We start from the raw sequence: 144,179 nt of genomic DNA, 5'->3' as shown, positions 1-144,179 counted from the left end.
AAACCCCATTTATATCTAACTTCCTTTTCAGTACTTAGACACTTAGAGAACAATACATCAGCAAGAGCAAAAAACTCTTTTAAATCTTTCATTTGTCAGAAGTTTTCACTCTTGACTGACAGAATAAGACTTTGCTGCAGTGATACATATACTTCTGACCTCTGGGTCCAATTACTGTAATTGGCAGCACTTACAAGAGATTCCACAAATTATTTAAGATGCCTCAGACTAAACACGGCATGGTAAATACAGGTCCACTTGGAACTCTCCACTTTGTTGCTCAAATAATTGCACGATTACACCATTGTCCAAAACTATGCCTTCAAAAATCTGGAACAAGGAATGTCAAAGTTCTCTGAAGCTGAGAAATGATGATGCTCTCAAAGTGCTCTGAAGATGAGAGATGATGATGTGGTCCTTCCCGGACTAATTTTGCTGGGAGGAAGAGGACAAGACTTTTCAGTTGATGTTTTAATTCCTTTTACCAAAAGTAAATTAATAGGAGGATAAACCTCAGGACTAAAGCAATTGCATTTTCAACTTTCTTTCAGGTGTCTCATCATCTGATTGACAGCAGGCTGACCATGATCCAGCAGCATGCCCACATGGCCAAGCGGGCCAATGGCATCCTGGCCTGTATCAGGAATAGTGTGGCCAGCAGGACTGACCATTATTCCCCTGTACTTGGCACTGGTGAGGCCACACCTTGAGTGCTGTGTTCAGTTCTGGGCCTCCCCAGTTTAGGAAGATGTTGGGGTGCTGAAGTGTGTCCTGAGAGGGGCAGCAAGGCTGGTGAAAATTCTGGAGCACAACTCCTCTGAGGGTTGGCTGAGGGAGCTGGGGCTGTTTAGCCCGGAGAAGAGGAGGTTCAGGGGAGACCTTATCACTCTCTACAGCTGCCTGAAAGGAGGCTGCAGCCAGGTGGGGTTGGTCTCTTCTTCCGGAGAACAAGTGACAGGACAAGAGGACACAGTCTTAAGCTGCATCGAGGGAAGTTTAGGTTGGAAATTAGGAAGAAGTTCTTCTCAGAAAGGGTGATTTGGCATTGGAATTCCAGGGAAGTGGTGGAATCACAGTCCCTGGAGGTGTTTAAGAAAAGACTGGATGTGGCACTCTGTGCCATGGTCTGGTTGACAAGGTGGTGTTAGGCCATGGGTTGGCTAAGTGATCTCAAAGGTCTTTTCCTGTGATTTGATCCTGTGATTCTGTGATCGGATATACAGTCATTGTACATATTTAGCAACCAAAATAAACAAATTCACTTTCCTGAGACTGTACCTGAGAAACAAGTCTTGGTGTAAAATTGAAATCATGAATATTTCTTCTATATCTTACCACCATGAGCAGCACTGACATCTCCTACCTAATGGCAGTAGCCTAGATGCAAGACATCCTGTCTCTGGCATGATAGGAACATGTGGATAATGGGCACAGAAATAACTGTGGCAGATCACCAATAGTCCAATGATCAGTCACAACTTTCCACAGAGACTCTGCAGAGGTAAAAACCCAAGCTCCATCTTGTGCTGAAGAAGGGATAGCCAGACCAGCTATCTCAGGAGTTGCTGCTTGCCTGGAGCCCAGGTCCTGTGTGTCCTACAGCCCTTGCACAGGTTGAGCCAGCCTCTGCATTACAGCCCTGAGCTGCACATCCAGGAGGATTAAGGAGGGGAACACTTCAGTTAACTGGACATAGCAAATAAATGAGGTTGGATAGAATACATCCCAGGGGTACAAGGGTGATGACTGTGAGTCCTCTCAGTCTTGGGAAGTGGTCATCCTCTCAGGGCAAGAGGTAGGGGGATCCTGAGAAAGAGAAGAGAAGGCTAAACACATGCTAGAGATTTATTTCTTGCGGAATCTTCATCCTTGAAGATTTGCAAAACTCAGATGAAAAAGTCCTGAGAAACCTGCTCTAACTTTGGAAGTAGCCTGCACTGAGAAGAGGCTTGGACTTGATAATCTCTAGAAGTCACTTCCGACCTAAGTTATTCCACAATTTTAATAAATTAGATTTAATGTACTGATACAGTCAAATATCACAGTAAAATATAAGATTAAAATGCATCAGCTCCTCTATCCTCCTTCAAATATAGTTTTAACTGACATATGCAATTTCTATTTGTACTAATGAATCTTAAGTTTGAATAGTGAGTACATTTACATCCACCTGCAAAACCCAAAAGCTGTATAGAATCATAGTAGCTTTAGAAGGCAGCTAAAGAAAGGTATTTCCTAAGAAGTTACTAGTCACTCCAGGGCTATAATTGTTTAATTTGTGGGAGAGTAATGTGTGGAGAATTATTTGGCCCAGGAAGTTGCTTATGAAATCTTAACTGAACTGCAATGATTTATCTTTAAGCATCTGCATTGGGTGTGACTGAGGTAAAGCTCACAGCCCTCACAGTGCTGTGCTTTGCATTGGCAGCTGGACGGGTGTTGATGACACACCAGTGTTCTGGCTACTGCCAAGCAGTGCTGTCCCTCTGGCATCCCTTCCCTCATCAAAGTGATGGGAGTGGGCAAGATCCTGGCAGGGGACCAGGCCATCTGACCCAAATTGGCCAAAGGGATATTCCACACCAGATGGTGCCAGCTCAGATATAAAAGCTAAGGGAGAGAGGATGAGGGGGAGCATTTGTGATTCTTCAGAGTTTGACTCCCAGAGGAACCATTACACATGCTAAAGTCATGCTTCCCAGGAAGTGTCCAAACATCACTCGCTGATGGGAAGTAGAGACTGACCTTTCCCTTTGCTTATGTGCATACAGACCCTTCCTTCCTTCCTTCCTTCCTTCCTTCCTTCCTTCCTTCCTTCCTTCCTTCCTTCCTTCCTTCCTTCCTTCCTTCCTTCCTTCCTTCCTTCCGCCCCTTCCGCCACTTCCTTCCGCCCCTTCCGCCCCTTCCGCCACTTCCTTCCGCCCCTTCCGCCACTTCCTTCCGCCACTTCTGCCACTTCCTTCCTGCCTTCCCCCACTTCCTTCCTTCCCCCACTTCCTTCCACCACTTACTTCCCCCCCACCCCCACTGGCTGCTCTCCATCTTGTTCTCTCCCCTGTCCCAGTGGGAAAGGGAGTGATGGAACCACTTAGTGGGCATCTGGCACCCAGCCAAGGTCAAGCCATGACATCAGCATCTGATGGAATTTTGAGCAAATACAAATTCTAGAGCTTGCTATACAAATACTGGAGCGGAACAAACAACTTCATTTTCACTCTCTAAAATACAAAACAAAGTAAAACCAGCCTCTTTTCTTCCCCCTGCCCTAGTCTATTAAGGTACAAAGCATGTATGGGCAGGCCCTGCAATGCCTAGACTGCAAAGGCTCCTGGTTGGAGAGGATGGTGCTACAGTGGTAGGAATAACCCCTCCTCTGGGAGAAGGACACCTCAGTGTTACTCATCACTGCCATACCCTGGGGCTACACACCAAAAAGGTGCAGGTAAAGGCTGGTGTAGAGCAAGGCTACAGGAAATCACAGCAAATACTTTCAGGCTGGGGAATTTTAAGCCCTTTAGCAGATAGGTCCTGGCTACCTCCCCACACTTGTAACTCATCTGATAGACTGACAGCACACACACATGCTATGCACTGCAGATAGCACTGCTCCTGTCCCTGACAGTTTTCTCTTTTATTTCTCCTGAGTAGAAGTCATAGTTCTCCTTATGAGACATTTTGGATCCCACATGTCTCCCTGCTCTTTCCAGAGGGCTGAATCCCTGCCAGGCAGGGCTGAGCTGGGCTGCAATAGCCTGCAGCACACCTGTACAGGGGAAAAAAACTCCTCTTCCCTCAGGAAAGGTCTCCAGGGAGCACACCAAAACCAGAGCTGGAGAAGTGGAGGTGCCCCACCATCATCAGGGAGAGGGTTGCACCTGGTGGCACCAACCTTCACCATGCCCCTGGCACCTCACAGGGCGGCATGTGACTCCTCAAAGATTTTGTTAGAGATGTGGGATGTTTCCTTGCTTCCTTCTCACCCACATACCATCAACAAAGCCAGCCACTAAAACCCTCTCAGGTTTTAGTCTGGGAGATTATTGGGAAATATGTTTTTACTGTGGCTTGTTGCAAGACATCTTTTTAATGCACAATGACAAAAAATTATGTGATTCAAATGCACAGACTATTGAGATAATAACAATACATATAAGGCAAATGCCAGGGAATACCAGGTGGTATTTCTCCTTGCTGTTCTGGAATTGTACTTAACATTTATGTGTTAAGCATGTGTATTTTAAATATTTTGATGCCTGTGCTTGCACTGCAGAAGCAAATCTATTAAACACGTAAAACAGAGTAATAGTCCTTCCATGCATCTTTGTTATAAAGAAACTAATTGTCATTAAAAATTAAAGTTTTTGGTTTTGTGCTAGGACTTGGCAACAATGGACTGCTTTATTCTACTGTATAGGAGTCACATAGATACAAAGACATTCAGTTCAAAATTATGAACAAGATAAAAGAGGATGTTGTAAGCATAAAAGCTATCACAACAAAAATAAGAGAGGAAACAACCCGCGTTTATGGTGCTGGTATCACAGATCTTTCCTGCTGTGAAGTGAACTCATATCAAAAATTGCGAATCACTACTTCAACTCTCCAATAAGTTACTTAATGGTTTATAATTTATTAGTAGTTTGGCTTTTAGAAACTATTTGATAAATCAAATTTTAAATTTATTAATAACTAAAAATAGACATCACCTGTATAAAAGGGGGAAACTGAAGCCTCCACTGTGGAAGGACCAGAGTCTGAAAATATTATTTGGTATTACATGTCAAACAAGGTTTTTATATGTTTGTCACTTTGAAGAAGTTGAGACTCTAGACATAAGTAGCACTTTGTCATTGATGAGAGACCCACCGAGAATCAGATGTCTGGTATTTCACCTAGCCATTTTCCCAGGTGAAAGTTGCCCTGAAAATTGGGCACCAGACACAATTTTTCCAACAGCTGCTTTGTTGTGCTATGTAAGTCAAGTCCATTAGTCACCTTTTGGCCCAACACACAAACTGAAGCTGCATCACACTAAAGAACTCATTCACAGGCAAAACTGGGACATTTCACTCCTGATGGACAGCTGCAAGTGACAGCAGAAAGCCAGAGAAGGATGGATTATTTTTAGGAATACTTACTTCATAGATTTAGGCTATACAATTCTTTCATGCAAAGAGAACAAACAGAGAAGGATGCCTGTGCCTCATTCATGCCCTTGGCAATGTTTGATAGCACAGGGGGATATAGATTTCAGAACACAAAGCGACTACCCACACCTCCTTCCCCAATGAGCAGGCATTCTTATGGAAATAATAGCTTTCTCTTTAAGACAGAAATATTACCCACATTTCATTCAGTGTTGAACAATATGATAGTTTATTGCAAGCTCCAGTCAGCTGGAGAGATTTTGCTGAAGGTGGGATAAAACAAGGATAGGTCTCAGTAAGCAGGTTATAATTATTTCAGTACCAGTTAAACAGTTATGCTTCTGGTGGTGATTTTTAAAGAGGGAGATCACCATTTGTGCAGTCAGTTTTTGAGAATACAAAACTGCAAGAGTGGTAGGGCAGTTTGAATCTGTGAGCTGATGATACCACACTGTTAAAACTGTGCTGCTTCAATGCATTGCTCTAGTCTTTGATCAGTTGAGTGTGTACATACCACAGGTGATCCAAAGCTGCACACAGAGAAAGGGTATTTTTGATGCCTATTAAGGTGGGAAGACAGAGGTAAAGCACACAAATATGTCTATTTCTCTGCAGTTGATGCTCCTCCAGTGCAGTGGGAGGAGTGAAGGGAGCTTGGGCAATCCCCAGGAGTGTTGCCAAGCTGGCAGACAAAATACCCAATACACTCTTGGGGATAGTCTTAAACTCAGCACTGGAGATGACAGTGCTGTCTCACCTCTTGAGAGACAGGCAATAGAGGCACAGCTTATCTACAAGGCGGAGATTGAGCTGCAAGTCAAGTCAAGTATCTGACAAATGGAGATGGGAGAATCTTATCTTTTAAATAGCTGCCATGAGCCGTTATTGTGAAATAACATTCATCTTCTCTGATGTAGTTTTTCTTCAATTTGCACAGTTAGAAAAATTTACTAATGTTACTCAGACCACAAAGAGTTCTAAAATTTAGCTCTCAGAGATCTTGAAAAAAAATTTAAAAAAAAATTTAAAAAAAGGAGAGAAGTTCCTGCCGTTTTGGTTACACCCATTTAAGTATTTTGTGCAAAGCAGAATTACTTTCATAGAATAAGTCCCCAGTTTTAGAGCACTGGAGTGGTGAAGAACTGAAATTAATCAGAGGAATATCTGGATCTGTGCTAACTACATCCTAGGACAACACAGTTAGTATTCCCCTGTAAAGAAATTATTAACAATTAACACTTTTCTTTAGCTCTCTACATTTTGGGGGTGTTGTAAGGCTTGCATGGGGCAGTGAGGCTGTACAAAGTTAAATAGTTCTCTGACCAGGACAAATTTTTTACTTTTTTTTTTTTTTTAGGACGCTTCTAGAATTTTCATTTACCATCAGAGAAATGAGCACAAGAACTGGTGCAAGGGTACAGGAACGTTGTTTTGTTGGTTATTGTATACGTGAAATGACCTTTTATGTATCCATTTTCTGAACTACAAGCTAAAGTAAATGTAGTTTTAGAAGCTTTTTTTCCTTCTGTCTTGACTATCCAGTTGAAAATAAATTGTTTTCAGCTTGTTTGTTTTTAATTCTTCATTTCATGTTGCTTTCAAGGAAATGTCACCTCTCAAGAACAAAAGGTTAAGTCACACAATGCTGAACTATATAATCAGTCTGCTTGACAAGCCTAGGCTGCTGAAAATATTAAAGAATGAGCACCTGACTAGTAGACAAGCCATCTCAACTGACAAAATTTCCTTTTTCAGTGTTTTAATTATTCTCATGGGTCATCCCATCATCATATATACCAGCACTGATGTTACCTCATGACTTGTAAACACCAGCAATTTATTTTCTTCAAACCAGAATCTACAATTAGTAATGAAATTTCCTGAGTCTGTCCCAGTTGCACTGGTGTGATGAAAGGCTAAAGAGCTCTGCCACTCAGCATTTGCATTGCTTATTCTAGCCAAAACCCTATTAAAAAAGCTAGCAAAAATGTTTTGACACTGACAAGATTCCAAAGTATAAGTAGCCTGTTTATTTACAAGAATCATCTGCAATATCCTACTGAATTTCAGACTGCCTTAGATTTATGAGTTTTCTGTTATTCAAACACAAAAAAGAGCCATGAGGTAACTGAAGCTAATTTGCTGTTTGGAGTGCTTGGAGAAAGTGGCAATTAATTTTGTGCCCCTCATTTAAACACCAAGAGAAGATATTGTGATCTGTGAACTAGAACAGAAACATTATTGTTATGTGACATAGTGTGGAAATTCATATCAATGCAAATGAGAGGGGAAAATTGTTAAATAAAATAAACCACTACTTCAGTACCTGTGGGTATTTTCCTTTGACCCATCTTCAGGAAAGGATGCTCCTTTTAATTCCATACTGATTTTTGAGGCAGATAAGTAAATGCTTTCTACCTTTCAAAGACAACCTGCTGTTTGCTATCCATAATTTTTCATATTTAAAATAACGAGACCAGGAAGATTAGCAAACTAATGTACATGATAATAGAAGGCAATATTTACATTGTGTTACTGATGAAAATATGTTTGAAGACCTGTTTTGTATTCACTTGTTTGAACAAATAATTAATTAATGCTGAAGCCACTTCAAATGCATGGATATGACATGGTCTACTCTTGATCACAAAGAAAACAAAATGAATTCTGGTTCCCCTCTTCAGTGCTGGCTTCCTCACTGACAGGTACTGTGTCCTTGTCATTCTTTGTAACTATGAATTCAAACAATTGGAAATGGGAAACAGACACCTGGCATTCTTTGCTGGAAATCAGATTTAAAACCATGGAAAACTGAAAGTCTGAATGTGATTACAGATTTAACTAAAAGCATTACGGGTGAAAAAATATAATAAGCCTTTGAGGTATCAGCAGAATAAGGTCAGAACAGTGTAAGAGTCACAAAAATTTACATATAACTTGAGGAAACAGAACAAAATAGCATTAATTGGCCTCAGAATAATAAAATAAATGTTCCAGGGGTCATGTATGTTTGCTCTTTGACTTGGCACACATGTTTATTATAGTTCAGTATTTTGTTGTGATAAATATCCATTCACAAGTCAAGCCCTGATTCAGCAGTATGTCCACATTAAATCACATATTGAACTGCAAAATATATACTTAATTATTTTATTGGGTTGCAGCATAGACATAATCACTACTAGATTTATTATTAAGTTATAAATATTTAAATTAGTGAATCTAATAATATTTGCTATATATACATTTGGGTCATAACTTCAAAACCAATGAGTATTTCAGCTGAAAAATTTAAAACAAAAGGACAAAGTACAAAGGGTAAACAATGTCCCTGTTTGTTACCATTGGATTTGCATTGATAGCTACGATGCTGTCATCAGCTCCCATGCAGTTTATACTGGATGTGTGGCACTCCCTGCATCCCACTGTACATCCCAGCCTGTCCTGCTGTACCCTGAGCATGTTTATTACATCTGTGACATTGTTGGAGCATTTTGCTGAGAAAGAGAAATACCAGACTGGGCACCAGAAGATTACAACTAATTGTCTACTGGTTGGCTTGGTCAATGTCTTTATATTTTAGTGTCTCAGGGCAAAATTCATCCTTCAGGCACGGCTTTGAGAAAAGAATGAGGAAAAGTCACTAAGGCAGAGGCATCCTTGAGGATGCTCCACAACTCTGGAACTGCACCCACAGCAAGACGACTTCTGCTGACTCAGCTACTGAGTGGACTGAGTAGCTGACTCAGCTACTGGAACAGGTGGGTTTGGAGGAAGAGTATAGGGTACAAAGGAAAACAGGAATATATAGTGTATGTTCCCATACATGTGTTCATAGTTTTTACTCCAAAATTCTTTACAAAGGTAAAAAATGAAGGCCAATTAGTTGCAATTAACTTATCATTTTTATACTAATGCTCATTATATGAATAATATAAATGATGCAAATAAGATTGTAATTTGGCCCTACTCTGAAGAGTTACAACACAGGAAATAAGCAACAGAAAATAAAACCTGCAGATCATTCTTGGGATCTGAGAAAAAATTCTTTTGTTCCCTGCTGCTTTGCCCCACACCACAAGCACAAAAAAAAGAAAAAAAACCAAAAAAAAGCTGCAAAGATCAAATAATTCAATGGTCAAACTTGGCCCTATCAAGTGATGCAAAACAGTCTTTACCAAAAACAACTAGAGCACAAAAATTAATCTAAATGATTCAAAGTAATGCAGTAGTCTTTCACAGTAAAATACGTTACTGTATACATTTCTTGCAGTAACAGCTAGAAATAATAACCTTTTGTTCTTTGAGTTTACACAGGACATTTTGGATTTACTATGGGGAAGGATACTACTACGGACTAGTGGTGGGTTTTTTCCAAGGAAGGTGATTAGGTAAACCAAAGAAGCACATAAAATGCAAACACACAACCTAAAACACCTGAATTTTTCATGCTTTCTGATCTTTCATGTGTTTTTTCCAAACATGTAATTAGCTCATATATTTCCATATGTATCTTTATATTTAACACAGTATCCTATATATTTTATTTAATAAACCCTAAAAGTAGTAGCGTAAATAGACAAAACAGTAACTCCTTCATCTTCCCACATTTTTAACTGATTAGACAACATTATAGCTTTCACAGAAGCAAATACTATAATTAAGTCTATCAATTTCATTACAACTTCACTGTTTTCACCTGCTCATCCTCCTTCTCCAGGACTATCCTTCTGTACCTCGATTCATCCAAAATAGCATTTGGAATGTATCGTTGTAATTTGTGGCTTATTGTGAATGCTGTTCTTAGAAAGTCCACTAAAAACATGTCCATCCCTGTGAATCGGGTGTACAGGATAAAAGAAAACAAAGAGGGGCCCACATGCAGCCTTGGGAAGGCTGCTGTGGTTCCTGCTCCTCCTCACCCACAGCGTCCTTGTTGCAGAAATCACACCTGCATGGGAGGCAGCTCAGCTATCAGAGCACGCAGCAGGTGCTGCCAAGCAGGCTCTATTTGCAGCACAGAGAGCTGGGAGGTGACTAAAATCCATGAGAGGATGCAATGCTGCTGCCAGCAGAAGAGGCTGTCCACTCCTGCCCACTGCAGAGGCACCATCTCATGTGCTCATTTGGCTGCTTACCCTGCCCAGCCCACTCCGTTTGCTGAGCTGGCAGAAAACAAATACAGAAATAAATGAATTTTAAAAAAGTTCATTTCTGCTGGCATATTGAGCTAGATCCTGGCTTCAGAGAGACAGGAGAACTGCACACCCAGGGATGAGGGGGACATGAGGCAGAGCAGAATTCCTTCATCTTACGCCAGCAGATGGATGAGGTCAGTGCTCTCTTCAGAGCTCACCCTGAGTTTACCAACAGTCAATTTCAATAGCAAAAAGTTTTCTTAGATGTTTAAAAGTTACACCAAGCCCTTTAGAGAGGACAGGTCCAGAACTGAGGGGTCAATGGGAACTCAGTGGGAAGCTAAGTATAGCAGGCAGGCAGAAGCAGACCAGGGCAGGGACCCCTTGCCTATCTAAGCTGATTCACAATAGCACAACTTCTTTTGAGAGAAAGTTCAGAGAGCTTAAACTTAAAACATCAAAATGTAACAGGAAGGGTAAACAGTTAGTTTGTGAGAATTGGAGACTAGAGTCAGGAAAAATTTCAGCCAAAACTTTTTACTCAGTGACATGAAAAGCAGCAACTGGATCTGATGGCATCAAACACCCTGAGGACAAACCCACGTTGGAGTCCTCACACTGTCAGCTACACTTTGGTGGGTACAAAGGTTGTTTCTCAATTACTGATATAACCAATAACAATGGTTTTTCAAAAATTTTGAACTAAAAATCAAGTTTCCAGTACTAAGGCTGTCATTTTTCCTTAAAACACATCTAAATTTTTTCAGTCCCCCAGGACGTGAAACTACTCTGCACGAATGATTCCTTCATAAGAAAATTTCTCTTATGGTTTGTAAGCATAAATGGAATTCAGAAGTCATGTCTGACAAAGAGGATGTCCCTCGTGAGACTGCCAAAGCAATTCACATGCAGTTTATGAAATGTGGGTGATGTTATAAAACTGTCATGTCACTGAAAGCCTCTATGTATGTGAAATGTGCTATTTGTGGTAGTGTTTCTGTCATTTAGCTCTGAGTTCAGAGATAGTGAGCAAACTGTAGCATGAAGAAGACCCCAAGAGGTGAGAAACACTGGACAGGATGAGGAATAGGCATGACTTGTTAAAGCAGTTCCCTGCTTTTTAATTTAGAGAGAACTTTTGCGGCAGAGAAATTTCCCTGGATGGCTTCCAGATTTTGGTTGGTGACCATCTAAATAAAAATAACCAAGGCAGTGCTGGAAGCAGGGATCAGAACTACATGCATTTGCACCCAGAGGAGAGCCCTGAACAGACTGAAAAATCTCCTTATCTTCTGCTGGAGAGTAGCCGTATTTCAAAAGAAACACAGTGCAGAGTTTTTGTTCTCTAATATCATCCATAAAAGTTACAAGATTTATTATGACTCATGTTTATACCTCCAAGGGCAGAAAATTAGACTTCTTCAGCTGCCAGGGACAGATGCAACTTCAAACTAAGCTGGGGCTTAGATATACCCTCTGACTTCAGCTCCCAGAGACAGTCACCTGACTTAAGATCCTTTTGGATCTGGACCCAGGAGTCCTAACTGCACTTCCCTGGCTGCATTTACCAAACATCTTTCCTAAATCAGCTACTCCAAAGCTGTTCTTGTACCACACACGAAGGTCATTCTTCTTTAGGCAGTTTGTTCTTTAATTTAATGCTAGATGTTGTAGTATATGGACTCATTTGCAGATAATTTCACAATATCTTATGAAATTCTGGCAATGGAATAACATTCTGCTCTTTGTACTTTAGCCTCAAGAAGTGTTATTTTTCACTAAGTATAATCACAATTAAATAAATATACTTGTTCTCTCATTCTGTCATTATAGATTATCATTATGGCCTTGCACTAATGTGTTGTTTTCCACATGTCCAGGGATTTACAGGACTCCCTCATGCTTTGAAACAAGCCATTACATATACAACAAAAGCACTACTCTTAGTCTAATCACTTTTGCTTTGCCTCTTTTTTCCTGAGGCTGCTTTGTTTTCTGGAACCTTACAATATACTTACAAAAATCTAATGTACCTGGTCCTATTTCTTTAAAAAATCCTGTGTAAAATGGCAGCAGACAGCAATAACACATGGTTAAAATCAGCCATCATAGAATTATAGAATATCCTGTGCTAGAAGTGACCCACCAGAGTCACTTTTTTTTTTTTTTTTAATTAGATAGTTGTCTGGAAGAGGAAACGAGGAAAAATTCTTTAAAGCATCTTTAACAATTCTTTGTTTCAGATCCAGTCTGATGCAAAGTACTGTTGGCAGCTGAACTATTAATGTGTGTTATCCACAGAGAATTGAGCAGAGAGAACTCTGCTTTTCTTTCTCTCTTTTCTCTCAAAAATTCACTGAAACTATTGCAGACATTCCAATCCCATGCTCCAGATGGGAGAGCACAGAGGAACACACGATGGCTCACTTGCCACTGATGTGTTTGTGTTCTGTCCAACAAACACTGATAGTCTGGCCTAAGTACTCACTTGAAGGCACTGGGAAATGCTCCAAAGTTCCCCAGTTCAGATGTGCCCAAAGGTCTCTTGGCTATATTTACTTTTAGCATCCTTTGTAGTCCCTACTGACACACACCTCACACAGATTTCCAAGGGAAGTTTTATGAATCCATACTGACACTTTCAACAGGGACACTTTAAATACTGACACTTTGAACACTTTGACCTTATGCTTTTATAAGTGTAGCATCTTTAGCTCTTCCATTCCTGCATATTGGCTGGAAATAAGTACTTTGGTTACTTCTTTTTGATAGTGGCTTCTGCATAAACTCAACAGAATAGAAAAGTTACTCATGCAAGTCATGTGGAAAGGCTGCTGAGATAAAACACTGAGAAGAAAAAAATGGGGTGGATAGGAGGCTATTGTACTACAGCATTTGCAAATGCCATCAAGGAGTCTGGAGGAGATACCTGGTCTAGGCAAGTAATGGGAATAAATTGTGCTGCAAAGTGAAAAAAAAAAAAAAAAAAAAAAAAAGCTGATATGCAAGACAGAGGGAGAGAAGCCACTGGGGAGACATTCACAGTGCAAGTTTCTGACCCTCCCTCCCAGCTGGCTCAGGTGCCACCACCCTGATGGTACTTTGGAGGAGAACAGCAGCAACCAATCTCTCTTCTCCTAGTTCAGCATGGGCAATCCCTGACTTTGACAGCAAGTGACAACTGGGCAAGGTGGCTCTGGCATTGTACTGTCAGAGCCAGCAGAGTGCTTCAGAGCTGGGTGAAAAAGTGACAGAGATCTGCCCACAGAGGGCTGTAAAACAGGCAGTGGCTGCAGGAGGATGAGCAGATCGAGCAACAAAGCCAGACCTGAGGATAGACCTGGTGTCTGTGGACGGGGCAGGGAAGCAATAGCCAATTCTGGAGCCTGTCAGGAGACTACAGTCCCAAAAGAGTGCTGCCTTTGGTGTATAAGCACAGCCTCATAGTATAATGTATAAGCACAGCCTGATAGTGAGTTTTGTCTTTCCTTAGTCTGATGTCTTACAAGTAAAGAGAGAAAAGATGCTACAGGGAAAGCATCTGCTGCCCTCTAAAAACCACTACCAAGAGCTGAGACAGATGGAGGCATCTCCCTGCCTCTGATGCTTGAATCAGCAGCTTTTGTACAAAGCTTTTGTAGCTTCAAAGTTGCTCAAGCTTCAGAGTAGCTTGTTTATGACTGCTGCAACCTTAATGAGTGCTAACTTGTGGTGGAAATGTCCAGCTGCCTGTCTTTGTGGGGGTGGACACAGAGATAACCACAAATTACTCTAACACAAATGGCAGAAATAGTGGGATATACAGTTCTTCCAAAAGGTTGCTGCTATTGTTGAGCTTTGCAATGCTCAGCATTAAACAGAAGGTCTTGAGAGGTGAGATTTAGCTAGAATCACCTACAGTGACTACTGATATCTCTGCTAAAGCAATGTAAATGGCAGGAAGAGAAAAGATCTGCTGGAGAACAGAAGAGAGAGAATACTCAGAAGCTGATTAATACTCCACTGGCTACCATTCAGGATAGGAAAAAAATCTTCAGATTTTTTAGTTTTGACCAAATAAATTATCTGAGACACAGGTATGCCGAATGATTTTCACAAAATATTACTGTCATGTTTTCTTCTATCTACCACAATATGACTTATATTGGGCTGTACTGGCATGCTTCTAGATATAGGTATAGTGAGGGCTTATGTGTTGCTAGGATAGAGTGCCTTGAGTTTCTTTGCTGGGTGGATCTACTATGCTGCAGTAGCTTCAAAACATATTAGGAATTGCTCATAACTCCTGTTTCTGAAAAAAGATTTGGCAAAGGACAGGGAAAGGGTGGGGGGAAGCCTTAGGGTAATGAAGCAAGAGGTCTGACTCAAAACCTAGATTCAGTTTGTTTCCAAGGTAGATTAAAGGAAGTAGAGCACTTAGGTGTTTCAAAGGTCGTATAAATCATTCTCTAAAATTCTCCAGAGGTCTATCTTTGAAAGAAACCTGCACTGATAATAAGAAGAGAAAACTAGTTTTGGAAACAATCACCAGTTTGGGATTAGGGGAGTTTGATAAGAAAGATATCTGTGTGAGTCAAAGGACTTAGTGCACAGTAGCCAGCAATGAGGAAGATGAAGCCTTCCATTGGATTTAAATTGTTCATCTCAGGTTTTGTGCCTTTAACCAAGCTGCACCTGGTATTGCTTATAAGGAATGTAAGATAAATCAGACATGACATTTACCATGCTTTCATGCAACTTCCTATTATTTTTATTTGGATTACTTGCTGTAATGGTGACTTTGTATAGACACTTCCTCCTAGACAAGAGACACTTATGATTTGTAATGAGCAACAGCAAAAGGTAACAGAGCTTAGAACTGACAGCTGCCTCACAGTCTCATGTAAAGGGTTTGCAGACTTTGCCCTTTTGTGCTCCTCCTCCAATACCCAAGTGGGACGCAGGCGTTTAGCAGCTTGGAGAAGTGGTGAGGAGCACAAGCAAAATAAAAATTGGCTACTTAGCCAGTAGCCTTGTGTCTGGTTTGCAAACTTGAAACCTAGACACTGCCTGTCTGTGCCCACAAACCAAGAGCCTCAGAAACCCTCTGTCTGGTGCCTTCAAACCAAGGGGGGCCACGAGTGAGACAGCCAGTTCTGGTGGCAGCAAACGTCTATTTTTCCACTATAGGACCATAGGTGTGAGAGACATGGCTGGGAACAAGGTGGATATCTGGTGTACAGTTGAATCCCAAACCACCACTGGAAGGAGCCCATGGGGAGAGGATGGTGTGAGCTGCCCTAGTAAGCAGACCATGGCTTGGTCACCCTGATCTAGGAGAATTCTTTGCCTACATTAAAGCACAAAGATGCTTGAGTGATTTAACAGTTCAACAATGTCAGCTCATCACTGCAAAGATTATATTTGCACATAAATACCTGCATTAGTACAAAAAGCTCATGGTTTTTTGTAAGAGTGGCACAGATTTTTCTGTTGCTTGAATAATTGCCAATATGAGTTAGTTAGCCTCCTATATGCACCTTTGTTTTCCTTCCAAAGGCTGCAGGGACATCATTAATAAACATGGAGTTTAACATTTCTTAGTGTGGAGGTGTTAAATTGTTTGAGTTTAAATAAATATGGAAAATCTATATCTCTAGTCATCTTTATTTGGTATTCCTCATTGTCTATGTAAAAATTTTCAGTCATTCAATAAGATAACAGAAAATATGGTATATCACTGTCAACTCTTTTTAATTTATCTTATTTTCCTAATTTCTTCTTGAGGATCCAGATCAGTTAATCAGGATAAATAAATTTCCTTTACAAAAGTGTTCTTATCTAAACTTGCAAAGAAATTTAAAGCAAATGTAATTTAAAGGCTCAAAACCCAAGTAAAATCTAAACAGCAAAAGTATTTTAATAGGAAAAAACCAACATAATTTTTAAACAATCCTATGATTTTTTGAGGCTGACTCATGATTCTGCAATGTTTAAAGTTGGCAATACTGATACCCTGTGATTTAGATGACTAATCACAGACTGAAAAGCTAATAATCAAAGTAAGCAGTTTGTGAAGTACCCACAGACTAGAAAATATGTTTCTCAACTACTCAGCAAAGGCTTATGTATAAACTGACAACAAAGAGAATCAGTTTATATAACTATTTCACAAAGAGAGAAAAGAGCTAATCAGTTAATCAGTTATTTTATTTGTATCACATAATGCTACCAGCTGCAGTTCTGAGTGTGAAGAGGGAAGAGCATGAAATGGAGAGAATAACAGGGTAGCTCTTCAGCACTGCATTCACAGGGAACAGGGGAGTGTGGATGGAATTCAGCAAGCAAAATGCAAGAGTAAAAACTGTCTGAAGTAAGACTGCAATTACACTGCACACCAGATGAGAACATACCTGGGGGAAGGAGGGAGGCAAGCACAAAAGGAAGTCAGGAGAGAAGTGATCTTTTGGCAACAAAGAGTTAAATCTGGTAACAGAATGCAGCCCATGGAAGACAGCTATGGGGAGGACTGGAGAGAATAAAAGCAGAAGATAAAACATCATTTGCAGACAGGTGGAGGCAACAGGGGTGACTCCTGGTTTCTTGGCAGGTTTTCTGATTAGATCAATTTTTTGTGCACAGTAGTTCTCAGCTGGAATCTTTCCAATCTTTTCTTTTATCTGATGGTAAGCAGACAGCAGAAAGAGGTATATGTAGCACGTGCTTGGCACCAGTTATATTTCCTAACAAGAAGATGGATTTTTTTTCTGAAACTCTGCTCATAGCAAAGTGATATTGGCAGAAGCTAAAGCATCTACACATATTGAAGCTGCTTAATCAGCCTAGTTCCCTTAAAGTAAGAATGAAAAGGAAGGATGATTTCTAATTTTCAGAAGTCAAACTGAAGAAATACAGCTAATATGGTGGAACAATTTATTGGCTTGCAAAGGCAGAAAACAAAACCATTTTTAAAAGAAACACTACACATTTCTCTGAATTAGTATCTTTGTTGCTACTTCATTGCAAAATATAAAGAATGTGCAGCATTGGCCCACAAATTTGTATCCTCTTTATATAAAATGTATGTCTTCTTTATATAAAATTTATATTCTCTTTATCTAAAATTCAATAGAGCCGTTAGTAGTTCCAGAAAATTTGCCCACAAAGGCATATTTAATTACAAGTCTGCCAAATGGGAGTTTTGCTTTCTTTTGAAGAACCTTTTTTAGGCAGGGTACTACATTGGTAGGATCTCTAATCTGATCCTGCATGGAAGATCGTTTATCCCTGGGAAAAGGAAAAGATAGCACACAATGTTTGAAAATCAAAGTTCAATAAAAGCAAGCAAACCCAAGAAACTGGAGTGGAGAAAAATGATTCATCTGTATTAGGGCTTCCTTTAGTAGCTGTCACTAATCAGCCATCACTGCAACATCTAAAGTCCTGCAAAATTGGAGTGGATCCCAAAATTCAAAGGAAGATATCAGACTAAACTAGAAAGACAGAGGGACGTATTTCACAGCTGTCATCTAGATAGGAAAGATATTCCATTCCTTACTCCAGATGGAGAGCAGCTCACATTTGGACACAGGAGTGAGGGGGTGACTGAAATGTGGGGATTCATTCATGAGCGGCAAGCACAATGCAGCTCTGTTGAACATGTTGCAGTAATGTACCAGGAAAGGCAGGGGGGCATCAGCAAAATGAATCCCCTCATGCAGAAATGCAGGGGTCACTAAGGCAGCACTGTTGCATGCATGCCTCACATTCAGAATGTGTTTGCTTTGCTTTTATATTAATTTTTAATAAAAGCCTTAACATTGGCTATGGCACTCTGACTGCAGGAGACCCTTGTTTGGAGACAACTTTCTGCCTCTGTTGACATAATTTCTTAATTAACTGTATGAGATTTACTCAATAATATAAATATTTTTACAGAAAGGCATGCAAGCACATAAAGGAAATAATATTTACATAAATATATTGGGGAGGGTGACAGAAATGTCCATGACAAAAAGTCCTAATAATGCTTCATGGAATAAAAAAAAAATAAAAGGATAACTGTACCTGGGGTGAATCAGGAAGAACATCATCAGCCAAACAAGGGAGAGGATTGTCTCACTCTGCTCTGTACTGGGCCTGTCTCACTTTGAAAATTGTGTGCAGTTTTGGGGGCCACAATATAAGATACTAAGCTAAAGGACAGCCACAAGAATGGTGAAGCACCTTGAGTGGAACCTGTGTGAGGAGCTGCTGAAGTCACTTAGTCTGTTCAGCCTGGAGAAGAGGAGACCAAGGGGAGATCTCACTGCAGTACAAGTTCCTTGTGAGGGAAGAGGAGGGGCAGACCCTGATCTCTTCTCTGTGGTCACTGGTGACAGGAACCAAGGAAACAGCATGAAGCTGAGTCAGGGGAGGTTGGGAGGTTTAGACTGAATATCAGGGAGATGTTTCACACCCAGAGGGCATTTGGGCACTGGAACAGGCTCCCCAGGGAAGCAGTCACAGCACCAAGACCAACAGAGTTCAAAAAGCATTTGGACAAGACTCAGGAACAGCACAGGGTGTGACTCTTGGGGTGTCCTGTGCAGGGCTTGGATTTAGACTCAAATGTCCTGATGGATCCCTTCCAACTCAGCATATTCCATGATTCTTGATCCTATGAAATGTACATGAAGTGGACAAAAGTTGCTAAAAAGGTTTGTAAAGAGCAACTCACCATGCAATATACTGACAATAAACTGACAAAAGAACCCTGTGTATTTTCAAGGCATGTTTTTAATATCCAGAGTATTAAAATGCATTTATTTAACTGAAAAAACCATAATCTTAATGCAAAACATATAAAAATTAAAGTGAAATACATCTTGATTATTCTGCCTGCATATATAGACGTTGTAGAGCACATCCTGTTCTACAAAGAACACATCTATGTGTTCTTACTATTCATACCATTTGATGTGTGTTTTACAAGCCATGATATTGTTCCACCCAGCTCACCTCTCCCTAGATGCTTGTAAACTAACATACTGATCTAATAATAGACATTAAATATGACAGTTTGGGATCTGCCTTGGGGAACTCAAACATTTCTATTTTATTTCATGAACACTTTGCAAGCTCATACACTTGTTTATGGTTTTTATTGCAACCTTGGATTGTTTGTCTTGCTTCAAGGAAAGGAGATACTGATGTATGAGGGGCAGTTTGCATGTGCTTCTCTCTTCTATTTTCCCTAAGAATAAAGTCTGATTCATGTATTAAAGGCTTTGCCAGAATCCTGCCTGTCCCTGACTGAAACTGTCACAGCCTCTGCCGAGTGAAATGGCAGCATGGGGGAAATGCAAAGGGATTGTGCACAAGCTGTTAGGAGACAGAGTCTTGACACAGCTCTGGAGGGAAAAAAGGAACAGCACCCCTGAGCTCAGCCCTCCAGAGAGACCTCAGCCTTGGCCTCTATATCCACAGGAGTCTTCGAGTGCTGCTAAAGGTCAGGCCACAGCATCCAAGGGTTTGGACATAAATTAGGGAGTTCTGGAAATCAGGATCTCCTCAGCTCTAGAGGGATGGTTATGAGAAGAGATCAGGACAGCAGGATGCCTCCACTAGAGTAACTGCAGTCCAACAGCAATGCCTGATGCAGCAAGCTCTGGAGTCATCTTGCAGAGAGGAGGCTCCCAGGAGTGCACTGAAACCCTACCAGAAACTCCTTTGTCTCAGGGAACTGCTCTGCTCTTCATTAGCTCATTGCAGCTGTGTATCTATCTCAACTATTTGTTTCTTCCCTGAAAAACTGTAAAATGTGGATGCATAATGACAATGAAATCCAAAAACTGGCAGTGCTTTATGCCTGAACACGAATTCTTGCATTTCAGCCTGCATGACACCCAATAAAAAGCTGCCTCATATCCACCAGCACGTCTGCCTCATTTCACTCTGTATGCTCACATCTCTGCTTGCTCCTCAGCCTCTCAGATGACCACTGAAGTCTCCATAAATAGGAGCCTTTGCTGAAGGCCTGTTAGCCTCCAACAGATCTGTGATTTTTGGTAGAGAAAGGGAAAAGAGGCAGCTGTCTCACAGTACTGCCTGGGTACATCTGATCTCTGAGAACTGCCAGGATATAACCCACAGCTCCCCCACTGCTGATGATGCTGTTAGATCCCTGGTGCACAATTAACAGGCTGTTTAGAAGCAAGTGACTGTGGCCCTGAGGAAAACCTAAAAGCAGACAACCAGCACGGCTGCAGTGCAGCAGCTCTGGGCCCAGGACTGCAATGGGAGCTCATCACACAGCAGCAGAGAGCCTGGGGACCAGAGAGGGCTGTGGGCAGGAGCTCAGGTCAGACAGGGACCCCAATGCCACAGGGAGCTGCCAGAGAGGCTGGGAGTACCAAAAAGCCAAGCCAGCACAGCCATGAAGGTGCTGTATGTGTGCAGTGGATGGGATTCTCATGACTCATATTCTTGCTCTCCATAGGCAACAGAGAGAAGCAGGCACCCTGAGAGAGACATCCAGATGGGTTTCTATGGCAGACAGATGAGCCATCTCTGAAAGCCTGTTCTCTCTTTGACTGCAAAGGCTGACTACACAGGATCCACAGCAGTGTACTCTGTGGCTCAAAAAATTGAAAATTATTGCACCACAGTGAGCTTGATTCTATTTTCCAAATATACACCTTATCTAGGACTTATATATATTCTGAATTTTGGAAACAAATTGTTTATTTCTTCTGGTTTAAATACTAAGTTACTCACCAGTCAGTTTTGCATTTTGTTTCTTCTGCGTTGTATGATAATAGGCATGAAAGATTTTATTATCATATTTATAAGCATATTTACACACATTTATTTAGCCTACACATAAACATGTGAATGCAGATATTTAAAAAATTTTGTTCTCAGCCTTCACTGTCAAGCAACATTGCTATTTTTAAAAGCATTCATATGAATATTTACATTTGAAAGTGTGCTACTAGAAATTTACAGTATGTTTTCACATGCTGCCTCTCAAATGCATATAATAGTATATATCTTGTTTTAGTCAGGAGACTTAAGCATAGCCTGTTCCATATTTTGCTGGGTTCTTCTGAAACCTTTGAAAGAGAAATCAATTACCAGTGATTTCAAGTGTCTTTGGACTGGACTTCCTATTATCTTATTAAGACAAGTGGCCCAGTTCACTTCTATTTTAAAATTCTCCCTAAGTTGGAAGGTACAGTACTAGCACTGTCACTCTGAGAAATGGCATATACCTCACCTGAAAAGACATGTTTGGAGAGATAAAACACACATTTGGAAAGAAACCCCTGTAATTGCTGTAAAAGTCACAGATACTGAGAAGCTGGAAGCAAGGAGTAGCAAACACGGTGCCTGACCTCAGGCTTATTATCTCTTTCATCTTGCTGTATGTTTCACCTAGGCTGATGTTCATATTTCAAGCTCTACATAGAGAGCTGAGGCTAAGTCCCCAAGTCCCTCACCAAAACTGATGTTGATTTAACTTAATTTCCAACCATAGGTTCTTGCTGTGTTTTTGCCTGCAAGGCAGGGAAAGCATGCTCCTGTCAGATCCTTTTACTCTGCTCTGGATTTGTGTTCAGCGGTCTGGGGACCTTCCCACCTTCCCTTCCCCAGGAACAGACATCCCTGCTGGCATGCCCTGCACAGAGCTCTGTGCCTCAGCTGCTAGGGGTGGCCCCCAGGACCCCCCCAGCACCTCTGTGTCTGCTGGCACTGCCACCAGCACCCTGCAGCACTCAGACTGCCACCCTGCCATCAGGGACAAGGCTTCATCTCAGCTTCTGCCTCATACTCCTGCCCATATGCCTTCAATCTTCATTCTCAATTCATTATATTGCACTTGAATTAACAAAGCAAAATAATGAACAGAAACTATTTAGAGAAGAATCTACATAATTTTGTAGCATCTATGTGCCTTCTGCACCCTTTACCAGCCATGTTTTCATTTAGATCACGGCCAAAGTACTGAGCAGATTTCAGTCAATAACCAGCCTCTGCAGATCCCCCCCAGGAAAAGACATAGTCAAACCTGAAAATGAGACAGTTGTTTATTCCTCCTAACACAGTTGTAGGTTTTAATCAAAATACCCTGTGATACCAAGCCAAATACTTCAGAGAAATGAAATTGCTTCTGTATCCACACAGTTGTTTCCATCAACCAATCTATAGTCCTGTCAAAGAAACACAACGGATTTATTTGACAAGTCCTCCTTGCCATCAAACCATATTGACAGGCATTATTTATGTTTGTTAACCTATTCTTTTTGTTGAGTCTTCCAGGGTAACTGTTCCAGTATTACAGTGGAATCCAGATTCATGTAAGAGGGGGCTGTGTATGTGTTCTAGGTCCCATTTTCTACCCTTGACATTTGAACTATATTCTAGCACTTTTTGAAGTTTCTGAAGCCTTCTTAGCTCTCCAGGATTCACACCAGTGGTTCAGAAGCAGCCTCAACTATTTCCTCCATAACTTTTGTAGGGGGGATTACTCAGAACTGACAACCTGGAAGAGCTTGGAAGACTTCCATCACCCAAGGCAGGGTCACAGCTTTCACAGACAACTGTCTTCCTTTTGCCGAGACAAAAAGCAGTGCTAGGCCACCTCACCAAAAGGGAGAGCTGGGCTGGAGAAACAGCGAGTGCCCTGAAGAGTCAAGGTTGCTGTGCACTTTGTTGCTGCTCCTGTGCACTTCTCCTCAACAGGGAATGAATACCTTTATTACCATTTTGCCATTTTCTTCTGAATACAATCATAATTAGTGTAATTATTATGCAAAGAGATCCAAGAAATTGCTGCAGAACATGCACACTTCCAGATGGTTTCTCAAGGTGAAATGCTGATGGTAATACAATTGCTACTACACCTCCTAAATAACCATCAATTCAATGGGAGAAAATGAGGTAACCTAACTTGAGCTCTGGTAGGAGAAAATAAGGAGAAAGAACTCAGATTGTATCATAAGGACAGGGAGGAAATCAAAGGATAATGATTGTCTTTTGTGTTTTAAATGCAGTATTTTGTCTGTCAGATTCATTCATCTGATACAAAGAAGAGCAATAGCATACACTTCCAAGATAAAATCAATTATGTATTATCTTAGAGTTGTACAATCTCATCCTCCACAGAGGCCTTAATGTGACTTACATATAGCATAATTCTTATTCCAGATCTCTGAACAAAGCTAAATTTTACTGGCAGTTCACTGTACAAATTCCAATTTATGTTTTTTTCTTCATTCTCAGAGAGTATAAAATTGTAAAGACCATCTCTGCTTGAAGTACAATATGAATTTTGAAATACAATTAAAATAAAGGAGCAAATTAAGATTAGTTTGATTTAATTCATTACCTCAGAGCACTTCTGTTTACAATAACCTCCTATATTTTATGTCAGTTTTTTAAAAAAGGCTTTGTTCCTCAAAAACTCCCAACCTGTGGCCAAGTTAGCCACATTAGTTCCTTAATTTATCTCAGTTATGAAATAAAAAAAGGAAATAACTCTTGTTTCTGTGTTCCATTAAAGTGTTTCTGCAAAGTTAAAGACTATTTTGTTAACATGGCATTCCAAATTTCAAGCAATCTATTTTTGTAAAAGCTAAAAATAATATATCACATTTCAGGTTATCTTAATTTGCCAAGTTTTGACAGAATTCACAAAAGTACAGCAGAATTTGCTGGAAAAGTTGCAGAGTTTACAATACTTAGCTCATTTTTAAAGGGAAAAGTTCATTTTCATTTCCAAAAAGATTCTTTCAGAAACTCCCTGTTTTTGGGGTTTTTTTGTTTTTGTTTTTTTTTAATGATTGAGGCATTTCAAGCAGTTGAATTTGAGCTTTTTCTTGACTCTCCGAGCTGTCATCACATTCTGTCTTAAGAGTGTTCTCACTCACAAGACAGTAGCCAGCCTATAAAACATTTCATTCATTCCCTCTAACAGGTCAATTCCCATTAAGTAATTTTCTTGACATCTCTTAGAGGAAGTGGGAATGGAAGGACATCTGCAAGCCAGTGGGACAGTGAGCCTCCATGCAGCAGGGCAGAAGGCAATGTGTGAAGCACTAATAGTTAAGTTCCTAATTGGATAAAACTTTGCTTTGAGAGCGTGGACAACGAAAGGTATAGTTAGTACCTTTCATTCAGTGTGTCCAGGGTTTCACTTTTAAAAAGAGCTGTTATCAGAAAAAAAAAACTAAAATGGAACAACCATAACCACTTAGTCTATTGATAGAACAGCTGAGTGGTGAATGCATAGATGAAAATGTAAAATCTTAGGCTGGAATGAGAGAGAGGTCAAATCACCTTTATGAACTGTGCTTTCTTAAAAATCAACCTGAATTCCTAAACAATTACTATTTTCCAGAAGATCCTCAGTGATGGGGAAAATATGTGTAAAGTAAAGTCTAGCATGTAAGCAATGACCAGAAGAGCATTAATTGTAACAAACAGTATAGAATGATGGTATTCCCAAGTCTACTTGATGTGGGAGTATCTGAAGAGAAGAGACATGTTCCCAGCAAGCCCTGCAAGATGTAAAATAGATGATTAATGCAAAAGGATCTGGCAGAGAGTGAAATTCATAAAAACCACACAGCTTCTTATGAAGTCTAGACTGAAATGCCATTGTCCATGTTGAAGAGCCAGATGATTATTGTGTACAGCTCTGATCATGGACATTAGAAAGGCACTACCAAAGGCCAATGTGCTGAAGACCAGGAGCTTGTTGCCAGCCCTGTGGATAACAAGAGATGTTTTCTCTTCTCTCTTCCCTGGCTTGGCATCCAGATTCCTTGTCAGAGCCCTACCATTTAATACCCCATTAACATTTAATACCCCAAATATTAAATGTTTTAATACTGCATTTAAAACAAGCTTGTGTCTTGCTTGCTGCCTCTCTGCTCTAGTGTCCCTCAGTGAACATGGATCAGGCGCATGTTTAGAATAATTTCTCTAATAAGCAACTCTCTATTTTGCATAACTGATATTATCTAGTCACATATTATAGAGTGCTCTATGTTTCACTGACAGATAAGGAGGCAAAATGGGACACATTTATGGGCCCAGGTGCTGCTAGACTCAACAGTCCTCTTTTCCTCCTCTGATTACCTACTGTAATCAGAAAAACTCCACTGGGGAACTAGGAATGCATCTTCCCATGAAAGCAGTTGCATAAAATGAGAATCCTGAGATCGTTGTAGTGAACAAGGGCATAGCCTTGGCTATGGAAATAATTGAGTGAGCAATGTGACCTGAAGCACAGTCCCCTTAGGTACTCACTTTCAATCTCCTGGACTTCCCCAGCTGGAATTTTCTTCCATACATGGCTGCCTATGTTCTTTCTCACAAAATACACTGGAACATTTCAGAGGCTGACAGGAGGTAAGGAAATGGGTTTGAAGTTGTTTCCACAGCTGACTAGCATCAAGTAACCAGCATCTGTCACTGAGGTGAATGCTCATTAACTTCTTGATTCCTCTTACTACAGCTCCTCTATCTTCAATAGGCAGTTGTTGGGTTTTTTCCTTGGGTTATCTTTTCTTTGGTAATTTATTTTTACTAGAGAAGGAAAAATACACAGAATGGTATAGTTTTTCTTGTTTTTAGTTTTTAGTTTTTCTTGTAGTGCATAGGTAACCATTTCAGTGAGTACAGACCACCAACCATTCAGAACACAGACAACCCCTTCCTGAGAGAAATACCCCCAACAACCAGAGTTAACTTTGTTTTTTTTATCTTGCCCCATTAAGATTTAAGTGTTTTTGCAAAAGGAGAAACTCCAAAGGACTTCACCAGAAAGAATGAACTAAGACACTCAGACCAGTTTCTGGTAAACTAGAAGACAGAAGCCTGAGCCCCTTTTGACAGGAGAGGGAACTGAATACATTTAGCTGTGAATGTTGCTGTTATTTAATTGCTAGAAATTTGGGCTGCTCTCCAGCAATCTTGCTTTGTGCACAGTACTAGTGGGAAAGCAGTTTCACAGAATGAACCCCACAGATAAATAATTGTATATCTTGTAAATTCTAGGATTTAGGCAGGAGATCACAGCTGCTGCAAAATAACTTCCTACTTCTATCACATCTCCTTGAGGTACAGAGCAATTTGAGCTTTAATGGAAAGGAACTGTCTTTGAAGAGCACAGCTGGAGCATGTTTTGTGGGGTTTGCTGCTCACAATCCAAACAGGAGAAGGAACAGGGTAGTGCAGAAATCAAAGAAACAACCCCAGGAATCAAAATGACATAGCAGTTTTTCTCCTTTCCCTTGAGAAACATCTTTTTTAGCACAAGGCTGTGTCCCTTCAGCAAATGAATGAAGGAACCAGGGCTTTCTGATTCCCATGAGACTTGCACAGTGAGTTGGGGTTTTGTATCATTGTTGGAGTTTTTTTTTTAAATGCCCATGAGAGTTTTTGCTAAGTCAGGGCTCAGAATAAGTACACTCCTTGCTTGATTTCATTTAGGCTCTGATGAAATAGCCCGGTCTTATCATCTGCTGTGCCTTGCCCTGCACACGAGCTAGCTAGCACTTCTGGTGTGGTATAGCACAGTATTCTATAAAGGAAGACTAAGTGGAACCAATAGCAAACTATTTTACAAATCTTTCAGCATATATAGCAAATATAACTCAGAAGAAAAACAGGCTATGAGGTATATTTATTCATACTCTAGTTAAATCTACCATGGAAAATGCCAGTTAAATCTACCATGGAAAATGCCACTCAGAACTAATTTTCTTATTTGAAGCTTAAGAAAATAGCACATAATCCACATGATATCATACATTCACTGCCTGGATAATAGGTGGGGGGAAGACAGCTCACATACAAATAGGTAAGAAGTAGTGGTGAATTCTGCAACAGGTACCTTAGCAAGAGGATACATACATTTATACATTTATATATACACATTTACAAAGTCTAGCAGCAGCAGCTATTTGGACCAACTAAATTACCCTAAATCCTAAAAACTTCAAACTACCTAGGTAGAATTTAATGAGGCAAAGCTAGACTCTGGGGACACAGTTTAGTGATGGACTTGGCAGTGTTAGGTTAATTGCTGAACTCAATGATCTTAAAGGTCTTTAAACAATTCTATGATTCAATCTCTGCAAACATGCTGTCTAATTCTGTTAAGTAAGCAACCAGGAACCACAACATTTGAGTTAGATTATATTATTTGAGTACAGGATACAGCCTGACCATTTATGACAAAATCAGCAACTCACTTTTCTAGTAAAACTTGATGGACATATATATATAATTTTTTTAAGGCTATGCTTATTTTAAGTGTTTAAAAAGAAACAGACATTTGAAATATCTTTCAGGCATTTTGTATTTGGTATCTGTTAAGGATCCTGTCTTTCATTTACACAAAAGTGTACATCAAGGCGGTTTGGCATACTATACAGGAGTGGTTAGTTCTAAAAAAAGTATAAGATTATAACAAAACAGTTTATCAAAATTTGGAGCATGACACATCTCAAAACAGGGCCATTATCCAAGTGATGTATTGCTTCATAAAGCATCAGTCAGAATCAACAAAGAATCAGTTAAACTCCTATATCACTGGAGTTGTTCATTTTAACCTATTTCAACTGCATTAAAACAGTACCAGTATCTGTGGGCTCTAGTTACAGCCTGAAACGAGCTTTGTTTCACAAAATGTTGCCACAGTCAAAGCGTGTGGCTCTTCAAGGCAGCTCACAGCCCATGCAGCCATCAGACAGCACTTCACAAAATCCCCAGTAAATATAGAGTAATAATGGTAAAAGAAGATTTGAGGTTCATAAGGAGAAAGACTGGCTGTAAAGAACCACCAGAGACAGATGCATTCCAGGTTTTGCAATAGCAAGTTCTGATTTGGCCACCATAAAGAAAAAATATGCTGACTGCAACAGGTAAGTAACAGCAAGGCAAGTCTGAAGCAGCATTACCTCTCTGCTCTTTTGTGCCATCCATCCATAACTTCTACTCTTCCAGGGCATTTCTACTCTTCCAGGGCCCAGGGCGATGGCTGATGCAGGGCAATGGCATGGAATATATCCATGCTCTCCTCCACACAACCAGCAGAAGGACAGGGACTAGCAAAGAGCACAGAAAGCCCTTGTGCAGCTCTGGGAACATTTGTGCAAGCCAAAGTGCTGTGTGTTAAGATCTGGGAAGTAAATTAGGGCCCATTTCCTGGCATATGAGCTCATGAGGAAGGGCTGGTGTTTAGAGAGCAAGTTTGGCTTCTGTCCCTGATGGAAGGACCAGCCCCAGGATCAGTTCACAGGACCTGACCACATTTACCTCAGCTGCTGAACATGAAACATGCAGGGCTTTCAGGAGGCTGCAGTGAACCAGAGCCACTGTCTCCTGCCTTGCCCAGGTCGTTCCCACCTTGTCACTGTGTGTCCTACAGTGCTGCTGGCAGAAAGGTCACATCTTTGTGCTGGTTTGCCTCATGCTCACTGCTAAAAAATGGGGTTCCCATTCCCCCATGGTGCCCTGAAGCTGCTCCTCAGGACCAGCAAAGCCAAGGGCTGTGGCCAGGGTGAGCTGCACACCAGCAGAGCTGACTGCACCCACCACTGACAGCCCCTAGAATAGGCCCAGAACTGTGCTGAAATTACCATGAAAAATGGAAACAATCTGCCCTAAGCCTACAAAGCTAGTGAATCCTAAGTAAAATGTTTCAAAGATTTGACACATCCTGGCAACCCAAGAGATATTTTGGAAATACAAACCTGCAGTTTCTCCTAGTTTAGTGCTCAGGCACAAAACTGAATAGCTTTGCTTTGTACGTATCATAAGGCAGCTCTTGCCTCATTTAAGGCTGTTTACATTCTCCTCTACCTGCCTCCCAAGCTGCAGAAACACAGCATTTCACCTGTCCACTGAGCACAACATCAGCTAAAATCACCCCTCATATCTCATTAGACCTGCCTGAGCCCTCATGCCTTGCTGGGATACCCATGACCCTCAGGTTCCCAATGCCAGGTGCCCAAAGGCACCCCACCAGGCCTCCAGCTCCCTTGTCTGACATGTACAGCTCCACCATATATCCTGCACATATCCTGGGGAGATGTTTTGGACACTCTCAGGCATCTTTAGAGCAGCCAGAAGCCATCAGCAACTGGGGTGAGCCATTTGTGTTTAAAAGCCCTCGTGTTAACTGACCCTGCCCTGAATTCACCCACTGGAATACTTTAAAACTCCTGCCAGGCACCCAAAGAATCCTGAAGCTTTAAGAGGTATTGCAACTTATCTATTCACCATAGGCAGAGCCCTCACCTTGCACCTCTCCAACATGCCACCTGCAAGTTTGAGCTGATGATCCCTTGTTTTCTTGTCTCTATGTGAGGAGAAAAAGGTTTCCTTGCTCACCTTTTTCCTATTACTTGTGGCTTTTAGATCTCTCTTTCTTTCCCAGCCTGACACATTCCAGGCTGTGTAACCTTTCAGAAGTTATTCCAGATCCTTCTTTCCCTTTGCAGTTGTTTGCCCACTTCTGCAGATTTTTTTTTGAAACTGGTTTAAGGAAAATAAAAATATCTGCTTGGTTTTTCTCTGTGATATATTAGCTGCAACCTCTGTCTGAGTAACTCCAAGCTTGATTGCTATTTATTATTATTAAAAGGAATGGGTGACTAATGGGTTTAGTCCTCTCTATAATTTGGATCTGTAGTGAATTTCTGTGTGACTTGGTTAAAATACAACAGAAGTAAATATAGGGATCTGTCATTGAAGTTTAGAGTGTGCACACCAAAGAGAAAAGGTTCCTTGCATTGGCCATGAGGATAAATAACATCCATGTCTATAGTCCTGGAAACAACTTGCTTTTGCCTGAAATTTAGACTGTCACAATCCAGCTGCCTAACCAAAATGAGAAATATATCCATGCTCAACTTCAAATGACAATGGAGTTATTAACTCTTGTGGAGCTTTGCTGGAAGCTTTTACTCCTCTGGTCAGAAAAAGCTATAATAAGAGCCTGGAAGATAACTAACATATAAGCTGTGTAGCATGAAACTGTGATGAAGAAAAAGCACTTTAGCTGCATCATGTCGTAAACTATGTGAGATCAACCACACCAGAGATGTTATTTATCCTCAAGATACTTCAATTTTTGAGAAAAACCCATAGTGGTTTTTCCCTACAGTGACTTTACCTCAGGATGGCTTGTGTCAATCAGTTACTCTGCAGCAAAAACACGTTTTTCAAGCCAAAATTGCATGCAGTAGTCAAGGACAAAGAGCAGATATGAAGACAGCAATCAGCCCCTCTTTGGTGTTTGCTGAGCAGTCAAGGCTTGCTGGCAGTCGGACACAAGGCAATTATTGATGTGCAAACAGCACTTTGCACTCAGTTCTAATTTATATATTTAAATAGAAAACACATATTCCACTAAATCTGTTATGTGCACACCCTTCCCCTGCAGCAAAAATTTACTCTTGCAAAGTAAATTTATCTGATCTCAATACAAAGGTTCCATGCCATGTTTGCCAAAAGCAAATACAATGCACTGGCCCTATCCCCAGTTTTACTTGGTGCTTTTCTTTCTAAAGAAACACAACGTTACTAAATTTTCCTGGGTTTCTTTTTTTTTATTTTTTTATTATTTCCGAGGCTGGAGTTATTCCTGCAGCAGTTTACACTCCCCTCTTCCCCCACATCAATTTCCTTTCCTCAGCCTGAGGGGTATCCTAGCAAAGGTGATAATATCCATGGGGAGATTCCCCAAAGCTTGCTCTGCCATGATATACAGTGACACACAGAGAAGGTTCAGAACCACTGGCTTGGGTTCTTTGATGCTTTTGGGGCATGGTGAGGATGGAAGACCTTCGAGTAGCTTAAACTCTGCTTAAGCCCTCACAAAGCACAGCCTGGACCCTGAGCCTGCAAACACACAGGCTTCTTACTTTGTGTGGCTCTTGTAGTTAGCAGTGAGTTCTGGGCATCAGGAGAACTCCATGCATTCATATCATGGCAGATATTTTGTCAAGTAAGTCAGTAGACCCGTAGCTGTAAAATATCCAATGCTGAAAATAATTACAAGCTGGAAGATAAAACAGTACAAAATACCATTCAAAGGCTTCTGTACACTGGGGCCACATATTCACAAACAGTGAACTGAAAACATGACTTTTGAGGTCATTGTCTGTTTGCAGCTGGTCTGCTCCAGAGAAACCACAGCATCCAGCAGCTACATGCTGTGGCACCTAAGAAAAGAACATTGAAAATAGTAATATTTTTATTCAGGCCAGAAAGAGTGGCTACAAAAGAAATATTGGGAAAAAACCCCAACAGAATAAAGGAGATGGCTATCAAGATTACAGCTACCTTATATTCAAATAAATATATTTAAATGGCTGGTCTTGGAAAAGGTCACGGTCTTTATGAATCATTCATAATGTATTTCTTACTGAATTACTTTGCATGGGATAATGTGTACCTTCCTCCTTATAAGCAAGGAAGATGTATTTACATCTCAGGCTCAGCCTGTGAATGCAAGGCTGTAGATAAATTTAATCTGGCAATTTAATTCTTTAAATCACTGCAAAGGGAAGTAGCCCACTCATGCTAATGGCAATAGTTTACTTAAAAAGCAGAACAGGAACTGAGAGCCATTAAAACTAATGATAAAACTAATGCAGGATTTCTAAGTTACTGAATCTACAATACAAAGGAAACAAGAAACTTTATCCAATCTGAAGCATGTATCTGGAAAATAAAGGCTTGGATTAATTTCCTTTGGTATATTCAAGTTTCTTTCCATGAAATTCCTGTTTTGCCACCTTAATTCCTCCAGGAACACTTCTGTTATTAAAATGTATTCTAAAAGTATATGTGCTAAATAATTTAAACTGCTTTTTTTTTTTTTTTTTTTTTTTTTACTGCATGCATCACATTTTCACTTTTGCTATTAATTTTTCACCATTGTATGGTTACTATATGTAATCAGAAAACAAAGTCAACACCTAGAAAGCAGATGGCTTAAACAGGATTTGAAAACACTGTGATAACTTCTCTTCTACATTTTTAGATATAATTATATGTTCATAAACAAAACCTACATAAATATTGACAAACAAAAAATGGCACACAAAGAAAATGGAAAATATAGAGCTGCACAAGATCTATTGTATGCACCATGCATGATATTTAAACTTATTTACAGCTAATGTAGTTTATAATCCACTTCATCATTAGATATCATAATCCAAAATTGTACTTCAGGTACTGCTTTTCTACTTACAGCACCATTAACTGAGTACTGAGCAAAATAAATAAATAAATAAATAAATATAAAAATAAAACCCTTACACCTAGTTCAGTTGAAGCATTTTCTGAATTACAGTAACATATGAATTCTTTCAATGTAATAAAACTAAATCAAATCCTAACAGCGGATGAACACCTAAAATGGACTTAGGGCTCAAAATTGCTTATTTTATTTCTTGAAATGTGAGTTCAGGGGAAAAAAAAACTTACAGTAGAAACTTATTAAAATTTTGTAGAATCGTTCAATCAATTTGAAAAAAACCAAAAGCTCAAACAAATGTAGATAACTAAACATACACCTCTCTTTCCCCCCTACCCCCATCCCCTTGCAAAAATTTTCCTATTAGGATGTCCTAGTTTTGGCTGGGATAAAGTTTCATTTGCTTTGCTGGTACAGTGTTTTTTTGAGAATAACGTTGACACAACACTAATGTTTTAGGAATTGCTAATAGTGCTCACCCTGGGCCAAGCACATTGCAGTGGCCCATGCTTTGCCAGTGAGCAGGAGGACAAGGAGCCAGGAGGAAGCAGAGCCAGGCGAGCTGACCCCAACTGGCCAAGGCGAGATTCCAGAGCAAGGAACATAATCCCCGGGATCTAAACTGGGAGGGAGTTGACTGGGAGGGAATTGACTGGGAGGGAGTTAACTTGGAGGAAGGTAACTGGGAGGAAGCTAACTGGGAGGGAGTTAACTGGGAGGGAGTTGACTGGGAGGAAGCTAACTGGGAGGGAGTTAACTGGGAGGAAGGTAACTGGGAGCTGCCGACGCCTGCTCAGCTATGGGCGGGCATCGGTCAGTGGGTGATGAAGAATTGCATTGGGAATCACTTCTTCCTCTTGGGCTTCACTCTGCTCTTTCTTTTTCATTACAATTATTATCATTATTATCGTTATTACTATTTTCGTTACTATTATCATTAGTGAGAACCGTATAATTATTATACTTTCTTTTGCTTCAAATATTAAACTGTTCTTATCTCAGACCCCGGGGTTTACCTTTTCCCTTCCCGATTCTCCTCCACCCGGGGTGGGGCAGGGCGGGGTCCGGGGTTACACCGGGACAAGGGAAAGTGGAGCGGGCGGGGTCCGGAATTACACCGGGTCAAGGGAAGGTGGAACGCCGGGGTCTCAGGTTACACCGGGACAAGGGAAGGTGGAACGCCGGGGTCTCAGGTTACACCGGGACAAGGGAAGGTGGAGCGGCCGGGCCGGGCCGGGGCTGCGGTGCCGGGCCCGCTGCCGCCGCCAGGGGGCAGCACCGCGCCGCGCCGGCGGCCCCGCCCCGCCCCGCCCCCCGCCGCGCGCCCGGCGCTGAAGGGCGCTCGCTGCTCGCATGCGGCCCGAGCCGGTGCGGGGCCGCCGTCCCGGCACAAATCGGTCCCCGGTGAGCCGCGATCTCCAACCTCTGCCCAGCCGGGAGGTGTCCCCACCGCAGCCACGGCCCACGGCAGCGATGGACGCGGGGCACAGGCCTGGGGCTGTCCTGGCTGTGGCTGAATGGCAGAGGGCGAAGAAGGAGAGTTGAGGGAGGTTTGGACTGTGCCGCTGCCCGGGAGCAGCAAGGACGGGATGATCTCCCCGGCCATGTATCGCACATGGACCACAGCACCGCGCGGAGTCCTGGATGTCCCTGTGTGCCCTCAGCCCTTTGTCTTCTTTAGAAACACCGGCTTCTGTCCCTGAGCCCAGAGCAAGCCCCAAGCTGTGCCCACAAACACAGGCTGCTGTCCCTGAGCCCAGAGCAGGCCTGAGCTGTCCCCACAAACACAGGCTGCTGTCCCTGAGCCCAGAGCACGCCTGAGCTGTGCCCGTGTCTGAGCCTTGCACAGCCCTGCAGAGACCTGCACAGAGCAGCAGCAGTGGGTGGACTTGGGGCTCTCCTCCTCATGTATCAGAGGAGGAGTAACCCTAAGGTGAGGAATGAACAGCAATAGGGGAAGTATGCTAAAAATGCAAAAGAGCACTCCCTCCCCCCCCCCCCCCCAAAAAAAAGGGGAAAGATAAGGGAACAGGTTTTAAGTTCTTGCAGTGTGCACATAAATCAAAAATAAGACCATAACTCCAAGAAGCTTTTAATTTAATTAAGCATAGAAATATTATGTATAACAAAGAACACAAGGACACATACAGCATGTTAACAACCATACCATGGAAAAGCTTTTCCATATATTCAACTTTGCCACTATAGACCAAGAATGTTTATTAAAAGTCCTTTTACTCTTTACATGCCAAATACAGGAAAAAGAGACAATGTAATTGAATCATCTAGGCATTCTTTCACCAGGTAGGAAAGACATGTATGGGAACAGACTAAAGAAGGATCTAAGCTTGTTTGGGAAAGTCAGCATAGCAAAAGAGGATAACCAGCATGGCAATGTAGGAAATCGCAAGTCAAGTGAGTAGGATGCAACATATTACTATGCTGAATCCTCCATACAGCCGAAGGAATAAAAATAAATAAATAAAGGATAAAGGTGCATCTTTTGGGAAGGGTGTTTAACTGCAGTTTAGAAATTCTTAAACAGACACTCACATGATAAACCTATACATATGGTACATTCACAGGCAATCTGAGACATCTGAAATGCGTCAGACCCATAGAGCTGACCCCAAATGAGTGCGCCCCACAGAGCTGACCCATGCACACCAAGGCCTTATATCACACAGACAACTGGGAAACAAGCTGACATTATTTTTACATCATTCAAGGAATTCAAACTTTGGCTTTATTCCACAGTGTTAAGCAATGCAGTACTTCTACTCCAAGTCATGGTCCAGACAGTCCAAATAAAAAACATCGAGTATCCAGCACTTAGGCTTCCTAAACCATGTCCAAAGAAATTTGAGATACCTAAGGGTAGGTGCCACATTAGCCAGCATATTAGAGCAAACACTTGAAGATTATGGAAATGGCTGAATTTTATTATTTTTTAGTTTGTGGGTTTGTTGGGTTTTTTTTCTGGAATTCAAGAACTTTTGAGAAAACAGTTTGAAAGAACTTATTTTAATTTAGGGATTGAAGCACTAATCCATGAACTCCAGAGCTGCATTAGGAAATACTTTTCTTTCTTTCAAAAACTACAAATGTCCCTTTCAAGAAATGCCCAGAGATATTCCACTTGGTAGTGGCAAGATGTGGGTTCTGGAGAATAATTCTCCTTGTAAATAGGGCCACTTCACTACAGGAACAGGTGGAGCCTTACCAACAGAAACTCTTTAATTTTTTTGAGATTTGTACATCTGTCTCCTGCCTACAGTTCTCAGATTTAGCCCATTACATATATCCTTTGTAGAAAGAGCTACCCATAGGACAGAACTGCCTTGTAAATCTGTACTTCCATTTACTGAGAGCACCTCAAAGTGCTCCAAATGCAGTGCAGAGCTAAACTCAAGGCACAGCACTACTGAATTGTATCTATCAGTACCTTAGCAAATCTGAAGCCCACCTCAGTCTTCTCTGCCTTGATTTTGCTGGGATAGCATTCCCTCAGCTCACAGTGTTGGCAGGAAGATCAGTACCATGAGGTCTGGATGGTGCTCACATATTATTGAACACCCTTTAGGAATGTACAGAAAAACTCAGAAACTCATGCAGGAAAGTAGTTTGGGTTGTCTTGTCAACCACACAACCCCAAAGGCAAATATAACCATGGAAGATCAGGAACAAGTCACTCTTGAGGTAAGGGCACCTTGAGGGGTGTGGGAGGGTTAATATCTATGTGTGTGTGTGTATATATATAACCTATATATATGTAATATCTTAAAATAAATGTGCATTTCTGTTCATATGTTCATTCCTCCCAAAATACTGCACCAGAGCAGGTTTCAGGCAAGAACTCTGGATGTGCAGCAATGATAGCCTTGTTCTACTCTTCAGAGCAGCACACAACAGTGTAGCCACTGCCAAAAACACAGCCAAAAACACTCATGTTAGATATGCAGGCATTTAAATCCCAGCCAAGCTCTTTAGTTTGGTTTACAGTAGAAGTATGGCTCTTTTACTTTAGCAAAATGAAATGAAACCAAATCAAGTTAATTCCTGTTTGGTAATCGGTAAAATACTTTCTTTTGTACCCCTTGGAAATTAAATGTTAGACTTGCTTGTCAGCACTCAACACTGAATTGCAGCTGATCTTCTCTCAGCCTAATAAACACTGTAGTTAACAGCTCAGCTTGTATGATGTTGGAGAACTCAACACCACTTTCATCTGTCCAGGGTGGTCTACATTCTTGATTAATGTGTATTTCCCCACTGCTTTGCTCTGTTGGTTCACAGAGAAAAGGCATCAGCTTACCTGAGCTATCAGGATTAAAGGATAAACAGACAGTTCAGCTTTCTCAGAATTTTGCCTCAAAGTGACAAAAATCAAACACATATATCAAAGGATTTGATGCCTAATAGCAATGTTCTACCCCAAAGGGTAGAAAATCATAAAAGCAGCATTAACCAACTGTGCTGCCCACAGATCCAGCCTACTAGCAGTGGGGAAGGAAGCCCAAGGAGAGCTCAGAAGTACAGAAACTATAGTTTTGAACCAGGAGAACAATCCAGGTGAGCACAGTCTGACCCACACTTGCAGCACCGAGTGCAGAGACCTTGAGGACAGGGTGGGTGTGATCCCTCTGTCAGGTGGCAGCAACCAGCCCCTCACCTAACCCCCCACCCCAGGTAGTGCATGACTTCTCTGCTGGGCTGAAATACCAGATTTTAGGTCAAATCCCAGCAGAAAATGCACCTAAGTGTAGAGAACGTGGGGCTGACAGGCTGGAAGGGTGGTGGAGAGGAGGTCAGAGGCTCATTTAGCACCTGGCTGCCCCTGGGTTGCAGCATCTCATCCCTCCTCTTGTCTCATAGGCAGCATTTCACACTCTCCTCAGACTGTTTCTGTGCAAAGGAGTGAGAAAACCCAGCCTCAGGCAGCTGCAATTCAAACCACAGCCAACCCTGCTTTTTCTGCTGCCTCCCTCAGAAAGGGAGGTGCAGGACAATAACAGCTTTTCCTGCTCCCCACGTACTGGCAGGAATGTCTCCCACCTGTGGAAGCCTTTTCTTTTACCTCTGTCCCTACTTGTGTCTGCTGGAAACGTGCTCGGAGCACAAGGAGCAATGTTAGCAAAATCAGTAATTCCCTGCTAAATTTTTTAATGCTGTTATTTATATTATTTTTATCATTGTTTATTGTTTTAAATTATAAATTTTATTTATTTTGATAGGATTGCATTAACTGGGTTAGTTTACTTTAACTGGATTTATTTTGTGGGGGTTCCCCACTCATCCTGATGCTCAGCAGAGGAGGTAGCTGAGACCAATCACCAATTTCAGGCATGAGGGGAAAATAAATATAAGATGATGCCTTTTGTGAATGATTCAGTATTCAGAACAGGACCAAATAACACAGCAGGATCATGGTTTTGCTTCAAAATAAAACTTCAGAATAAAATAAAGAGAGAAAAGGTGTAATCATACCATATGAGAAGTTTATATTTCAAATCCAGAGCAAAGGGAGGTCCCTGCCATATGTATCTAAATCTTGCAAAGGTCTGAAATGTAGGTCACATCTATTTAGGACACTGAGCATCCCCTTTGGCTAGTTCTACATGGCTTCACGCTGAGGTACTTGAAGAGCTGCTTGGTTCACCATGCTACTTAGCATCCAGCTCTGAAATGCTGTTCTCTCACCCCAGGTATTTGTGTAAAGTTTCTGTGGGCTTCTTCTCAGGAGTGGAGACTCTGCTTTTGGGAGACAGGACCAAAAAAGAGGCACGGAGGTGCTGGGGATGGGAGTGCACACCTCTTTCGCAGATGTTTCCCTGAAGTCTCTCAGTACTTCATTGGTAAAGATGCCTTAAAGTGACTGTGCTAATTTATGTTATCTCAGTAGCACACAATTCCTTCCTGTAACAGAGAATCCAGCCAGTTTTACCTTGACTTTAACTTATTCATATTTGGGTCAAAAACTAGGAAAATTCAGCAAGGTTATAAAGAATGATTTCTCATAGACATTTGCATGGCCAGTTCTTCATCGAGAACTTTCTTATTCTTACAACCTGACAAGATTTCAGTGAATACCTCCACAGAGTTTTTATATCAAAGCTTTTGAACAAACCTATGAATCAAAGAGAGCATTCAGCCCTGTGTACATTCTTTGCTTGATATTGAACCCCCTGCTGGTTCAGAAAAATATAGATGTAATTTTAGGGGGTCATTTGTTTAAAGTTTTCTTTGAAGACAAAGGATATGTAGTAACTCAAATACAACCAATGCATCTAAGAACTAAACCCTAAAACATGCACCAATTTGATGGCTTTATGTTACTTTAAGCTAATACATTACTTAATTGCTTACTTTTCTTTGAAACATGAAGCATGAGAAATTTTGTAGTTGAAAATACAGGAGATAAAAGAGAATGCAAAGCATCTCATCCTTAAATGGGGTTTTACCACCATCAGATTTAATGTAAAGATTACTCATATTTTTAAGCTCATTTTTTTTACATGGCTCTCTGGGGCCTTGTTTTCAAACCAGAGAGTAATTTGGGCATTATTTTGGACTTTGGCTCAAGCAGAAGTGTAACTACAAATCAAAGGGTCTTTCTGGTTGTTTTTGGTAATGTGTGTCAAAAAGGACAAGTGTAAATAGGGAATAGTGATGTTTGCCTTTGGGAACTAAAGTTTTCTGTCCATTTGATAACTTGGGGTAACAAAGGTGATGAAAGGGGCCCTCACTGATAATAGAGAAGGCAGAAGATATTTTACAATTCTGTTCACAGAATAGAAAATATCTATATGTCTTCAAAGGGCTAAAGAAGTATCAGGTAGCAAAAGCTATCCAAACTGGAAAGAAACAGTATACTGGTGAGAAACACATTGGCTATAAACTGCTAATTATTGAAAAAAAAATCTTTTTCTTAGGAATACCGTGAAACTGAGTCATTACCTTCTCATTTGCTCAAGTAACCATCTTACACCTCAATTGATTTATTGATGAAAAGCTTAGGAAAAGAGCTAGTAAGCATCTTGGAAACTTTAAGGCACATTTTTATTGCTCACAATTGAGATCCCATGAGCTTGCAACACTGCTGCAGATGGGAATGCTGGACAGCCACCATTTTTTGACTGAAAATGTTTCTTTACAACAAATTTACTGCAGAGGATACTTCCATAACAATGTAAAAATTATTAATAATAAAGGAAGTACAATGCATTTTTACAATATCAGGTCCTTGCAACCTTGCCTTTCCATTAATAGAATTAGTCTTTTCATATACAGTCTTTTCTGTAGATGAGATACTTAGAGAATATAAGAATTTACAAGCTTAGGCTTTCCTTGCTTATTTGAATTTCACGAACGTTCAACATATTTTTGGCAACTATTTTCTTTCATTGTGAAATATCCCTTTGCGTAGGGAAGATGCTCATCCTTGTAGCTATAAACTTGTATTTGTTGTTTCAGCGCCTCTCAGGTCTGGTACAAAACTTTAAAATGTCTCTTTAGTTTAGGGTTCAGTATTAAGGTATTTGATAGTACTTTGTAAGGCTTTGTTAGTATTGTTTTATTCATATGTAAAACATTCAGTGGAAAACTTTATTTATATATTATTGATACAGTACAACTGCTAAGTCATATCTGGGACCATTTATTCAGGAAAGCAAATGAATGCAAGTCTTCTAAGAAAAATAAGAGAAAGGGAGAAAGAGCAACCTTCTCTTGTGTAGATTTCCACCTGCAATGGGTATGGTCTCCACCAAAAAACCACCACAATTCTAACACACTCTGTAAAAAACTACAAAGATGTTTCCCATTTGCAATGAAAGAAAAGTGAAGATGAGGAAGAGGGTTTTGAATTATAAACTTCTTCACACTATCTTATTTTTCTTTTCTGAGAAAAAAATGAGACCAACTTTTAACTCTTAAAGCAGCTGGGAGTTTAATAACCACCATAAAAATTTTGTCTTCTGGACCCTAAGGCGGCCATGCCCCTAGCATGGTTTGGAAATGCTTCATTTAAGACAATTTTTTAGTCTTAAATGTTTTAGTAACACTGAAGTGCAAGTAGATGACTAGTAGCATAACCTTGTATTTACATCTCAGTCTGGGTTAGATATAATGACAAGTTTTTTTTTACAGTAATTTTTTGACACTGTAATTATGAAAGTAGTAAAATATTTCATGTCTCCATGCAGCAAGCTCATCTGTAGAATGAATTTGGTATCTCGCAGTAGCAATGCCTCATCTTGGCTGCTGAAGACTGATGAAATGTGAGGGGTAACTCTGACAAAAGCCTGAATCAGTGCAGGAAGCATAAGGATGCTCTGAAAGGTTCTTGATAAACGAAAAACACTTTCAACTCCACGGCATATGTATCAGCAGATTGCAAATTTGTGTGTTGGAGGGGCTCCCAAAACAATCTTGCAAAGGCTGCTGAACACCAATGAAAGGCCAACAGTGGCTGGTATTTGAATCTAGCCAGCCCACTAAAGTGTGGGTTTTTTCTGCCTTTCTTATTTCTTCAAAGAGAATTGGGAAAGAAAGGACACATCTCTCTGTATCAACAGAATAAGGAGCAGTACTCTCAATTCCAGCCTAATAATTTCCACAAGCCGCAAGGAACAAAGAGAGAAAAAACCACTGAGGAACTTTATCCTTCTACCAGCATTTTTGCAATGCAATGGCACCCTTGAGACTTTCATATTGTTGCTGAAAGGGATTTTAAGCACTGCACTGCAGTGCCAGTTTGCTGGGAAATTGCCTTATAACATCTAGATCAGTTGAAGCTTGTCCTCCTGTACCTCAGCTTGTGACTTGAGTGGTAACTGAAAGATAACACTTGCACCACTTTCTTGCTGAATTTAAGAAAGAGCCTAAAACAACTTACAAAAAATAGCACCAATCCTTCCTGGAGTGGAGTAAAGGGACAGTAGTCCATAGTGAAATTGTAAAATTGATGTGTTTATGAGTCCAAAAAATTGAAAATGGGCTCTTTCAAAAGTACAGCAATGAGTTATCACTTTTCTTTGAATCAGATGGTCGCAATAATGAAATAATACTGCATTTTCCCAACCAAACAGTCAAATCTGTGCTGTGATAGCAGACTCATTGTTGGTAAATGCAAGCATAGTCCAAAGGGGATGTTGACTCTTGCCCAAACTACAGCTTTGATAAGTTGGACTATCAGAGCCCAATGAACACTTCCAGTTAATTGCCCCATAGACACCAAGCAGTAGCCAAAAGGTTTTGATATCAAATGGGTGTAGTAGGCAGATTGCTTAGCCATCACCTTCTTGGTGCACTCTTGTGCCAGCTGGTTGGGAACAGAGACATTTGGTACAAAATAAAAGCTTTTGAATGGACAACCACTCTCTGAACTAAGTTCAGTCCCAGCTGTGCCAGGAATAAAAGTGGGAAGTGGAGTTTCCCAGGCTGGGTCTCAGAAGGGACAGGCACTGCAGAGGAAGTGGGAGAGGTCTTGAGAGGAGGAAGGAGTCAGGAAGGAGCAGAGCTGGGCTAACCCAAGCCCAGAGGTAAGAAGCAGTGAGGATACTGAGAGGAGAAGAAAGCAAAATCACTGAGAAATGCCATAAAATGTTTGGAACTGTTCACTAAAAAGAATTAATTTCTTAAAATTACTTGCCTTGATCCCTCAGTAAGAGAAGTCACTGACTTATCTGCACAGGGCAGCATAAAACAATGGACAGCCAGATAAACATGTAAATTGGCTGAGGCTTTAAAATGCTTTCCTCTAATTATCTGTCTCACTGGATAAATGCTGCCTACATAGCTAAAGAATAGCAAAATGGAGAAGCTGGAACCTTCACACACACAACTTGTTTAAAAGCTGAATAACTTCAGTAAGAGCTGGAATGGCACCTAGATTCTGGTCACAATGTAGGTTAAAGGCTGAGCTTACATCCAGACACAGGACTAGGCATCAGACTTAACACCTGGAGGACTCATTCCAGGGGGACCAGAAGTGGGACAGAGATACTATTAATTCCATAACTGTGTCACCAGTCTTAAGCAAGGACTCATGGCCAGAAACTTCATAAAAGCCTGTTTCTTGATGCTACTCTTCTGTCTATATAATATATGTATGTATGACTGCCTTCACCTATTAAAAAAAAACACCAACAACCTTTTTGTGGTATGGTAATACAGTCCTTGAAAACCTCTCAATAGGAACATTAAAAATACTAACAATAATAATGATTGTAATATGGCTGTTATTCATGGATTACACTGCCTTGTCAGTGAAGGTTCAAATGAAATAATTCAAAATTAACTATTACTATTGTTGCTATTATTATTGTAATAATGCCATGAAAGAAAGATGCTCTTAAACTTTAAATTGTTCACAGAAGAGACAAAGGTTAGTATTTTAATCTTTCTCCCCCCACACCGGTTTCTAACAAAAATTGTGTAATAAAAACAAAGGAATCCCAATTGTTTCTTAATACCTTCTGAGCAAAAATAAATCTCTTGAAGTCCAGAGATATTTTTGACAGTGAGCTAAAGGTGTATTATGAGTGAGTAGGAGGCTTGGTGAGTGAATATAACTGCCACCTATGAGGGGTATATCAGAATCTGCAAGGAGAAATGTGGTTACTGTTTAATGGATATACCCAGAAGAGCAGTCACACAATTCATCTTCACTAGCAACTCTGGTGAGTGTTGTAGGGGTTTTTACAGCAGAGCCATACATCAGCATAAACCACAATTCTTCAGTTGATTGGCAAAATCTAGTGCAGCACCTCTGCTTCTGTTAAATTGTTAAATGCTCTGCTTCCCATTTTTGTAAGTGCAGAAGAACCAAAAGAGAGTAAACATTTTCAGTTTTGGCATTCCACTTCACATTTCCTATCTAGATCTTCATGTAGCTAGTCATTACTGCCTTCTTTGGTATTTCTAGTAATTTAAAAACATCTCAATGTAAACCTGCAATCAAACAGTGACAGTTTGAAAATTATGCTTTGCTCTATTGAGAGAATTTCTTTGAAATGCATATAGTGATTTATTTTAAAATATTTTGTTAAATAACCATTTAATGTTATTATATATACTGCATTATATGCTCTCCACTGACTGTTGACAATGAGCTTTAGAAGGGATAGGAACTTAGATAATGTGATCTTGTTATGTAAGATGCTGCTCAATGCTGTTTCTCCTCCTCTACAGGTATGTCTTAGGTTATGGTGTCAGGATTTGGCTTTGCCCAAACTGGGCGATACAAAGCCAAATGAATCACAGTTACAGCTCCCCCTTTAACATGGGGGATTTTATTCAGATTAGAGTCATTCATACACGAACAAATTAACAATTTTAAATAATTCCAGCTGAACCTTCATTCACAGGGCAATGCAACCCATGACTAACACCCATATTATGATTTTCTTCTGCTAAAGCATTCCTTACCTTTAAGAGTCATCTTTAGTGAATCTTAGCATCTGATTTGCAAAGCCAGGGATGCTGTCCAAAAACATGTTCCAGTTTCTGTACAGTATGTACTCCCAACAAAGTGTTTCACTTTACAGTTTTAATCAGGGCTCAATATTCCACATTAAGCCTAGCTGTCAATTCCAGCACTCATAATTACATTGCTTAACCATACAAACAAAGCTGAAGTCTGTTTGGTTTTCCCTAATTTGACCAACATAATTAGCATTTCATAAGCCCTCCTATTAGCAAAATATTGGGTCAAATCATTTATTGATATAACTCAACTGAAAAACAACAGAATTACCCCAGGGAATAATTTGGCCTATTAGGTTTTCATATAATTGTGAATACTTAACCTCTAGTTATTTGCTTATGAAAACATAGCTACATAATAGAATCACAGAACAGTTTGGGTTGGAAGGGACCTTGAAAGTTCCTCTATGCCAGCCCCCTGCAATGAGCAGGGACATCTTCAGATAGATCAGGCTGATGAGTCTGGGCCAGATCCAAAGGTCATCCTAATCAGTGGAAGACTGTCCGATGGCCTCAGACAGCCTTAGGCTGGGTCCAAAGTATGGCACACTTGAGACTTCAGGTTCAGCAGAAAATTCATTGTTCAGTGTCTTGGCCACCAAGCTGAGGATATTGCCTTCAACTGAGACCGCCGGGTCTGACCAAACAGCCCTTTAGGAGGAGAAGTTCAGCATCTGTCCCTCTGCAAGATGGACAGCCAAAGCAGGATAAAATAGGAGAGGCACAGGAGAGAAGGTAGGACTATAAATCATTACTTGAAATGGCAGCTTGGAATGAAAAGTCTGATAAATACCTGACCATGTTTTATGCTATCTCGATACCCTGCGTTCCTGCTTCCCTGCTGGAAGAAACTTCACAAGCACAGCAACTCTTACACAAGCAAATAGGCACATTTCAGAGTTTATAGCAAGAGCCCTGTGTCCTAAATTCAAAACTTCAAATAAAATGAAAGGAAGCACCTGAATCTCTTCTATACCATAATGAAAATACAATATGTTTCTAGGTGGGAGCCAAATGCTAGCTGCAACCTCCAATGCTTTGTGTGATTTGAGACCATATTACCTGAGAAATTGCTTCTGTCTCTGTGAAATCTTACTGCAGTCAAGATCTGCAGGGATGTTCAATTGTGGTTTTATGGTATAAGTGAGAAGACTTTCTTTTGTGGTGAGGGACTGAGTTTGGGAGTACCCTCAGGGGGTGTGAAAGCTCAGGTTTTTAACCTTCCAAGTGTACTGTAAAACTCCTCTTATGCTGCAGTGCAAGGACAAACTAAAAGCAGAGGAAAATGTTATATTCATGAGCTGTCCTCTGGCACTATTTATTGTGTGTAACATATAGAAAAGATAAGTGGAACACAGCTGTACTTGTTGCATTGCCTGTATGGTAGTTTATGCATGGAGAGGAGGGTGTAGAACATGTGATGAAAAAGTGCTGACTGGTCAGTTCATAAACCTGCCTAATCAGCACAGGCCACATGGAGCTTGGAAATTCATCTGACTATTCTGCTCATAACAGTACTGTCTTCTCTGCATGACTCCTTCATTATTTTAATAATTATTAAAATAACTATTACAATTATCATCTTAATTTGTTTTGTTAGAAAAAGCAAAACATCTCTTTTATTTCCCTTCTTTTTTTACCCCTGTTTTATTTCTACTGCTATTCCTGTTATGTCTGTAGAATAGTAACTGCTTTTTTCTTTCAAGAAGTTGATGATTTGAGGCAGGGATTCGTGGATGAAATCTCAGGTAGGAAGCTCCTTCTTTTTGCTGACCAATGGACAGCAATCATTCATAACCAGTTCTGGAAAATACCTTATTTTGCTCTGTCAACCACAGCTGTAGACTTCTTCATTTCAAGCTTCCATGAGCAACAATAGGCAGTTGAGAGGAGTGTGGGGTGAGGTGTATGGGTTCCTCACCAGCAACATTCAGGAATCAAGTTCAGATCCTCACAGTAGCACTTTTAGCCTGAAATTCCATGAATCACTGAAGTTCTCCATACCCCACAGTGTTGTTGCTGGACCATGTCCCATACCATAAGCATAAGAGGTCACTACACCTGCTCCACTGCAGTGCTTCAAGCCAATATCTGTGCCATCCCCACGCTTTCACAGGTGCTGGATGCAATGTGACATGCAACAGAAACACCATCCCACATGGAGTATTTATAGATAGGAGAGGATATTTCAGATAGGAGAGGATATTTCTACAAGAAGAAGAGAGGTTAAGTCAAAAGATTTTGGAAACACTGCAAGTTCCCGTGACAGACTACACTTCCCAAGACACTACACTGAACATGTGAGGAACAAGGATTTTTTGATAGTGATAAATCCTGCCCAAGAGAAATAACAGTCTGAATTAGGTCTGTCAAATTACCAGCAAAACTGCCTGTAAAGATAAAAAGGGATGGAGGATTCTGAGGTATCAGTCATGATGTCCAGGAGAAGAATTCTGATCATGATGTCCAGGAGAAGAACTCTGATGCAAGAAAAGCCTTGATGGAGTTAACAGAGTTCACAGAAAAAAGGTGCTCTGGGAAGTTGAGGAAGCTGAAGCAATATTGAGTGTATGGTCTGGAACATGCCAATAACTTTAACCATGAGAGGCAACTCAACTCATTTAAGTGGGCAATTTCACAAATAGAAGTATTGGAAGTATTGGCTATATGGAATGTCATCTTTCTGTGGATTCTGAGATTCACTGGAAGGGAAAAAGAAACAAACCTTATTGTATTATTAATCTCCACTATAAAATGCCTGCCATTTCCTTTGCAATGTTCTCTTTACCATTTTCTGCAGAATTCAAACTTTAATAGATACATAAATCATGAAGGTACATTTTGCCTTGCTCTGAAAAATCTCCAGTTATATTTGCAGATGATCACTGTATTAAAGCATTTCTTATCCATGTATCAGACAGCACAGGGCAATGTTGTCAGCTTCGTAACACTCTTCAATAGGTTTTTTCTGTTCTGTGTACATTGCTTTAGAATTAATATTGGCTAGGAACAACTTGATAACAGATATTTTATGTGGAACGATTCTCAGTTCCTGAAAACACTTCTCAAGTTAAGAGTGATATCCTTGTAAGAATAGGGAAAAGACCTAATAGTCTTTTATCTTAATCAGTGATGTGGAAAAGACAAATTAAGTTAAGGCACTAAATCTATGCACAGTGAGAATTTAATATTGGTCTTCTTCGTAGACAAAGACTTTAAACATCCTGACAATACTGAGCTAGGTGACGAACGGGAATGCTGACTAATATAGTAAAAAGTAAATTTAGATTGCTTTAAACTCTTGGAGTTGCAAAGATACGGAAGGCTTTCCAAAATACAAAATAAGAACACAAAATAAAAATAACCAACAATAAATAGAATTGGGACTTAAATCAGTCCAATGAGATCTATATCCTTATCATCTCAATGATTCTTTTCAGTCCTAAATGCTTTAGTCCTCAGAGTAACTTTTCATTGCATTCTTGTTCATGGAGCAGGTGTGTTCCAGCATGTCACTAGAGCAGTCACAGCACTGTCCCCTGGCCAGGAGTGGCTCTGGGAAGCAGAGGAGCCCTTCCAGCCTCCATGGCAGGTGCTGTGACTCCTGCCCACTGTGCAGCCTTGTCTGGCCTGGGGGTGTCTCATGGAGGGCGTCCTTGTTCTGTCACCTCTGACAAGACCCTACACTTCTCTGGGAGTGGCTTTCTTTTTGACAGTGTTACACAGATTGTGAGAAACAAAAGCAGTCAGGACCTTTCGCCATATGCACTTATGCACTACTGCAGTAGGAATAAATAAGGATAAAAGAAATACAGTAAAACTATGTCAGACAGGTACACTGTCTCTCAAAGACACTCAAGTATCTGTGTACAGCTACTGCTGAAGGTCCTTTCCACCATTCCCAATTATTAACCATCCTTTCCCCATGACTGGTCTAACTATACTGGTTGGATAAATGTAATTTCTAAGCATGAGTGGCAGAGGCATATGGTAGGTAATAAGTGTGCTATTAATGCAAAATTTCTTAAAAATAAAACCATTTTTAAATCTAAGAAGGTTCTAAAATGTAAATGAAAATAAAATAATTGAGGTTGTCACATCAGGCAGTTGGAAGTCAGGAAACATGAAATGTCTTTATTTGGCACTTCTGAATATGTATTAGGATACAAACTTAAATTACACAGTGACTGACTGATGACCAGAAGGGCTCCCATTTCAGGCATTCAGTGCAAAAAAAAAAATCACCACCTTGTACATAAAGTCATGTTAATGAATAAGGAAACTCCAGTGTGCTAAGAGTAACAGGAGCCATACTTCTGACTGCACATACACCCAAGAGGACATTAAATTACTTCAGAGAACAAGATAAATGAAACAACACGAGCACATCCAACATCTAAGATCCATCCAGAAATGTTCAGAAGAGATTCACCGAGTCCTTCATTCAAAATGCAAGAGGGGATTGGAACTGCAAGCAAAAAACTTCCTGGTGTTTCTCAGGGGTAAGAAAAAGACATTATTTCAGTCTCTAAAATTTAACAGGGAAATCAAATCTGTGCTCCAACAAAACCTGAAAAGTTAGAAGCAGAAATAACCTTTTAATCTGTAAAGGGATAGCAATATGTAATTACATATTTAGGCAGCAAAAGTCTGATAGCCAAAGGCTTACATGGAATACATTAATTAAAATAGTTTTGATAATTTACCTGCCTTGCTGACGAGCAGTTTTCAAAGCTATTGACTGGGAAGCTGATACTCTTTTACACAAGTCATTCCTAAAGACTAGAATTAAATTCTGTAAGCCCCCATACATAATTGATACTTTCAAAGAAATTCAAGACAGTACAACATAAATGCAATTTATGTGAAATGTTTTAATAACTCTAATGCAAATATAAAGAATTTTACTAACTCGAGATTTGGTCAAATTTGCACTTCCTTAGGAGATTAAGCCAAGAATAGTTACACAAGCTCAGACCCACAGCCCATGAAACATGGACCCCTAGTGCCCTGCTTTCACCCACGGTCAGTAGCAGATATTTTAGAAAAGTGAAGAAACTGAATGCCCCTTCTCTGGATGTACACTCCCAGCTTTTAGCAGTCAGTGGTTTCACATCCTCCTGACTAGAAGTTGCATCTGATCACTCTGTGAAATAAGTGTTAAGAGCTCAGTTTTCTATGTTATGTTCAGGAAAGTAATTCTTTTTGATCAGCTAACACACAGAAATCAATAGAAGTATTATATGAATGAAATCACTGGCACGTTTAAAGCCTAGGACAGTAGAATGAGCCTTTCTGAAAGTAGCCATGTCCATCACTTTGCTGGCTTCTCACTTCCTTCTCAAGTCAACTTCTCATTCTTTTAAAGCTGAGATGACAACAGCTGGTCACAAACAAATGAAGTACTCGGCCGGTAGTGAGCTGTGTTTCCAGCAGTCAGGGTTCTGGAAGTACTCAGGGGCTCTTTGAGAAGCACTGCTCACAGAGAAGTTTCCAGAAACAGAGGCACAATTCAGCCCTGAGGACTGAGAAGCAAGGGAGTGGACATGACAGCAGGGAAATACAAATGGATGATTAAGAGCATGACTAGAGTATGATAAAGTAAAACAAGCAAAAATGGAAAAGAGCAAAAAGAGGAACAGAACCACAAGCCACAATGAAAGGTTTTGTAGTAAACAGAAGATCTCATTTGATGAAGCTTAATGCTGCATTAAGCTCTTTTACTAATCTGATCATTTTTTTGAACAGCTTCTCTATCTTTCATGTAATGTAAGGTTCTTTTGTCAACTCTTAATTTTTACAATAGCTATTCACACTTCTAATTATTTTTTTACCACAGTCTTATTCATTCTGGATTTAAAAATCTGCATTTTATATTCTTATTATACTAATGTAAATTTAGAGAGAAAATCTGAGTAGCAAGTGAAAGGATTTCACTGCTAGGCTACTTTTCATTCTCCATTTAGGACAGGAATGCCTTGATTCAAAGCAATTACATAAAAGCAACTAAAATATTTAATAAGACTGATCTAAAAATATTTATTGAAGAGAGGCAGCACTGCTTGGCAGATTTTAAGAGATGAAAGAACAAACCACATTCATATATGGACTACAATAAGACTTCCACTGAAATAAATATCAGGATTGTGGCTTTGAACTCAACTCCTCTTTGTATTTTTGAGTACTACCATCACAGCATTATGTTACCACACTAATGGCATGAGAAACTACTGAACTGCAACAGATTGCACACAACAGACAGCTCAGCTTACCCTCTGTTTAGTTATTTACTTACATCTTTTCTAATATATCATATACCATCATTCCAATGTGTTTATCCCTTTACCAAGTAAAAGCTTCTACACAAAAATAAGGAAAAAAAAATCTTCCCCTACAAAAATCAAAGTGCCTGAATTGAGAAGATAGTTTAATCAAAAAAGGCATTTGTATATGAAGTTTTAATAAGACTAAATGATGTTATAGACACTGAAGTTTTACAAAATATTTCAGAGAGGTGCTAAATGTAACATAAAGGTTCCTTTCTGCATGCTCAATTTGAACCATGAGCTAATTTCCTATAGTTATCTCTGAAATGCCAGTCATGCCAGTTCTGAATATGCATGATGAGTTACCTTTCTAAGATACACCCTGGCCAAGCCCTTATGCTCATCAGCAAATGGAGCAAGAAAAATAATTAAAAACTGCACATTTGTTCACAGACACAGCAAGGACTTATTAGGTTGTGCAGAGCATCACCCTCATGCAGCTTCACAGCTTTTGGATGAGAGGAAATATTCCTTTGCAGTTTGCTTTCCCACCCCTTTATTTAGTTATGCTATTTACACTTGCTCCTGTTGGGATGGTGAATATGAGGCTGGTGTGCTGTAGGTACAGGTAGAGCAAATACACTCTTGTCCATTGCTCCTCTTAGATACACACAGTTTCTTAGCATGACTCACATTATTTCTGTAGCTCCCACCATTTATAATGTCACTTTCCTGCAGAGTTCCTGACTGGCAGATTGCTAACACTCCTGGCCTTTTTTCTTGCATGGCATTTTCACTAGCAAGTGTAAGGGCAGTCAAGTCAGTACTAAATCCAGATTGAAACTAATTAACTTCCTCTTCTCAAACAACATACCTTAAAATTGAACTTTCCTAAATTTGGGCATTAAAATTTTATGATTAATTTTAAAATTAAGATATTAGAAACATGCCTTGTAGCACTTGAGCAGGTTTTTGGATATTTGAGATCTGTGGCCTGACTGGCCACACTGACTTAGGATATTTATTCCTTAGGAAAAACTCCACATGAATCCCTTAATATTCTTTTCCAACTGTTATGGCTAGCCCACAGTGCCTAACCTGTAGCTTCAGAGTAAACATAGGGCTTAAATATTCATTGATTTTAATTTGAATTAGCAACATGTTGTTTCTTCTTCATATTTAAATAGTCTAGCATTGAGTACAGAATGGAATTTCAAAGAATTTCCTAGTAAGTTATATGATCAATGATCAGCATGTGAATAGGATTGTTTTTAAAAAATCTGTACGAAAGAAAGCATCAAAGTACCTATTCACTTCAGTAACAATGATGCAGGTCCCATACATATTTATTAAAATATAATAGATTCTCTTAAGTGTTTTAAGTTGCCTTTTTTATTTTATTTTTATTTTTTAAGGGGGCTTGGAGTGTATTTTCCTTTATCTGTTTGTTTGGAAGTGGGTGATTTTTTCTCTGTTGCTGATTACTGAGACTTTTTTTACCAGTAAAAGCTGGCTGAGAATTACCGTTGCTTATAAGATCTCATATAGATCTGCTTTCTTCCAATATGATGCTGTTTCCACGTCTTTTGAAAATTGTCAAAATCAACTAAGATAATTCTTGGATTAATTTGTGATTGTCAATATTCAGTTATTGCTGCAGAATAAATATTCTATTATAGAAGATTAATATATTTTCACAGTAGGGAAATCAGCCATGACTGTGAAAGAAACAGAGCAGAAAAAAATGACATATAATTAGAATGAGAACTCAGGTCAGTAACTGTGTGCAGTTCCAGTGTGGATGATCTATGCCTGGCTTGAAACTCTCAATGCAGCAAATTTCTGTCTGTAACATGATTTTCTTTTAGATGAGGGTAACTGTAAGAGATGCAAGTAAAGAGGTGACAAATAAATGAAGCTTGACACAAGATATCCATATATGATGTCCAGTGCCATTCTGAGACACTCAGGTGTGCAGGTAACTGGGTCACCTGCACAGGGGCAGCAAAGACACAGAAGCTAAGAAGCACCAGCTGGAGATAGGGATGGTTACATATGGTTACCAAGCAGTGCATTAGATCTGTAGAAATTTGAACAAGGTTCCAAGAGATCACATTAAAGAATAATGTAGAAGTTCTAAAAATTAGGAAGCCCTAGAAATAGAAGTCCTAGAAAATTTCCTCACTGTGAAACCTTATTCATTGCCTTGCTTGCTGCTCCAGATGACCCACACAAACATAATGGGTGTTGTCTTTGTGTTTGTGTAAGGTGATAAATAATTATTTGGTATTTATAATTAAAATTCTGGTACGACGATCTGTGCTAAATGCTTTAAACAGACTTATTCTGAAACACTTATACATCTGGTATGCTAACTGTGGCTCAGTAAAGTTGAATGTGTATTTTTAAAGGCAAAATCCTAGCAGTTTTGCCCACGGAACAGGTAGGATGAGATTCAGTTCTCCTACATCTGAACTAGTCACCTCCATGCACCCTTTGCAGTCAGTCTGATCTATTCAGACACCTACTTCAGAATGAGATTAGTTACACTTTACACTGACTAGACCTCCACTGACTGTAAAGAAATGCAAGGGCAACAAGCTCAGATGGAGACATCTGCAACTCTATGAATTCCACATTTTGATAAACGCCAATATGAATTGTACACTGAATCCCACTGAATTCACATTATTTTTGGCTGTAAAAACACCCCTACGCTTGTCAATTCAGATAGCAATACCCACAGCTAGCATCGCCCCCCAGCTCCCCACTGAATACAGCACTACTATCCACAGGAGATGCCAATCTGAATTATTTACCCAAGGCTTCAGGAAGAGTTCATTGCTTCTTTTTATTTCCATACTTATCCTCACAGACACAGGCACAAACTAACAATATGAACTTCATTCTTTTGTGATGTTAATATTTGAAAAACATATTTAAAGCTTCTGATGATCCAGAATTGTGAGGTCTTATTGTGATTATTACATAGTTTGACTTCATGCCCAACTTCTGTTCAGGCTGCATGGATGTGGTCTGGTGGGAAGTTTGCTGCACACTTCAGATTCCCATACGTCAAGCATTTGAACTTCATAATACTGAAGCAATGTTTTGATAATAGAAGATCAATAAAAGACTTAATAAAAACCATGTAGACATGATCTGCCAGTCTTAGTCCTAGGTACACAGATGCTGGTTCATGAAAATCAGTGATAACTGTTCAAAGGTTTAAGTAGGCACAGAAGGTGTAGCAAACAGGATAGTGCTTGGATTTCAAGTCAGAGCCTTGAATAAGACATAGAGGCCAAAGAGCAGAGAATGTTAGTTTATGGGAACAGGTCTCTTTAGTTGATGGACTAGTAATTTCTTGTACATACGTGACAATGAAATGTTGATGTACCACAGGCAAAGAGCCAAGCAAAAAAATTATGCTGAATTAATATCCAGGTCCTCCACTAGGCAGAATTCAGCTCACAGATCCATGAGGCACAAATACTGGTGTTTACAGGTCCCAAAGTGCCTGTGACTCTAGTACAGGCAGTGCTGCCTCTGATAATAAATACCCTGAGGCTCAATTCAGCTGCTTGCATATCAGTGCCTAGTGTCACTGCTGGTGCTCTCAGGTACAATGCCTGACCTCCAGGCATTCTTCTAAAGAACATACACCCTCTGTGCATCCTACAGCACACATCTACCCCATGCAGGTGTGTCAGATAACCTCAAGCATCTGAAATACACACACAGAGGCTGTTCAGCTGAATTTCTCAGTTGCTGTCGCTGTACTGATTAATCCTCATGCATTATAGTGGGATCTTGGGCATGGAGGAGTTGAGTCAGTACATAAATACAGGTGACTGTGGTTTATTATTATTGTTGTTGTTGTTTTAATGCCTTCCCCCGACTTCTGTGGCTGCCTATTTACTCAGAGCTCTGCTGATGTTGGGAGATGTCACACAGAATCTAAGAAGAATTGGAGTTTTTTAGTGCAGTAGCTGAGAGCGACATGGAATAACTTAAAGTTTTTGAAAAGGCATTCGATATCTGATTGAGGCAGAAATCTACATTCAGATATCTTAATCCCAAATTGAGTATCATCTGTAGATTCTGACATAAATGCTACCCCTAAGAATTGGCAGCTAGATTGTAGAGCTGATTAGAGCAGTAGGTCATAAAGAATGCAGTTTTTAAAAGTAACCCTTTAAGCTTGCAGAGACGTGAAAAGAAGTGTGATGGAAGCAAAGAGTGGTGCTCACAACCCCAGCTGGCAGTGGTGTTTTATAGCTGGTTGAAAACAGGAACATGCATTGCATACAAACGTCATAAAAATGCAGTGAAACATTTTAATGAAAGAATACGCTGCCTGAATGGTGACAGTGCACACAGGCTACCATTGTACAGAAGAAAAAGGTTTATGGTCATTTTTCCTACAAAGCATTATTTACCTATGCTTCAATATGATTTAGATATTATTATAGATGTGTACCATATCTATATTTAGGTAATTTATAAACTAATTATTTCTCTTATTTTGTTGATAGAATATTGTGAATGTATAACATGTCTATACAGCCTTAAAACAACTAATAACAAGAGTGTTGATGAGAATTGGAGAGAGAATAGCCATTTCTGTATTGAACAGTTATCTTCTTTTTCCTTAGTGTCCTGCAGAGCTAGAGTAAGCTAACTATTCAATAATCAAAAGCAACAGAAAACAGTGTAGAAGTCAGTTGGACACAAAAGGTGTAACCTACCTATGTGAGCCAAACAGAAAGCATACAGGCTCTTTGGAGGAACAAAAAATGCTAAATTTCTAATAATAAAAGTATTTAGGGATCCATTGTAAAGTCTTTGGAATAAAGAACCACAAAAACCTATTTGATTTCATGCTTACAGGGCAACAGAGAGGCTGTTTCTTTAATGCATGAATATATGCCTATTTAGGATGCTGAACTCACTAGGACTAGGATGGCTCCATATGAAACAGAAGTTTCATATGGAGCAATGCCAATATCTATTAAGAACTTTTTAGGTATTAAAAGTATTAAATTTTAGAATTTAATACTTTTAAATATTTTTATGCATATTTTTTACTCTTACATATAAATAAATTGAAGTCTTACCCTGAATCATTACCAGCTTTCTCAGTTGAAATCTTCTAACATTGATTCAGTTAGAAAGAAATTTTGTGACTGCTTCTAAAAACAGGTGTGTGTGCAGCAAACAGAGCTGTTTGTAAAACAGAGCTTTACAAGCTTTTAAATCCCAACAATAACAGTTTCATTTAATTCAAATTATTTTTTAAACACTGAAATTTGTCAAATTTATCTGCTACTGAAAAAAAAGAGAATGGATATGTGTGTAATGATGTGCATTATGTATAGTGACAATTTATCTCTTTTATGCTAACAGAGTTAGGGGAGCATAACTTTTGACTAAACATTCCGTTTCAATGGCAATTTTCTGTTTAACATTCTAATGGTCAGCAGCAGATTCAATAAAAAAAAAGCCAAAATAAGTTCACCTGCAATGAAATGCCCAAGAATTGTTCTTCGAAAAGATTATTTTATTACTCTTAATTTGTTATGTTATTTTACCTCTAAGATAAGTTAAAGGCAGCACAGTACAGAGCTGCCACTTCAAAAACTGACAGTAGATCAACCCAGAAAATGCAGAACACACCCATTCCAAGAACACCATGGATGGAGTCAGCATTTCCATGCCACTGTAGAACTTTCCACTTTTAGCATTTTAAAACAAGCACCACGACTATCTAGACATGAAGAATCTTGTTACAAGGACCAACTTAGAGATCCAAGTCCCCAGTTCAAACATAGCTGGTGAGGGAACACAAACACATTTCTTATGTGACTGCTAAACTTCTCCTAGCAATAGTTGAAGGAAAGGCAATATCAAGTATTCCAAGCAGACATTTCTGCCTCTCCCTTACATGCCCTATTTCTCAACCCATTTGCTTTTTTTTATGCCAAAATATTTTATGCCTCTGATATTTTTATGTATTTAACTACAGGCAGCAATCAAAATGTTGGCACTTCCTGGCTACTAACATTTAAAGCTTCTATCACAAGAGAGGAGGAGCATGTCATGTACTTATAAGGAATAGATTCATTACCAACAATTACTATTATTGGCATGTTTCAAATAGACTCCAAAACAGCCTTTTTCTATGTCTTAACCTCCTGTTGCTGAGCAAGGAATAGAATCATCAAGCATCTCAGGAGATCTGACAAAAATTTACTTACTGATAGGATGAGAGAAAGTGAGAGAGAGAGTGAGAGAAGGCAGGTACCTCAGCCCTGCTCCTGTATGGAACTGCACTAAACCAGACTTTTTATGCTATGAAAATTTAAAAAAAAAAGTGTCCACGAGACAGGGCATGCAACTCAAAGTTCATGCAGTGTTAGGACAAAATTTTTAACTTTCTGCAGAATTCAGGGCATGAGAACAGCTGATTCAATTGCAACCTCATATTAATGAGAAATCAGTTCTTTCTGATGTATTTATGCTTTTTTTAAAACCATTTTTAGCACCAGAGTGAGCAACTACAATCATGAGATTCATTCTTTCAAGACCTGTTTAATAGCAAAATTCTCCCTAAATGTATGAAAAAAAAAGACTATCTGTAGATTTTCCTGACAAAACTCACCATACTTTCATGTACATCCTTTATGATAGGAATCCACCTCTGAGCCAGTCATCCCAAGCTCTGGTGTTGACACCAGCAGCACTTCCCAGGTGTGATGCAGCTAACCTGCCTTAGGAAAGGGTTCATCTCCACTTAGGGCTGCCTATCCTACTCCACTCTCCACACCAAGGGAACCAAGAAGTTCCAGTAACCACTAGTGACTGTCCCAATGAGCAGCTACAAGATGCATTTAATCAGATTAACCTCATACCCAGCAACAAAGTCTCAAGGAAAGAACTGAATCTGTAAGTCTGCTTGACCATCATTTCACTTTCCTTTAAAGTCAACATCACAAAAGCACATAAAATACATCAAATACTGTGAGAAATAATGGATGTAAATTATGAGAAGAAACTAATATATTTCATCAAGACACACAAAATTTGCTAGGCAACATTTCCCAGTACTATACATAAGGGACCAGCATTATCCACAAATCAAGCAATGTTCTTATTTATTTCAGAAAATATTCAACATAACAAATGAAAGTACCAACATTACAATTATAGTGGTAGGCAAGGAGACAGTAAAAAGAGAGCATTAGTGGGGAAAAGCTAGCATGGGAGAGCTACATTAATTTTTATAAAGAACTTCAAAATGCTTCCCTGTTTGGGAAAGCAAATCCACTCTGAGAGCTTTGACTGTGAGAGCAGGGGCAGAGGAATGGTGATCTCCACAAGCAAGGCAGGAGCATTGCTTTACACAGCCCAGCATGTGCAGAGCTCAACCATGTAGTGCTAGGACAGGGAGTTTGTAGCAGTGCAGGTAAGGAAGATGCAAACTGAGATTTTACCAATGCCTGACTTAGGGATGGGCTACACAGACCAGGACTTGGAAGACTTCCTGATGCACACAAGGAAGACAAGGAGAACAAGGTCCAGGATTTAGAGGAAAAGGTATCCCAGGAGAAAGGGAAGCCTGAAATAAAGGAGACAACACCACACCTGCACCTATTACTACTCATGCCTTTGAAAGACTTCAGAGTGAGGTTTTGAAAGACTTAAGAGTGAGGTTTTTCTGGTTTCAGCAAACTGCTTTACAGAATGGAGCTATTAATTAGCTAATAAAGGTTGTCACAGCAGGCCTAAGACATGCAATAAATACTGAGGGTCACTGGATATTTTTTTGCTTATTAAAACAATATCTTATATTTAAAAGTCTTATTGATTTCACTTAGACCAAAAATAATTTCATCTTCTGAAGCACTATTTAAAATAGATCACGCATTGTCAGCTCTTTCAAAGGAAATTTCTAAAAATGATGGAAAAGCACATGCAGCCCTGTACAGGATAAACACTAAATCTGTCCCCCTTCTCAGTCTGTATTGGAGATCAGCAGAGAGGATTGCTGACTGTGCTCTTCCCAAACACTGCACCCAGAAGAAAGGTCAGTGTTCCAGTGGCAGGGTGAGCTTTAGAGCTGGTACTTGTGGTTTGGCAGCAAAATGCAATATGCTGCCCTGCTTCAGTATGGCCTGAAGGCATCATCTTGGATGGAGAAAGCAGAGATCTTCAGGTGCCACTTCTCTCCCAGGCCCCTCCTTCATGGTTCTCTGATGCCAGCAGAGGAATGGCCCAAAGTACTCCAGTAATTCTCATCATGCCAGTGACTGGGGCAGCTTGCAGAAAGTTCAGAGATGGAAAACGCACTGACACCATAGAAGCATGGAGTTCCCCACTTACAGTTAGTTGGCCACCAGCCCCAAAGATGGCACATTCATCAAAAGAGCCACTGTGGCATTCCATGCAGTGCTGTTCTGGTCTCAGGCACCAGGCACCATCAGTGATCATCGATGGAAGGGGAGGCTATCAAACAAAGGGCACTGCACAGTTTGGGCAGAATAACTTTGTCATGATCTCTCTTCATCCATCAGCACGTATCCCAGCTCAGTGTTTTGGGGTATCTGGCTACCTTTCTGACAGAAGCAACAACAGTAAGAAAATGTTTTTTCCCAGTTTCACGTTAGAAGAAAAAATAGGGACATGGATTATTTTTTCGTAAACAACATAGAGAAGCCAAAAATACAGCTTTTCTCGTAGGCAGTTTTTGATCTTTATGACTTGAAAATGCCCATGCTCATCAAAATTTTGCTCAGAGAGTTAATATATAGAAGTCACCTTTTCTGTGGAAGATTACAGTGAAAACAACTGAAGTATGACACAGCCCAAATACAGTGCTAAACTCCAAAACCCTGCTCACAGCAAGGTGTGTACTTAGGGATGCCTTTGCCAGCTGGCACCTAAAAACTGGGTCTGAGTTCAGAGGCAAAACCTTCCTTATTCACCTCTAACTCAAATGGCTGAATTAAAACATTTCAGATACTTCAGATGGCTGGTTTTCACTGGGAAGTAGGCTAATTTGTGAAAGCTAAATACAAATAAGCTGAAGTCTGAGCAACCGACAGCTCAAATTTGCACATAGCCAGCACAGTGCTCTCCAAGCATATCTGAAGAGCACTTTATATGTGCTCATTTATTATATAAAATAAAAACCACAAATGCATCTAAATCTCTAGGATCCATTCGTTTTAAATTTGCCTTACCACTGATGTTTTTTCATCAAAGTCAATGATTACAGCCAGGTACTGCCACTTAAAAGAGCTCTCCTGGGTGCAATGGCAACCCAGGTCTTGGGCAGGATTTAGTCATTTACAAACAGGGACCTGGTATTATTATGGAAAGTTTGAGCTACCTGAGGTGGGCAGATTTGTATCTGTTGGCAGATACAGCACAAGGATTACAAGGGACTCTTCTGGAGCCATGGCTGAAGGGCAGAAGTGTGACTATCTACAGTCCCTGACATGGCCCTGAGCTCCTCACCAGTGGCAGGGAAGGGCCACCTTGGGGAGCTGGTGTTCCCTGGGCAGAGCCAGGTGCTCCTGACCTGGATTCAGCCAGGGCTGCACAGGAATCTTGGAGATGCTACAGCACCTAAAGTGAAGCTGGGCACTAAAGGGAGCCCACCTGCATTTAGCCCCAGGTGTAAGCCAGAGCTATCCAAATGCTGCCTCCTGTCAAAAATGAGGACACTGTGTTCTCCTCATCCCCCAACACACTCAAACACCATGGAATCAAGCACAAGTAAAGCAAATTGCCATTGTGCAAGAGAAAGCCTGCAATATCCATAGTGACCAAACCACAACTGGGAACAGGAGGCTTCAGCCAGCCTTTTTTACTGCATCAAGAAACTTAATGAAGACCCAGGTTCAGCCACAAACAGACATGGAAGATACTTTTACATGAATTCCCAAATATACATCACTTCAACACCAGCTGAAATTTCCAAGTTGCCCGTTGTGAAAAACCAAAAAAGCCCAAAAAACAACAACAACAAAAGAAGCTAATATCAAGGAAATTCTGAAAGATGTTGTTTCCTGGTGACAACAGGCAACGTTCCAGGAAATTATTTTCGTTCATTTCTAAATAAAACTTTAAAGTCACAAGTGAGGAAAAAAAAAATTATACATAACCACTAAATGACCTTATATCATATTTCATTTTTTACAAGAATCAGTTCAACTCCATTTTCATCTATCAGTTTTTTCATATATTTACGAACAATTAACTGTTTCCATGTGGAAAAAAAGTGAAATTATTTCTCATTTCATTTTCATAATGACTATATGAATACTACTTTGCTATTGCACAATATCATTAATTCTATATTATCTTCTGGCTTTCCACTTTTATTTGTTATACTTTTAATCACTTTTTTTTCAGTGGGAATATTTCAGTTAATCTTAAAATTCCAATCTAAGGACACTAAAGATGTTGAAAACTTACTGTTTGGTCTGCACTCTTCCCTCTTTCTCCACTCTCCTTTGTGGAAAATATATAAATGCTTGGGTATAATCCCAATTTGTTGCTTATATATACAGTGAATTTTTCTAAAAGGTTTATGGCATATAGATTGAAACAGATTTGTGTTAAAACAATACATGAAAAAATCTATCAAAAAGAATATCAGAAAATCCCCTAGGTGAAACTACATGATTAATAGCTACAGCCAAAGAAACAGAAATACTGGACAGTAAGTGTAAATTTTCATGGATACAGTTTGTAAGAAAATGCATCAGTAAGGTTTTTTGGAACAGTATTTCAGTGTATATCATTCCTTCATAAAGGGGACACCTTGCATGCACGCACATTGCTCTTTATTTCAGTACTTCTTGCAAATCTCTCAGGTGAGATTTCAGCAGTGGTAGTGATTACAAGAGCTGGACATATTTATGAAGAGAAGACAAGGCTGGAGGATTTTATGTTTTTTTCTGAAAAAATAAAGACAACTAATGATCACATCGATGTCTTTCAGAAGAGAATTCACAGGGGAACAGCCTGGCTGCCAAGAATACTTTGCTCCTTGTGCTTTAAACTCAGAAAACACAGGAAGAGTTTGTTCCATTGGTCAAGAGAAGCACAACTTTCATGGCAAATTTTAGTGATAATAATAAGTAAGATATTTCTTTAGGGTAACTTGAATCAGCCCCATGAAAGATGTTTAAAAAGAGAGACAAATTTTATTCATCATTATGTAACATTATGCAACTAAAGTTAATAGCAGAATAATGTTTTCTTTCAGTACATGTCTTCTTGGGTTTTATTGTTTTGGTTTTTTTTTAATATAAGTAACCCTCTTTTATGGGCAATCTGTTTTCCAAGTAAAGGACAATCCAAATGTATCCTGGCAGCTGCCTCATATCAGCTGAGCCTTTTCTGTAAATTTTTATATATCAAGATACATTATGCAATACTGATGTCTGTTTACCTATAGTCCATGCAATTTTTTCTTCTACTCATGAAAACATTAAAGTCTATCAATCTTGCATGATGCAGTTCCTAAATGTGTGTGATACCTCAGGAAAGGGATGTTATGAAGTTTGTTCCTGCCCCTTACATATCAGCGGAACAAGGCAAACAAAATAGTCATAACTTGTATTGCACTATTAGGATCTCTCCAGTGTTACATTCTGAGTCTTTAATCTATATTCTTGATCATTTGTCTTCTTTTCTCCTGCTGCCAAGCAGTACCATGTGCATCCCTAAACCCCTCCGTGATACTCTCCCTTCTTTCAACACTAACCTGGGCTTGCTCCTGTGTCTGCTCACCCTCCAGCCCACAGACTGCACATGAAGTGCAGGAAAACACAAATGTTAACAAGCCTCACCTAGAGCACTGATTGTTCTAGCACTGAAGCAAAGTGTTAGGTTTCATTTCCAGGCTGAAATCAGAATGGAAGGCTTTACACATTCTTGTGATTCTCAGGTATCACACTACTTTGCTGAGCTTCAGTGTCCATGTTGAAGTAACAAACAGACATTTGTCAGCACATTTTAAACAAAATTCCATCTAATTAGGAAGTATACCACAAAGTTTTTAAAACAATGGAGTGCAATTTAAAGAAATTAATAAATGCAGAGAAAATATTCTATTAAATGAAGTTCAGAAAACTCATTTGTATCTTTCTTTAAAAAATGAAAATAAAAATGTATTACATTACCCAGGAGTGCAACTAAAAAGAAGATTACTCACAAACATGCCAGGAAAGCTCCTGAAAGAGAATGCCATCTGAATGTGATATGCTTATATAGGAGAACCTTTTCCATTTTATTGATCAAAGCATTATTCTACAGCCTAGCATACACTGAGCTTCTCAGCTTTGTATTTTGCTTTTCTGCATCGTTTTTAGAACAGCAATTCATGACTATTTTGGAAAGTAAAAAGAAACGGAAAAATCCCAGGGAATTGATCAGAAACCTGACACTGGTTAGCAAAGTGTGCTGCATAACTAATCCACAACTAAAAGTAGTGGAGAGATTTCCACACTGCTCTAAATCGGAAGCACAGTACAGGATAAAAATAATAATTTATTAGATGAGACATTTACTTGGGTATGCGCAATACCAAAAAGCACCATAAAATGTAAAAAGTATTTTGAAGTACAATAATTAATGGGAAAAAATACATACATGTAAAAAAATATAATTCTAAATGAAACAACATAAAAAACCATTAACTGCATTATAAATTACCTCAAGACTGAACACACATTACTATATGAGGCATTTTACTGGTGAACATAAGAATATTTCCACTGATTTCTCTCATCTTTGACAAATTATTTTAGCTTTAGAGAACCATTAATGGGGGGAAAAGAGAAAAACTCTGGGAAGCATACAAAATTAATCTATCAGTTCTTAATTTCAAAAGAAAAATAACAACTTCAAAATATTTAATTTACTATTTAGATCCGTTTTAATACTTTGGTCCTATATTTCCTTACTTTCAAATGTCACTATGTGCCTTTGAATTCATAAAGTAATGTATAACTTTCTAAATCTTGTTGCAGCTGAAACTTTGCAGTATAGGTAACTCAAATTTTTGTGAGAAAGATCAATGCAATATAAGAATGCACCATATTACTAAAGGAGATGAGACTGAAAAGTATCATAGAAACAATTTCTCCCTTAGAAGTGTCATGTTAAGATTTTTGAGGAGTACATTATAAATTATCACTTAGGAAAACTGTTATCAAATTAGTTACCATCTATATTATTATAAAAGTACATGATATCATAACTAATTGCATCCCTTTTCAACATCATAAAAAGTAATTTCTTTGAAACACCTCATTTTTTATACTCACCCCTTCCATAATGAGTAAGAGCTGACACATATTGAGATGGAGACACTAAGAATCCAATGCATTTCAGTACTGGCCACAAAAGTAATGCAGCATTTTTATATGTACTGCAGCCTTTTCTGCATATAATGCTGTAAACCACAGGACCTTGTGACAAAATTACTCTGACCTACAAATTGTAGTAAACTAGATTTTCAATAAACTGTTATGAAGGAGCCATGCCTAAGCTACATGTAACATTTTGATTTCTCAGTCTACTAAAACTTGAGGGGAAGGAAAGAGCATTCCAGTTTTATTTGAATTCCAGAAAGGAAAAGAGTGCATTTAAATTTCTGTTAAGTTGCTAAGAAAAAATAATTTACACCAGTTTTTTTTTTTTAATGAATCTATTATAATTTGAAGCTATTCTCTTAAATCCAGTAGTTTATCTAGCTCAGAAAACTAATTTTGGACTTTTGTGGTATGAATATAAGCTATAGTAGCTACTCCTAAGTGACAGTATTTGTAAACAGACCCTCAAATGAATGAGATCAAAATCTCAGACTCAAATAAAAATAAATTTATCATGTACACAATGCATAACAGGAACACTTAAATTTTTTCAATTCCTTACCTTTAAGTAAAACATTATGGCAAAGATAATCCCAAAATAGCCCAAAACCAGGCCAGGTGCTAGATAACAAAGCCACAAGTTGCCATCAAAGACAAGATCAGTTTCACGTCCTGCTGCCAGAAAGGGCTGCAAACATCAGAGTGGCCTGAGCTGCCCTCCAGAGGGAAGGTGAAGCTTTGTCATTCTTACCAATGGGAGCCCATCATCTTCCCAGCTGGAGGACATTAATACTCCTCACTGACACTCAGCATCTTCTGGCTGTGATGGTCTTCATAGCCCAAAAAAAAAAACAAACCCACATACTTAAGTCTACATGTTATTTCCTCTGCATTGTGCTATCATGAGGAAGCCTGCTTAAGAATTGAGACAGACACATAGTTTTTTCAAGACATTTGGACATACTTTTCCATTCCTTTTTGTAGCATTAAAAAAAGATTTTTCTTGTAGCTTCAACTATGCAGGATTTGAAATGCTGCAATATCAATGAAAGTGAATCAAAGGAATAAAACCAAGTGTTGTCCTCCTTTCTGCTCAACAGGGAAGATAATTGTTATCAAATTCTAAAACTAAAGAATATATTTGTTAATTAAAGTAAAATCTGCTGTTGCACAGAGGATAAAGGTGGCCTTACACTGATGCTCTTTGGAAAGAATTTCACTCTGCATGAATGAGGCAAAACTGTTGTCTTTTATCTTTCTTGGACTCTGCTTAGACAAATTCGAGAGAATAAGAGTGTTTATGGTCTGTAGCTTTATATCCCAATGACTTATTAATCCATAAATCAACAAGAATGTGGAAGATCCTCTGGCTTTTTTTCCTTGCTCCCCTATTTTTAGAGTATAAGAAAGAAAAGGTGTAGTAACTACTTGAGATTCTTTCACTACTGTCTGCTATTCAGGGGAAAAAAGAGGTTAAAAAGTAACCTCCCACTTGTGGCGAGTGCAGCTATTTGATCAGTGTTATTTTTACAGGCTACTTGTGAAACTAGAAGGCAGGCGTGAAAGCTGAGAAGTTCATTCTACTCCTCATTGCCAGAAAAGCACAGAATAATACAATAGCATACTGCTGCATTCCTGCAGCTGCACGAGCTCTAAAAGCCACCACATGGGAGTGAAATGGTTTGGGAAAAGTTTCTTTAAGGGCAACTTGGTTATCTGCCTCATTAATAATATTGTGTCTGTTTTCTATGAAAAGTGACCAGCTTCTCCAGTTGCAAAACTAGGAGAATTGCTGGAGACTTTGGTGATATTTTATGATATGTAATTTGCATAACATTATTAAGGCATTTAAAAGTTTCACAATACAATCCATACCATCAAGAAGTAAAGAATTACAGGAAACTTATTCAGTTGACCTCTAATGCACAAAATAAATTTCATGAAGAATCAGAATTTTTAAAAAAAAAATCATGCTAAGGGGAAGTAGATTCCAGACAAGCCTAAACAATTAATTTGCCTCCTCACCACACCTTAGGGATTCCTGAAAATACAGTATCACCTCAATTAAAGGGGAAAGATAGTAAAAATGGTTTTGAATTGTTTTTCTTAATACTGACCTGCTGCCTCTCCAGGACAATGCAGAGAAGTTGTTTCCTCTGAAAGGCAGCATGCCAGAGGCTGAGCACTGCCCAAGCAGCCTTTCAGCTTCCAAGATGAAATACATATCAGAGACACTTTAATTGGCCACTACACTAGAGTGCTGTTCAATTTCTCCTTAAATCTGTGTCTTAGTTTTATGCTTTCCTAACTGCTTTCAATGTCATTATCAAGATTTAACCTTTACATTTTCTAGAATAAACTTTTAAATGCAAGAACTTTTGTGTTCAAATTGAGATCAGGTCAATCTGACAACATTAAGATGCTCTTCTCCCTTCTGAAATAACAAATTTACTTTTTAAAGAGAGTATTTAAGATGGAAGATGCAAAATTGAGACCGGTGGAAGAATTTTGCATGGAGAAGGAGAATCTATGAAGGACCCAAGATGGGGAACTATAGATAGACAGAAAGCTCTAGAGTATACTTAAGCTCTTTCTATTATTTGTGTAAAAAGTCTAAATCTCTAAATTAATGATTTTTATTTTGTTGGATTTATGCATTTGATCATATTTTTGAGATGTTCCACTACTGTCAATTTATCCACTACTGTCAATTTATCTGCTGCAACAGTGGTTGCAGCATCTCCTGAAGATAACAGACACTGATTCCCCTTGAGAGATAAAAGCCTTCATCTACGGTATACCTCATGTATTTCTGCAAACTGCTGATGTATGATACCTTTACTATAAAAAATAGAAAAAAAGTCATTTTATATCATAGGAATATATGCTTATGAAGCCACAAAAAATTTAGAGGGCTTAAGGCCAACGCCTTTATGGAAGTTATTTGCTGTTCATTTTCAAAACTGGCAAGGACAGAGAAATGTGACAAATATGGAATGAAAATGCATGGAAAATAAGTAAATTTTATGCACAAAAGAAGTATTTAAGAGAGTACAGTGAGAAACAGATAAAAACAAAGTGAGACCAAATATATATGCATGCATGGAAACACTGATTGAGAAATCTAACTGCAGTGATTTCCATCCTCTCATCACAACTGAGCTTGTACTAAATGAATAAACTGCTACTTGACATTTTCTAAATAAATATCATGGGAAGAGTACTTATTTTACTTTAATGAATCATTTCAGCCTCTCCAACAGAAAGTAGTTGTGATGAAGTATAATCTGTTCTGGGAAATATAGTTCTATAATGGAGATATATATGGACTGAAATATGGGAAGTTGTGTTCTCCAACAAGTCTACTTTAAAAGAGATTCTGATTCATCCATGCCCACTTCTACTTATATTTGATCATAGCTGTTGACATACTGTATCTGCCATGCTGAGAGCTATTTCTCTACTAGAGGTAAGAAAGCCATATGGTTTGTGGATGACTATGAATTTTTGCAAGGCAAACTGAACTAATATGTGTATTTTTTTTCCTGTAGCTATTCAAACAAAACTATCCATTTAGCAAACAGAACATTTTCAATTCAATGGGATATTTTGGCCCATGTGATGCATTTCTAAGAACTGAAAGTCTTCCTTAAATGCAATCACAATTGATGGTCTAACACTGACTTTCTGCATTAGTGGTCCTCTCATTCACCATGCATGGTTAGGTATAAACAAATTCACTGTACTGATTAAGTGAAGCAGGAAATAAGACTTGTCTTGTTCATGGAGTAGAACCAAAACAGCTGTTTTTGTTTGACTGATGCAGATTCAAAGGGCCCCCAATGGTACACCTCATAAAAAATCAGCAGGTTATTTGAGGGGTTATGTTCTTTTTATTACTAAAACTTCTCAAAGGATTATCATAGTTATGCAAGGAAATTGCTTTGACAATGCGTGATTACAAACAGGAAAAAAAAGTTGTTGCCAAAGGCAGGTGGAAAATAACATTTTACCATCCTTATTAAGGCTCAAAAAAATATGTCAGTAATTACTCCAAAGTCCATAATTTAGCCAGGCAAAGCTCACAATCAAGCTGAAATTCAGTCATCCAGACTGCATCTACAAATATTTCCTATTAGAACATCTGTTGTCAAAAAACCCTGCCATAACTGTGACATGATAAGTGGACCAGGACAGGCAATGTCCAGGGGAGCTTGCAGAGGGCACCCTCTGGGCAGAATACTGCTTCATTTTCAGACACAGTGGATACTGGACATGCCTTCCTCGGGGTCAGGTATGAATCCCTCTATTCAGGGATATGTTTCTTATATCACATGTACCAATTATTATTGAATTAAGTTGTTTCATGTATTGGAATTCATTTAGAATATAAATTTTAGTTTGGCACGATGGACCTTGAAATTTTTGTCTTGCTTTGGTAACTTTTTGTTTCAACAGCTTGGCATTGCCAACAGTACCACTATTAGTATTTGTGGGATCCTGCCATACACCAATGTGAAATCCCAATCCCATTAAGTCATTGTGGTTATTACCATTGATTCAGCAAGTCTTGGATTTGACTGTGATTTTATGTGTTACATAGACAAAACACATTCTCCTCAACACCTCTGTCAAGAGCAATCTATGTTTGCTGATTGTTAAATGTCTGCTTAAAGCACTTATGACTTTATTCTAAGTGTAATTTCAATTTGTACCAGGAATTTAAACTCATTTCAGAGGGACTGGAAATTCTAAAAGTTATTAGAGGTATGTCCTATACCATTCTAGTGCAAACTAGATATATGACTAACTAAATCCAAATAGTGCTTTATAGTACTAAAATGAAAAGCTCAAAGAAAATCAACAAATTTATTTGACAATCCTAGATTTTAGTTCATGTGTTACTGAACAATGGCATAATAAATGCATTCTTTAACTTGGGAATACTATGTCAGATCACACAGGGTCTGCCTCGAGCACTCAGAATTAAATCTCCAATGTATAACTTTGGAATTCATAAAACTATTAAACATTGTCTGAGTCCATTTTAACCACATAACACACATTTTGAAAAGCATGCAAAATGATGGGGGGAAAGAACCTTTGAAATAAATTATATGATCAGCTTAGCACTGTAAAAATAGCTTCACACAGTAAAATTAAAACTTGCAGTTCTGAAATAAAGGGTTTTATGCAAACTATCTGGAAATTACTTGAAAGTACTGCTATATTGATGAAAGCACAGAAATATAAAACTTCAACTCTTCCTATTTTAGGTTTTCTAGATAAAATACGAAAGCAGAAATACAACAAATCAGAGATGTGAACGGCTGACACCTCAAACACACGTGCATTATAAAATATTACCATCCATCCTCTGGTCTACCCCCAAGCTGCTTTTTAAAACGTCCAGTACCATCAGTATGCCCCCTTGATACATCCCACAGTAGAAAACATTCAGTTACTGAGACTCCACATGAGACTTCTCCATCATCTGCACTGGGATCTGCACTCGGTCACACTGAGGTGACCATTGCTCCTCGCTGGATGCCCGCTTGCAGTCATCTACTACCTACACGGCTGGAGGCATCCTGTGGTTCAAATTTTGTTAGTGCTCCGCTTGTGTTGCTACTGCGAAGCAGAGAGAAATAGTTACAAAACACTCCAGCGCTAAGAAGGGCACTTGCTTTCACAGCCGCGATCTTGGGCTCACACCACCTAACGTGCCGGGAGCACTTGGTTCCATTCTCAGGGCTTCAATCTGGAAGAGGTTCAAGCATCGCCTGCTCCCAAGGCACATTAAGCCTGTGTAACAATGTGCCGTAACGAGGCAGAGTTGGAAACAAACAGTAGCTTGTCGCCGTAAATTAGACCCTTTAAGTTTGAGGGAAGTTGAGGCCGGAGCCCTTATAAATGGATTTATGGCTAAACGCCAAGCTGTACGGCACCGGCACCGCTGTTAGAACTGGGACACCAGCAGCGGCAGGAATTAGGTTACGAAGGCGAAAGAAAGCGGGGCGGTAAAACAAAGTCCCTTTTCTGCAGCTCCCGCCGGCTGAAGGCTCTCCCACTCCCGTGCCCCGGGCCGATCCGTACCGGCCCCGCAGCCGCAGGTCGGTTCGGTTCGGGCCGGTTCGGGCCGGGGGGACCGCCCGCCCCGACGGTGGCGGACGCCGGGCGGTTTGCCGGCTCCGCTCCGGGAGGCGAGGCGGGCCGGGGCGCGCTGCGCTCTCATTATGACACCGGGTAATTATTTTATTTCTCCGGCAGACGGTGTTTCTAAGGACCGCGGAGGCGCTCAGCCAACCCGCCCGCGAACGCCGCTCCCTGCGCGGCGAGAGCCGCCCGTGATCGCCCCTCGGTGACCGAGGGCAGCGCAGCAGATGCGCCGGGCAGCCGCCCCCGCGCTCCGGTGCGCGCCCGCGGACTCTCCGGCCGCGCCGAGCCCTGCGCCCCCGTGCGCGGCAGCCGCGCAGAGCCGGCGCGGGGAACGTGCGGGACTCACCTGCCGCCCGCCCCGCTCGGCTGCCGCCCCGCCGCCCCTGGGGGCCGGACCGGAGGGACGGGGCAGCGCGGCCCCTCCGACGTACCCGCACCCTCCCCGGGGCGGCAGGGCACGGCAGGGCATGGCGGCCGGGCAGGGAAAGGGGAGCGGAGCAGGCGGCGGTGCGCCGCCAGCCCCGGCTGCCCGGCCCCTCCTCGCGGGGCAGCCCCAGCATCACGCGCTGCCAAAATTTAAATCGCCCCAGCACTGCGGCTCCGCGCGCAGCATCCCCTCCCCGCCGCTCCCTCCGGCCAGACCGGCCACACGGGAGGGTGCCAGACCGCGCTCGCCCCGCTCAGGCATCGGGCACTCGGGGCGCAGCCGTCCTGCCCGGGCTGTACCGAGGCGAGACCCCCGCCACGGCGACACCGCGCCGGGGCCAGCGCGACGCCGGGACGCGCCAGTGACGGGGATGACACCACAACCGACGGCGCGGCTGGCGCGCCCTCGCCTCGTTGCCCAGGCGCCCTCCCCGACGGTGCGGTCCCCGCGCGGATCCGCGGCACCGGCACCCGCCCGTTCCCTCCGCTGCTTGTGCGGAGGCGCCCCGCGAGCAGCCCGGCGCGCCTGCCGCCCCGACGGCGGCCCCTTCCCTCGCCTCCGTCCCTCCCTCCGTCCCTCCGTACCTTTTTCAGCGCTGACATTCTAGTGCATTATTAACGCGGCGGGTGCGGGCTGCGGCGGGTCGCGATTAAGGAGACGCCGGGAGCGGGAGCAGCGGCGCGCGCCCAGCGTCCCCCGGCGCCGCTCACCCGCCGGGGCCGCCGCGCGCCGCTCGCCCGCCCGCCCGCCGCGCGCCGCTCCCCCCGCCCCTCGCGCCCCGCGCGCGCCCTCGCCCTCGCTCCCGCGCGCGCGGCAGGGGCGCCCCCGCCGGCTCTGTGCAGCCGCGCGCCCCCTGCCGGAGCCCGCGGGCATCGCGCCCGCTGAGGCGGGGCGGGACGGGGCGGGGCCAAGGCGGGGCGCGGGGACGCCCTGCGGCAGCCCCGCCAATGGCGGCGCCCGGCGCCGGGACCGACAGGCGCGGCGGCCAACGGGAAGGGGAGCGCCGCGGGGCCGCGGGGGTGTCTCGGAGGGGCCGTGGGGCCATGGCCGGGAGCAGGAGGAGCGGTGAGTCTGTGCCGTGAGGGGTGGTTGGTCCCGCTGTGCTGCCGCCGGGGCTGGTGACGGAGGGAGCCCGGGGACGGCGGTGACGGTCCCGGGCGCGGCTGCCCTCAGCCGCCCTCAGCCGCCCTCAGCCGCGGCGTGTTCCGGCCCGGGCGCACCGCGCTGCCGCCGCGGGACCCGCTGGTTCCGCTGCTCGGCGCCCTTCCCGCGGGGGCAGGCCGTGAGAAGCCGAGCCTGCCCGGCAGCCGGGGAGGCGGGCGGACAGAAGTGGCCTCGGCGGAGCCTCCGGCCGCACAGGCGGGGCTCTGGGCGTGCGGGGCCGCGGGCACTCTGGCGCTGAGCCCTCCCGGCCTCCTGTCCAGCCGCTCCGGGGCGGGTTCTATTGCCGAGTATTCCTGCCCGGGGGTGGATAGAGAGTAAATAAAATTTACTTCTCTAATCACAGAGTATTTTAAGATGACACCTTTTATTCTCAGTACGCACATATATACGTGCTTACTTGTTAGTGACCCTCTATTTCGGCTTAAAGTGACTTAGCTCACTTCTGAAATAACTGTGGTACTGTGCTTGCAAAGAATAAGATAAAACCTTCTGCTAGCCATGCACAACTTCAGTCTGTTCTGTTTATCTGAATGTTTTATAAGACACGGCACAGGAAGAACACAATAATCAAAATACAGGAGTTCCATAAGTAATATCTTGTTCTTAAGGCGTGTCGAGTAGAGCTGAGCCGTGCGAGAGCTGAATGCTTGCATCCTGTGCTTGGCTGTTGCGTTTTCACCCAGTTCCAGCAGCCTGAAACTGGAATACTTCATGGGAGGATAACAATTTGAGAGTGAAACTGATCACTGGAGTTAATGTGGAAGCTGTTTGCTGACGGACTGCATGTAGCGATCGTTTGAAGGAGGTTTAAATACACAGTAGTGTTCTCTGTGGTTTAGATGCAGATTCGTTGTGAGGAACGGAGAAGGAGTCACTGTTTTGCTTCTGCGCTTTGGGGATGTGAATTACAAATTGATGTTTTCTGGAAGAAAGTGAATTAGGAAGAGTGAGTTCATGCACTTGTGAATGAATGCATGGATCTAGAGCTGAGAATGGGAGAACTGAATTCTAAAGCTCTCAAATTGTTTAAAACTGAAGGTCAGATAAAGAGCTGCTTGTTTTGGTAGTGTGTCAGAGAAAGCTGAAATGATCATGCTGAGTGTCTGGCTTTACTATGTAAAGTTGGAAATCATTCATGTTTTATTCAGCCGCTCTAAGGAGCCTTGACTTTAGATTGGAAGGAAAATACAGTGAGAAATACAAGGATGTCACATGCTCCCGTGGGAAGGAAATAAAAAAAAACTGGAAGAGTTTAAAACCTCATCTGATCAGCCTCTGCAGCCCATAGCATTTATGAAAACTGTTGACTTTCTGTTGTGAAACTATGTGTATTTTTGAAAGGACAAGTGTCCAATAGAAGAGCTGAGAAAGAAGGTTTAGCTGCTTCCCTTTAAGGTTAATTTTGCTGGCTTTTTGTAAGAGCATGTTGAAATGCTGAAGACAAATTTTTGTCTGCATTACAATAGAGCAACAAAGCTTTTTATTTTGTTGGGAACTGGGCCATAATACAGAATAAATGGGATGGTCAACAGCTTCTGGGTCATGGGTCTAATTGTCAGTGAACAGAATCTAAACAGTGAAAAGCCAGTAGAGCAGGTAAGTGAAATGCGCTTCACTCTGCCAGGAAAGGGTTAGACAGGAGTAGTTGAGAAAGTGCATTTTTTTTTCTTTTAGTTTTTGTGGAGCTTTTTATTTTTTACTTGGTCATGTACCAGTGATTTGTGACAGGGCTAGAGGTACTACTGCTGTCATTCTGTGTGTTATCAACAAGATATTGATCCTGTCTGGGACAGCTGAACTCCTAACTTGTTGCTGTTAAACATTGACAATTGCATCCTGAAAGCTTTAGTCATCATTCTTGGAAGTTTGTGCCACCCCAAAATAACACTTTCATAAAGGGCTGGATAGAGAGTGATGTTCCAGCTGCTGAAGGGTAGAGTTAAGGAATTGATGCAGGTGTAGTGTAGATTATTGATATAATTGCTAGTAAAAAGCGATGGAAAAGTGGTGCTGTACAAGGGATGATCTAGTGGGACAGCAGGAGGCTTCCTGTTGGAGAGATTAAACTGGAAAGCCAATGTGGACACTTGACAGACATCAGTGGCAAATGTTTTTAAATAGAGAATATTGCTTCAAGGAGTGCTATTTTCATCTCTCAGGTGACTTTGGGCAGTTATAATGGTCCTTGAAATGACACTGTAATTCCTTGGTTTGGGGATTTTTTTTTTGTTTTTCTGGGTTTTTTTTTTAATGGCTATAGCACATATTAAACATCTTCATTTTGCAGAAAAGCACACCATTTCTTCCTTTTTTCTAGTTTCAGAGAAGCACTGATTTTCAGAGATCTTGAGGTTATTCAAATCCTTTTCTTATTTTTGGTTTTCAAACTCAACATAATTTTTGGCAAATACTTTGATATTTTACTGGAAAAAAAGATAAATGCCCTTTTTTATAGTGGGTATGTTTTCTTTCATCATATCTTTTCCATATATATCATATAAGGGCAATATCAATGGCAAATGGAGTTTGATGCCTGACATTATTTTTTTCCTTCTTTGAGAAGTATCTTGCTCCCCCCCCAAATGTGACCAAAGATTTATTACAGCATATCAAGATGTAAATTCTATTTGCATTGTAGTTGGCTAAATTACAAATAGCTGGGTTTTTTGTGATTAAATGTAGAAGCTACACCAGACTAAGTATACTTGACTCTGCCATTGAAACCTTTTATGAAAGAGAGGAAGAAAATTTTTTGTTGCTGACCTTGGTGTTATGCCTGGATGAGAAATGCAGTCGAGGAGAAAGGCCAAAAAGGTGAAAGAGGCAGAAATGATACACCCAGTTGATGAAAGTGAAGGGAGAACGAGCACACATCCGATTGATGAGCATCGATCTCCGATTTATTGATCCAGCTTACACACTTTTATAGTAGTGTTAATCAAGCTCATACATGTTGCAGAACCCGAGCTCATCATTGGTTACAGATTACATGCCAACCCCTCCTTTGTTGTTAATACCTGTGGTTTCTTGTTGAGGCTAGTACTTGTTTTCCTCATCCTGCTGTTGACTTGTTATTGAGCACCCTCAAGGACTCCATGTTTTCCACCATGTTTTTCTCATCACTTAGCCAAGGACACGGTGGTTATTGTTTTTAAGGAAAAAGCCTGAGAACTTGCTGCTTACAGCTGCCTTTTACTTTTTAACCAGCTGTATATGATCATGGCCTTTTTCTATAAGCCATGTCTGAACAAAGCTCTCCACACCCAATGACCTTCTATTTAGAAAGCCTGCAAGGGGAGCACGTGCTCACAGGGAGCAGAGCCTGACATGATGTGGCCTTTAGGGTTCTGTGTTTTGTGTGGGTGCCTGTTTGGGGTTTTGGGGTTTTTTGGGGGGATGGATTGTGTTGGTGCAGGGTTAGTTTGTTCTTAGGAAGTTCAAGCAATTGTTACATACTTTGCATTGAGATGGGATGGTCCACACGGGAAGGTGGGACTGTTTAAATATGCTGGGGAGTAATAATGTTCAGGAGCAGGTGTATGAACCTGTGTTAGTTAGTAAAGTGGTGGAGGTGGTGGTGTGTGCCATTAAGGTGTGTCTGTAGTTATTTTGCCTTTTAAAACGTTCAGTGTGTGATGCCTTTCACTCAGCACTGGCTTTGCCCTTGTTGTAACAGATTTCTGGAATCACCTGGGAGCAAAGCTGCTCACATACTCACCTGCCACTGGGACGAGGGAAAGAATCAGAAAACTGAGCAAACTCACTTGGTTGAGACAAAGACAGTTTAATAGGTGTTGCAATTTCCATTTTTAAACTTCCCAGTCCCTTCCCAGGCGTGGCAATACCTCTCTTCCCCTTCCCCCTCGCCCCCTGCTGGGCTGTCACTCAGTTTTAACATTCCAGCAGGGCCTGTGTGGTTGGTCACGTTCAAAGGATGCAATCCAGGCCTGGGGTCATTGGCTTCCTGGGTGTCCCTCGTTCCCTGAGACCCTGCCCCTCCCACCTGGTTGGTGCTCACCTGTCCCTTCCCCTCCCCCTGTCCCTGGGCTTAAATTGACCAAGGACCATGTGGTCATTATTCTGATGGAGCTGTTACTCTGATTCAGACCTCTGTGACCATGGAATAAACTCTGGATATAAACCCTCCGACAGAATCCGCTCTCTTTTCCTCTCCACCATCACCTGAAGCCTTCCCACCTGAGGTAAACTGAGTTTCTACAAGTCTTGTTTCAGCTCCCAGCTGCAACCTCCAGCAAGCTAAAGGTGTCTCTGGGGTGAAACACCACAGCTGCTGCCTTTGGCCTGGCAGCAGGGGTCAGACGGGCCCAGGCACAATCTATCTGGTAATATTGGGATTCATATTCCAGTAAATAGGCAAACCAAAATCCACACAAGCAAAACAAAAAGAGGAATTCATTCCCCGCTTCCCATGGGCTGGCAGGTGTTTAGCCTTCCCCAGAAAAGCAGCGCTCCTTTACCTGTAATGGTGACTTGGGAGGACAGGCATCATCACTCTGAGCATTCCCCCTTCCCTCTTTCCCCCAGCTTTATATCTGAGCATGTCAGCATAGGGTTTGGCATATCCCTTGATTCAGCTGCTCCAGGTGTGTTTCCTCTCAATTCCTGGTGTGCTTCCAGTCTTCTTCACTGGTGGGGCAGGTAACAGAAAGGGCCTTAAGACTGCTCAGCAATAACGAAATCATCCTTGTATTGTCAGCCCTGTTTTTAGCACAAATCCAAAACACAGCCCCTACCAGCTACTGTGGAGAAAATTAACTCCATCCCAGCCAAAGCCAGCACAGATTGTTATGGCAATATGTGGTTTCTTATGCTTTCAGTTGTTTTTAGTTCAAAAGGTTGAAAACTGTTCTCAAGAAGTTTGGATTTTTGTGGGTTGGCTAATCACTTAAAGTAAAACTCCATATATGTCTAGAAAGAAAAGTTCAGCTGCATTGGAACTTCCAGAACTTTTTTGTGATGGGATGTTTGGTGCAATATTGATTTCTGTTATATGTATATTAGATATGCTTGCAGAAGTTGCTTGATTTTTTTATAATCAAATGTTGAAATCACTGCAAAGGGTGATATATTTACTCTTTGAAGAAAGCTATGTAGAAATTCAATTAATTTGTTTGTTTTATATAATATGACCTTATGAAGGTTTCTTTTGAATAGTACTTAATGCACAAATCTGTTGGACTTTTCTTTGTGTTCAGTGATACTACACCTCCCAATTTCATGGTTAGATTTTTAAATACGGGTATATTGACCTTCATTTTAGCTTGCTTCTTCTTATGTGAAACTGCCTGTTTAAAATTTGCAAATTTTTTTCTCTTCAGTAATCTGAAGTCAGAATGAGTTGTGGGTTTTTTGTGTTTTGCTTTCTGATTTTTACTGTTTTCAGCTATTTTGGTGTCTGTTTTCCATATTAGTACTATCATTTACCTGAACATTTATCTTAAGCCAATGTGTGGCATAGTTCGATCTTCACTTTTAGCTATATGCTCTTTGCTTACAGATTTAGGGTGAAGGAAGATTTAAACTTTCTGAAACTTTACACCTGTGTTGGCCTCAGATTGGCCTCTGAGCAGTGATGTTATAAGTGCAGAGCCTTCCCCCTTCCCTCTCCCAAATCTGTCCAGAAAAGAGAGGAAAAAAGTCTCATAGAGTCTCACAGGAGTCCAGTTCCTGTCCCTGCACAGCGCCAGCTCCAAGAATCACACCAGTGCCCAAGAACACTGTCCAAATGCTTCTTGAGCTCTGTCAGGCTTGGTGCTGTCACCACTGCCCCGGGGAGCTGTTCCAGTGCCCAAACACCCTCTGGGTGAAGAACCTTTTCCTGATATCCAACCTAAACCTCCCCTGAGGTTTGGGGCCATTCCCTTGGGTCCTGTCACTGCAGACCACAGAGAAGAGATCAGGGTCTGTCCCTCCTCTTCCCCTCACAGGCAGCCGTAACTGCAGTGAGGTTTCCCTCAGTCTCCTCCAGGCTGAACAGACCAACTCCCCTCAGCTGCTCCTCACGCAGCTTCCCCTCAAGGCCCTTCCCCATCTTTGTAGGTCTCTTTTGGGTGCTCTCTGACTGCTGTGGATATTTCCTACATTGTAGCACTCAAAACAGCGCACAGGATTTGAGATGGGGCTGCAGCAGCGCCATGGGACAATCTCTTCCCTTGCCCAGCTATGCCTGATGCTCTCTGGAACACAGTGGGCCCTCCTGGCTGCCAGGGCACTGCTGACAGTCTTGTGCAGCTGTACTTTACAGTTGGCTCAACTCAGTGGCCAGAATTATGATTATTAATAGTAATAATAGTCACCAAAATTGAGCTTTGGTAAGGGGGTATGAGATATCTTTAGATGTTTTCAGTGAGGTGTGTTTGATTGTGCCAAGTAAGAAAAAGACAATGGTACAGTATGAGAAACATATTTTTAAGTTTTGTAGAAGATGGATAGTATGCACAAATTGTAACCATAGTGAAGATGCTCTGTTTTCCCAGGACTGCAGTAGCAATACACATTTTGCAGGGTCTCACTACAAGGCAGATGAGGTTCTTAGGAACAGCAGAACTGTTCCTAAAATCCTGGTGTTCTCATTGTGAACTTATCATCTTGGTCATGTCAAGTTTATTAGATGTCTAGGATCTTGTGGCTGCAATTAAGGTAGCTTCTTATCATCTTTGTCATGTCAGGTTTATTTGATGTCTAGGAGCTTGTGGCTGCAATTAAGGTGGCCTACTGACAGATCTCTAAAAGCTTTGTTGAGACAGGATAGCACAATCTATTAGTCAGATTGCTGTTGAACTACACACTCATGTAGAATTTGCTGACAGATTTAACAGCAGTCTTACTGATTTGAAACTGCAATGTGACAGGGCCTGTGCTTGGTCTAGCTGAATAAGTTTCTTTTAAGCTAAGAAGAGAAAATAAATGTTGGCTTTTTCTAGCAATAAGTTACTGGTTTGTATCTGCAATTGCTATGAACTGTGTCGGTCTGGAAGCTAACAGGTCAATCTCTCTTTGTAATAACTGCTTAATTTAGGTGAATACCTAGATACGGGGTGTTTTATCACTATATTCTTTTCCTCTCCTACCTTTCAATCTTCCTGATATATGCCATATACTTAACTTTTGAACAGCTGCAGCTTATTTATCTCACAGGCAGGAGAATTCTATATTGCTGAGTTTGAGATGACGAAGTGGGTTTCCATGTGCTATAAAAAGTAATGCTAAATAAAAAGATAAATGGAGACATATTTTATCAACTACTACTTTAGAGCACAAAAATGGATTTATTTTCCCCACTGTGGTTCTCGAACCTGTAATAAAGAGTATGACAGGTGTAAAATTAGGGCAATTAGCATCTGATTTTTTGAGCTAATGGGATGTTGAAGACTAATAGATGCTGTTTCAGTGAGAATAACATCAGTGGTCTTGAGACAAACCTTGATATTGTGAAGTAACTATTACACACTAGATATAAAATGATAGTATCTGTTTCTTATGCAGCTCCCTGTGACCTTTTGGTTAACAACCGTACTGAGATGCAGCTGATACTAATAGTTCAAGCACAGAATTCTTGGCCCTTGGATATAACTAAATCCTTTCATTGTTTCACTCCCAAATAGTACATGTGAGTTATTTCACCAAATATGTAAAAATACCTTTAGGTGTTGAACCCATCTGTTATGGTTTTAATTTGTTATGTGGTCTTGATGTTATGTGTAATGTCAATGAGACCAATTGTATGCTTGTAAAGAGGACCATTCCCACCTTGTGTAGACATCCTGTGAAGAACTGTACAAATTTTTCCCTTTAATATGTCACTGAAGTTTTGTGAGTCTTGTAAAACTAAAAGATTGTCTAAGGAGCTAGTCAAGTTTAAAATAATCAGCTTGTGATATCAGCATTTCACCATGGTGTTTCTACTCAGTCTCCATTCTGGACTTCAAAAGACAAAGCCAGGAAAACCTCACAACAACCAAGCAACATCATAGCTTGTGGGAGAAATGGGATGAACAACCTTTGTTCAAAAAAAGAGCTCTCTTGACAAAGGCAGGTAGTTAAAGGTTATGTGTGTGAGGCTGAGAGATGCTTTCCAGGCCAAAAGAGACTTCAGAATCAAGGTTTCTAACCTGCAGGGAAATCCCCAGTGGGAAACATGTTCCTATATAATGCAGGATTCCTTAACCTATTAAGGAGAGGAAGAAAAAGTGCTGAAAACAGTCAAGTTTTTCAAATCTAAATAGCAAATGTGGTCTGTGTGTATGTGTCTTATGCCAAGGCACTAGAAAAAACCCTGTTATGAATTATGGAGTTCCTCTAGAGTCTTTTGAAGTATATTAAAAGTATTGAGGTGCAAGTTTTTGGGTCTCAGTATAATTAGGTGTGTAAAAGTACTTCTCCCAGTCATTCAGCCAAGATGGAGTAGTACATTTTCTGGAGTTAAGATGCAAGTGAATTCTGTCCTGAAATATGAAGCTGAAAAATTACTTGGTGTCTTCCTCAAGAAAGCATGCCATAAAATAGCAGTGCTGTTTGAAAGGAAGGACTGTAAATTTGTAGATAGATGCATTTTATCTGAAGTGTGGAGACTGAAGATGTAGTCGATGATCTGCAGGATGGCCTCCTCTTTGACTAAACACAAGATCTTGTAATCTGTTAGCTTCTATGTCTGTCTAGAAGTGCCTCTTGAAAGAGACAGTCAGCTTCAGCCTGAATTTTCTGCTGCAGATCTTGCAGTCCTTGCTTTTTTATCCTTTTTTTATCCTTTAGCTGCTGTTGTAAGAGCCTGTTACCATAGCTTCGCCTGCAGGATGAGGACTGCTTGCAGACTGGGAACACAAAGCAAAACACTGTACCCATTCCTGTGTACATAAAACTGTACTTTGATCACAGCTGGGGTTCCACATATTTCACTATTTTTTTCCCCAGTTGGAAAGATCAGTTGTGTTATTCCCATGATACAGCTACAGTGCTTTGCTTTGGTTTGCATGCACTATCCATGGTGAAATGGAAATACGTCACTCTTGGCAAAACTGACCTGGCTGATAACAAGAAAATCACATTTTCTGTTTCTTTCTCCTGAGTTGAACAAGAGCATCCCATCTTAGATGTTAGATACAGCTTTTAGATGATCTGAACTGTCAAGTACACAGAACGTAATTGCATGTCACTGCATTGTTCGTTTTCCCATATCCCTGCATGGCTCTAATGCTTTTGGTAAAAATGAGGGGAAGTGGGGAAATGATACTCTCTTCAGCTGCCATGGAATGTTTTGTAGAGGTTAATTACTCTCTTTCTTCCTTAGCTATTCATTTCAATCAGGACTAGAATATGGTGTGCACACATACAAGCTCTCTTGACTTATTTCAAACCTTTGGTCTCTGCTATTTCTAGCAATGGTTTGGAGTGTTTGAGCTTTCAGCTGATTCCTTTTTGTTTTGTGTGGGCTGTTTTGGCTGTGGGGCTTGATGATTGGAGGTTTTGTTTTTTCCAAGGTCAGTGTGTGTGTGTATGTGTGTGTCTTTTGCTTGTATTGGGAAGTTAAGGTCAAGGTTAATAAATTTAGTTATCCTTGGAGGTTCTGTGTATTGCTTTCTGTTTAACAGGGGACTGTACTCAATGCACCTTCATCTCTGCTAAGTACATCTTGGGCACTCAGAGCTCACTGGCTGAACTGGTGTCTTGTGGACATTGAGGTCTCTGGAGCAGTGTTAAATCTGCAGGCAAAACAGAATACCTTGCATGCCATCAGGCATCATAACCTCAGACTACGTTTTGCCCTGGTGGCTGAAATGCAAACTGAATGCCTTTGTCTTTGTGAGGCTTGCAGAGCCATGACCCAAGAATCACTGTGTTAGGTGAAATAAGCACAGAGAAAAGACCTTTGTTCATCAGTTTGGCCAGCTGAGCAACTCTTTCAGAAAGGATCCAGAAGACTCAAACTATGAAACCATCCTGTATGGTTAAAGTAAACTTTGTGGGACATCATTTAAAGGAATTATTGATTCCTGGCCTGAAGGTATAATCAGCCTTCCACCTGCTAGCTGGCAGGAATAGCAGTCTAGCTCACATTTTCTGTCTGTAGCAGTCTTCTAAAATGCTTTGTCCTGATAAACACAGTCATCTCTTTTTCAAGAGTCACTCTTATCCAGGTAGTTTCCTTGAAGATCTCTGGTCAAGAGTGTCCAGGTATCGTTAGGGAAGAGGTGATGATCCATGCAATGGGATTGTTATATCCTACTAGGCAAGGCCCTGCACAATTTGCTCTAGTTGATCCTGTTCTGAGCTTTTGGATTAGACTGGGTGATGTCTGGAGGTCCCTTCCAGCCTTAACAGTTTTGTCATTTTTATGATCATGTTATAAAGTAACTGTCCTGTTATGCCCTCCATAGGAGATGTGGTACTTGCATGATAAAAGAGACTTCAAGGATTTAAATCCATTGGAATATTGGAGCAATTCTTCATTAACCGAGATGAACTGAACATTTTAATGAAGCCTTGTCCATATGTTCTGCATGAGGATTATCGTTCTGTCTGCTCTTTCCGTCCTTTTCCATTCTGCTGTACTATCTTTCCTTCTGCTGTAGCAGAAATAGCATATTAGCACATCTTGCACATGGGATGGTTTTAGAAGAAGTTCCTGATTCTTCCATTTTTGGAAAGCTTCTGTTTGTAGGAGAGACAAAGAGACCAAGTAGGGCAACTTGCAAGCTTCACAGAGTTCAATGCTCCCAATGCCATTTTACTTTGTTCTTGCTGCCCAACTTCCTCTTAAGTAGGCAGGAGGCAACCAAATGAGAAATGTGGTGGGGGTACTTACAGTATGGATGAGAGGTAGCCAAAAGTATGTGGCAAGCATTCTCCACAGCAATGTTTTGAGGAAGCTCTTGCTGCACAGGAACGTTTCTGATGTTCTGAACTTAATGTGTTCAGTTCTTTAGCGTGCTTTTGTTACGGTCCAGTCCTAACTGAATTTTGAGTTATGGTAAGTCCTGCTGCCAACCCCAAAATACTCATAAATCTGCAGTGCTCTTTCAGTGTGTTTGTGGATAGTCTGGTTATGTAGGTAATATTAATTCAGTCAAGGTGTCAATTTAATACCTAGCTGTCAAAAATGCATTTATTTGAAGGATGCTCCTTATTCTTCTCGTGAAATTAGTAATAGAAGGGTCATGGGTGTTGACAGTTTGTATCAGTAGCCGGCATGTGTTCTGCATTGTATTTCTTGGAGGTACACTTTGCTTTCTTTATGTGATGTCAAACTGTAGACACCTGGTGCTTTTTCAGTTTTCTGATGTATTTGTAATTCACTCTTTCCAGACATGAGTTGTCAAGAATTAGCCATGGAACTTGTTTGGTACCTACTGCAGCTTGTTCTCATGTCTGAAAATACTGGCTCCTTTTTGTCACTGAGGAATTCCTGGAAAGTCAAGTGTTAAAGTGTTTCTTCAGCTCATTGCACAGTAGCAATGTTTTAATACTGTTGCATGTTTTCAGCTGGAAAATGATTTTTTTTAATTAAATGAAAAGCCTAATCAGAATCAAAAGACTACATGAACCTGTACTGTCCCTCCATCAGTTATGTTGACAGAAAAATATTGTTAAGAAATGACCATATGGTTATTGACTATGCCATGGCTATGGTGAGAGCAAGCTTACTCCATTTTGAAACTCTAATAGGTAAGGTACATTTCTAGTAGTAGTTATTTTTTGCTTGAATTTCCTTTATTGCTAATATTCTGTTAAGGGGTAGTTATTTTGGAGGGTCTGAGCAGTTCTTACCAAATGGACTGATCTCTGATGCTGAACAGTACCAGAGACACCAGGTTAAGGAGAGGTTTTCAATAGGCAAGAACTGCTCCATAGCATCAGGCAAGACCCTTCTCCTGTGATTGAGCCAATGCTTGTGGATATCACACGATACCTTTTTTTTTTTCCCAAGTAATTGCAGTGATAAAACCCTCTGGAAAGAGCTTCCTTTGTCATCTGAAAAATGTTTTGGTAGCTCAGTTCTGAGACTGTTAATTGCAAAGCAGAGTGCTGCTTTGGAGCATGTAAAGCTGCTGAGGATAGCAGAATGGGTATTCCTCAGAGCCTAATTTCTTTGTTCACTTATACTGAGGACCACTTTGTTCAGGTTTTGGGCTGCAGGCAGATTTTTATTTTATTTTTTTATTCAGACTAGAATATACTTAGGATTACAAACAGTTCAAAATAAGTCAGTTTTTTCAGCACTTTCTGGGGATTCTAGGCATACTAACCAAATCTGCAGACAATAAAAACTGGGAGGAGCTGTTGACTCCCTCTAGGGCAGGGGGGCCCAGCAGAGAGACCTCAACAGATCCGAGGGCCGGGCAATCACCAACCATAGGAAATTCAACAAGTGCTGGGTTCTGTGCCTGGCATGGGGCAGCCCTGGCTGTACAGACAGAGTGGGGAGTGAGATTCTATAAAGCAGTGCCAGGGAAAGGCACCTGAGGGCCCTGGTCAGTGACAAACTGAACATGGGCCAGCAGTGCCCTGGCAGCCAGGAGGGCCAGCCCTGTCCTGAGGGACATCAGGGAGAGCATGGCCAGCAGGGCAAGGGAGGGGATTGTCCCACTCTGCCCTGCTCTGGGGTGGCCTCACCTCCAGTGCTGGGGCAGTTTTGGACACCACAATGTAAGAAAGATATTAAGCTATAGACAGCATTCAAAAGTGACCTACAAAGATGGTGAAGGACCTTGAGGGGAGGCCATACAAGGAGCAGCTGAGGGTTCTTGGTCTGTTCAGCCTGGAGGACACTGAGGGGGAACTTCGTTGCAGTTACAGCTTCCTTGTGAGGGGAAGAGGAGGGGCAGACCCTGATCTCTGTGGTGCCCATGACAGGACCCAAGGGAATGGCCTAAAGCTGTGTCAGGGGAGGTTTAGGTTGGATATCAGGAAAAGGTTCTTCAGCCAGAGGATGTTTGGGCACTGGAGCAGGCTTCCCAGGGAAGTGGTCACAGCACCAAGTCTGACAGAGCTCAAGAATTGTTTAGACAAAGCTCTTGGGCACATGATGTGACTCTAGAGGATGGTGCTGTTCAGGGACAGGAGTTGGACTCAGTGATCCTTGTGGGTCCCTTTCCACTTACCTCATTCTGTGATTCTTCATTGACCTGAGGTAGGTGAACTGCTGGGATTCATTGCTTCCTGCTGCCTTCAGAAGGCTTGAAGTACATCAGGTTTCAAGTAAGGACCGTGTAATGTCTGTGTGTCAACACTTGTCATTTCTATTTTGTTATGGTTATTGGAAATTGCTAGTTATCTTAAGAGATGACCTGTGTCAGTGCTGAGATGCTCTGACACAGATGTGAAAACTTTGCAGACAGTGAAGAGCTCCCTCACTCCACACCTTACTGCTTCTTCCAGTGTCTGCTGAAAACTCCAGCCAAGTGGATGTTGCTTTGGTGAATCTGTCACTGTTCCTGATCTAGATACTTCTTTCTGAACTAAAGAGATTTTTATCAAAGAATCAAAGAATAACCTCCTCAGTATTTGTACCCTCCAAGCAGGCTTTCTATCAGCCTGCTTTCTCAAGTAAAGGTATTAAAGATGGGGAGAGCTCCCCATGGGAGTTAGAAGGAATGAATGCATCACAGCACGTCTCGTCTTGCTTTCTGAAGCAATGCTATTGTGTGCATGAATATAGGCCCTCAATTTTAAAAATGGAAAGGAAAAGGTGATGTAATTTGGGGAGAGAGATGACTAGGGAAATCACATTTCAAGGTGGAGAGCATAAAATACAGTGTAGTTATAAGGAGGCTGCTCTTCTCAGCAGATTTGGAGATGTATTTGCATATTTAGATTTATCAGTATGTCAATGATCATTTGCTTTGGAAGAACAGTTCCCTCAGTACAAGTGCTTGAATGTTAATGTGTGTACTGGTTGTGGATGTGCTAGAGTTAATTTTCTTCATAACAGCTCCTGTGGTGATGTGTTTTCTGTATTTGTGGTGAAAATAGTGTTGATGACTCAGGGATCTTTTTTTTGTTGTTAAGCAGTGCTTACATGAAGGCAAGGTCTTTTCTGCTCCTCACCCCACCCCCCCAGCGAGGAGGCAGGGAGTGCACAAGGAATTGGGAGGGGACACAGCTGGGACAGCTCACCCCAGCTGACCCAAGGGGTGTCCCCCACCATAGGGTGCCATACTCAGCATGCAGAGCTGGGAGGAAGTGGGGCACATTTGTCTTCCCAAGTCAGCATTGTATGTGATGGAGCCCTGCTTTCCTGGGGATCCCTGAACACTGCCTGCCCATGGGAAGTGATGAATGAATTCCATGCTTTGCTTGTGTGCGTGACTTTTGCTTTACCGGTTAAACTGTCTTTATGTCAACCCATGAATGGTCTCAATCCTATCTTTCTGCTTCTTTCCCCCATTCCATGTGGGGGAAAGTGAGCAAGCAGCTGGGCTGCCTATTGGCATTAAACCATGACATTTGGTAATGGCTGTACTGTAGTTTATTAAAATGCTGTAGTGTTAGCAGCAGCACTTGGGGAGAGGATTCAGGATCAACCTCTTGGATAACTTGCTTAAGAGTCAGAGATCTGCAAAAGGCAGTTAATTTTGTCTCATTGCACTGGTTATTTCCATCCACTTTCTTTAACAGAGGAGACAAATTGTGGATTTTTGTCTTTCTGGCTGTAGACTAACCCAGTAAGGGAACCTTAGGAAAATGCACAGTCACCTGTTCATGTCTGTCTGTCTGGAAACTGTAATCATAGCCCATAGCAAAGCATGCAGTTCAGCATTTACATGAGAAAGCATAGTTGCCAAGGTACACTGGAGGTCCAGTTTGTCTATCAAGGACTGGTGGTTCAAGGATGAAGGGTTTTTTTCAGTTGTGAAGTAATTTATTGAAAAGTTATGGGACTATAAAATGTTTTTCTGCTAAGCATCCGTGGGCTGCGTCTTCTTATGACAATTTAAGTTCTTTTCTCTTGGCAGAATTATTTTATTATGAATTTGCAGGAGGTTGCTTGTGTAGTGTCCACAGAATGTATATTAAATCTGAGGTTGCAGTTTAGAGAACATTTTTCTCCAGATGTCTTTTTTCCCACCCCCACATACTGCCATATGCCCTTGACCACATCGAATTCATGAAACCAGAGATGTTGCTTTGCAACAGATAAAAACTTTTACTAATACTTTATACTTTAGTGTGTCTTTTTAAGTTATTGAAGTGTACATGTATATATACAAAGGTAATGCTTTTGTTAATGAGTAGATTATTTGCATATATTTCTTTAATCGAATGATACTTGCATTTGACTAACTTGTAGCAGATTGTCAGTGTCGTCAGAAATGGGCCCATAAGAAGAAGAGGCGTGTAAGAATACTGATTATTCTGTAGAAATAACTGGTTACCATGTGCTTCTGCTGCTGTCTACTCCTGGTTTTTCTGTGTGATTAAATCCTTGTAGCTTACTGATTTTAATGAGTAATTCAATTGCGCTGCCTCTGTGCCAGAAGAGACCTGCATTTTGAGCAGCCTTATGACACTTGCATGGAAAGATTCTTGTTTTAAAAATTAATGTGTGTTTAGTCTGTGAATGTACTGTAATTTACTGCCAAAATGTAGTCAAATGGAAGACTTTAAATGTAACCTTGCTAATGAACTCTGGTGTTTTAAAACTGTTTTTCTAATTCAAGTTTTGAACTTAAATATATTTATTTTTAGTTTCACCTGTGAGAGGTAGAGACTACTCAAAACAGACTTCCATGGAACATGAGGGAAACTGTCTTATATCAATTAGTTGCTGGGGTTTCTGAAGTCTTAAAATATTTTTTAAACACTGCATTTCTTCATATTAAAAAAAGTTTTCTTACCCTGCAGTGTTCTTGGCAAAATTACTGAAACGACTCTATGGTGAAACTTCATCATCTTCTCTTGTTCAGACTTCAAGTAGAGAAAAGGAGGTGGTTCTTGAAAATCCTCGCTCAAAGTCTAAAGAAAAGAATTTGGATAATGTCCAGGTTTCATCAGCAGATGCTAGCACATCAACTAATACACCCTGCGAATCATTTCAAGGTGAGACTGTGTTGTCATTTTTCTGATAATATGCTTTTAAATATAGCTGCTTTATTTCAGAACTGTATAGTATGTTGTTTTTTTTCATCTGCTGATACAAACAGATGGATTTGAGTACTAGGGCCAGTGGTACTTAATACCTGGAACACTTGAGGTCCTATGAAAGTCAAGAAATATTCTTGGTGTATGTGCTTGGATGCAGCATTTAGCAAAAGCAACTATGAAAGTTCAGTGTAAGCTGTAACTGTCTTTGATATAATGTCTCTTAAATAGTGATAAAGTGACTTCTGCTGGTATAGCTCTGCTCAGCTGTTAGAGATGCAGATGGAGATAGGTGGGAATAAATGACCCTGCCCTCATGCTACAACAGAAGCCCCATGGGGAATGCAGATCCATTGGAAGGCAAATATTAATTCAGAGACCATATTAGTCCCTTGGAAAAGAGCATTATGTTGTGTGTGTTTATACAATGAACATGGCACATGAATATTTGAACAGATAAATAAAAGTCCTTGTTTTTTCAAAAAAGTTGTAGAATGTGAATGGCATGCCAAAAGTTGGAGCTGGAAAATCAGGTAACTGTGGTATTACTTGTGGGTAAAAGGCTCTGCACAAGTATAGAATGAAAGTGAACTGCTTTGTATTCACCTAAAACCTGATTTTGCCATAACTAAGGCTGTTAAACTGTCTTGAAATAGAAGGGTATGTTTCACAAGAACATAAAAACTTCCTCTGGGGGAGATGGTCAGCTGTCCTTACTTGTTCACAGGCAAGAACTGGTTGTAGATGTGGTCTGAGGCAGGAGAGTAATGTCCAGAAAGAAGTGAGCAGAATGATGAGTAGGGTTAGAACTGTGTGCTACATAATAACAGATGTTTGTCTTGTTCAGGGATCTGCTTGGTAGGATTGAGGAGAGGATTAGTCTGAATTGCAAAGGAGCTCTGAAGAGCTGTTTCAAGAATAACTTCTCAAAGCACAAGAATGGCTTATTGTGACATGCAGAAAATGAAGCAAATGTGGCAGAAGGCCTGACAGAGCTCAGATGTGTCTGGGAGAGCAGCAGAGGGAAGGTGAAGGAAGGCTAGCTGGGACAAGGTAGGCACAGGAGCTGTGTCATCACTGGGAAGCAGTGCCACGGTGCCTGGCAGAGGAGCAGAAGGTCTGCTCACAGTAACCAGATTCAACCAACAGTCCCTTGACACCAAGCAAGTTAAGAGTGACAAGGCAGGTCTGAGGTCAAGCCAGTATGTCAACTCTGTGTGTCAGTGTGTGCATCACTTGGTCTGAAATATCCTTCTGGTCAGTTTGGGTCACCTGTCCCAGCTGTGTCTCCTTCCACTCACCCCCAAGTTCCTCACCAGAGTGGCAGTACAAACAGGAGGAAAGGCCTTGGCTCTGTGCAAGCCCTGCTCAGCAATAACAAAATCATCTCTGTATTATCAACCCTGTGTTCAGCACAAATCCAGAACACAGCCCTGTACCAGCCACTGGGAAGAAAATTAACTCTACCCCAGCCAAAACCAGTACACCATTACTGTAATAAAAGGTTGCATGGACATTTCAGCTTCTGTAGTTCTATATGTTTTATACTCAATTTGGTTTTCAAGATTAGTACTTCTGGTACTTCTTTTGTGTAGTCAATAATGAAAAGCATATTTTCAAAAGGTTGATAAAGCATTAAAGTTATTCTGTACAATGATATGTGATAGCATTGGTAACTAATGGTCCTTTCAAAACAAGTAACAGGCTATATTTTTGCTCTATGATAAAGCTGTGCTAATTATACCCAACTATGGAATAATTTCTTAAGCTAAAACTCTTATTGTTTGTAGTGAATCTCTACTATTCCTTATAAATTAGGGCAAAACTCCCACTGAAATGGGAGGTGAGGGGGAGAATTTATTTTACCTTGTGATTTATAACTCCTCTGGTTTGTTTATACCTGATTCCTATTGCAATATTCTTCAAGGTGTAATGAAAGAAAGGCTTTTTATTCAGTATCCTAATACAGGGAAAATATAGCTTATGGGATAGGAAACGTGGAGTAAAAAGAACAGGTTTATATTTAGGATTTTCACAGCAGAGCAACAAGGCTGTTTTTGAAATTAACAGCAAACTATAACTAAGTTTGTTATCTGTTGAAGGCATGAAAATGCCACAGTAGTACAGAAAAGGGTTCTGTCTTGTTTCAAGTTCAACATATAAGTACTTTTAAAAAAAGCTTTGAAGTGGTAAAATGATAAGAAAAAAGGTAAATCATTTACCCATCTGGGAAACCAGCACACAACCATTCTTTTCTGGTTGTGATTTTATTTAAATTTAACAAACTCTTCCATTTACATGTGGTGATTTTATAGCATTGGACTGTGAAAGTACATGTTTAGAGATAGACAGAAGGTTTAAGCTATAAAATCTGTGGCCTTGGTGAAAGAAAAACATAAAAGCATTGATTGAATTTTTTTATCATAAACTGCTTTAAGTGACTTCTTACTTACAGACCAAAGATTATGGGCATAACTACAAGACAGCTGATGATTTAAGTAGCAGTAGTCAAAGATGACTAATTGGAAGAAACAGTGGAAAATAAGGAATTTGGTTTTTTGTAGATACTCTTTCCTAGTTTGAAAATTTATTATTTCAGTCCTACAAAATGACACTAGATCATTTTTAGTAGCAATAAAAGGTTGAGGATTTCTTTTAAAATAAACTGACTTAGTCTTCAGTATTTTCTAGCATTAAATAACAGATTTTACTGTAAAACTCATCACAATGTCCTTATTTGCCTTTAACAGCTACTCTTAGGTTGTGAAAATACCATAACCAATTTGTCTGAGCTAAACTGCCCCACCACCTTCCACCTGTGAGATTCTGATCTTTATTGGAATGCAGTTTGCAGCATTGCCTTGAAATTTTATGGGCATATCTCTATTGTCCTTCTAGATGCAGGCTTTTAAGGTCATACTTTTATAGCCTGTAAATATTTGCCTTTTTTGAGATCAGATTGAAGTTCAGATCGTTAAGAAGATGGAACATCAGGACCTATGTTAATGATTGGTTCTCATTTAATTTTGGATGATTAACAGTTTGGTATCAGAAGGGGTTATCCCATAAAGCTCCTCACATAGTTCTGGAACCAAAGCTTACAATACGACCAGGAGTAACTGGAGGTGGAAGGCAAATTCTGAGGGACACTCTACAGTCCTTTGTAACTGTAGAGAGTTTGAATGGTATTTGTGTTTTCTTCAGGAAGGTGGTGGTTCTGTTAGGCATGGAGAAAACATGCAGAGATGTCATGCTTCTTCTGGACCCCAAAGAAGAAGAGTAGTCATATCTTTTTGCTTGAAAAGAGAAATTTTATATTTTTTAAAAACAAACCAACCACATCAAAACAAAAAACCACAGACAAATACAAACCCCGCCCCCCCCCCCAAAAAAACCCAAAACAGCCAACCAAAAATCTTACCACCCAAACCAAAACAAAGCACTTGCCTGTGTGCCAAATTTTAGTTCTAGGGCATAGATAGTAAGATACACCTTCCCTTTGGATTATAGTTGTCCTAAATAGTTTTTTCCCTTTTGTACCAAAATACTTAGTAAGAAAATGTGTGTAACCAAAGTAGGAATTCCTATCCCCCAGAACAATTAGAAAATACTTTCTAAACATTTCCCCCCTTGAGGAACTTGATTCATCTGTTGCAAGAGCAATCATTTTTAATTTCAAAAGATGTAGTAAAAGATTTTTTTCCTACTTCAGCATAAAATTAGAGGGTCTAGATTACATTTTTATTACCTTAAGCCATTTTAAAGTTCCACGCAAGTAATGAACCTGATTGTTGTGAAAGGCAAAGCATTAAAAGAGCAAATGGAGAGTTGAAAGCTCCTATAATAAGAGAAATTTTCCCTTAACTAAGGATATTTTGTGAATATGCTGCCTTAAAAATACTTTAAAACTTGCTGTATCACAGAAATAAAAGTATCTGGGAAAAGACTGAGCATTTCAAAATAGAAATTGCTCACGTGGTTATGGGCTTTGGCTAAATTGTATCCCAAGGTTTTGTTAGTTTTTGACCTTTGTTAGGGCCAGATCTTCTTGCAACCAGGATTAATATAGTGAAGTCATGAGGTTTGCAATTCTGTGATTTCTTTATTTTTTTTGTTGGTATTTTAAAACCTCAGTAATTATTTCTAATAGCTTTGTAGTATATATTCAAAAGTGGCGTGCATGCTTCTAACGAGAGATTTGCTAATTGTGGAATTGGCACAGAACGGGTCAGGTTGGAAGGGACCACAGTGGGTCATCTGGTCCAGCCTCCCTGCAAGCAGGGTCATCCTGGAGCACATGGCCCAGGATTTCATGGCCTCTCTGGGCAATCTGTTCCAGTGCCTGGTCACCCACACAGTAAAGTTCTTCTTCCTCATCTTCAACTGGAACTTCCTGTGCATCAGTTTCTGCCCATTGCCTCTTGTCCTATTGCTTGACACCACCAAGAAGAGCCTGGAAATGTTCTCTTGACACCCCATGCTTTAGATACTGACACACATTGATGAGGTCCCCTCTCAGACATCTTTTCTGGAGGTTCCCTCAGCCTTCCCTAGTATAAGGAAATGGCCTCCTTAGTCTCTGACCTTTTTCTTGGTCAGAATTATAACTACTTTTTATAAGACTTGGAATTTACTGATCAGTATTTAGCATCTTCCTTATAAAAATGAACATTTCAGAGTTGCTGAAGAAGGATAATTGCATTCAAGCTAAATATATGTCAGTATAAATTGTGTTGTGCCACTTTTGATTTTTGCTTTTTCCCTAATTCTGAAAAGGGAATCTGAAATGCAGAGAGCCTAGCCAGAGTTTGGATCTTATGGAGATAACTTAAACTTTCCTTCTCCTTCATTTATTTAAGTAAGAAATAGTGAGGAATGTTACAAAGCTGTTGCTAGTAATAGGTTTTAGTTTTCTAAAAAAGCTGGAATCCATGTTATGTTATATAAATGGACAAAACACAATTTACTACTTATTAATTAAATAAAAATGTGAATGTCTTATCAAATGTGACCTATTCCAGCACTGTTATCCTATGTGAGGAATTCATGTCAAAATTCAGTACAGCTGTGTGATTATTTTGTGTTCTCCTTATTTGTTCCACTGAAGTTATTGATGCTGGCAGTGTACTGCATTTGAATCATTGCTAGGACACCAGGACCTGTGTCCTTCCTCATACAAATCCTGTCTTCCTGCAGCCGTTTTACTGTAGAAAACTTAAGCTGGTGACAGAAATGCCTAGGAGACAAAACTTGTCTAAAAATATGCATGAACTGCCCTGCCTTTTAGTTGATCAAATTGATGAAGTGCTCATGGTTGAGAAATTAAATTCTAGCAGTACTTAATGCAATAAACAACTTTAGAGACTTGTTAAACAATTCAGCTTTGCTTTAGTTAATTACTTTGAAAAGCTGTCTATTGTGAATAAGTTAAAGAGCAATGGAGATTATAATTATTGTACAATAAAGTGTTGTCACACACTCTTATAGTCTTTTCTCAAGGGTTTAAAAATTCTCTCATTGCATGGTATATTACAGTGCTATTGTGCTGTGCAAATGGAACAGATGTATGCAGGAGTTGAGTATTTGGCTGAAGATACCAGCCCCTGGTGGCTCTGGTAAAAATGGTGCCTAGCCAGTTTTACAAGCCAGTATAGCTATGTGCTTTAGGGGAATGTAGAAATCTGGGGTTTAGGGAGAAGGGAAGAAAAATTCCAAAACCCAGCCTAAAAAAACCCAACCAATCCAAATCCCACAAAAAAAAAAAACCCAAAACAAAAAAAAAAAAAAAAAAAAAACAAACCACCAAACAAACAAACAAAATCCACCACTCTTCTCTCTGTTCAGACTGAGTGGGCTGTGTGTATAATATCTGTAACTTCGGTTTGTGACAGAAACAGTTCTCTTGTTGTCTTCAGTTCCTATAGCAATGCTTTTCTGGGTTTTGGAGGGGTTGTTTGCTGCTGATTGACAGATTCCTTCCTTTTCCAGTGTTCTTATGTGTATGTGCTAACTCCTCCTCTTCTACATGTTCATTGCAAGCAGCTTAGCTGTCATAGGGAGAGCTGCTGGTCTCTGTGAGGCTTCTGTGAGCTACTGGCTGAGCTCTGTCAGAAGCTCATCTAACAGTGAGTAACAGTCACCTACATAGAGGATAAAATGCCAGCTTTTGTTCTAACTGTTAACAAACTGCAGGAAAACTAATTATCATGGTAAAGGAAACAGAAAAATGGCTTGTTGAAGAGCTTGCTAAAATAGCCTTGTTTCACCTAGAGATGGCTGATAGTACTAAATGGAATCAAACTGCAGTGTAATAATTGTGTGTTAGCATTCCTGCTGTCCACCTTGTCTCCTTGTTTGAAATCATGTTCAGTGCATTGGTGACAGGACAGGTTGTCTCACACAGCCTGCTCCAGTTTACACTGGGGATTTTATCACTTACACTTCTATTGTCAAAATCATAGTTATTCAGAGTCAAATCCCATATTTTCTGCTGTTGCACAAGTTTGCTTTCTACTGGTGTTTCCTATCAGCTCTACCTTCTAACAATTTGAAAAGTGGAAATGTTTATAACGTGAGCTTGGTACTGAACTATGTTCTGAGCAAATACTTTTCTATAATATTTTGTGCTTTGCATTGTTTTTTACACAGATGAGAAGGGACTGTTACCAATAACTTCTAGTTATGGAATAGAAAATGTGAGTTTAGAGGTGCAAAAGCTTTTAAACTTTAAATTTTGTATGCTTTTACTTTTATGAGCACATCTATTTATTTCCCAGTCTTGTTTCAGGTACGTTCCAGTAATGACATAATGACTTCATCAGTGAGGATAATTAAATAATTGCAACTTAGGCATGGCCTTTTAGATTCAATGTTGTTGCATTTATTTTTTTTTAAGGATTGATTAACAGGGATATATTTGGCTTTTGAGAAGTGTGTTGAACAAAGAAGATTTGCAGCAGGAGAAGTAATTGAGCTGGATACTAGCATAGCATTAAGATAACTTTATGTTCCTGCTTATAGAGCTAGAAATCTTCAACATCTAATCAAAATATTGCATATAGTCATATACCAGGGCATATTTGGGACACTTACACCATTTAGCTGTATAATTTGTTTCATCATTACCTGCTATATTCAACTTTCAGAAAACAGATAACAGCAAAAATTTAATTCCCCCATCTGCTTGTAGTCAGATTGACGTCTGAAAAGTGTTCTGTTTCTTGTTTTCCTCGATCCCTGGTTTTTCCATGCTTCAGTCTCACTTTGTTTTATGTTTAGTTTTCGTTACTTTTTCCAAGGAAATGTAGATATTTTAATGGTTCATAGGTAAAAAGCAAAAGAATCTTCCCCAAATCATGAGTGAGAACAAGAGTAAGAAGGATTTGCACTTAATCAGTTTTTTCTCTGTGACAAAAAATGTCTGCCTCAGTTTATTGACCTCAGTTTCCTTTTGAAGTTTTTGGTTTTTGACTAGTGGAAGGAAAACACCATGATGAGGAAGTACTTCTGAGGATTTTCTCATTTCATTTTCTTCTTTCAGTGCTCTTGTCCAGTATCCTCTGTAATCTACACTTTCTCTTTTCAATGAACTGAAGAATTTCTGGGAATGTGGAGAGTCAGAAGGGAAGTAGTTATGCACTAGATTGAGTTTCAACTGCTGCAGGGCACAAGTGGTATACACCTTAAGAACTGGGAGCAGTTGTCTGTAATATGGCTAGGACTCTAAAAAATAACACCCTGGGAATTCAGTGAAAACATGCTTTGCTTGAATATCAAAGGATAGTGGACTTGATTTTGTGTAAACATAACTGAATAAAGTAACAGAAATTAAGGTCAATCAAAAAATTCAGTACTGCTGTCTGCATAATGTTGTGACCATCACTATTTGAAAAAGAGGATTGGAATAAGTGTATTGTACTCCTTCCCCACTATGTTCTCCAGCAGTTGCTGCTTAAGGATTCTCTGAGCCAGAGGACATGTATCTCTTAAATTAAAAGACTTGTCTTTTATCACTTTATTGTTTAAATGTATATAATTGTGTAATTTCGAATAGAACTTTAAATTTTGACATTTTATTTGACAAAGAGGGGAATTTGTCCTTCCATAAAGAATAGCAGACATCTTCAGAATTAAAAAATTTCACAGCTCTGAACTTTGCAGAAGAACAAGCTTCTTCAGCATTCTGTTACATGTATTGATGCTAATAAAATATATGACAATAAAAACACAGTATTTGAGATAACTGGCTATCTGAAAGTCATTCAGAAAACTTTTTTTTTTTGTATTTAGAAAAATAGGGAGAATCTTTGGAAGGAATATATATTTTATCTTCTGTCAAGAAGTGGTGTGAGTGACTGCTCTTGTTTGTTCCAATTTAGTAAGGATAATGAAGTAGAGTCTGTAGTGACTGGTAGCATTTGTTCTTTTTTTTTTTTTTTTTTTTGTTTTCCACCCAGTGTGACTTCTCTAGTACTGAGGGAGAGAATACTGTTGAAAACCTACTGTGGTCAAGCAGTAGGAGTTCCACCCTCCAAGGAAAAGGAGCATACTTTCCAATTGCACAGAAGACAAAAAGCTTCTGTCTGGAAGCACTCTAGTGTGTGTGAGACGAGCACAAGGCTGTGCTGAGTCAGCCTGGGAACTGAGGTTGTTTGTACATAATGTAGCACCTCATGTCCCTGAGGTTACTTTATTGTATCTTCTAGACTGGAATAGCTTGATGTCCAGGAACTTGGGTATTGTCTGAACAAAAATGAGTACACATTGAGGAGTGGGTAGGTATTTAGGTTCACTGGAATTGTACATGCAATTGAAGGATATTTTGATGTGTTCACATCGATCAACAGGAAAAGTATTTATTTTTCTGTACTGTAGTTCAGGAGGACACTGAAGGTATGTACAGCTAGTCACTGATACCTCCTTTGGTACACTTCAGTTTATGAGGTTTTTTGAAGGAGACGACTCTTGCCCAGGATTTGAATCCTGTCTTCATAGATGCTTGTCTTGCTAGTCAATGAAGGGAAAGTTATTGTGTACAGATAACAAGGTCTTTATGTTCCTTGGGAATTGTAAGAATTTTGGGGTCATAGTCTCACTTGTATGCAATAAAAATGAGGAATAGCTATAATAGGGTCATATTCTATCTTACATACTAAGTAAAATCATACTTTAATACAAAATTTTAAAGGGAAATAACAGACCTCATTCAAGCCTTATTTTTGTCTGGTCATATCTACTGTAACACTGCACAGAAAATACCTACTACCAATAATGACTTTTGTAGAGGATATGACACTGAACTACTCAGACCTTGATTCAGCATCAATTCCTCATTTCCTGTGTAGGATGGTTTAGGAGTGGTACTCCCACTAAAAAGAAAACCATCAGCTGCTCCCCTCTACTTTTCCACTGGGAGACAAAAGGCAGAGGTCATCGCTGGAAAGAACAGTTTAATGGAAACAGCAATGAGATAAGAAAACAAACAGTAACAGCAACAATGCTAATAACAATAATGTACAAAGAGAGGGTGGTTGCCGTGCAAAATGTTCACCCAGCCCAGGACACTGAAAAACGATGGCATAAAGCTCTTCTGCCTGACAGGCATTCCCTGTGACTGGAAAGGAGCGTCTTTCTTGGAAGCAAGAGCCCCTGGAAGTGACCTAAGGTGGCACTGAGTAACATTGGTGTGTTGGCCATGTCCTCTGGGCACAGCTCAGGGCAGCCCAGAGCTCCTGGATCAAGTAGTCAGGTGGGCTCAGGCTACCCAGCAGCTTGTGACTACAGGCATGTGCCACTGCACCTGGCTGCTGTAAAACATAATTAACTGTCCTGGCCAGAACTAGGACAGTGTGCTGTTCTTTAAAGACCTATTTTTGGAGATGAACTTTTTCCATCTGTTTGGAAAAATGATAACTGGGCGTTTCCAAGGGGTAATTTTGTGGAAAAGATCACAATCTTGGTAAGATTGGGCTAACTTACAGTTGTTTGGGGGAGGAGGGGGAGCTGCAGGATTTTCTGTCTTGACTTGGATTCTCTGTTTGCTCTTATGAGTTCTGCCTTGTGGGAACTTAAACTTGGGTGAGTTATCAAAGCTTTTTGAGTTGCAGAGAAGCACTTCACAAGTAAGACAAAGTTTTTGTCTTGATTGAAAAACTTTACAGGGTCCTGGTGTCCAGTCACTGGCAGTGGGACTTCTTTGAGGGGAGGCCAGGGATGCCCTGTGCTGGACACAGCCAGTTCCAGCCCACCCACTGCAGGGCACAGCTGAGCCCACAGCTGAGGCAGGGGCACCCAGGGGACACTTCTTTAAGAAATGAGAAAACAATCCCAAGACAGGAAGGAACTAAACGGAGTGGCAACAGTGGAAACCCTAGGGTCAGAGGAGGAGAAGGTACTCTGTTGTTGAGTAAATATTCCTGAAGGATGGCAGCCCATGGGAAACCCCTGTGGGGGGAAAGTAAGGAACAGCAGAAACTTCGAAACATTACCCCCACCTCCTTGTACTGCTCTTTCTCTCTGAAGGAGCTGGGTATGACCTGCAGTGAGAAGAAATAGGGGTGAAGTTGGGAGTGAAAAGAGCCATTGAGGAAAGATTTTTGTAGTTGTGGTCTCCTTGTTGTTGACCCGTGAGCTCTCTTAGTCCTGTTCACCCCATTGTAAGCCAGCCCACCCTCAGCCGGCTGAGGGGAGAGTGAGTGAGTACCTGGTGTTGGGCTGCTAGTCAGGGCCAACCCAGCACAGAACCTCAAAGTGATTCAGTCTCTGTCCAAGGTTTAGTCTTACAGCAGGCTGAGGACCCAGACTATGAGCCTGTGCTCTGGCTGTGTCTATGTCTGAGGTGTGCCTAACCATGCTTGGTGTTCAGGCAGCCTGGAAACTGTGCTAGTGCTAAGTGCCACCATTCTGAGCTGTGAGTAGGGGATAGTTTAAAGATGCTGAAAAATAAACTTAACAAAATGCAGAGGCTACCTGAGATGACTGACTGACTGGGTAGTTGACAATTCTGTATGGCTGGAAGCTTTACCTTCAGCTCCTTCTAAAAAGATCTGATACTGGGTTGTAGTAAGATAGTAAGAGATAACATAGCTGTTAGTTAGCTCCAAGCAACTAACATGCTTGGAGGTGTAATGTTGGTAATGGCGTGGTGTAGGATGCCTTTCCCTACTCTGTGCACAAACCACCACATGGAGTTTCATGCTGTGGATCTCTGTGTGGGGAGCATGAATAGAAGCTAGAGAGTTTGAAAACATTTATTCTGTATTCTTGGTTTGCCTTAAAGAAAAATGTTTACTCTTTTGGGGGCATTGTAAATGACCTTTAGCTATTGGAGCTTTTTTTTCCCATAAAATAAAACTTCAGAAATGGGATTAATTACTTCTAACTAGTAAAAGGGGAGGATTCTTAAGTATCTCTAATATCTGTTAATTTTGTTAATCAAAAAACCCTCTTTATGTCGCAGTTTTATAAGCTCGGCCATTTTCTTTGCAGCAATGTTTGACTTTGTTTGACCAACACATCTCTTCTTGGCTCAAGGAGACTCTGGCCTCAGGCTACAAAAATCCAGATGTAGATATGGTAGCAGTTTGGTTTAGCACACTTGCACAAGATTAGCGAAGATTAATTCTTGATTTATGAGCTTGCAAGCTTCTTAAAGATGCAGCTGGTGTGAATAAATATGTAATTTGGAGATTCCCGTTTAAAGAGGTAAAATAAAAAATATAGTCTTGAGTCATCATTCATTTCCATAGAAGGATTTGTAACTGTTCTTCCTTGTAGGATTGTTGTTACAGATGGTTCCTCAAATTCTGTTATGTGTAACTATTTTGTCTAGAAGGTTATTATCTCAATATAGTTACTGCTTATATGATTAAAAGATTTGAGTTTTTTAAGGCTATTGTAAATTAAGTTTAGGGTTTTCCTGATGATCTTTGTTTTACAAAACCTAAATAAAAATGTAAAAAAAGGGAAACTTGAAATCCTTCAGAAGGGAATAACTTAAACATTTATACATCCTTATAATTTTAAACTGTCACTAATTAGCAGTTCATCATTAATCAACCTGAATGGGAGAGAAAAAGTCAATGCAGGTACTTCTAGTTCAATGATTTGGCATCATCTACGTGGAAAGGATCTGCTGAAGAATTATCCCATGTTAATTTTTAATGGATTTTTTCCAAAGTGCATAGTTGCTCTTCATCGTTCTCTATTATTTCTTTCCCTTTATTATCCCTCTAAGTAAGTATTATCAATACTGGAAACTTTCTGGCTCATTCAAGAAAAAGATGATATTATTCTAATGTGTTTTCAAACCAAATTTATTCCCTCATGATGAAAACAGTAGTGTTGTTTTCAGAAGTACTTTGAATGCTCAGAAATGAATATTTGTTTTTGAAGTAAACTGTCTGAGAAATGTGAGTGCATAGTTAAATTCTGCATTAGAAATATAGAAGTAATTCTCATTGGGGATCTATCAGATGCAACCCCATTTTAAATATTTAGGAGTTAGTCCAACCACAGTTGCACATAGCTACACCTCGGTGATCGACTTGGATCATCTGGGACCTTCAAACGAGTTTGTGGTGTAAGGAGGTTGATTCTGTCCACCTGCCAGAAATGTTTTTATTGTATATCATTTTAACAGCTAGCTCTGTGTTTTAGGGAGACAAATTGCCCCCAAAAAGGGAAGGCTAGTGCTGTGTCTGTGCTGACTTACAGAGCTGGCTGAGTGTTAAAAAACCCAACAAAACAATAACAAACACAACCAAAGAAGCCCAACAATCCAAAATTAAAAAAAAACTTCACACTGAGCCATCTAAAACTACGTTGCAACATCTGGAGACACCTGAAATCCTGGCCTTCTGGAAAGGTTTTTTCTCACTGTGGTTGATCTCTGTTGTTGTCACTACTCTGCGCAGAAATAGTCTGACTTGGTGTGAATGGAGCAGAGGTGTGTCTGTCACTTCTTTTCTGGTGAACAAATGAGGTTTCTACTGCTGCTCTTACAGGTACTTTTAAATACCTTTCAAAGGGGAAACAAATCATGCAAAAACAGACTGCTGCCATCAACACAAATAGTTTCCTATGCCGTGAAATAGTTGGAAAGCTGGCCCTTGGCACTTCCCCTCCTGCCCCAGAAAGAAGTAGAGCAGGATGAGGAGGTGAGTCCTCTGGGGCAGGCACTGCTGAGGCTTAGTCAAGTGTGACTTTGAAACTTCTTTATCTTTGCCCTTCAGAGAAGTATAGGCTGTGACTAAACAGTGTGCAAATGGACAAACCACAGTTTGTGATTCTTTTTCTGTTGCTTCTGTCACTTCCTAATAAGCTTCCATCCCTCCATCCCTCCATCCCTTCATCCCTCCATCTTTTGTGAAGCAGTTCTTAAAGAAATAGTGTGCTCATGCTGAATAGGGAAAAAATGTTTAGTCTCTCTTAAAATATCACTGTAAGCGGAAGCTTCTTTTGAAGATACAGGAGAAGATTTATTTGTCTGATACAATAGAAAAAAAATGTTTTTGGTATAAAGAACTAACCCACGGAGTGTTTGATTATTTGTAGATGCAATGAAATTTGATGCAGTTCTTTTGGTCATAGGGTAATTTCTGTGTTCCTCAGCTGACCTTCTGTAAGGATTTTCAAGATCACTTATTGCTGTAGTTGGAAAAACTTCAGAAAATCTGTAGTGAGACCAATATTGAGCCAGATACTTTGGATTTTCCTTTTTGTAGATAAGGATGCTACAGTCACGTCTCCAAGAAGAGTTTACGCAGTGGATCTTCCTCCAGAGGGTTATGTTGCAGTTACTCCAGATGCTCTTAGTAATGCAGTTTCTGAAAACTCTGGCAGTAGTGCTGACTCAACAGGTAAGGTTGCATGGTTGTTACTGTAATTAATTTTTCAGAAGGGAAACTTCTTAGCAGCTCTTATCAAGTAGATTCAGACTGCAACAATAAGGCATTTAAACTGTTGCTGCCAGTGGGTGTCACTGTTTTGCAATGTAAGCACAATGAGGACGTGCTTCCCTATGGCTTCATTTCCATTGTTTGGGGTTTCTGGACTAGATTCAGCGTTTGGTGGTAGCCATGCAGTGCCACAGATCTTATGAAGTTATGTAGAACCTAACTTAGGACAAAGTCTTTAGCTCCTCCCACTCAAGTGGCATGTGTACTCATATTATGCCTGCTCGCAGTCAAATTATTTTTAAGGATAAGTGTTAGATAAAACTGTCTTACTATGTCTGCCCTTGATGTTTTGAGGAATTCAGTAAAGGCTTAACAATCTTTTAAATTTGCTTCTCTCAGAACAGGTATTCATCATTGGAGTTGGTAGGGGGGTGTATCAATCCTTTAATGTTGAAAAGATTTCTGATGAGAAACTGTGACCATATAACTTCAGAAACAATATTTGATGTTGTCAAAGGATACAAGAGAAGAAGCACAGAATCTGTAAAGTGGATTCTAAGTTGACCTCAGTTAAATACATGGTTTTCTGAATGACGTTGCCAGAATTCAGTTGATTCTGTCTGTCTTTAGAAAGAAGTGCCAAGCTTAGACAAGACAAATGAATTTAGTTTTTTCAATTGCTGTGTTCCTGTGGATGTGTTTGTCCAGAATTGTGTATCACTGTCGTTGGCCACTAGGGACATTCTATAGCAAAGAAGATACCCAGGTAAGGCAGCTGAAGTGAAACACCTGATAAGCAGCAGTTATTAAACTACAGTGTCAGTTTCAGCCTGGAGATTGCCTTAAATGCAAGGAAAACCTGAGATATAACTTGCAGATATAGAAAGGCAAATTCTGCTTGTCTTTGCAAACAGTACCCACAGGGGTGAATTTTGAGCTTGGAAATTTGGTCTATAGTCTGTTCTGAGCTCCAGTCAGAGTCTGAGTACAAGTAAGGCTACCAAAGTAGCTCAAGGGACTGAAACAAAATACAGGATGACAAAGGGCATGTCAAGAATGTTCTTCCTTGGTATGCAGTGGTTTAAAGACCATTTTTGAGTGACAAAGAAGTAATTTCATCAGAGTAACATAAGAGTAGATCTTAATAGTTTTTGGATTATGAATGGAAAGATGTTCTAATTTAGAGCTTCTAGGTTGTGCTCTTCTCAGTTACATAGCATTCATGTTTGTAATTCAGAAGCTGTTTCTAGTTTACCCTTAACTTTGTTTAGTTGCAGAACTGTCTTTGGACAGTTCACTGGGTTTCTCTTTCCCAGCATGTCAGATTCAAGCTGCTTATTGTGATCTTGAAGCATCTTTTCTCTCTTTCCATGCCATATAATTTCTGTTTATTATTTCATGTACTTTCCTTTCAGATATTAGAGGAATGCTTCCTCTTCTGTGTTTTGCTGATAAGACTAAATGAAGTCTCATAGTACTTTGTAGGTAAATTCACTTTTATGCAGGGACTTAAGTTGCTTTTAAGTAAAACACTGGCATAAATACTGAACACTGCAGATATATCCTTACAGCATTAGCATGGAATTTTTGTGGCAAATTTACTCAGCTGCTGTTTAAAATCTATGAATAAATCAGATTATGTGTGGTGCATATTAGATGTTGCAGCGATACAGTATTATACATAATTAGATGTTAGATACATTGCAAAGCAGTTAAGCAGAACAGAATTTAGGGTTGGGTTATATTGTCTCTTTTTAGAGTCATATAAATACCTGCCTGGTTTTACAGTGGATAAAGTATTGAACAATGGCTTCATATGCTCATTTTTTAGATTTAATATCTTCATGTAGTATTTCAAAACCAGTGTACTGAACCATGATAGTAAGTAGACTTCTGGTGTTGCTTAGTGATAGTATTAAGTGTTGGATGGAGAATGCTCTTAGCTGATCCCAGCTTCACTGTTCAGGAAGAGTAAGTTTTGGGTTTTAGCTACTTTTTAAACAGTTAACAAAGGATCTGGAATTCTGGGAGACTTACTTTTGGATTGGTTTGTTATTTGGCTATGCACTTTGTCATTGAATCAAGAAAAAACAAATTTGAAGTGAAGATATTTAATCTGTGGCTCTTGCTTGCTCTAGTGTTTCACAACCCTTTAATGATAGATCCTTCTTGCTGCAGTTTAGACCCTTATTTGTTTTGTCTAAATAAGGATTGCACAATTGGAGATGTGTGCTAATCTTGCAAGGGTGAGGGGACATGGTTCACTTTACTTGTGTATGTCATTTAAGCATACATATAAAACCTATTGCAGGATAAAGTCTGTAATTTCAGGTAGTGCTCATAAAATATTAAAGGAACATCTTAAACACACTATGGATTACTTAGTTTGCTCACCTAGGTTTAGTTGTATTAGATCTTTTTTGAAGGGATAAAGGAAAGCTCTAATGAGAACCTTTGACACTGAAGGAAAAAGAGGATGCATGGATGACTGTATGTATGAATATTTTTTATATATATATAAAATAAATCTGTTATGTTTAGAATTGTGCCAGGTATTCCCAAAGGATCAGCTCCATAAAGTGAAGCTGAGATTTTGTGTATGCATTGTTTTAATCCTGATACTATTTATATGATATATTTTATATGGCAACAGGTAACCTTCCACTGTTTCCTAAAAATGTAAGCATATTGTTTATGTACTGGATAAGAAAAGGTTCCTGTGTCATCCTTTTCTAGCCCAGAACTAAGGGGAATTAATGATATGGAAATTCAATTTAAAAAAAATCTGACTCAAAAATTAATTTCATTGTTTACCAAATTTTCATTGTTGTCTCATGAAAATAATATGACTCTATTTTAGGATTATAATCTTTCAGTTATGCATCACTGTGATTTGCTGTGTCCTCTCAATAAATTAAAGAAAGCAAACATGACATGATTGTCAAGAGAAATGGATGTGCCATGGCTGATGTTTCGTTGTGGTAAATTGCTGTGTGGAAGACCAAAATATTCAGTCACTAAAGTATGTATTTCAACATCAGCTGCTTTTGAGAAATGGTTTAGAAGTTGAAGTTAATTAAAATTATAAAATAATTTCTTATCAGCTCTAAAATGTGTTTGGGTTTTTCTATTATTATTGTTGTTTAAACTGCTAGTTCCATTACGGTTGATGTTGTCAGGATGAAATTAATGATGTCCAGAATAGCTTCTGAACAAAAGGGGAGAGGAAAATTCAGGTAGTCTCTTATGTGTCTGTAGCATCTTGATTCACTTAAAGGCAGCCATTTCAGGAAGATTTAAGCCTGTATTTGTTTTTAAGAGATGCTGTGATGAATCATGTGTTGACTGCTTACGTTCTTGGCAAGTGGTTGGGAATGTGATACTTCACAGAAGCACACCAAGGGAGCAATATGTTTAAAGCAGCTAAGGTCAGCAGCAAACTTTTTTCACTGGTAGGTAGCACCAGTTGTGAAACTCCAACATTATGAATCTTTTTGTAGCCTTCAAACCAGAGGACTCATTAGACCCTTTAACTTAATCTTCTGTGGCTGTTAGAGAGGTCTTACCCCATGTTGTGTTCAGCACTTTGTGTTTAGAAGAAACCAAACCAAACAAAAATCAATTCACGTTTCAAAGATGTCACAGAGGCTCCACTGCTTTCTGGTGCTAACAGTTAATTGGTCTCACTCTATTGAATAAAAAAAAATTGAAAATTCCTTTTTCTGCCTTCTTCCATTGAAATGAAGGGCCTCTATTAACTAGGATTTTCTTGCCTCAAAGAAGCACAGTAATCAAGTCACCATTAATCTTTTTGATTAAACAGGTTCATTTGTGCATTGGTCTAAGATATCTACTTCAATCCTCAAGTCATATTTGTAGATCCTTTAGGTATCACCATTTTCACAGCATCTTTTTAAGAATATAAACTACTGCATATAGTATTTGTGTTTCTTTACCCTTTACCCTTGAAAAAACTAATACTATATTAATGTTTTAGATATGTTTTCGAATTAATCAGAGGGTATGATAGTAGACAAAAGCTACAATAAGCAGTTAACTAAAAAAGTCTTCTGCTTTAATTCCAAATCAGCTCATTCATATATACAGTTATCTCAGTGATATTATAGTAAATATTGTTTGTGTCAGGCTTCTTAACTGTAAATCAAAATGTTTAACAGTACTATTGGTACTTATTTCAAATAAAAGAGTTCAGGAAAGAATTCAACATGAAATAAACTCAACTTCTCTTGAAAACAAAGTAGTTTAAGAACACTTGCTTTTCTGACTCCTATATTTGAGAGAAGAAGCTATAAAAAAACCTCCTGCAAATCAGGTTGTCTCATAGTGCCTTCTGTCAGCTGCTCCTGCACTGGCTGTCCAGGGTCTTGTGGCAACTTCTGTGAGAATATCCAATACTTATAACAAGACTAATTGGAGGAATTGTGGCAGCTTCAGAGTAAGGATTCTGCATTTGCAAACTAAACATAATAAAATTCTTTCTGGTTTTGTTCTTTTTTTAATAGAATTACAAGTCTTCTAAAGGATTCTTATGAACAAAAATCCTATCTAATTCATTACTTCTTTAAGTGTACCTGAATAATGAAAAATGCTACAGTACAGCTCTTAGCAGAATAGCCAGTGTTTTGCTGCACAGGTGAACCAAATCATATTTCAAATCATAGCATAAATAAGTGAATGGGATTGATACACAGATGTGTAGCTTGTTTTTTACAACTTGCTGGAAAAGAAAGGTTTTACTGTTCTGCTTTCAGCTACTTTTATAACTCTTTGAGGTTAGCTTCTCTTTCCTTCTCTCATTAGATTTGTTACCATGGGTCTTTCCTTTTCTAGTAAGGGTGGCATGGACTTGCAGGTTGAAAACATACTGTGAAAGAATTATTACTTTAAAAAGTTTGTTTCAATAATTATTCAGCAGGAAGGGATTATATGATAGTTCGGGCTCTTTTGTATTTCTAATAGTTAGGCTAAGTCTTTATAATTTTTATTGATGACTTCCCCTAGTTCATTTTGGGTGTTCTGGTTTTAAATTTCTGCCTGTTTGGATGCCACTGTTTAGTATTAAAACAATATATCTTTGCATGATAAAATTATATGTGATAACATTTTGTAGTTTAGCTTTGTCCTTGCAGAAATCAGTGTATTGCTCCCAGTTTGTGAATGGCAGATTTTTCTGAGCCGTCAACAACTTCAGAAATTCTCATGTGGCTGTCATCATCAGAAAGCAAACTGTAGTAACAATGACACCTCTGTTGAGGTTGTTACTATGAGCTTTTTCAAAATGTTGTGGTGTTTAGAGATTAATCAATAGCTTGGAAGGAGAGATGTCTGTGAGGTTAAGAAACTTTCTTCTCTACAGCCTGTTTCTTCTTCAGCTTAAATGCACTTGACATTTTGGAATCAGTTACAGTGAAAGATGCCACAAACAAGTAGAGATCTAGGACAGCTGTAGCTGAAGAATTCTGTACTTAGATGTTTTTTTCCTTCAATATCCTCTTGGCAGACCTTGTATTTGTTGATAGATGCAATGACATTCCTTAATAAGTAAAATCACCACGGTTTTCTTTCTGAAATTGAATAAGATTAAATAACCATTTTTATTTCCAGAGTTCAGATAAAGTTTTAATAATTTGTTAAGTCTGGCTTAATTTTTTAGAAAAAACAGAAGTTTAGATCCAGTGATGTTTATATGTAGACTGACATTGTTGTGAGTTGATTGCATCACTGGAATTATATTAAAAGTTAAGAAAGACCTAAATCAACTTCTCTAATACTGCTTTGGAAAATTTTTTATTTCTTTTCTATCTGAACAGGAGAAGATTTCCTTTTTAAAGTGACACCTGATTTAAGAGTTGTCAAGGATTCTAGTTAGGAGTTTAACTTTTATCATACTTAATTTCAAGGAATTAAGTGTATGCTTGAAAGAAGATGCTTGCTGATGTACTTGGATTGCAAAAGCTGACTTAGTGTAGTGCTGTATTCTTGGAAATATTTCTAGTGTACTGAGTGTGATACAAATTATAAACATTTAAGGTGTAACTTGGGCAGGCACTCAGGAAAACCTCTCCTGACTACCAGTGTCCTGGAGTGGTGTTACCGGCAAATTCTGTGCTCTGTCAAGCAGCCAGCTAGAGCAGAGTAATCACTTCTCCTGATTTCATAGCAAACAAGTTTGAACCTCCTGAAGGTGAGTGTAGAATTCACCTAGAGATTCACTGCTATCCTCTGAGGGTTTTAAACACAGGACTGGGCTATCAGTTGAAGTTGTAAGTATGACTCACTAATTTAGGTTTATATACAATGTAGAAACCAGTCATTTCTAACTACCACTGTCTGTAACTATTTACATCTTCCAAAGGCCAGTATGTTCACAAGCATATGGGACTATTGCAGAACGCATGGTACAAATCATGAGTTGTTAATGTCACTGTTCAGTATTTCTTGTGATAGTGTCTGACATTAACATGTTGGCAGACCTCATCAAAACAAACAAACGAAGCAACAAAACAAACACACACACACAACCCCCCCTGCCCTACCCCAAACTCCCAAAAAACCCTCTGGAAGATGACTTTGAAAGCTAGATGGCAAAGAATTCTGCCTCAGATATTTAGCTCAAGTTAGTGTGTGGTGCTAGGAAAGGGTGTAAATGCTGAAAATGTATTAAGGAAAAAAGAATACATGGCAATGTGATACACTGGCAATGCTTTACTTTTGCCATGGCTGCATGCTAATGGTTTATTAAAGATCCCTGATTTATATTTTTGTAACTGTAAATAAAGTACATATTTAGCTGCTATATTACTTTCTGTATGCTTCTAAAAAAGCCTCAAGTATTTCAATAACAAAAATTTACCTTTGAAATAAGCTTTCATTACTATATGTTGCTGTAGTACAGAAAATAACATACCCCTAATCCTAGTGTAGATGGTTGATGCTGGCTGGATGCCAGACACCCACCAAAGCCAATCACTCACTCACTCCCCTCTGCAACTGGACTCAGGAGAGAAAGTTTGCAGCAAAGGATTCATGGGTTGAGATAAGGACCAGGAAAGATCACTTATCAAATACTGTCACAGGCAAAACAGGCTTGAATTAGAGATAAAAAGTTCACAAACTTCTCCAGTGTGAGTCCATCTCATGATCAAGGGTTCTCTGAACTGCTGCAAAGTGAATCCATCCCTGGGGCAACAGCTTCCCTCAGACTGCTGTGGCGTGGGTCACTCTTGCACAGAGTGCAGTCCTCCAAGGACAGGCTGCTCCATCCTGGGAGCAGGGCTCCTCTCTCCACAGGCCTCCCACGGGCTCACAACCTCTTCTCAGGCATCCAGCTGCTTTGGTGTGCGCTCCTCCACAGGCTGCAGGTGGATCCCCATGGGCTGCAGGGGCACAGCTGCTTTGCCATGGCCTGCAAGGCAATCCCACCTTTGGAGCCTGGAGCACCTCCTGCCCCTCCTTCTGCACTGACCCTGCTGTCTGCAGGGCTGTTCTTCTCACATGTTCTTAACCCACTCTTTTCTGGCCCCAAATACACCTGTGCAACAACTTTTTGGTTTGATTTCTTCTTAACTAGGTTATCACAGAGGCATTACCACCATTTCTGATTGACCATCAGGTTAGCTCCACATCCATCTTTGAGCCACCAGGTATTGGCTCTGCTGGACACTGAGGAAGCTTCTGGCAGCTTCTCATGGAAGCCACTCCTGTAGCCCACCCCCACTACCAAAATCGTGGCCACACAGATCCAATACACCTAGTTTATGCCTTTGCATTTTAACAAAGTAAAGAGGATGCTGGGCTGGATCCCAGAGGAGAGATGTGTGTTTAAGCAGAGCAAGAATTCACCAACAAGTGCATGTTTAATGAGGCATGCCGACTCAGGTAATTTCCTTCACTTTCTGTGGTAGTTCTTTGACCTTCATCTTTTCCTATTCCTTTGTGCTACAATTGGTGTCTCAAATAGAATCTCTTCTCATTACATGTCCTTAAGTCTGAAGGTAATTTGATTAAAGTAAATTCTGAAGTCAGGTGACAGCATTCATAGTAAGAGGAGAGGGAATTAGGGCCATTATCTTTGACTTTTGTTTTCTTGCTTTTTGTTTTATTTCAAATTACAGTGATGACAAATATTTTTCTTGAGCAACCTGTCTGTGATAGAGGAGTCTCAGGGAAAGAAGAGGCACTCTGGCTTTTTATTTTCTTCTCTTTCCCTCGTGAACATCATTTTTCCCTTCTTGCTCCCCACTGCCTGAGTTACTTCACCCCTTTCAGCTGGAGCATGCTCGCCCTTTCTCTTCCCTTGCAGCTGTGTTACAGGCTTCTGTTGTCATAGTGACAGTAAGGAATTGATGGGCAAGGAAAATAAATAGACAACAACCCCAAAAAGCTCTTTAGATTGCAGAAAAAGGCCAACACTGTTATAATTGCTGCCACCCAACAGTTTGGAAATCTTGGCACTGCCTGATTACTTTCACCTCCTTGTTTCATAATAAAAACATAATCAAGACCTAAGCTTTTGTAGTTAAATCTTTCTGGAGCAGCAGGATAAAGTCATTATGGGGCTGGATGAAGGAGAAAGGCAGAAGACAGCTGAGTCTCTGTCTGCAAGTGCCTCATTGTTCTGAATCTTAGTTCCTCACTTGTTAGAGCAGGAAATTTAATCTTAGGTTTGTAGATCTTGGGATATTTCTGATCACATGATATTTTAATTTTGGTTATCAGTTGTATAGTTGGTTGTGTGTAAAATTCTAACCTCCACTGCTCTGTTATTGCTGCTATTGCCTCTGAACCTGTTGGTATTGAACCACAGAAAAACATTGCTGTCCTTCATGTTAAGAGCCAAATATCCACTGACTGACAACACACTTACTGATTATTATGTGTGAGAAGGTGACCCTGGCTCATCCTCTTGCTGCGAGGACCCATGTTACTCTTTCTAACAAGACTTGTTTCAATGCAGGATTTTCAATTTTCAAATTGAAAATAAAATCGGGAGCAGAGGAAGAGGAAAGCCTTTTGTTAGAATAGGAACTCTGCACTCATATTACCCTGGTGTTTAAATACTCTGGACACTGTAAAAACAGAGAAAGTTTGTTTCTAGCATGAAGGGACTTAGTGTGGCTGGGTGGACAAGGAAAATTAAGACAGTAAAAAAATTTTGTGTAGTATTAACCATGGCTTTTCTTTTTCTTACACAGCTTTCTGCAATTATTTTGTATGATATTAGAAAATGCTGCTGTCTCATGTTCAAAGTCAAAATCAAGCCTACCTCATGATTTCATTTTATTGTTATTCCTTTTTTATAGCAGTAGTTGTAGTTTGTGGTAACTTGTATGCATAACAGCCACACATTGATATAGCTTCCAGTAGGCTGTCTCCATTCAGCCTCCACTGGGGAAATTTCTTGATCTCATTTCCTTTGCCTTTGAATACTGCCCTCTGCAAAGTTTACAGCCAGCAGTTTGAAAGCACTGAACAACCCTCAATACAGCTGTAACCTGTGCCAAGGAAGCTTTGAAAATCATCTTTCATCAATCTCCCATTCACAGTAGCTTTGCTAAATAATTTTGTTAGGTTCGTTCTGTTTTCATTACGTTTTATCCTTGCAAACAGAAATTGGCTCATAAGTAGAATTCAAATCACTAACAGGGCAAACTCCGCCAGAGTTTCTGTATTGTAAACTGTTGGAGAGAAAGGAAGCCCCTGCCTTCACTGCAGGCTCAGGATTGTTCAGTATTACAGGCTGTGTGTTGCCCATGCCATGCATCAGCCTCACTCACCCTCTTTCCAGCCATCTGTGTAGGGCTGAAGAAAATGGATATTGCTGTAGCAAAAGACAGAAATACCAGTGTACACAAATCTATTGCCATAATGTAGCCAAAATGCAGTACAGGCAATCTGAAGTGCATTCCAAGGATCCCCAGTTGTTTTTAGCAGCTTATGATTGAACAAAGCTGCTGCATCTCTGTACCAATAGTTCCATTTCCCAGCTGCATGGGCCGTGCCAGGTGTGGAGGAGGCATTAGGGTCAACAGGCAGTCTCTCCTGACGGAAAGCAAACCCTTCCAGCAGCTGCCCCTCTGGCTCTATCCCGCTGATGGTGCTGTATCTCACAGACTCCTCTCCTGGAATCTGAGTGTGCTCATCCTCTGGGCTGGTATAACCAGCACAGCTGTACTGACATGACTGGGTCTGCTGCTTTGCAGTGTGCTGAGCACTCAGCTCTGTAGGGGTGTAGGGGGGAGCAGGCCTTCCCTGACCTGTGGGACACTGCCAGCATCTGACACTTCTTGATGCAGATACTTTAAACAATGGCCTTGAACCTCTGGTCTTGGTGCAGCTGGTCTTAAAACAGATGAAGTTTTGTATTCTGCCTGTTTCTGTACTATTCCATAAGAGCTGGGTGACCTTACTTTCTCAAAGCTCTTTGTTTCTGGGTGCATGGATGATACTTGGAAACTACTTACTTATATCTCACCTGACTAACCCTCTCCATAGCTTGCTGTGGTGAGAGTAGGAGAGAATGCAGAAGCAGTTTCATGCAACTGTTTTTGCTTTGCTGGGATGTTGATACCAGTTTTTTACCAATCTAATTGAATGAACACAAGTAAAAGATTTCTTAAGTTGCTTTTTTTAAAAAAGAATATTTAAAAGTTGAATTCATAAATGTTAGGAACTTTGAGAAAATGCAACATAAGCTAATTTTCTGATAAGTCCAACTTTAAGGTGTGTAGAACAGGATGAAAAATAACACATGACCTAAAGTTCTGATGGCTAGAAAGGAATTCTGCCATTCAGATCTTTTTTAGTACATTACTCTCAGCAGATGTTGGTGGTGGTTTTGGAGCAGGTCCAATATGTAACACTGAACTGGATATCAGCATCCTTGCACAGAAAATTGAATTTATTTTGTTAATTTTCTTTTCACCAGCAAATAGCCATTGCACTATCACGATGCCAGATATAATATTAGATAACACATTTGTTTTGGTAGCTTGAATAGTAGGTTAGCTAGATGCAAAAATCTGAAATATAATGGACCTGTATTGGTTGCCACACCTTAAGGAGAGCCTAACAAATAATAAAGATGCATCTTAATAAACAAGATGCATCTTTAATGCACAATGAGCTTAATTCCTTTCATGCTTCTGTCTTAAATTCAACTTAAGTACTTATCTGGATGGCTTAAGTTTGCAATGTGTTCATCAACCATTCCAATCTTTTTACATTTAGGTATGCACTCTATTTGAGTAGTATATCAGCATTTCTTGAGTACTTAGAAATTGGCACATCTTTTGTCAGTCTGGACAAATAAAGATCTCTATTCTATTTTTTGATCAAGTCTGAAGATGAGAAGTTAATACTGCCTACTGCATGTCTTCTCACATATAGAATACTTTGTTATTCCCATTATGAAATAGCATGTAAGATAAATTTCCAAAAATTACAAAGGCTTGCAACACTGAATTGATAAAAAAAACAGTTCGCTGTAAAACTTTACAGAAAGTGGCTATTAACAAATACAGGAACTGTATATCATAGTTACTCAGCTAGCTTTCCAGAGGAAGCAGTGTTAAGGGGAACTCAGTGCTCAAGTATGGCACATATTCTTTTCCAGCCTTCATTCAGTATACTAAAAATCTGAGTTTGTAACTGACAAATTAGATCAGTTCTCCATTTAGACAAGGTAGCAGAATTAAATGTGCGCCTTTATTAAGAGTCATTCCTCAGAGAACTGGACTTTATTGAATGTTCAGATCTAGGCACTTGTCATATCACAAGGTGTATATAAAATAGTAATGATTTTGCTGTGGAAGCCCAAGCATATAAAGACATGAACAAAAACCTGCATACAGTAATGTAGTTGATATTGAGCCAGTGCTGATTGATCAGCATAGAGAGGCAGCAACTGCTGCAGGCTCCAGGGCTGCTCTGCAGGTCTGTAACACTTCATACCCTGAACTGCTGCAGTACAGCACATTTGTGCATGGATCTGGTTTTTTTTTTCCACCTCTTCACTGAAGCATATGAGAATACTCTACTAAACTGCTTGAATAATTAGAAGAGTGAGGCACCTAGTGATGTTACAGTAAGTGATAATAATAAAGTCTGTCTAGGATCAAACTTTCTGTTTGGAGAGCCTGTCTCTTTTTATGTGAACCCAGAAAGGGGAGTGAATATTATGGCAGCTTTTACACAGCAGTTAAATACCTTAGCTGAACTATGGCATTTTTACTGAAAAGAACATAATGTCTATCCTTCTTGTTCATCTGCCAGAGAAAAGAGGTGATTGATTCTTTGTTCAGTACTTTGTATAGTATATAGATGAACACTGTAGAGGAGAGAAACACTAATATGTTACAGCTCCTTCAGAAATAAAAATACATAGCCTTAGGATAAGTGGGAAGACTTTAAGTAATAAACCAGGGATAGAGTTCTTCCATCTCAGGGTATATATTTAATTTTGTCTTTTTTTGCCAGCTTTTCTTCTCCTGAGAAAAAATGCCAGGCTTTCTGGGTATCCTTTTCCTTTGTAGCACTTGCTAATGAAAATGATGCATTTACCTCCATGTAGTGGGTTGACCCTGGCTGGATTCCAGGCACCCACCAAAGTCTCTCACTCCCTGGACAGGGGAGAGATAATACAACAAAGAGTTCATTGTTTGAGATAAGTTCCAGAAGAGATCGCTCACCAAATACTGTCACAGGCAAAACATCCTCAAAATCTGAGGATATTATTTGAGTTTATTATTTTAAAAAATCAGATCAGGATAATGGGAAGTAAAAACAGACCTTAAAACACCTTTCCCCCACCTCTCCCTCCTTCTCAACTCTTCCTCCTCTCCAGAGGGGAACAGGGACATGGGTAATGGGGGTTATGGTCACTTCATCACATGTATCCCCTGCTGCTCAGGAAGAGGAGTCCCCCTGCTCCAGCATGGGGTTCCCCCCACAGAAGATAGTTGTCCATTAACTTCTCCAATGTGAGTCCGTCCCATGGGTACCAGTTCTCTAGTACAGGGTGCAATGCTTCAAGGACAGGCTGCTCCAGGGTGGGCTCCTCTCTCCACAGCCCTGCAGGCCCCTGCCAGGACCCTGCTCCAGCACGGGCCTCCCACGGGGTCACAGCCTCCTCTCAGGCACCCCCTGCTCCAGTGTGGGTCTCCTGCATGGGCTGCAGGTGGATCTCTGCATCCCTGTGCATCCCCATGGGCTGCAGGGGCACAGCTGCCTCACCATGGGCTGCACCAGGGGCTGCAGGGGAATCTCAGCTCTGGAGCCTGGAGCACCTCCTGCCCCTCCTTCTGCACTGACCCTGCTTGCTGTCTGCAGGGCTGCTCCTCTCATGTTCTCACCCCACTACCTCTAGCTGCAATTACAACTGTGACTGACTTTTTTTAAATTTTCCTTAGCTATGTTATCACAGAGGTGTTACCACCATTTCTCATTAGCCCAGCACATCCATCCTGGAGCTGTCTGGCATTGGTTCTGCTGGACATGAAGAAGCTTCTGGCAGCTGCTCTCAGAAGCCACCCCTGTAGCCCCTCCACTACCAAAGCCTGGCCATGCGAACCCAATACACTCCATTACTAACTGTCTCTTGGGCTTTTCAAGTGTAATCAAATAAAATTTAATTTATAATCTTGAATATGTATTGGTGGGTGGAGCCTTTAGTGCTAAAGATTGCACAGCTTTGGATGGAGATTCTTTTTTTCCCTCTGAAAGGGAAGAAGAATATATTAAGGAAACATGAAAGATTATCAAATACAATATGCAGTGTTTCCTTATTTCATATGTTATTTATGTGTGTGTGTTTCTAATTTCAAGTTGTAAATTAGTTTACTGATTGCATGAAATTTAGATGTATAAATCAGTAATCTCAAGGAAAAAATCCATTGCAGTATTTTGTTTGACATATATCTAGAAATCATAATAGTATAAAACATTCACTAATAATCAGACATGTTAGCATTTGAAATAATTTTCACATTTTGTTTAGTATAAAACCATATGTACTTTCATAGAGAGCTTCAGCAAAAGCTTTAGAGACAGTGTTACATGTTCTTCTGGCAAAAGAACTTGTACATATGCAGAAAAACATCTAAGTAAAAGTATAATGATTAAATTATTAGAACATGTTCTCTAGTGACCTACAATGCTTTTCCTTTTTGCTCTCTGGCATTTTTATTCTATTAAATGTGTTGTTATAGTAATATATAAATTCTATTAAATTGAAGTGCCTCTAGCAGTTATGTTACGAGCAGTATAAAATTCCATTGTGATTATATATCTGTTAGTTCAAATGTATTTACAAGGTTTTTATATTTCCCCTTTTCTTATACCTTTTAATGGCAGTAATTTTGTACACTTTAACTTGCTTGCAGTGAAGTGCTTAAGTTAAAAGCCAAGTAAATGGAAAACCCTGGATTATTTTGAGCTGTTTGCAGCCTATTCTCTGGCGATCTTCTGCCAACTTTTTGTGTCACCATACTTGTTAGTACAGTGGAAGTTCTCTCCACTGGCTACAATGTAATTTAATGGCAGAAGTGAATCTTGTGTGAAGTCCTGATTAGCATGTATCTCCTTGTGGGGGTGAGTGAGTAATAAAATACCAGCTGTAGTCTCCCTTCATGCTGCCCAGCCAGAGAAGTAGCCAACACCACCATAGAGTCAGGCATCTGCTGTCTCCATCCAGAGGGCCCCCATTCCCAGTCCTGCTTTCCCAGGTCAGTGCTCTGGCCCTTCTCTTCAGAGAACCTAAAGGCTTTCCTGAGATTTATTGATCATTTCACCTGCTGCAAGATTTTTGTGAGCTCTTTAGTATTCCAGAATGAAAAAAGTCCTGTGAACACACTGGCTACAAAAGCCAAAATCCCAGGTTTTTGAGAAGACAGAAACCTGTACTATGTGGCCTCTTGTCCCACTTGATGAAAGATTACTTTTATGAAGGGATCAGGAGTGGAATTGAACAACCATTCCTTGTGATTTCAAACCCAGTATTCCAGTGAAACCATAAGAATCTTGAATTTGCTAATAAGATGTGCAGGTAGCTTGTAACCTTACTACAGACTTCTTGGACTTTCTTTTTTTTTTAAATAAGTGGATTTGCATCAGATCTGTTCTGCTTTCTTTTTGCTCTCCAGTAGTATATAAGAAAATGTTCCACTTTTTCATCATTTATTTTGCATATCCTTTGGAAAAAATCAAAACAGGTGAGCTGGGCATAAACCTCTTGATTTTTAGGATTTGTATAGAACATAGTGGATTGGTTTTGGTAAGTGTAGTTTGGTTGGGTTTTGATTTTAGAAAAACACTTCTTCATATACTAAATAGCCATCCAGGAGTCTTTATAAGACATAAATATTACTTTTCAAGGAGGCAGTTTTGGTGACCTGTACTGCGCAGAAGATACGCAGGTTGATACACATGCAGTAACGTGTGCTTCATGTATAGCGTGTGATACAGCCATGAGAGTGTAGTAGTATAGTGTAAAAGCTGTTGGATAGTTTGCACAGATAGGAATAGTACCAATCATGTAGTATATATATGGCTTACAGGAGCATACAGATCTCTTTAAATTTATGTTACCTGCTTAACTAGGCTGCATTGTCTATTCAGCTGTAAAAATTAGTGTGTTCTCAAGATGGAAAAGGCCAAGTGAAGCTATAGTCCGTGACTCCAGCAGAATATTTGCATTTACAATGAGCTTTGTTTTTTCACCTTGTCTTTAGTAATTAATTAAAATTAGGGAAACTGTAACTGCTTAAGGAAATTGAAAAATTATTCTTAGTCCTATGTTCCTTGCATCTAAATCCAGAATCTTTATCTAGCTGACTTCCAATACTGGGGGTACACTTGTGCCAGGATCCTATGAGAAGACTCTTACTTGTCCTGTACAAGTAAAATGAAGAAACTTTTATTTTACAATTTCTTGTTTAAATAAAATTATGCATGATGCATATAATCAGGCTCTGAATATAAAAAGTGTCAGAAAAATTTCTGTGATGTACTAGCTGTTTTGGGGAAAAGTGAAATATGACAGTAACTTAGGAGTTGGACTTGATGATCCTTGTGGATCCCTTCCAAGTCAGGGGATTCTGTGATATCATTTAGCCTAGAGAGGGACTTCCTGGACCCAGATTTATTCCTCTTCTCATATATTTCTTATCTGCTGCTCAGTATTTCATTCAGGAAGAACATCCTGCCTAAAAGTCAGCATCTGTGGTTAAAGTTAGATGCTTGTGGCAGGGTAAGCTCTCTTTGGGAGAACCCTTTTATTCCTACCCCAAAGGAATGGCATTTTACAACAACAAGGAAATTTATTTGCATCCCAACTGGATTAGTAGTAGTGCTCATCAGCCAGCTCATGAAAGCAAGTGAGAGATTCATTTAGTAGTGAACAGCTAAGTGCACCAAAGGATGTGTGCATATCCATAGGATATTATGGGTAGTCTGTGATTGACAGCTATTGATGCCTAAGGTTCTATGATGTTGGAAAGAAAAATTAAACCAACTTTGTAGAGGTGGTAGGCAGTGTACCAAGTAAAGATGAAAAGCATTCACCTCACACTAATCTGGATTAGGGGTACAGTGTGTGATGGAAAAAACTGTGTTCTGCAAGCAGATGAGAGATTTTAAAATTTGTATGAAATCCAAAGTGAAGGCAGATGAACGCATTTTCCTTTATCATATCAGAATTATTTCACAGATCATGTCATATATCTGAAGATGAGTAACAATGTCTCTCTTATTTGCAAGGGATGATAATATTCTTCAATGAACTGCAGACCAACTCTTATTTTACAATAACTTAAAGGGGAACTAAAAATAACCTAACACTTTACTAAGATTAATAGACAAGTTGTTTTGCTCCTGTTACCATTTAAAGGTTTTTTTTTTACTTTTGGGAAGCAGTGCAAGAAATCCTGCAAGTGATAGAGAGTGATCCATATTATCTTAGTAACATTCTACTGTGCCCAGAAATAGGTGGTTTAATAATGTAAAGATGGTGTACAATGGATTCAATACTTAGGAAAGTAGAATATGCATACTATGTGATCTCTTGTTGAGAACATGTGTCAAAATTATTTCAGTCACTTTGCAAACATTTATTTTTGTAATGGATACTTTCATCTGGGTTTTGTGGGTTTTTTAAAATCTTATTATTATGAATAATCAGATGTTTATGTCATATTTTAGTCTTTGAAACTATGTAGCTGTTTAGTACAGAAATCAGGATGGAGCCTTTAGGAGATGAGGAGAGACCCACTGAGAAGGAATAACTTCAGAGAATGTGAGTGACACACAGGTGTAGAGGAGTGATGGCCAAGGAATAAACCCTCTGTACAGCAGTGACCTGAGGTCTGCTGAGAACTGTGGGAACCCAGGCTTCAGAGGGACATTCCCTAGAGACCCAGAGAGCACTGTGCAAACTGTTCTGCAGCTCTGGTGTCTGGTGTGCTGAACTGAGAACAAGCCTAGAAAAGAGGATTGATTTATGAGGATGCAGTGGCAAGGTGGAGATGAGATTATGTATGTATAGTTTTGTTTCAACTTTCCTTATTTTGAGTTTTTACTGAAAAGAAATCAGCTGTTTTAGTGTCTGTTCCAATAAAACCTAGTTTTCCTATTAAAAAGTTGGTTTAAAGTATTCAGTATGGAAAAAAAGAGTTGGAGCAGGTTTGTTCTTGACATGCAGTCAAGGGCAAACCTGCATACCAGGGGTGACTGTGGCACCAGGTTCACATCTATTACAGACTGACAGATTACCAAATTACAAGCTGTTGTGGATTTTTCCCTCCGGTGCCACTCCTTTTTCCAGCATACCTGCCTGCATGTTTATATGTATGAATAGTTCAACATAGATCACTATTACTTACTGCTTTCAATATACAATTAGAATGTGATTAATGAAAGTAAGCTTAATACTTGTCCTAAAACATCCCTGTTTTTACAAAGCTGCTTGGAAACTGTGTAAGTAAATTTAATTCAAATCTAGTTTAAGATCCAAAGATGAATGGATGAAGGAAATAGTTAAAAATAAAACATGTGGAAGTTCTGCATTCTTTCAGACTTTACTTTTCCATAGTGTTTTGAAATAGGGTTTACTGAAAGAACCATGTAATAAATTGCAGTTGTGGCAGCTCTTTCATATACAGGGTTAAATATAGTTGTTTATTAGGCACATTGTAAAAAGTTAAGAAATACTACAAAATATTGCAAAAAATAGAATTGAGGTGTAAACTGAAATATTGAGGTGATAACTGACATAAGTTGGGGGGTTGCTGCTGAGTATCTTCATTTTGCTGCATCAGTGGCTGTGTACTATTATGTAGCTCTTCTGTGCTAAAGATTGTACTTTAGTTTACATCTGCTCTTAGATGCTGTTCTATCACAGGAGAAAACTACATTTCTGTTTTCCAGTAGATAAGCTGTTTTTCCAGTATTTCCCATTTTCCAATCTGTGTTCCTACACTCTTAATGACATCTAAACATTTTGTGCTGTTTTAGCTGGTATATTTGGAAAGAACATTTTAAATGCTGCACAGGATTTTAAAATTGCAATGTTTCTTATAATTTCTGGTGTTATTCTGAGCAAAGGGAGAGCTTTGGATGATTTAAATTAACCATTGGTTGTAAACCATCTCTGGGAAAAAAGGCTTTGAAGAAAACCCTGAACATGTGTTTGTGCCCTGAAAATTAAAAGAAAGAACAAATATTTAAAATAGAAATGTGACATCAGGTGTTTAAAATGTTTCCAGTTTTTTTAGTATAAATGTTACAAATCTCCCTCTCCCATTCCTAGTGGTGCTATCTGTTCTAATACAGAGCTGTAATCTTCTTTAGCCAAAGACTAAGAGGATTTCTCTATTTAGTAGCAATTAGTCTTTGTGGCTGAGCATTTCTGATTTACAAGCCTTCAAAACAGTTACTGGTTGTCATTGAATCTCTCTTTTTTCTTGTATGTGAGTATGCTCAGCTTTGTGATTTTACTCTGTTTTCCTCATTGAGTTTACATGATTCTTAGTGGTTTTGGGGACCACAACTGATCCCATTTGGGAAGTGCTGTATGTGCTTCTGAATAGTGGTGACTGAGTCTGACTGTTTGCACATCACCCCAAAATCCCAAAATGACTGAAGATAGAGAGTTTGAAAAGGATCATTAAAAGATCAAAATATTTGCTTTTGTTTAAAAATGCTGTCATTGAATGGAACAGAATTTGTATCAGAAAAAATACCTCTGTCTAAGAAATATTGGGAGCTTCATCAAGTATAGCTTTCTGTATAAAGTGACAGAAGGCCCAAAACATTACTGCTAAAATTAATTTATGCATTAAAATAGCCTTCTATATCTCCTGGATGCCTTAAATCAGTGTGTGTGTGTGGACTGAGTGTACATACCAAAAAGCAAAGCAAGCTTAGATTATTTCATCATGTATCCAGCTGGGATTGGAAACGCTCATTGCTGAAAGAGCAGAGAAGCAGCAGAGAGTACAATAATGGGATCTTCCGTTTCTCCCTTACTGTCTCATCAGGATCTTGTGACAAGTTTCAGATTTTAGACACAGTCAATAAAATAGCCAAGACATTGGTTAGTGGAGCTGTGAGAGGAAATGACACCCTTGACCTTATCCTGTGTAGAGTTTGGTTCACAAGAGGCACATCACAACAGCAACCATTGGGTTCAGCATGCTGGAAAAACAACAGGAAACACACAGCAATCCACCACAATTCAAGAAGGAAGACTACACAAAAATAAAGATACTAAAAAGAACCCTAAAAAGGTCAGCTAAGAGAAGGAAGTTGTACCAGGTGGTATGGAAGCTACTTAAGGACACCATATGTGATATTCAAGGCCAGCGCCCACCACCTGTCATGACAGGCTTGAGAAAAAGCAAGAGAAAGACAGCAGAGCCAGACAACAGAGTAAAGGAAGTTGTTAGAAAGTAGTAGGTGTCTTTTTAAAAACTGAATTCACACCCAGATGATGTATTAGACATATTTAAATGTAAGAATGTGGTGAGACAGGCGAAGGAGTGTTCGAGCAAATGCTATATAGAATTAAAACTAAATAGGTCTTACTTTTGAGGCACCAGCAGCAATGTGTCTGTCACTCTTTTGAACCAGTGATCTTGGTGTAGAATGAGTAGTTAGAGAGGCCTGTTTCAGAGAAGTTAAATCTTTTGCATTGATGTTAGCTGTGGAAAAAATACTATGGAGAATCCCATGATGCAACACTTCTTCTTGGCTTTTCTGAAAGGATATGTGAAATTGAAGTTATTTAATGGTCGTGCATCAAAATAAATTTATAAAATAAAATCACAAGTACCACATTTTATTCACCTAAACTTTCTAAAATAATTTAAGGGAAAAATTGCCCATATTACTGACAGTGATGCGTAGCTACATGCTTTTCAAATTGCCTTGTGGTCAGAGGCTTTGAGGTTAGATAGTGTGAAGCCAGTTTTCTAAAACAGTTCTTAAATCATCCTGGGAACTGCAAGCCTGTTATCCTGTTGGTTTTTTAGGCAGTTCAGCACAAATTATGATGCAAAATAATATTTGTGGATGCTTGATAACCTGTGATCTGAATGGGACAGATGAACAGAAGGTTTGCAAAGAGGAAGTATGCAAACATTTTGAAGACATAGGAAATATATGGATAAGGATCATGCTACAGATGATGTGGTTTCCTTGAGTTTCCACCAAGCTTTTGATAAAGCCCCTCTCCAAAGATGGCACATAGACATAACATGAAAGATGAAGCCTCAGAATAGATAAGTAGATGAAGAGAATGCAGCAGTTCTCAAAACAGAGGCTTGTGTTCAATAGCTGGTCAGGTAAGAAGAATAAAGTGATATCAGAAATTTTCCTGATGGCTACATGGGTATTGACTGCACCAAAGGCTAGAGTTCAGTGCAGAGTAATCCCAGATTGAGTGATTTGTGAGAAATGACAGATGAAACACAGACAGTTGTCAAGTGATGTACTTCAGAAAAAATAACCAGTCAAAATTCACCTGCAAAATGGTGAGCTCAGAACTGACTGTTACGAAGCAGGAGTAACAAGTAACAATACAATGAATAACCATGAAAACAACATTTTAGCACTCAGCAGCAATCAAAAAGCAAAATTATGGCAATTATTAGGGTAAAAAGTGCAAAAGAACAGACATTATTGTACCTCTGTGTAAGTCCAGAGTTCATATTTTCTTGAATGCTGTGTATGTAGTGTTTGGTACAGCATACAGAAGTAGGTAGTTGTTTGATATGACCAAGTACAGTTTGTCCTATGGCAGGAATTTGATTTAACTTATGAATAACAGAAATTTATCTGTATATACAGTCAGGTGAACATTTGTGATTGACGACTTATGCAGAAAGTGGTATCTACCTTTAGCTGGTTATTGTCATTAGCATTAATAGGATTTGCTTAAAATCCAGGAGGTAATACTCCTTTGTGGTAGGCAGAACTTATGCAACATTTGCCAGTTTTATGTGAATTCTTGATTTGTCAGCACACAAACATAGTATGAATGAAAAAATAAAAGACAGTCCCTGTCCTAGACAGCTTCCAGTCTTTTGCAGTTTTCTACAACACGTGTTGCACATTAATAGAAGTTCTAAAATTTTTAAATTAATTTTCTTTCTCTGATTTCAAATTATTTGAAGCAGTTTCCCCAGAAAGAGTGAGAAAATAGTAACATCATTTTGTGTCCCTGAGATCTTTCCAGTATTGCTGTTATTCTAATGAACCATTCCATTTTATTGCATTCACCAGGCACAGCTTTTCACTCTTGGTCAAATTGCAGCTACAAATATCTTAATTGGCACTAAAAATAACATTCTGGTTTTGCCTTACAATATCCTAAACCAAAATTAAACTCCTCTGCTTTGACTGCATGGTACACCATGGAAGATTCATCCAGTGTCAAGGAGAAGTAAAGAGCTTAAATTGGATGAAAAATCAGAAGGGCATACGTCCTGTTTCATCTGAAAAAAGAAACCAACCCAAAGCCAAAAAGCCAAAACCCAACAGAATTACAGAATTACCATGAATTATCATGAGCAGCATCCACACAGCCAGATGTGGGACTTGAGCAGGAGAGGCCAGCTGCCATACTTGAGTAATGATGAGCACATTATATGGATTCCTAAAGCTGAGTGAATATTCTTTGACTGTGTTTTCCTCAGTATGCTTTACATATTTTTTTCTCTCTTTTTTTCCCCCTGTTCTAAAAGTTTGTTCTTACAATATTCAGGGGCCTGATTTTAAAATACCCATAGCATTCAAAAGTCCTAGCTTATTCTCATAGGCAAACTTCATTTTGCATATTGTGGAACTTCATATTCCTTAGACTTGCAGACAACTAAATAATCAGCCTCCCATTTTTCACTGTCTTATAGGATGCTGTCTCACAATGTTTCCATCTGTCATTGTCTGAAGGAACTGAAATAGTAAAGATAAACTCGAGGAAGCTTATATTTTCCATCATGGAGTTCCAGCAGTGTGTTCATGCTGATGGTTGGTCTGGTCAGGAGGAAGTCAGCTGTTGCTCTTAGCCTGTGTTAAGCTTTGTATTTAATCTCATTGTGCTGCTCTGATGATGAATACAGAGTAACTTCCTAATATAATAGAGCTCAATAAAAGTTAGCTTATTGCATGTCTTCCTATCAATATTTTTTTTATATTTTTCATTGTTTTCTGTTTTTCTTTGAAGATAGAAACTGGCTGCACTGACTTTTCATTATCACAGTTCAGTAAGCTGCATGTATAAATAGAGTCCTCTTATTTCATTTAAAGTCTACTTTTTATATATTTGTACCTCTGTTCTGTTATAGAAACATGAGTTAGAATGGAGAAAACATTTAAATCTTTCAGACAAGATAAGATAGGCTGTTAGAAAATTACTTTTTCTTTTAGTGCTAACACATTCTGAGGCTGCTCATCCCTACTTCCATATCATGCTGTCTGTCAGTCAGGGTAGTGTGACTGTGCACCTGCATGGTAAACTGCATCCAAAAAGAAATCTATGCCAAAAAAAAAAGAACTCTGAACAGTTCTTGAGGAAGGGGTTCTTACCAAGGCTGACAGAAATGCCTATGAAATTGTTCCTGGAAAATGTGTATGGGCATTCCATCTGGAAGACACTCTGCTCAGTCTGAAGGAGCACCAAGTGCAGACTAAACAGGTTAGAGTCAATTGCTCCTGGATAATTGGATTATGTGATCAATTAAGCAACTTATGGGGCAGAGGTAGGTCTTAGGAGGAAGAGAGGTGACAGACCAATATGGAACAGGAGAGAAATCATCAGCTCTTGTGGAATTAGAGCAAGCTGTAGCTATAGTTGTGGCCAGAGTTAGTGTGGCTCAAAAGCTATTCCTATCGTTGTTGCTTAAGTACTTACTCAACATACTGAGATTGCTTGCATGGTGTATATTCCCTGAATTTTTTTAGAATTGCATAGCTTTGACATAACAAATCTTTTCTGTCAGTGGGAAAAATTACTAGAACCAAATTTGTATCTATTGGAATTTTATCAGGCCTCCCACACTGGCTTGAAATGTAGAGAAAAGTTCAAAAGTTGGGTCTTGTTTTGGGCTTTTTATAAAGCAGTGGATTTTGGTAATTAGTAAAAATCATCTGATGAGCAGACTCATGTTAAGAAACACCTTCCTTTGTACCAATATTTCCTGTAAAAAAGACTGATTCTTCTCAGGTGTTGCAAGCATCTAGTCAGAGCTCATCATCTCGATTTCCTTTGTGGTTAGTGGAAGAGGGGAGAGAGATGATGTCCTACAGATTGCATTTCCATCCCTGCTGGTTTAGGATGGGATAAACTGCTTTCTGAAGAAGAAAGTGTCTTTTGGGTTATCAGAGGGAGCACAGGTCTAAGTATGCACTAAGTATTTTCAGGCAGCTAAAGCTGTGGGAGGCGAATCCCACTGAATATGTCATTTGTTAAGGTCATTGTGTGGGCTGTGACATAAACTTTATGGTGTATGTTTCTTGTATAGCTTTCATTTATATTTTAGCATGGCTCTTGTAATCAGGTAGCCTTGCTGGTTATATGAACAAGCAGTTCTCTTGGTTCCTCTGCATGCCACGTGCATGGGAAATCTATAGCAAACTGTACCATTAGTGGGGAAAAAAAGGTTTTACTTTCTTCTATTAGCTTGTGAAACAGCTCAGATATCACCTTGTTTTCACATGAGGAGGCAGAAATTAAGTCTATTTTTTTACTCTTTCAAGTTTAATCATACAAATCTTCTTGGAGTTTCTTCCTCTGCTAACTTCTAAGAGAGTCCTTCTTTTGCCTGCCAAAACCTTACTGTTCTGGAATTATGCTAAGAAACACAGCATTACAAGCTTGAACAGTACAATAGGTTTATACAATAGCTTTGGAATATTTTTCCTGTTATTTTCCATCTCTTTTCTTATGTATGCAAACAAGGTATTAGCTGTTGTGATTACTGATACCAACTGAGCAAATGTTTTCATTGAGCTTTCCATGCTGATGCACAGGTATGGCTTTTGTTTTTCCTGAGCTGATAACAGCTCACTTTACCCCACCAGCGAGCTGCTCAAATTAATCCCTTTTGTGTGCATTGCTTTGCATTCATAAGCATCTAATTGTATTTGTTCCTGATGTTGAATCACTGGTAACTCCCACACATGGAACAGTAGATTCTACACAGATGCTAGAATACAGGGCAAAGAATAACCAAAACTGCTAAAGGACTGCCACTCTAGTTCCTCAAGAGAGCTAGTCAGAGTCTTGTATTTGTCTCCTGTGTTGGAGGAGTCAGCATAGTTCTGGCTTCCTTTCAGCCAGGCATTTCTTTTAATACCTACACATGAGAAGACTATATTCATTCTGCCTTTTGACAGCTTCACTGTAGTCTGAAGAGAGTGTTCTGCTGTCCTGAGCTACTTAGGATAAGGAAACTTTGGATTTGACTCAAAAGATTGGCTGTCTTAAGCCCCACCCTGGTTTCTGCCTTGTTTTTTTCCAAGTGATTTCAAACTAAGGAAGGGTGCTTGGCTGCACACCTTGCTGTGGTTTCACTGAGACTTGGGGGTCTCAGATGCTTAGAGAACAAGTTAGGCTGCTTTGCTGAAAGCATAGATTAGTTGTGTTATTAGCAAACAGTGCTGTTCAGGTCAACAGAGGGCTGAGAAATTTTGCAAAATAATGTATATATATATATATATATATATTTGCAATGAAATTCACCTATTTTAACACGAATACCTCCATGAAAATCCAAATTAGATCTTAAGATGAAACATGATGTTTTGTTTATAGCATCTTTCACCATTCATATCTGCCTTAGTTCTGATATTTTATGCCTTCAGGATGACACAGATGTTATTTTTCCCACATCCCATATGTCCAAATCACATATAAAGATATTTAGCTCAAATACCATGGGTGCGAAACATTCCACACTGTGGGTCCAGGGTGACGTTTGCCGTGTCTTTAATGTGCTGTGGTGTTCAATTACAATACAGCAAATTTATTTTTATGCAGCCTTCTTCATTGAAAGTATGGAAAACTGCTTTGCAGTGAGTCATCTGACAGCTAAAGAACTAAAAGTCTGTAGTGATATTTAAAGAGAAAGTGGCTCAGAGATGACAGAGTTCAAGACAGAAAAAGAAACAGAAATTAAAGAGAGGGCCTCCAACCATGGAGAAAATAGCGACAAAGACTGGTTAGGGGGAGGAGTGATGAGAAAGCCAAACATGCTGAGAATGTCTGAGACAGTTCAGGAGATTATGCATATCATTCTGAAACAAGCATTAGGCTTCAGAGGTCTCTCCTGTATCACACCAGCCTTAGCCAAGCAAGGTTGCTTTGACCCTAAGAGAATGGTGTAAATCCAGATAAATAACAGTACTAGTCTCAGGGCATTGTAAGGAATTTAGGAGCATGCAGGTAAGGGTTGAGGGAAGGATTAATGTCTTAACTTTCTAGAGCAAAACATTAGAATATGGTGTTTTCACCTTGGCTGAATGCCATGCACCCACCAAAGGCTTTCTGTTACTGTCCTCAGCTGGACAGGAGATAGAAGATATTACTAAAGGTTCACAAGATAAGGGCAGGGAGAGATCACTCAGTGACTACTGTCATGGGCAAAACAGACTCAGCTTGGGGAAACTAATTGAATTTATTACCAATAAAAATTAGAGCAGAATAGGAAAAAGTAAAATCAAATCTTAAAAGCACCTTTCTGTTCTCCCCCCAATCTTCCCAGGCTTAACTTTATTCCGAGTTCTCTACCTCCTCCCCACCAGCAGCATAGGGAGATGGGGAATGCGGGTTTCAGGCTTTTCATCTCCTCAGGGAAAGGAGTCCTTCTCCTTCTCTGGCATGAGGTCCAGCCCATGGGAGAGACTCCTCCAGCATGAGTCCTTTCCATGGACTGCAACTCTTCATGAACTGCTCCAGCGTGGCTCCTTTCCCACAGCATGCACTCCTTGAGGCACGGTTTGGGTCCTCTGTGGGGTCACACTTCTGCCAGCAAACCTGCTCCAGTGTGGGCTCCCATCACCACAGGACCACAGATCCTGCCGGGAGCCTGCTCCAGCATGGCTTCCAGTGAGGTCACAGCCTCCCTCAGGCTTGCACTTGCTCAAGTGGAGGGTCCTCACAAGAGGATCTCTGCTCCACCATGAACTTCCATGGGCTGCAGGGGCACAGCTGCTTCACCGTGGTCTTCACCACAGACTGTAGGGGAATCTGCTCTGGCATCTGGAGCATCCTTCTCCACTGACCTTGGTGTCTGCAGAGTTGTTTGACTCACATATTCTCACTCTTCTCTAGTTGTAATTGCATCTGCACAATAACTTTTCCCCCTTCTTTAACTATGTGTTACATATATATATATAAATGGATAACTCTGTTACCCCAGAGGCATTGCTGCCATCACTGATGTCTCAGCCTTGGTTAGCAGCAGGTCCATCTTGGAGCTGGCTGACATTGGTTCTGCTGGACATGGGGGAAGCTTCTAGCAACTCTTCACTCAAGTCACCACTGTAGCCCCTGTGACCAAAATCTTGGCATGCAAACTCAATACATAAAGCTGGAATTCTGCAATCCATGTTGTTTAAATGTGCGAGGATTTTGTTAGATCATGAATGAGGGAAGTCCAGTTGCTTAGACAGCAATTATTATAGACATGAATATGGACTTCAGCAGCAGTGCACTCAGAGGCAGGATAGTTTTTTGCTTCTGGCCATTTCTTCCTTGGCTAGTGCTAAAGGGGCTAATTGTCAGAAGTGAGTGTGGGGGAGGAAAAATCAGTTCAGGGTCAGAGATTACTTTAAAACTTGGGCTTTGTATATAGGGTTAAGATCTGAGTAAAGAAGTGCAAAAGCTGTCTTGAGGAGCAAGAGGGACTTATTTCCTGTGACATCTGAGGCTTTTGAAGAATTAGATAGTAAGGAAATGATAATGTAGCAAGGGAACAACAGAACCAAGGCAGGCTGTTAAAGAAATTAGAGATTACTTGCGAAGGTGACTGTTGCCTTGCATGCTTTTCCTATAAAGTTGATGTCCAAAACTGAGCTAGCAGTAAGATATCCCAAAGGAGGAGAATGTTTAAGGTGGAGAAAAGAGATGAGTCAGAAATAATGCCTGCTGTTTTTAGAGCACAGCACTGTCATGAATGGATATCATCAATATAAACACTATCATCTTTGATTGTAAATTATGTACATTCTTCTTGTCTTCTTGGTCAAGTCTACCAGCTTGTGGTGTGGGACTCTTTGGGAAGCTCTCTCAGGTCATGTCACCCAGTCTGCCCATACTGGTTTTTTGCTCTGGGCATTCTGTTGACCTCACTCTGTTTAGAACTGTATTATCTGCCTTAAGAAAATAAATGGGATGTAAAGTATGTAGCATGAAGGAGAATACAGTCTTTATTGAAAGCAGAAGGGAAAAAAGCATGTCTTTTTAATGCATTCAGAAAAGTTGACTTTGACATTGTAGTACTGAAAGACATTGTAAGCATAAAAGTAAGGTTAGAGCCACTCAGGTATCCCAGAATTTGAAGGGTGTCATATTTCATTGTATGCAGTTCTAAAATGCTTATTACAGATCTTCTTATTTACAGCTCTCATGTCTCTTTTGAATCCACAGAAGAGGAATATCAAGGGCAAACCAAGAGAAAGCGCATTCGAAGGAAGAAACAAAAGAGCAGTTCACAAATCTCTAGTAATTTCCATGGAGAACAAACAGATTTGGGAATGCAAGAGACTGTTGTTCAAGATAATTTACAGCTGCAGAAAACAGACGGTCCCAAAATAAGCAAAAACAAGAAGAGGAAAATGAAAAAGAAGCGACAGAAAGAAAAAAAGAGAGCAGCTGGCTTAGTAACAAAAACTACCAGTGTGGATTTTACATATCAGCCTGACAAAAGCAACAAAGAAGAAGCAGCAGGCTTAAAAGACATAGGTGAAAAGGCAGAGAGCATTCTGGACTTCCTGCAGGCAACACAACAAATTTATTTTACTGACAGTATGTACCACTCTTTCTCCTTTCTTTTTATGAGTATTACCACACAGGGGAAAATGGATATGCATTTATTACTGCTGTAAAATGGGACAAATCTACTAAAGAAGTGTCTCTCTTGAAGAGAAGAAGTAAGGCATGTGAGTACCTAGTATTTGTCCCACTTTCTGGTCTGCACATGAATATGCAAGAATTGATATCAGTAGAAAAAAACCTGTGGTCCTCTGTCTTTAAAAATATAAATGATGTTCCTTGCTCTTCTCCTAAACATTCAAATGCACTTGGGGCAAGTGATTAAAATTCTTTTTCCCCTCTGCAAGCAACCATCCAGAAGGATTATTTGCTTTCAGGGAACTTCAAATAAGGGCAATTGCTACCCTAAACTACTTTTGTGTTTAGTATCTCTGAACCAATCTAGTTTTCTGAATGCTCTGTGTCTCAGGAAATCTATTTGAATTCTATAAGGAAATCTAGACAGACAGCATGTACAGGAACAGGGAAGATACTATTGGCACTAGGAATTATATTAACATAAAATGCTTGTGAACAAGTTGAATGGGAACTCATACTCAATGCACATTCTCTAGTACTTTTAAAAGAATTGCATGGATTTATCCCTAATGGCCTATCCAATGTTCATTGGTCACTGTGGAGCTGAATGGAGAATATTAAATAACTTACCTACCTGTATTAGTCCATCTTGAGGCAGAGCTATCAGCTTCTAGTACCATAAAATTCATCTTTTAGTTACAGAATTACTGTAAAAACCTTGTTAAGATGACATCAGGGATTTCATGTTAACTTTTTCAAGATTTATACATAGAATTTTCTTTGCTTAATGTTAAATTTTCCTGCTGCATCAGGTCTTCACACTAATCCTAGCATTTGAAATCTGTCCTACTTTCTGGCTAAGGTATTTCCATCACCAAAATTAAGAATTTTACTACTTCACCATATGGCTAAGTAAATGCAAGCTAAGCTACTTGCATTTGCTGTAGTGGAACTCCACAGTGACCAAGCGAGATTGCAAATTCTTCAAGTTCTGCTGTTAATACATGACCCAGAACAGAAACCTGATGAGTTGTCCCCAGCTGTGTTGCATGTTGATTTTTAAGAAAGGGTGTTGTTGAACTGCCAGCTTTCCTGCTAGTCAAGTTCAGATTTTGGTAGTTTTTTGCAGACTGACTGGCTGTAGTTTCAAACCAGCAGATTGGAGTGTTGAGCCAGTGAGGACCTTGGAATCTACAAAGGAGAATTCTTAGTAGAAAGGAATTTCATCTGCAGATGAGATATGACATCTATAAATCAGTGACTAACTTTCTTGTTAGGCAAATCCCAGTTTATATATAGATCTGACATTATGCTGTTTGCCTTTTCTAGTTGAATGACTTTACCACTCTGTATTTTTTTTAGATAAAATTGGAAGCCATTGCTTTTAGGTGCATTTTCAAATGGTCACATTGGATTACATTTCTAGTACATACGTTAAAAATCTGAATGGGGAAAATTCTGTACTTCTCAGGTGTCTTGCTGGTAAAAAAACAACACGTTGCTGGGATGAAAGAGTGAGTTTATGATTTAGTACTGTATAAACAATTGTATTGGGTGGGGCTGAGCTGGAGCTCGTTGTGCACAGCAGCCCTCACAGTGCTTTGGAAAGGCGTTGAAACACACCAGAGTTTTGGTTACTGCTGGGCAGTGCTGGCATCTTACCAGTGCCATCTCTCCAACATTCCCCTCCATCCAGGGGCTGGGAATTGGCAAGATCCTGGGAGGGGATGCAACCAGGCCAGCTGACCCAAATTAGCCAAAGGGATATTCCATACCAGATGACATCAGCTCAGATATAAAAGCTAAGGGAGGGAGGAAGAACAGGGGCATTTGTTCTTTTACAGTGTTGGCCTTCCAGAGCAGCCGCTACATGGGCTGAAGCCATGCTTCCCAGGAAGTGGCTGAATTATCACTTGCTGGTGAAAAATAGAGAATAACCCCTTCTTCCTCTTTAATTATGTGTCTGCAAACATCTGCTAGTTTTGGTTGGGTTTTTTGTGGTTTTGGGTTTTTTAACAAACTGCCTTATCTCAGCTGATGAGCTGATTTTCATCTCGTTTTCTCTGCCCTGTCCCATAGCCACATTTCTCTTCACAGAGAAAAGCCTGGCACAATTCTTCCCAAGAATATTTCTGGGATTCACATTCTCTGAACCTCAGAGAAAGGAAAGCAATTCTTATCATTTGCTGTGCCTGTGATTGTGCAAAAGTAGAATGCAGCATGGAGATTTTTTACCCAAAGTCATGATGTTTTGTTTCCTTGGCCTATCAGGGCCAAGAGTGTGTTTGTTGGGACTGTCGGGTGACAGTCACGGGATTCAGTGCAGTGTGAGCAGTTGTGTGCAGGGTTGAGTGCTCGGCAGATTCAGTTTTAGATAATAAAGTAATTAATTAACCTTCTGATATCCATGGAGTCAGATGCATCATTCTCTGCCCTCGTCGGGGCCATCACAGCATTGCTATACTGTCCCACTGGGAAGGGAAGTGATGGAGCCTCTTGATGGGCACCTGGCATCCAGCAAAAGTCAGCCCATTACAACAATGTATGTCTTTCTCCGTGGTCTTGCATGCTGCAATAGTTGCTTCTTAAATAAAAAAATAAAGGTGGAATACCAAAGTAGTTGTTTGCCTCCAGAAGGGCTTTGCAGTTGTTCCACAGAGTTGCTCCCTTCTCCAAATGCCTGTGCAGTTCATCATATATAGTGTGTAGGAAGCAAAAACACAGTGCTTTGGCCACAGTACAGTTTCTTCTTCACACCTTCTTTTTCTGCTAACTTTGAAAATTTGATTCTCCTTGTATTCCTATCATTATGAATCCTATTGTCCTTTTCACTTACTGACTTTTGTAGTTTTTGCTTTACCATTGTTTTAATATTTAACAAAAAATGTTTAACAAAGTACTCTTTAGTACCTGATATTTGGTTGTAACTTGTACTAAAAAGGAGGATGCTGTCTTAGGAAAAAAATTGTAATTAGAAAAATTCTCTCAGTTCACTGAATATTTTAACATAGTTTTCTAACTGTTTTTCCAGAGAAATCACAATGCAGAGATGCTGCTGTAAATTCAGCAACTGTCCAAGAGCTCTTACAATGTCTTGAACTTCGCACCATCTCTTCCTCAGATGTGACTCATCTGCATCGGCTGAAATCCCTTGTATTGCTACAGGATACTGAGAGATTGAAGGATGCTTTGAAACAATTCCAAGAACAATCTATGATGTCTCCTGGTAGGTTCTATTCATTCATGTTCATACACTGATAGTTTTGTGTGAATTTTAATTCACACAAACCTTTCTTTTTTTTTAATTAAGAAGCTGTAAATAAGGATGTAATAGTAAATATATGCTTATACAAGATATGAAAACATAATTCCTACCAAAAATACGGTGATATCCCTATTTTCCATTTCTATACAATCAATATAGAAGCTTTTCTCACTTCGCAGCAACTACAGAATATGAGATGATTCAAGGGTTTTAGCCAGTATTTTTAAAATCGGAAATGTTTTAAGATTTAATCATAATTAAAGCATATTTTTAATACATTCCCATGGTAGACTTTTTAAATTGCAGGAATTAACTTGTTTATCTTGGAGATTTCACTCCTCCAGCTAAGAATTAATTTTACATGCATAAAAATCAATAAAGCCCATTATTTTTTTTACTTCTTGGTCACCATGTGGCTTCTTTACTACACAGACTTTGCAAGCTAAACTTTGATTTACCCTTTTAGTTTCTAAAAAATACTGTTGATAATGCAAAAATTTGAAGTTACTCTTTATAACAAATATTATTCTGAAGTCATTCATAAAAAGAAAAATTACTTTGTTACTAAATTTTTTCATGCCTAAGGCACAGGCTCCTTCTGTTCTCTATTATTACCCCTATAATTTTAGTAGAATCTCTTCTTGTACAGTTAATAGTTCTTCAAGTGAATGTGGGATCAGCATGTAGTCCACATGAGGTATAATGATTCATTTTTCATGTGGTCTTCATTTAAACAGTCATTACTACTAGTCATTAGAACATGTGTTGCAGCATCAGACAAAAATCTACAAGATGTGTTGAATTTTCTTGCCTCCCAAAGAATTTAATCAGTTGAGAGCAGTTAGCTGCAGCATGAGAGATCTCAACCATTTTAGGTTGTACTCTAAGTCTTTTGAAGAGTATCAGCAGAGATGGCAGCAGTGTGGTAACAATGTAATTAAGATCGTAGCCATCGGAGGCTTAGCAACAGCATTCAAAGAGACATATGCTTGTAGCTTCATTAAATAATTTGCAGCATGATACTGCCTAAAGATCCTCATCTAGACTGAAGCCTACTGGATGCTGTGTGCTGGACAGAGAGAAGAGAGAATTCCTGCCTGTGGAGTTCAGATCTGATACAGTTTGAAAAGGATGCTCTTAGAGAAGTTCATATGTATTCTTTTAAGGGGAGATATGAGGTATTACAGCCCTTAAGGTTCTGATGGATGTGAAGTGTCCATCTATACATGGAATTAAATCCTTCTGTGCATTTCAAGCCTACAATCTCTGATCTTAATTACACACACAGTTTCACTGGATGTAATACATGTGTGCAAACCAAGTAGAACTCAGCAGGAATCATGAAAATGTTATTACCCTTTATTGAATGAACTAATTCAGCTTTTCTTAATTAAATCCAAATGGAATTGAAGTGACAACGATTGGGATATTCTTTACAGGCCTTATCTAACTTCTGTACAATACAATTGGAGTTCTGTTGAGTTTTGCAGCCTTGGGAAAAGTTGCTCTGTTTACTTTCGTATAGCAGAAATGTCAAAATGAAGAGAGAAAACAGAAGCAAATTAAAACACCTAATTTTCCACTGTATGTATTCATCACTTGAAAAAGCAAAAGAAAATTTCCTGAGTGATTTTTAAAATTCAATAATGTTTCTGCTGGTGCAGCCTAGAATTGTTTACTCTTCAGTTGATTTTTTCCCTAGTAACTGCTGTCACTCAAAGCTCAATTCTTATGTCATTCCAAGTTCACAGTGGTGTAACCATAGTAGTTTATTTGATATTCATGAGGTGCAACAACATAAGAAAGAGGGAAAATATATTCTTATAAATTATTAAAGGATAATTAAGCACCTGCTAGTCATTAAGTTTCCTCAGCAGACTTTAAAAAATACATTCTATTTGTAATTCCAGAAATTCAGTGAATGAAAATACAATGCTCTGAAATTTTACTTTGAATTAGATCTTTAATTATACTCTTTTTCTTTTTCTGTACATTTGGCTCAAAATCAGTTAATCTTGTCCAGTGTGGGTTTTTTACATTTTAGTTTTCACTCCCAATGAGCAGGTGATAAAAGTTAAGAGTTACAAAGACCTTTGTAATATAATGCCTTTCTATAATAAGAACTTGAATTTGTTATTGTGCCCTTTGTTGTACTAACAAATTCAAGATAGAAAGACAAGTTAGGGCTGTTTATGAAGTTAAAAATGCGCAGTACATAATAGTATTCTCTAATTTTTATGATTTTGTCCTATTGTCTTGAGTTTTCTCTCTTTATTTTTAAGGGGATGCGAAGTACTAGAAGGAAAGGTCATTCCATATTAACACAATAAAAAACCCCATGATTTTAGGAAGTTGTATTATTTTTACAAAATAAACATTTTATTCCCTGTAGTTCAAGAAATAATATGTTAACCCTTTTTCCCATCATTATGATTCTACTCAAGACACCATCATCAAGGAGGTAAAGATGGGTTTTATTCATGTTTTGTTCAGATTTATCTTTAATTCCAGGAAGGGAAGCAGGGAAGCATAAGAAAAAATAAGAAGTGATGCATCTCTTCATATAAGTGCACATTCTCCACTAGTAGAAGTTACAAATTATCCACACCATTATGTTTTTTATTTCCTCATATATGGATGTTATCGTTTCATCCAGCTTTCCACTGGGATTACCAAGTTTCACTTGGCAAGCTTGTGGCTACTGATGATAAGGGTGCTTTAGTATAAAGCCATGGGCTGTTCCTGGACCACAGATTACAGATTCAAAACCACTAGTTTAATACCATGATTTGGTATTTCCTTTGCATCTCTTAGCTGTTACTCAGATTGAAAATCACAGTGCATCCAAAAGAAAAAAAAAGCAAGAAACAAATGTCTGTTTTATCTTAAGCTCTTAGATCCCAATTTTTGCAGTCATATCAAAGAAATTCTTATCAAGGGTGATGGTAGGGTCTGATAAATTTTGCAGGAAAAAGAAATACTGAGGAGATTCAGACAAATTATCAACATTAACTATTATCTTTTAAATCTTCATTTAAATGAGAAAAAATACTTAAATAAGAAAATCTCTATGTTTCAGAGGTACTGGTTGTTCTGTTTAATTGTCATCCTCCATCAGCTTACCTTGTACTTTGTGCTTTAAATGCTCTGTCAAGTTGCCTTTTACCTTGTACCTGAATGATCAGATGAAGTTGAGGTTGGTGAAGAGTGTTTGTGTGAAAATGATTATCTAGAGTGTCATCATTCTCAGTCTATAAAAGAGAACAAAATGGTTCCATTTATTCGGTAGTCATTAACAAAAAGTACTTACCTCTACCAAAAATCTTCTGTATGTGCAGGGAAGGGAATGTTTAGAAGTCACATGGACATGGATTTCTCATGATGGGAGCTTTTCTGAGCTCTGATAGAAAGTCTGTGGCTGTTAGCAGAAGGAAGCCAGAGACCTTCATGATCCTCCACAGTGCAGTGGGCAAAGGCGAAGAGCTGTGACTGCAAGTAATGCTCCCTTTGCTGGCTGGAAACTGGCTTTGGAAATGAGAGCTACTTAATTCCCATTTCACATCAATTATTAAAGCATAGGTGATCGCCTAATTAAAAAAAAAGTCATTATCTCCTAATTTATGAACTCATTTATGAACTTCTGCTCATCAGCTTCATCCTGTTATCTGTTAACATTTTCCTTTTGTTGGTTGGTTTCAAATCTCAAACATACTCTTCCCTTGTTGCCTAGGAAATTATCACTCCTCAGGGCAGAGCTAGAAGCTTCTTTTAACTGCCTTTTTTTGGAGAATTGTCATTTATATAAGTCTTCATTGCAGGGGGAGGTACAGTTTGCAGACCAGAATTAATATAGTTACTGTGTGCCAACAATTCAGAGGCTGGATATGCAGAAGCCTTAAAATAATGACATTTACACTTCTTTTTTTTTTTTTTTCAAATGAATGAGCATTCAAAGAAAAGGAAATTTGAAAACTGTATTAGCATAATGTTATAGAATCATTTTAAATGTCATTATTATGTGATAAGTACTGCAGAAAATCTTATCATTAAAAATCAATAAAGTCACATAGGTAATCTCTGAATTCAAAGACATAAGTCATAGCATTTTGAGGCTTTAATGCAGCTATCTGTACAATATGACTCATTCTCAACTGAGGCTTCTAGGTACTATTGTAAGTTAAATAATGATCTGTGAAACTACTCTCCAGACAGAAAGAAGCCTTGCCCATGATCATGTCATTTCAATCTCATTTTTTTCTGAATTATTGAATCATAACAAATAGGAAATTTCAAAGTGTATGAGCAAAATTGTGTCTTATACAAATGACTGACCTCCTAAAATAAAATGGACCTGCCTATATAGAAATTTATAGGTATTAGTCTTCAAGGTCCAGCATGTGCATTGGGTTTAATGAAATGTTAATATTGAATGGAAATAGATGTTTGCACAAGTCTTTTTCTTAGTGTTCAGCAAAGTCATGGAGGTATTTCAGGAGGAATGTGTTTTCTCTGTTTCAGATCATGCCAAGGTAGCCACATCTCTGTTTCACTACTGGATTACAGATATACTTCCTGTGAAGAACAGGAAATAAAGCCTTACCCATGTGTCCATATGCACAGGATTAAAATTTAATATACAAACTCTTAACCATGTAGCAATTGTTCAGGAAGAGCAGTGGCAATACACTTTCTACACCTTCAGGTAAATGAACAAAGCTACAAAAGACAGTGAAGGCAAATGAACAAAAACTCCAGAAGACAATAAAGGTATGACTACAGTGTGAATTTTGTCATGGGTTGGTCAAGAGTATGGCCTGAGTCTTCAGCTGCATTAATATGTACATTTCACTTTAGGATAAAGGACTTGACTGGAATGATAAAGTCTCTATCTGGTATTTTGTTTAAGAAGTATAGTGTTATCTTTTGTTTGTAAGTTATTATTCCTTTCTGGAAGTTATATTTCTTGACTTTTTTGTATACCTGCTTGCCTGGAGAACAGAATTATATTTTTTTATATTTCAACCTAAGCAACATTATGTCTGAGAAATGTATTTTTGCTGAATAAACTGCTAAATTGTGGACATAAATATGTTTCTATATTTGTGTCATGTGGGTCATGTAGTTCCTGATTGGGATTATGCAGAAACTTGGATGACATTTTCAGAACTAGTCCATGGCTCAGCCTGTTACAATCCAATGGGTTTCACTGACGACAGAGTTATGGTACTGGGTCCTCTCTCCCTGACTACTGTGTAATCTGTCTACTGCTGTGTAATATTTCTGCAATTGAATTTATCCAAGTGTAGATGCTACAGTAAGTAATATTCATGGTTGTAAAATGTTTTGGAATAATGAAGAAAGAAGTGCTTTGTGAGAGGCTCTTCTCTCAGCTGTATCATTCATCTGACAGGTAATAACAGCCAACCAAGTCTTATATCTAGGTGTGTTAACTTTGTCATCAGTAAGATAGGGGCAACATATTTAACTTTTCCAACATGTGCTTGGAGATACACTGCTGATGAGACTACAAACATTGCATGCGGTTTTTTGCTTTGTTTTTTCTGTTTCATTCTATTGCCTGATATATCCTGTTGCAAGGCATTAGTTTAATGATGCTCAAAATTTTTAACAAAAGTAAAATCATAACTTTTTCTCATTAATTGAAGAAATTTAAAGGGGTTTGGTAATACACCAAGTGATTGCAGCTGCAGAAAAACCATTCTTATGGCTAAGGGAGCTTTGTGCAGCTCTGAAGAACTGGAGTTTGGTTTGTATCTGGCAGGAAAGGTATATAAACCAGACTTTGCTGAGGAGAAACCAGTACTGTGCTTCCTGCTTTAATGTTCCCAAATTGCTAACACATAGGCATCAAACTGTAGGTCCTGTGTGCCTCAGTCCCACATCTGGAGAAAGAAGAAAACATCACTTGAATGTGAAGCACCTAGATACTCTTCTTAACTGACTCATGGGAAATGAATCACTTCATCCTCACTTTAAGGTTTGAATGCACACAGTAAATGAGGCCTAGAAATTGCAAAAAAGGATACACAGCAACTCATTAGGTAAACATCATTTGTCCTGAACACTGAACATGAAAAAAATGAGCAAGGTCATGTAATCAAAGACAGACTTTTGAAACACAAGTACAAAAGAGATCAAATTAGGACCACAAAAATAACTGTAGTGTCTGCATTTCCTGATACTTGAGTGACTGTGCTGAGGGGTTATAGGGCTGCTGCCTTGAGTAAATCCCAGGACTTGGCAATTCCTCCTCTTTGTCCTCTGGATTCCAGGTTAGTGTACCTGGAGGTCTGGATGTCAGTGTAGGTGACTCCATTTCCAGGCAGGTTTCCACATTTCCAGGTTCTGTCAGTAGCAATGCTCAAGCACACAGCTCAGGGGCACACCCACAGCACTCACATGGCTGACTACACTCCCTTTGATCCCTTGAATGGCAGCACAGCCTCTCTCCTACCCCTGCCTGGGTCCTGGGCCCTCTGCCTGCTCTGTGGCTCTCCTGCACACCAGCTGGTCCAGCCTGGAACACACTTCCACACGTTCACATACTCATCTCACAGGCACTCGTGCACTCATGTCACAGCCTTGTTTATTGGTTTGATTTCTCTTATTATCTCTCTTTCAGTGCTTGGCTTTTTCTCATAATCACAGAATGGTTTCTATTTCTCATAATCACATAAAAGTCATCAAGTTCCAGCCCCCCTGCCATGGTCAGGGACACTTTCCACTAGACCAGATTTCTCAATATTAAAGTGATTTTTAAAATTCAACTGAATTCTGAATAGCTGCATATAGATGAACAGATTTTGATATCTTTGCCAAACAGAAATATTTCCACAGAATCACAGAATGGGTAACATTGGAAGGGATCCCCACAGCGGGATCATCTGGTGCAGCCTCACTGCTAAAGCAGAATAAAATTTTGTACTATTCCAGTGAGTAAAAGTTCACAGGTCAAAAAAATACTTTGTTTGAACCAGGTAATAATGGATAAAAGATTACTTTTGATCTCTCTTTTTTTTCCCTTTGCTTTCACCACTGTAAGAGCCTTATATTCTGTGCAGAAATCAGCTGGCCCCAGCTAAGCAAGCCCAGGAGCATTGTCTGAGTGTTGCCAGTTAGTGATACCTGGTGTCTTTGCAAATGACCTGTGAGAGGAGCTGAATCTTAGATTTACCAAACCTGCCACAGTTGCACTAACAGGGATTATGAAGAGGTTAAAGTATGCTAAGAGTTTAGAAAATTGACCAAATTCAAGAAGATAAATTGTAGATTGTCATTGGAGATAAATGCAATTGCATAAGTGTATTTGTTTCTGAAACAAATGTGTCAGTGGTGTGCTGAACTGCAACATGCATGAAGACACTTAAAAGCAACGCACAAAAGAACACAGCAGAAAGATCTAGTTTAAAACAAAAGAAACATCATTTAAATTAGGCAGTCTACTAAAAATGGTAGCAGGTGCATATTTGACATTCTATTTGCAGTCAAAAGGATTTCATACATCACAGTTTTAATACCTAGTCACCCTTCTGCACTGCTTCTCTAAAGAAATGGTGCTCAATCTCCTTACAGTTTCTCAAGTTTATTGAAGCAGTGGTATCACAATGTGGCTGAGATATGAAAACTGAAAAATTTAAATTAATATCCACCAGTGAACATTGTTTTTCATTTCACTATACATGGCACCTTCAACATAGCAATGAAAGATTTATCCCTTTAGATTTTCATGCTAAACTTATAAATGGTAAAAGATATGGCTTCGAATTTTTGCTTCTTCAGCATTACTCAGTTTAATGAATGTGCTGCATCATGTGGAATTAGTGAAACATGGAAGAGTTTTTTAAGTGGATTTTGCATCAGAATACTTCTGGCTAAACTGTACATACACTATTATTAGCATATTTCAAATTTCCCTGGAGACAGAACTTTAAAATTTTGGGTTTAAAACCTGCATGGACCCCAAGAGTAGGAAGAATTTAAGGATCAAGTGGGAAGTAATCTGCATGTGTCTTCAGGGGATAACTTTCTAATTTACATTATTGAGCAGCACAGTGGGACAGAAGCCTGCTCAGAGAGGCAGTGGTCCCTTGCCAGCATGTACAAGGAAGAGCACAGGGGCTGAAGTCACTTGAGACATCTGCAGTGGTTTATAAACCGGTCAGTGCACTTGTATGCAAGGGTATGAGTGCAAAGCCATTATCTCTATATATAGGTACATGCTTTATTCTTAAAATTGCCTGCAAGATCTTAATTTTTCTCCTTTGTGGATATATAATTTGGGAATCAATCTCTAATGTTACAGATTTTTACCGCTTTGTAATTGGTGCAATATTTTAGGTAGTGCTTTGCAATCATGTAGAGTTATAAATTCCATAATGTGTTTTCCATGACAGCTGGCTTTTCTCTCCTGCTCCCATGTAAGGAGTTACTACTCAATAGGCTGAATGTCTGAAATGACACTGGGGGGGGATTTCAAAAAACCCCCAAAAAACCCACAAAGGAAAAAGTGGTGAATGGCAGCATGAAAACAGAAGAATTTGAAGCTTTCACCAAAGAAAACTTATTTCACCTACTAATAAAACCATGTATATCACAAAACCAGTCCATAGATGTGGGATGGAAAGAGATGTGTGTTATGCATGTACAGTATGCTACATATTGGGCATAATAATAGAAAGTGGTAGTGCAGAAGATGGCAATCTGTAGGATTGGGAAAATGTATTATATTTAGGGAAACCTCAGGTTTTAGCTATGCATGTTTTGTAGTTAATTGCATCAGCCCTGGGTTGCTCCTAAGGAGGGCTGTGTTGCACGTGTTTATGCAGCTAATTAAGCTTCACTTTTTACTGCTTTATCCTCTGCATTGCATCTGAGTAAATTTTGTTTGTTGTTTTAAACTGTTCAATGTATGCAGGCCTAAGGGGAGGGGGGGACATAGGTATTTTAGAAAAGCAGAAATTTAGATGCTGTATTTGTTTACTGTCTCTAAGAATCTAGCAAAAAAACTATATATTCTATGATTATTTGAAACTGCATATGCACCATAGTCAGTGAAGGTCAAATATATAGCTTTAATAAGGCTATTCTCTAAGTTGAGTGCTTAACTTTGCATAATTAATAGTCTGTAGTCATTTTAATGCACTCCATACTCTAGTAAAGTGTATAAGCAAGCTGTAGTTCTCTTTTACATTATTACTGCAAGGCTATCCTGTTTTAGGATATATAATGGACAGAAAAGTGTAATCTAAGATTGAAGAGGAGTACACAAAAACAGAAGGAACTGTTGCATCAACTCTAGGCTGCTACAGGTTGCATCAAATAGGGGCTGCTTTTCTTCACTTTCAAGGTCTTTGCCAGTCCTCTCCATCCCTCATTCAGTGCACAGATGATTCCTCCATCCCTGCCAGCCCCTGGTATGAATTTCCATCAGCCATTTGCCATACTTTCAGATTTGCACATTTATGCTTTTCCCCCACAGTGCTTTCCACAACTGTACAGCACAATCTTTCCATTGTCTTCCTTCCCTTCTTTAATGCTTTGTTTTGCTGTGATCCTGCCCAAAACCTTGGCCAAAACCCCAAGCCTGGTCAGTAAGGTGCTAGGACAACTGCCTGTTGTGCTGACTAATAATACTGTCTGCATACTCCTACATCAATCTTCCTGTTCTCTCTGCTGTTTCCTCCTTTCCTAAATCAGCAGAGTTTGATGCAGGTTTGCCCTGCTGCACAGCACCAGTGCAGCCATTTCTGTCACCTCTGAGATGACAGGGTGCTCAGGAAATGCAACAGACCTGTCTACAGTGGAGAACGTGCTTGAACTTGTGGGCAAGGCTGCTGAGAGTTTAAAGTGGCTTCATAATTTCACATTGTGCACTTGATCAGTCTGGTAAAATGGGGAGCTGGTTCTCCCCAGCAGTGCTTTGAAGGCAATATTCTCCTGTGTCTTGCTAAGGAGAGCTTGGAGGCATGCAGTCATTCCTCCTGACTTCAGATGTCTACAGTGCAGCTTTTACCCTCTGAGCTGTCTATCCTAAAGAACTTCCTAATCACTGGGATCAAATAGCTGGATTTAACTGGCTGCTGCTAGACATCTACTTTAGGATTGGAACAGTGATACCAATGGGACAACTTAGTGCTTCATGTTGACTGGTATGAAAGCATAAATAGGTTAGTCATGAAAACATCTGCATTGCAGGCATCTGGGTCTGGTTAAAAAGAAAAAGGAATGAAAAAAAGATCTTTTACTGCAACTGAGGAAAGGAATGTGCATGTTACATGGCCAAAACATCACTTAATCCTGACACAAGCTCTTTCAGCTTGTACAGGGCTGTGACCCCCTCTCCTTGATGCTTTCATGTCTTCTTGTGGGAAGCTACTGCCTGGGAATGGTAAAAAGGGAAGGGAAAAGAAGAGTAAGGAGCTGTTGTACGGCTGTGCCTGGAGTTCACCCAACACAAGCTGAGGAGATGCTGCTCCTGTTCTTCTTGTTCCCTTTGTGCATGTGCACAAAGCCTCCACCGTTTCTCAAGCAGACTCAGTAAAAGTTTGCTGTGTGATTCATTCCTCCTCCCAGTGATAATAATCAAGTGGAAGTGACTATAAATGCTCAAAGAAAGAGTAACCATTGCTAGAAATATCAAACTGATCAAGAATTACCTGGATTCTACAGAAGGAATCAATATCAAATATGGTTTCTTGAGAATCACAGGTGTAATCACTGAACTCTGTAGACATAATGATAACTGTTTGATCTCTGGCATGTGGCTTAAAATGAAGGTCATGTTCAAATCAGATTGGAATTCAGGGAAAGCTGCTTGGCTTATTACCATGGCTATGGTGCTGGATTCTATTTACATTAGTAAACAGTTTAAAATACTTGACATGT

The 144,179-nt window shown here is 39.7% G+C and overlaps 1 protein-coding gene across 1 annotated transcript; it reads left to right on the top strand.

Moving 5' to 3' along the window:
• The first annotated feature begins 71,293 nt into the window (after positions 1-71,293).
• ERICH1 (glutamate rich 1) lies at positions 71,294-138,361 on the top strand. The gene is made up of 6 exons (XM_059468565.1): positions 71,294-71,329; positions 87,290-87,484; positions 101,251-101,385; positions 129,587-129,964; positions 133,041-133,235; positions 137,793-138,361. Exons 1-6 carry the CDS (start codon positions 71,308-71,310, stop codon positions 137,864-137,866), a joined length of 999 nt encoding a protein of 332 aa, XP_059324548.1. The 5' UTR covers positions 71,294-71,307; the 3' UTR covers positions 137,867-138,361.
• Positions 138,362-144,179: the final 5,818 nt, after the last annotated feature.

This window comes from Ammospiza nelsoni, chromosome 3 (genome assembly GCF_027579445.1).
Source record: "Ammospiza nelsoni isolate bAmmNel1 chromosome 3, bAmmNel1.pri, whole genome shotgun sequence".
Classification (NCBI taxonomy): Eukaryota; Metazoa; Chordata; class Aves; order Passeriformes; family Passerellidae; genus Ammospiza; species Ammospiza nelsoni.
Note: the sequence above shows the minus strand (reverse complement) of the source record. Positions and strands in the feature narration are given on the sequence as shown.

What these genes read in the sequence shown, in the direction of transcription:
- ERICH1 (XM_059468565.1), top strand. Translation starts at nt 71,308, where the DNA reads ATGGCCGGGAGCAGGAGGAGCG. An exon ending in ACCCTGCGAATCATTTCAAG is followed by an intron (nt 87,485 to 101,250) that starts GTGAGACTGTGT and finishes TCCTTTTTGTAG; the next exon opens with ATAAGGATGCTACAGTCACG. An exon ending in ACAAATTTATTTTACTGACA is followed by an intron (nt 129,965 to 133,040) that starts GTATGTACCACT and finishes CTGTTTTTCCAG; the next exon opens with AGAAATCACAATGCAGAGAT.